Source organism: Vidua chalybeata, chromosome 1 (genome assembly GCF_026979565.1).
Source record: "Vidua chalybeata isolate OUT-0048 chromosome 1, bVidCha1 merged haplotype, whole genome shotgun sequence".
NCBI classification, from domain to species: Eukaryota; Metazoa; Chordata; class Aves; order Passeriformes; family Viduidae; genus Vidua; species Vidua chalybeata.
In genome coordinates, this window is record NC_071530.1 from 126,651,143 (window position 1) to 126,795,321 (window position 144,179).

Below are 144,179 nucleotides of genomic sequence, written 5' to 3' on the forward strand. Positions count from 1 at the left end.
TTTAGTTAGAGAGGCATAGAGAGATGGTTACTTGTCATTTTCAAATACATTATCCTACTCTACTCTTCAGCTTCTTTACATTCAAGTGTAGTCAAGTCTGAGGGACTCAATTAGGACACTAAGATACAGGAGACAGTGTTGCAGTGGAATGTGATGCCACACAGAGACAACTGTCATACTGAAAACTGCATCTTCTAAGTGCACCAGAGCAGTTAATTCTGCTTCTTCACTAATCAAGCGTCTACAAGGTAGAATTAGTTCCTGAAATAATTTATTGCATCTTACATCTTGTAAGATGTAATAAAGAAACACCTGTAGTAAATAAGCACCTTTCTCATAACGTTCTGTCTGCTGAAGACCATACAAATAGTTGCAGCTTCGATTTGTGCAGCCTTCTTGTGCCTGCCAACCCTAAGAATGGAGGAACTGTGGGAAGAGGAAAATACCCCAACAATGGAAAAGTAGGACATCACAGAAAACCAGATGGTTATTTATGTGTGGCCACTGTCTTCTGCACTGCTACTTCCCCTAGTTTGTTTTGGATCTAAGGAACTCAAAAGCTGTGCATAACAGTAGTCTTGCAGGCAGAACTGTCAAACTTTTCTGCAAACCTGGGCTGTTACGAGCTTTAGCAAAGCAGCAATTTGTGGGAAGCTCTGTCACTGCAGTGAAGCACTTGGTGCTGCAGTCTTAGCCTTTACTTTGTAATTTGTGTCAGTATGTGATTGATGAACTTAAATATGCCCACAGAGAAAATGTTCAAAATTACCTGGTAGCATTTGCGTAGGCAGAAGGGAATTAGTTCTTTTCAATGACAGCGAGCTTTACTCGTTCATATAAAAATGTTAAAATATGGGGAATGTTTTTCCCCCTTCCATAATACTTTGACAACTCTCTCAAAAAAAAAAAAAAAAAGGATGTGAAACTATATATTGTAATTCATAGAGTATTATTATTCATAGAAGGTCTCATTCATGGAACAGCTCAGCAGTATTTCTAATCTTGAGATTTCATTGAGACAGTCTCGGATGTGCAATAGATGAATAATTCTATATGAAACAATTTAAAATTTTTTTCCCTCTGTTGTGATGTCATTTTTTCTTACATATCAAATAACAAGTAGTATACAAATAAAGATGGTTCTCTCCACAAAGCAGTTGAACCTTCACCTCACTGCTAATGCAGCAGAACTTTCTTTTGATAGAGATTACGGTTTTGGTCTCATCAGAGGATTGTGGAATATGCAACATATGGAATTCAGTCATCCAGCTTTTATTTGGGCAAACTTCCCACTGATTCCGGTTAGACTTCCAGTTTTGCCTGTGATTACAGAAGTTGAAAAGCTTTAAAGAACAGGCCTATAGAATGCATACCCTGTAGAGTCATATATAGCCTGCAAAGTGAGTGTTTTATTTTAGCATGGTGCCTTGGTTAGCTGGTCAGCCAAGGAGCTGTGAAGCCTGCCTTTGCCACTTCTTGGCTTGGCCTCTGCATAATGTTTTTAGTTTACAAAACTGTTCATCCAGAGATCGAGGAGATGCAAACCCATAGAAGAAAAGAAAGTAGTTGGGAGGTTAGCTTAAAACACAGCTTCAAGCTTTTGTGTAATACTGCATCTGAGACTGAAGAGTTGATGCAGAAGGTTGGCAGTATGGGAGCTCCTGCATGGGAGGCTGCATCCCTCAGCTGTGGCACTCACGAAGGATTTACTGTAGTTCACAAGTGTGATGTAGCTAAGACACAGAGACACAGGTTTCTCTTTGCACCATTAGTCTAAGTCTATGGCGTAGATGAACAATTGGAACATTAGTTGTAACTTAGCAATGCAGAGCCAGAAAGTGTAAATCCTGCTTTTTATAAAATAGCCTTTATTTTTGAAGTAGCTGGTTTAGATACTAAGGTTCTTCAGACAGCTGTATCAAGTGCTTACTTGATGAGATGTAACAGAGAGCATGCCCAACCCCTTGACAAGATCAAGCAAATAAATCAGCAGCCCAAAATTACACGTCACTTCTGGAGGATGAACTGTCTTTAGTTAGTTTGTCAGAATCAAAGACAGCTGGAGCAGATGTTTATGCTTTCAGAGGGCTGACAATAATTCTATAATCTGTTTCCCCTCTTGCAGATTTTGGGATTTATTTTTTGACAATGGTTTTGTTATGTTGCCCTCTGTCCCAAGGTAAAATATCCCAACACATAGCACCTGCTGACTGCTCTGAGCCACGTTGGTCACAAACCCAGGTCACCGATTAGTAGTATAAGGGGAGGAGGGAGAAGGATAGAGAGAAACATAAGGAATCTTAGCAACAGTAGGGCAGTAGCAAGGAAAAGGATAACTATGGGAAGGCAGAGGAGAAAACAGAAAAGAATACACACAAAAGCTAAGAGCAAACTGAGCAACAGGAACAACAGGAAGAAAGCAAGGATAAAGAGGAGAGGGAAGAGGAGAAGTAGGAGCAAGACAGAGTAAGAGAAAAGGGAGAGCATGAATACAGCAAGAAACAAATGGTTGTGAAATACAATCCGAGCCGTAATTTCTAATACACCAAAAGTTCTCTCTTCAGTATCAAGGTTAAGAACATAAATAATTTGTGCAGTTGTGCCAGTAGAGGAGGGCAGGAAGACGAGGAGCTGGAGTAGATTTTTCTCATGTGTAGTCTCTACTTTTATGTTCTATACCCAAAAGCAAAGTCTGGCCAGCCCTCTGAATGTAGCAAGACAAATAGATGGGGCCACACCCCAAAGCACCATCTATTTCTTTTCTTTCTCTTTAATTTCAACTTTAAGGATCTCTCCTTCTCCTGCTCTGGGGGATGGAGTCATACTAATGATCAGAGACTCCTTACTGGTTGCTCTCTGCATAACTGCAGGCTTAGCATCTGCCTGTGGCTTTTCCTTCTGAGCAGGGGGTGCAGAGGGGGCTGCAGGTGCCACAGGTTTCTTCTCTTCTTCTTTAGGCTTGGTCTGTGTTTCAGCTTGAGTTTCCTAGAAACAAGAAGTTTAATGTTTTCCAATTCTGCAAAAGAAATTCAGGAACTAGTTCTATTCTGTATATTGACATGGAAAGGCACAGCATGACAACTGTATTAAGGGTATGCAACACATGTAAATTTCTATTCAGATGCTGAAAATTGGTTTCTAAATAAAAAATGCAATTTCAGAATCAGAATATCAATATAAAACTTAGGAAACACTTGTGGATATTAATAATATCTGCTTCTTACTAATATAGGGGGATGAAACAGACCCGTTTTGGGGCATAGAACCTTTCCTTAGGTCTTGCCTTCCTTTATGTCCTTAAACTAGTGGAGAAAGAAAAGTGTTACATAAACCTTGACATACTTCACACTGCCCCCATTCCTTGGCCAAGCCTATTTGCTGTCCATATAGTTCACAAATACACACTAGAATGAGCAGTATTTCTGCTCCAATCATATCCTTATAGTCATTTGTGTGAGCAAAGTGCAAAGTTCTTTATTTAACTTAAATATAACCACAGCTGTTTTAGCTATAAAAAAAAGAATTCTGCCACCTTTGGGTAAATATGTAGAAGTGAGCAGGTTCTTATTACCATTAATGTTTCTCAGAACAGAGTATTATGTGGGAATTATTTTCATCAGTTAAAACAACAGATTTCTCGTAAGTGCAAGATATTAGAGATTTAATCAGTTTTTGCTGTGTGGGCTACACTTTATATTTTGTCTTCAGGATTTTTAACAACCAGAGATGACACTGAATTGGAAAGTTCGCCATGTGCCCGAGTCAGCTGGCTCAGATTACTGTGTTTAGGTATTTCTCTATTTACTGTTGTTTACATAAAATTAGAAGATCAGATGCCCTTAAGGCCTTTGTAAAATCCATTTATCCTTACTTTCTTAGAGGATTTTTTGTTTGCTTACTTTTTTTCCCTTGCTTTTGTTTTCTCTGGTCTGCATAAAGTCCAGGTTCAGAAAGATCAAGCCAAATTTTAGAATTAGTGTTTACAGAGGTTAGGAAAAGTGGTTCTATCTCAGCTACTGGGAGTTTTTGCTGTTGATTGCAGCAAGGCTAAATTTTAATCTACTCTGTTTTCTGTGGCTTTACCTGAGTTTCTTGTTGTTTCTTCAGCTGCAGCAGCTTAGCAAGGCCTTCTTTTCCTTTTCCTCCAAGCACTGCTTTAAACAACTTTGGAGTTTCCTGTTTCTGCCCAAAGAGACTGGCCAAGCCCCGTGGTTGTTGCACTGGTGGTCCCGGAGGAGGTTTCCCCTTCTGCTTCAGCAGCACCCTAAAGAAAAAAGGGGATAAGAACATACAGCAGTGCTGTGAAACTGAGTGAAGTTCCTGCAAAGCTGAAATACCACAATTATGCATGAAGATCTGATGGCTCTTGCTTGGTTCCCAGGTCAAGTGACAAGAGCAAAATTGGAAACAGTTAGTAGAGATGGATGCAACTGTTCAAATCTGGAGTTGCTTACCTATACCCTGGAGTATAGACAAGGGCTGGCTCAAATTAAGGTGTCACAAAACAAATCAAAGAGAAAGATAAGGAAAGAAGAGGTGTGGAGGGGGGTGGGTGCCCCATCCTGAGGTATCAGTCTCTTATCTGGCCTTCTGGATGCACATTCAGAGAGCATTTGGTGCTCCACCAGGACTCCAGTTGGCACTTTTGGAGGAAATACTTTACCAAACCAACTTCCAGCATGGGTCATCTCTCACAGGTCAGGTTAGACAGTGGTACTTATTTTTGGTCCTCTTCAGTAGAAAAAGACACCCTGACAATACAAACACTACTGCCAGCCTTGTGGCAGAGTAGATTTTCACACCATTCTGTAGCTGTACTGATTTGCACCCATAATGACAAGAACTGAAAATGAATAATGAGAGTAAAAATTAGATGAAAGATCCGAGATAGATGGGACCAGTAAAAAGCAGAGGGTTCTCATGCATTCAGTTTCTGTTAGATTACTGTACAGATTTCAAGCCCAGTTTTCTATCTTTGCAAAAGCCCTGACTTAAGGCTATTTATGAGTGAGGACTATATTCACAGTCTGAAGTACAGTAAATCCCATAATACTGTCATTTTCTCCAGCATCTTGTACACTGGGAATTTCAGAAGTGAAGGGTTTACTCCTTTTTGTTTGTTTGTTTTGTTTTGTTTAATTTCATTTCCACAAATTAAAAAATGTATACTTTAGGAGCTTGCATGGCTTTATTATACAAAAAACACACAGAGGTTATTGGTAGGTGATAATAGAACAAATTTCTTTATTGAATAAATCCTTTCAGTTTATTTCAAGGAGCCCTTTAAGGGTGTCACATGACCAAAAAGGAATCTAATGTAAACCTTCTAGGGCAGAGCAACTGGTAACTTCATTCCAAAACTGAACATAACCACAATCTTTATGAAAACAGTGCACAAATTTCCTCTTTGTGCCTAGTTTTGGCAGAATTTGTGGATGCCTAGACTGGTAAGCAACATGGCCTCCTGCACAGTGCAGGTACTGCATATCTTTAAAATTAAACAGCATATCTTGGTTTTAGTCTGATATTTAGAGAGGTCTTTGAGCTCCAATGGGAATGCAGATACAAAAGGTGTATGATTAAGCTCCACAGTTGAGAAAGGCTGTCTGGAGGAAGCAGAATTAAATGGATGGGCAGAATATGTCTAGGGTGGGCAAGAAAGCAGAAGAGACAGCGTAGGACAGAGAGACAGGAATAACAAGGTCATACTACTGTTTAGCTAGAAGCTGGAAAAAAGTCAGGAGTGATTGTTGCTGGAGATCATTGGTCCATGCATTTTTTCCCCTTTTCTAGCTGTTAATGCTAGTTTTGAAAACTGAGCAGTTAGCCCATTCTGTGTCTGGTTTCCTTGTTTCTCAGGGGCATCATGATTCTCAAGATACTGTTGTTTGACTACCAGTGCTGTTACAACATGATGAATGCAGCCATTTGCTAGCACTTCTGAAAAACAAAATGTCTCTCCTGTGCTATGTTTAGTCTTCTCTGGGGGAATTTCAAGTCTGCAACCAACATTCCACCTTTGATAGAAATTCGAGGTAACAATAGAGATCAGTAGGGGTGCTGAAGTATACTAAAAATGACAAACTGTTTCAAATATTTGGACCTTTAACAAGATAGCAAGGTACTCATTTTGTCATAATTTTATGACAAAATCTGACAATACTTTGCCCTTTCACTGTGAAAACAGTGATCCTAGCAAGCTAGTCAAAGGAAGGTGAAAAGCAGTCTTGGTTTCAAATCCCATTTCAGAATGCTTTTGAATAAAATGCACAGGTATCTAATCTGTGTAGTTCTATCTTGTCAGGCCTTACTTTAAATCCATTCCTAACTGCTGCTTAAGGTTTTGGAAACGCATACAAGTCTGTGGATGCATTGAAGCATATCTCTGTAGAATTAATTGCAAGTGTTTTGTTGCTTCGTTGAAAACCTATTCCTTAACCGATATCTGTCCTGCAGTTTCTTTCTTGATGATGTAAAAAGTGCTGATATGTATCCTAATCTCCTATTTTTTTTAATGTTACCTTAAATATAATGCATAAGGCAACTACATTCAGGATTTCATTCTACTTACCACATTTCCATAACCCCTGGGATTCCTTCCAAGACCATGCTTTCAATTAGAAAATACCAGGCAAATCTGACCCCTAACACCAAATGTGTTTACAACTGTTACTTTTCCAAGAAAGGAATGCAAATCATCTATAAGCCACAACTGTCCATCCTGCAGCTAAATTATATGATTTAAAAACTGTTATTAGGACATACTTTGCTTTCTTCATGAGAAGTTTTTCTGAGTCAGGATAGTTCACCAAGATTTCATTGAGTGTTTTCTTGTCCAGAATGAAAAGGTTGGCAAAACCATGAGCCACGACATTGGCAGTCCTTCGATTTCCTCCACCTGCAGCTAGTAGGCTGGAATGAAAATAAACATCATCAGTCACAGCGTTACTTGCCCTAGTGAGGGATCTCTCTGCTGGTGCTTCTCCATTAAAGTCATTGCAAAGCTCTCTTACAGAGCTGGCTTTTCTATCCAGTGTTCTGTAAAGGCCCTGTGCAGATGGGATTAGAAATTCTATCTCAGGAAGGCAAACTGTCACTGGTGGTCAGGCATATGTAGATGCTAAGGACTGTGGAAAGTTTTGCTAATAGAGATACCCACAGCTCAGACTGCACTTGTTTTAGTTCTCATATGAAGTTGTCATTTCCTCAGTTTTATTGCTGAAAATTATTTGCATCAGTAGTAGAGCAGCATTATTTACAGTGAATGAATGATTCTCCTCCCCGAAGGATTTTTTTTCTGAGTGAATAACTTCTGTGGGGCTCTAGTTTTTTTATTTTCTCACATAGCACATCTCATGCTTAAATGTTGGCAAGTTGAATGATACACTTTGGGAAGGTCTTTCAGGCTGGCAGTTACAAATGTGTCTGCCAGAAAAAGAAGGCTATTTTATTTTGAATGTAAGGCATTAGACCAGTTTAGCTAGCAGTAGCTGGCCGGAGGGAGGACAGTAAGAAAAAATTAGATGTACGAATAAAAATAAATTGTTTGTCCTGCACCAAGCAATTAAGAGACTTCATTTGTCAGCTCTGCTGGTAAGTAAGAGAATTTGCATTTTGTTGTTAGTACTAAAATTGCTCAATTACTTTATTCAATATCTAACCCCAAAATTTGTCCTTTAAAGATTTCCCAGTGAATTAATATTTTTAGAAAGCATTTAATATTATCTAAATTTAAAAGTTATTTTAAAAAGATACTCTGAACCACAGTAAACAGAAATTAATTCCCATCTGAAGTAATAATCAAGGATATATATTTGTTTTAATATTAAAGATATTTATAAAACATATTTCTAACTATTGAATCATATAGATAATATAGTTAGTTTATAAAGGATACTAGGAGACCTCTGCAACTGTGTGTGCAAGGCTAGTTTTACATGCCCACAGAGTGTTTTTCTGCAACTCAAGACAGCAATCAATACATGAGCTGAAGCTAAAAATGCAGTTTATCATCTTATTTTTAAACAATTCTCTACAATTCCTCAGATAGAATAAAACTCTGCGCAATAGGAAAAGCTGCTGAAGAAAATTGCAAATACCTTTTGAGCTCTGATGAGTCACTTCTCAGCAAGTCATTGAACAATCAATTTTAGGCTTTCCTAACAGAAAGCTCATTTTATCAAGGTAGACAGGGACTAAAGAGATCAGCTTTTTCATTATGGCGATGATGTAAGGTGAATTTTACAAGTAAGGCAGTCTTTGCTCAAACAGAATCATCTTTGACTTAGGACAAAGTTATAGTACTCCAGCATTCAATCTGGTTTGGCTAATGTGTGAAGTGTTACATGATCAAATTTTTTAAAACAGATACATTTTCCTTGCAGGATTTTGTGGTAATGCAATATCTATATTAATGACAAAATCTGCTTTTTTTACCTAACATTTTTTACTCCAGTTGTGAGCGTGAAATGCTGTAATAATAGTAGAAATTGATAACCTTAGAATTCCTATGCTAGCAAATTAAATTTCAAGCTATAAAGCTGTCAAAGTGATGACTCAGTTTATCTATTGTTTTTATAGCTGATCTCTGTGGGAAGCTGCTGTTAATAGAAATTGGGGAATGGCTTGTGTTATCAGCTGAACATGCAGGGTTGTGGTGGCTCAGCTGGGCACCTATGTGCATATGAGAACTGGTAGGTCAGGAAAGGGAAATAGGTCTGGATCTTGCTTCTGATAAGGATGTCAAACTCCAAAGGGCAGAGCCCATCAAAAACAGCAGCTACTATTTTGAGGGAAATCCTGGACCAAAGTACTGGAAAATGTCATTGTTCACAAAATTAAATAGTCCCTGTAGTTTGGATTTTTTATATAATGATTAAAATTACAAAACAGATGAAAGTTGATGTTGAGATGAAACATTTAGAGATCTTCCTGTCAAAAATTTACATAAAATGGAGAAATGTTTTAGTTTTTCCAGAATTAACATTTTCTGATAGGATATGGCTCTAGTGAAATACCAGTAAATGGATGACTGAGGACATCTGGCTTGAAGTGTAACTTTCTCTGGGCTAGTGAAATGTTGTTATAACTGAATTTCTCTTGTTCTGAATTGTCTTTGCTGATGGGCTTTCATTAAGATAACAATCTGTTTGCTTCTGATTCTGAAATTATTTTACTTTCCCAAACTGATATTTGTACAGGAAAGTTGCAATGAGGGTAAAATGTTAATTAGAACTCCTGTTGCTTAATCCCTTTCTGTAATAATTTTCAAGGATGAAATTGGCAAGGGACATGTTTGATTTTTACTCTTGCTTTGGCTTTCTAGTATAATTCAGGGAATTTTTTGGCAATAAACAGTTTTTATTTTCTTCAATTCCTTCACTCCTGGAGACTTTTAAGCATCATTGTCATGCATTTTGAACAAAGTGAGATCAAATAGCAAGCATCTTATAAATCATGAACCTAAAACACTCAGAAGGAAGCTGACATATTTCTCCAAACAAATCTTAAATTGGAAATCAGAAAGAAATCAGCCTGATACCAGGTTATAACCATTATGAAGTGAGAGGAAAACTTGGATGTCCTAGAAAAAGTAGTACGTAATCCATTAAAGAATATTATTTTACATTTGCCTGTGGTATGCTCTATTCAGAAGACCTTGAAAAATTTATATAGAAAGGCAGAATACAAACTCATTATTTTCTAGCACCTTGCCACTAGGAAGAGCATATCTCTACTGATAAACTTAGTGCATCGTGTCTGCCAGTTGCTGTGTTTTTTTCTCCTTGAGTTTATCCACTGCCTGATATTTTATATGCAAATTACACGTGTCTGAATGGATTTGCTGCTGCAGTAGGTCAGTGATGAATAAAACAAGACTAGAACACTACACTTAGTGTTATAGTATTGCTGAAGATTTTGCTGGCCATATTGGCAATTATGTAAAGAGTAACACATACTGGGAAATTAATCTTTAAAGGTCGTTGTGTGGTTCTCACATGGAAACAAGCGCTCACCTGTGTTAGATCAAAAGTGTAAAAATCCCTTCTGTATTTTGAAACCAATAGTTATCATTTCTCAGTTTAAAATACAAAGTTCTCACTTCAAATACCAGACTAATAAATAATTGAAAACCACGTGTGTGTTACATATGGGGACTGCTTTAGCTTTTCTTCTGTCTTTTCATTATTCAGCCCTATTGATGAGTTCATTCTCAGTCTTTCTGCATAACTTACAATACACTTACTTTCATTTGGAGGCTTTGCTCAGGTAATTATATTGTCACACAGAGAAATACCTTCCAAATAACCTTCTCAAAGAACTGATATAATTTCACTTTCCCACTTAATGAACAAGTTCTGTAACTTGATATATAAGATGTTTTCCACTTGAGGTCTAAGCAAGTTCTGTAAGCACATCACTGGAAAAACAGGAATGTTTCCCCTACTACAAAGGGAGACATAACTAGAGGACAAATGTAAATCTTGTACAGAGTTGATTATTGCTTTTCAAAAGGCAGATTAAAGCTACCAGCAAGAGCATTAACAATAACAGCAAGGCAGCTGGAAGAAACCAAGGGTCCAGTTTATCACATGCAGCAGCACATTTATTTTATTACTTTTCCTTGGGCCAACCTCAGCAGAGGGATGCAGTGCCTAAAAACTAACACTTGATTGACTAACTGGGGAACTTAGCACACAAGAGTTAATGGATTTTGCATAGAAAGTACATGCAGAATATAAAAACCATTTGTAGCTACCAGCAAAAAAATTCAAACCCAGATAAATTCAGACAAAAAAATCTGGTCTATCCACCTTTTTCTTGTTTTGTATGCTTTTAAATAAATACTTTTTCAAATTGGGTTGTCTGATTTTCAACAATTTAATCAGCTCTTAAATGAACTATTTTTAATTGCTATTTTAGATTTTTGTAGCTATTTTGTTGGAGATTAATTTTCTTCTTTGCCATCTGCCATTTATGGGCATCTAGTCTTATTCTACAGACAATAAAATGCATTTGGTCCTCCTGTATTGCAGACAGCATAACAGGGAGATGTGTTAAATCTTTAAAATGCTAAAGAAGAAATTTCTCTCTATATCCCTGTGTGCATTGATCAAAATACTGGTCTCAGATCTTGCCCTATTAATCACTGCTACTTCACTTAGATTTTCCTTCACTTACATGCTTCTCCTTGCTCAGTGTCCTCTTTGTTGATCCTACCCACTTTCTTGCCTCCCCACTGTCACACTTACCACAGAGAAGTTAAAAAAACTGGTGATTATTTGACAAGTTCTAAGAAAAAGTATTAAAAATTGTGATGGACCTACCTGATCTCCCCAAATACAGCTCCTGCTCTTAGTGTAACCAGGACTTTGGTACCATCAGGGCCTCCAAGGACTTGAACTTCACCCTGTTTGATGATGTACATCTCTCTGCCAATCTCTCCCTGGGCATACAAACACATAAAGAACTCTGTTTTAGCAATGGTTTTTGTTATTCAGATCATATTACAGGTCCTTCTTTAAATATCTTTCTACTCTCTCATGAGCAGAGGGTCTACCACTATTATGAGGTAAAGTGGCAATTTAGTTTTAAAAGTGAAAAAGCAGCAGCAACAGAGCCAGGACTGAAAATGAAGGGACTTGTACTTCCTATCTCTTCTGTTGGTGCTCCAAGCTTGCATGCAGCATCTCTTCAGTGAAGTAGGATGAGACCAACATACATCCAGGGGGAAGGTGGTTCCAACTTTCCATACATGCTGCAGCATTAATAAGATTTCTATGGTTGTTGGTCACATAGTAGACTTATACAAAGGAGAGGCCTTTTAGCTCTGAATCAAGCTGTAATAAGTTGATAGCTCAATAACCTGTCTTTGTTAAGAACTGTTTGCATCGGATTGCATTATCAAAACATTGAATCTGTTGCTGTCCTTTATTCTCTCTGTTGTGTCAGAGTCCCAGCTGTAGTCTAAGATCCTTTCATGCTGTGCATTGTATAAGCAAACACAACAAACTGCTCTTCCACTCTTCTTAGCCAACAGCAATTCTGGGATTGGTCTTTGAAAGGACATACTTGATCCTTCAGTGTATTCACAAATGTTTAACTTCTGCACAGTGGAGTCAGTGGAACTAGCCCAGCATTCTGGAGGAGGATTGCATGCTTAACTCTTGGAGGGAGAAGGACCTTAATGAGCATGTTGGAGCAGAACGGCTAAAGACAAGTTAAGGGGTTCTGATGGTCACTTGTGTAGGTGGTGGGACCTGTGGGTCACTTGCCAGAGCAGTAGCAGTACGGATTACTATTAATCCCCCCAAGCTTTGATTGCATCTGACTTTGCCCTATGCTTACATGCCTTCTGGAAAGAGACTTGGGCTCACTGGTCAGAAACTGAGATTTACCTGTGAACTACCCATCTGGCCAGGTTTAAGCCAAAAAGCTGAGACAAGTTCAACATCTTTGCTAAGAGACAGTGTGACAGCTGGAAACCTGGAGAAGGCTCAGAGCTGTGAGTGAAGGCAGAGCAGATCCTTCTGGAAGGAGCTTTACGGAGCAGTGTATTTTCTACATTTTTAGATAATTCTACTTAAGTCTGTCTGAGTACACAAACAAAGCACAGACAGAGTGTCATAGACTGAGATCTGTAGGCTGGGTTTGTATATATAGAAGTATAGCAACATTATGTTTGATCCATTTTTAAATATGAAAATTTCAGGAGGTATCATTCGATAAGCCATATTTACATTAAATACTTTCCCACATTACTATAATTTCATGGTTGGTAATGTAAGTAATAAAATCCATATTGTCTTGCTCTAGATTGAAATTTGAGAGCACATTTGTTGTTATTACACAGAGTAGCTTAATTAATTTTATGCTTTCTGATTCAGTCAGGATTAAGTTTATTTAAAGGACATTGTTGACCGATATCTGAACTCTGTTTATAAAACACATAACATAATTCTTATATGAATAAAACAAGAATTCTCACCTTTTTGCAGACAAAGTCACCAGGTAAATATACAATGGATTTCAACCTTAGCAGCATGTCATATATCATCTGGGTATCACAGCCCTGTTAAAATAGAGTTGATCACTCTGCTAATTCAGTATTAAAAGTGATTATTAGTGCCTCAAAAGCCAACAATACAGGAATAATCCAGGGATTCTATAAGTGGAATGCAAACTCAAAACATCATAAAGATCAGCTACTAGAGCTGAGAAAGGACTGAAAGAGTTGTTATTTCAAACACGTATGAAGTTCTCTATGGGTTGAATATATTTTCATTTTTTATAAAGTGAGTTTCTGTATGTCTAGATTTTCTGAGGAAGCTCAGTTAGGGTTATGTTCATAGCTTTATGTGTTTTTTTATGGGGATTTTATGGGATTTTTTTTTTTAAACCAGTCCAGGGGAAAACAACAGATCCTGTCAAATGCTCATATGAATCTATGAATTCTATGTCTTCAGCAGATGTAGAGAAAAATGTACAACCATGTAATTTTTATACAGGTGTATCATGTGATTTCTTGCAAATACCCTGACAAGAAATTTTTTTGTGTAGACTTCTAAAAACTTGGGGTCTTCTTGCTTTTGTCCCAGAAATTCAATTTTAAGTACACATTTAAAGTGTAGCTCTGGAAAACTACCATGGTAAGTAAAGAGAAAGCTCCTTCACACAAAAACTGACTATGATGCAGCTTTCTCTACACCAATGTTACATTGCCAGAACACGGAGCATGGGTGATCTCTCAGGCAGATCTGGGTAGCCACAGCAAGGTGGATTGTGTCAAAAATTAGATTATTCTCTGACTGTTGAGATTAGTTATACTCCGAACTCACTCACAGTCTGACCATACCATCAGCTATAGGATGTCGTCATAATAGGATTTTGTTCTAATCTCATTTGTTTCTTTCAAGATCACTGCCTCGACACAAAAGAAATCCAAATGCAGGCAGTTGGGTTTGTTCTGATGTCTCCATTCACTGAGATAGTTCTTTGACTTATTTTGCCTTGCATACTAACAAACATGTACTTAAGTGTTGCAAGATGCACAAAACAAAGTTTCTGTATGGAGTACCACATATTTCTGCATTCTCCTGTAAAACTACTTGCTTTGAACAAGTCCACTTTGTTGACAATGGCAAAGTTCACGTCAATTGCAACAGCTAAATGCATTTTGGTTGGCATCTGCTCCAGTAATTCTGATTCATCTGAAAAACAAAAAAAAGACAAATTAAGGAATGTTCACAAAAATGAGCAAAAATAACTTAATGGAGTTATTCTAACACTTATGAGTTCAGGTGAGGAAGCAGCTAATATGCTTTTACTAAGATGCTTAATAAATCTTGTCCAAAATTATGACCAAACCACTGTATTAATGAATAAAATTTGTGAAGTAGTAAGAATCATATTGCTTTTTAGTTTCTTTATTTTCCAAAGTAAGTTGAGCAGCCTCCTCTGACTTCGCACATGCAATTCAGAAAAGGAGAAATGTGAATTTCACCCTATATCTGTATCTCTATAACTGCTCTCACTCAGACATGCTAAGTAACTGGAATTGGAAATCCTCACCCAGCATTCCTTGAGAGTCCCATGTGTATTCATACCACGTTCGAACACGGTTTTGCACCAATTTTGGAATAGAATAGGTGTTCATATAGGAGACAGTGTTGTCCACACAGGAACGAAAGTAGTTCTGCCCTGCTGTTGCTGCTCCAATTACATCTCTCATCTGCAAATGTCAATTGTTGTTACCACACATTTCAGAAAAAAATAGTCTTGATTTTAATATCTTGTCAGCAACTTATAAAATAATAAAATAATATCATATTTTTTGCATTTAATTTTTTTATAAGAAATTAAACATGCACTCGGCTGCATGCTTTGAATAGGTGCTTCATCCACTTTTTCAGAAACATTACAGATTTAATATGATTGTCTGATTATAACATGATTTTAGAAGAATTGTTTCTGGGTTTTAGTTTATTCTTCTGTCTTGTATTTCTGGACATGGATGAAAATTATAGATAATACTTTTCTTAAAAATCCATAGTAAAGCTACTCTGTATTTGGCATGCAATGCAAGTCAGAAGCAAAGCAAACTGGGCTGAATTTCTGTTACAGCATCATCTAACACTACTAAAACTAAGATTGTACCACTGTTTAAGTAGTTGAGATCAGTCCTAAGCTCTGAGAGCTGAAAGGTAACCTTACATTTTTTAGTGCAGGTACATCATTTAACATTTCAACTCAAATGTGATTCAGTTTTTAGAAAGTAGATAGATAATTCCTTCTTCAAAAGAATAAATACTCAGATGTGATTTTAGTGGAATGGCTTCAGCTGGCAGCTGCCAAGGATTAATGTGCCATGGGCTGAGTTTTGCTCTTTATTACAGAGATGCAATTGATTGCAATGGGAGTAACAACTTTTAGGCAAGTGTGCTAAAGCAGGAATAACTCAATAATTTTAAGGGTTCTTTGTAAACAGGAACTATAACAAACGAAATGCAATGAAGCAGCTTGTATGTTAAGGTTTAAAGTCTGAGACTGCAAATGACTACACTGGTTACAAAAAGTGATCTGTAGAATCTTCTTGGGGAAATGACGCTTTCATTGATAGTTGCAACAATTTAGGGAAAAATTATAAATATGCAAACTCTGAAGTTTAATTATATATACTTGAATTTAATAATTTTCCAGAAGAAATATTTTATATGTATGCATTGTTTTATTTTTGGTAATTCTGGTTTATGGAGGAATTTTAAATCATGTAAGGAAGAGTCTCTTCCATGACAGTTCGGCCTTCTTGCAGATCCAAAGAGCGAGAGACATATGCACTCTCTAGCTGCTGGATTGAACTTTTCAAATGTTGTATTCAAAATAAGAATTAAATTTCAGTTTTAATTTAGTTTTTTTTTTTAATAATTAATTTTATAACAGGCATAGACAAATCAAAAATCTGGAATGGTTTCTACAGAAATTGATAAGGCACAGCCTCACTCAGAAATCTCAGCATGTGTTTTTCTGTAGGCAATGTGTTTTAAAATCTATGATCTAAACCCAAGTTTAATAGTTACAAACCAGAAATATTTCAATTATGTTCATTGATTTGCTGCAATATGGGATTTTTTATTTCCCTCATGCCAAATGGTAACCAAGAGAAATAGAAACCAGTTAATTTTCAGATTGACAAATATATTGTAATTTGTGGAAGAGATCAGAGTTCCAGTTTGACAAAAATAATGGGATTTCCATTAACAGAATCTTATCAGTAGTAGTACTGAGCATGACTTATTCAACAATCACAATTTTTATTTCAGATTTAACAGTATAATGTGAATATCAAGGATTTGTCTCCTTGGCTGTGAGTAAGGAAAAAAAAAAGGAATTATACATAATTTCAAGGGTCATCTGTGTCCTGCAGTCTTAGCTTTTAATCAGCTTGTGTGCAAAAGAGCTACAAAACAGGGAACTGATTAAAAACATGTATTTATAAGAAAAATAAGTATGTTTGACATTAAAATAGAGGATGGAAACGAAACTTTTTCCCAGAACTAAAGTCCATTAAATTGAATATGTTATCATTACATTACAGTAATTTGAATCTAACTTGTTATTGATTTTTTTATGTACCTGACCAATTAAGCTGGAGAAGACAAAGACACCCATGAAATAATTCAGAAGTTGAAAAATTATCTCAAACAGCGTTTGTGGTTCTGCAAGGCCACCGATGGTGATTAAACTACGAACTGCCCAGTAGTAGCACCTCAGGTACCTGTGGATACAAACAGCATTTTTGTTAGACTGTAGCTACTTATGTGTTTGAAGTTAAGCATATGCCTATTTGAGCTGGGCCTTTCAGTGATGCTTTTCAGTCCAAAAGACTTTCAGCATTTTATAAAAGGTTATGAATTTATAAATGATATAATTACATAGGTCAGGTTGATTTGAATATTCTCACAGCAAACTAAGAATATATGGGAAATGCAGCTATAATTTACTGTTCTCTAGTAATCCTAGGTAGCATTAAAGAAGACTTGCGTACAAAATTGCCAAGATGGAAATGACAGTGCTAGAATGCTACCAGTGAAGATGGTCAAAAGCAGTGTAAAAGTGTTGGAGACTTCCCAGAGCCTCTGTAGCAGCATAATAGATGCTCAAACACTTGAAGGTCCCCTTCATGGCTTTAGTGTGATGACCCCAGTGTAAAGCCTTATGGTGGGAATGACAAACACAATATTGTTCTTCTTGTGTCCATTTTTACTCCTTTTATCATACTGGTCTTCCTCCCACTCTGCTTTTGAGCACCCTTCATTAGCTCTACCTCCTGGGTTATGTCAAAAAAGTTACATATTTCCACAAGCTGTGTGTTAATTCAGCTTCTCCAAACCACTTCACTAATTCAGCACTGAAAGGTTGACTCCTCTATTAATATCTCCTAACTGCTGGTCTCCACAAATCCTTCTGTCACGTTAACAAAATATTTCTTGCCTTTTTCACTATGGAGCCTTTTGCCTTCAAGTCATGTATTTCTACTAGTATGATAACACAAGTTTATGAAAGCAGTAAAGGACCTGGACAGAATGCTTTAAAAAGTTCCTTGGCATCTCTAAAATTCTGGTTTAAATCTCTTTCTAGAACATGATACCACAAGCAATGCAGCATTGCAGTTGGGGAATAACTAGTTCAAATCATTGTTGTGAGAATGCTATAATTTCCTTCTTTTCTGAGCAAACAAATAATTGGTTTAGGTATATTTTTAAAAGCCTGCTATTAATTAAAATGTGACTTCCCAACTTTCTGTACAATCAGACTTCAGTTTTGCTGATGATTAGGAGTAGAATTTCATCTATCTTAATTATAAAGTGGGATTTTGTATTACTTCAGCTGTGACTACTGCTTCTGAAGCACTAATGATTCCTTATGTGTGTTGAATTTTATTGCGTTTTAAATAATAATTAAAAACCAAACACCCCCCCCCCCCAAGCACTAAGACACAGAAGAAATACATTTGGAGATAAGTTTGTTTTGATATAGAAAGTCTCACATGCATCTTCTCAGGCCTGCTCTGAACCTGAGGACACCTGGTCTGCTTGCAGACATTAGGTGTATTTCAGACTCCTCTCTTTTTAAGATATGAGCTACACTATAATAAGAGGTTCATGTAATAATACAGCTGCAGGGTCAGTTTTGTGCAAATATAAGAAAATAAACTAATGATAAAAACTAGTTCCAATGAGGTTTGTTTTTTCTTTAATCACTTGAAAGTATTTTCAAGCTTTTCACCCAAAATGTAAGGCTTTACCAAGCAATTGATATCTGCTTTTCATTACAAAGTCCCTTTTTTCTTGGTTGCAGATTAAGAAAATGCAGTAACAATGATCACTTTTACCATAGTTTTCTAGTTTTAGATGTTAACAGTCAGAACTGGCCATTTTCATTCAGAGTCCTTAAATAAAAAATTCATTGCATATTTTCCATTTTAACATTTTTCCTTGTTAGGGATGCAAAATGAACTGCTGGATTATGCCACAATAATATTTTCACCTGGGAAAAAAAAATCACATACGCATGTTTTCAGCAAAGTATGCATCAGTGGCAGCTCTTCCTTAGACTTCTGTAGCATAAACAAATAATAAGAAAAAGACTGAGGTCCGTTTTGGAAGAATTACAGATTTAAGCATAAAATGATGCTTTTAGCTTGGCTGAGGGGAATTATGTAAAGGATATTAATATCATATTGATTTGCCATAACTGAGAATGCTGTGGTGCTTGAAACATGTATAACTGGGTAATATAAAAGTAAAGAAATTAACAATACTTCTGTGGTACTTACTTTAGAAAAAAAAAAGTAGTTAAGCAAATCACTCACCCTCAATGGCTCTGCATGCCAAGTTTGCAAACTCCACCATGATAGACAATATAATCTTTATTCTGGGAATGTCTACAAAGAATGAAAGCACCTCCTCAGAGAAATTTAGGGGTCACATTCTTCTTTGCAGTGTTGTATGTCCAAAATATCTTTCTACCCTTTCTTAAGATTTAGTTAATATACTGTATTCTTCTGTGATTTTACTTCAAAAGAAATTTTCTATTGGCAAGGCACATGATATTCTCTATCTCTTTGGAACAGGTTTTCTCCATTTATGCGTTTTTGTTTTTATTTTAATCTGAAATGGAAGTTGTACAGTTGAAATAGAGAGCAGCTTTTTTCTTCCCTTAGAAAGGGGGAAATGAGATTGTAAATTTTGTTTGAGGAAAGCCAGAAAAAACAACTCCTATTTCAACAGTATTAGCAGCTCTGCTTCCTACCAGCATGTGTCTGGAAACCATCACTGTTCACTATACAGCTTACCAGCCTGCTATAAAATTACTGTTGAAGTAAACAACAGTCATGAGACAAGAAAGGGATTTTTGCCTCCGCTCATCATAGGGAGTATGTTTATCCTTCAGGCAATCGAAGTACTAGATTTTTCCTTTAAAAAATCCTAGGTATGAAAACATTCAGAAACACTGCAAATAAGATACCTTGTAATATTATGTTAATAGAAATATCTTTTTCAGAAAAGCCCATTTCAGAATACATTAAACTTCTTTCATGGTTTTGGTTAGTGCAGGTAAATCAGGCCTTTGTGCATGTGTCTCAAATTTTAAGGTGGTATTCACATATTCATTTCAGCCCAGGGAAGCATTGTTTCAGGACTATCACATTTGACTCTTCTCAGATTACAGCTAGGATGGGTTTAAACAGAATAAAACAGCAGCCTTTATAAACTAATGACTTCCTTCTTGGTACCTCTTCTAGAGTGATGTGTTCATCAGGTGCCTGTGATGATGATGATCTCGTACACAGTGGAGCAAACTATAAAGCTTTTACTTAAAAAAGTATGGCTGTGGGTAGCAGGACTGAAAGTCTGACATATGAGCTTGCCTGGAGGCACAAAACTGTCTTTGCATAGCAAGCACTGCGATCGTGACACATCAGACCTATTGCAAGAGCAACGCACAGCTGAAACCCACGAGGTACATTTCAAGATTTGCCAGTCTCACTGTGCAGTGGGCAATGTGTACCAAAGGAGTGGATTTGTTCGAGACACTTACAGTGACCATTTTCTGGGACTTACAGATATCCACTAAGTCTGTGCCCGGAACAGGAAGGCAGCACATTACAGAGAAACGTAATTGGGATGCAAATAGATGTCTTAACTTTGCCAAATAATTTTGCAGACTCTTTGCAAACAGCAGAAGAGTGAGCAAAGTGAAATGATTTGTTTTGCCTAAATTTACTGCTGACCTGGAGGGTTTGCATGAGAATTTCAGCTCCCTGGTTTTAGTTTCTCTGTGAACAGTCATGAAAGAGAGATACTTCCTTGGAACAATTCAGAACAATGACATTATGCTGAATCCCTGATAAAAGATTTGTCCATTTTCCTCAGGAATTAGGGAGATTGATCTTTTACTTGGATAGTTAAATTAGTTTGTAAATAAACACATATAGTTGAAATTGTACACTTAAGAGACCTTTTCAATATCTGCTACTGTCCTTGCGTAGACTCTACACTCTGGTGTTGCATTAGTGATGCTCTGGTGTTGCATTAGTGATTAGTTGCATTAGTTTAGGAGAAACTGAGGTCTTGCCTAACTCAAGCTGTGCACTTTCAGTGCTGGAAATGTCATGTGTGGCTAATTTGGGTGTGTTGCAGGGAGGTAAAGTTGACTGCCTTTTACATCTCAAGTCAAAAGCTTTGACTGAAGGCTGCTGTGCAAAAGAGATCAAATTTTGGACTGATACTAGCACTTTACAGCCTGGACAAGAACCAGAAAATAATAGAACTTGCGGAAATTTGCAGAAGAGCTACTTTGATAATTTTGCTTGTGGTTTCAGTGTTGTGTATAGATGTTAGTTATAGATTTAGCTTTATAGATAGTTCACCAGCTAGTGTGCCTATTCAGGAACATGTATGTAATCAAACTACTAATGGAAACTGCTGTCTGTTACTTCTTTTTTAGCCTGGAAAAGGAAAAGAAAAAAATTCTATGAGTGTTGACATTTTTAAGAACTGGTTTTGGCCATAACTAGCAATATTTTATGGACAAAGCAGGGATTCCACAGAAAGCATTAGGGCCACTAAATCAGTGCCAGATCATTTTCTGTGGATCAATGTAGTCTGAGACAGCGAGAATTTTGGTTTACTTGTCAAACTGCTTACTGTCATTTTTGAAAATTAGCTAAGTAGCTATGTATCCCTAATATTCTTTCTGAGTATGTTCCCATTCTTTGTGAGACTACTGGCATATTTTGCTTCAAATATTGTTTGAGCGCTCTGTGAAAAAAAAATTATAAGTTCACTGCTGTGCCATAATATATGCTACAGTACTAGTCACTTTTCCTGGCAAATTGTTCTTATATCTGCTTTCCTAATAAATGAATATACCTAGAAGTATCTTGTCTGATAAGTGTAAATACACTTACATCTCCAGTTATAACTAAAGTTCACACGATGACTCTGTGTGTGAAAAAATCTTCAAACATTTGATGATTAGATTTTATGTCATGCCTAATTCTCTAAGGTAATGACTATTCCACACAGTCAGCATTTGCTGTTAGTGGATGACAAAAGATATACTTTATGAAATGCAGTTCATTGTAGAATACTCTTTGGGATTCGGTGTTCATGGTGCTATATATTCCAGTATGAGTTAGATACAGGCAAAAGAATAAAGTCATACACTCACCAAACAATTGTCAAGATGAAGTGGATTAATATCTTAATGAGGTTTAGATGGATATATCATAGAACCATTGAATGGTTTGGGTTGGAAGAGACCTTAAAGATTATTCAGTTCCAATCCTCCTGCCATGGGGAGGGACACCTTCCACTAGGTCAGGTTGCTCAGAGCCTCATCCAGCCTGGCCTTGAACACCTTCATGGATTGGGAGTCCACAGCCTCTCTGGGCAACGTGTTCCAGTGCCTTACCCCCCTTACAGTAAGGAATTTCTTCCTAATATCTAATTTAAATGTGCCCTTTTTCAGTTTAAAGCCATTCCCCCTTGATCCGTCTCTGCATGCCCTTGTAAAAATTCCCTGTGCTGCCTTCTTGTAGGCTTCCCTTTAGGTAGTAGAAGGTGCTATAAATTCTTCTCATGCCTTCTCTTCTCCAGGCTGAACAATCCCAATTTTCTCAACCTGTTTTCACAGGAGAGGTGCTCCAACCCTGTGATTAACTTGTGGCTTCATCTGGACTCATTCCAACAGATCAATGTTTTTCTTGTATTTGGCTATTTGGATACCCAAACATGCATTTTATTTAAGAATCTCAATTTAATGCAGAATTATCATTTTATTATCACTGTTTATAAAACAAATCTGCTCTAAATTACATGCGATTGCAGTCCATTTGAGAACTGTTTTTTGTCTCCTCATAGAAAAAGTAGCACAAAATATTAAAAAACTTGGCCACTGTGAACACACAAGGCATTGTCTGTGGTAAAGCCAGTAAATAATTTTTACCAATTGCTTTTCTGAGAAAGATGTGAAATATTTTTGTCTGTGAAAAACAGGTAATTCTTTCTTGCCTATTCTCTAGACTGTTCTGAAGAAGCATTAAAAACTTGAAGACTGAGTAAACTCTCTACTTTCAGAGTTTTCAGGTTTCTTATTCTTATGTACCTTACTTTTTGGGTATGAGGCAAGTATTCCCAAGAATCACATTAACAAAAAATAGCTATAATGGAAATTGCTTCTGTGTTTTTCTTGTCAGATTTCTGGAAACCTCAATCCTGCAAATAAACACCCATCTATGACTTCACTTACATAAGTGGTTCCACTAAGCTCCATGATCCTGTTTGCACATGTCTGACTGCAGTACTCAAGCTGTGTATTTTAATGGTGTGTGGAAACTTCAGATATGTCTTTTTTTTTTTTTTTTCTAAGAGATAACCCTATGTATAAAAAATCAGTGCGGGTTTACACAAAGTGTGTTTTGCTCTTCAAGGTAGTGACTTGACACCAAACTTGTGAAGACTGACAAAACTACAAACAAGAGGAGCACATGTCCAAGAGAAGGGTGAAAAGTTGTTTAGAAGGCAATTTATGACAGCAGTAGGATACTATATGTGGTTTTGTAAGGAATGTAATCAGAGAACAAATTGAACTTCTGTGGCTTTAACTATATTATAGTCTTTGAAAGAAATGAATGTTCATACAACTGAACCTACTACATATATCTTTACAAAACTACACACAGAGTATATTAGGAGTTTGCTTTTTTCACTTTACTTCTTCTCCATCATCTTGATAAATGGTCCTTACTTTGTACCCAACCAGTGCTGTCACAAGGAGTTTATGGAAAATTGTGCCAAAATCCAGTAGTTTCCTCTGAAGATACTCTGCCACTTCTCAAAAAATCATAGGGAGCTGGTGGAATTTTTTCAGACCAATCACCATGGTATAGAGGGATTAAAATGTTGCATTTAATGACACAATGCTGTGTGGCAGCAAAAAAAACTCCCAAACTGTCCCTGTGTTTCTTTTGAGGGACTGCTATACAATCCTTCTAACAGTTCCCATGTGCATATGCAATCATTAAGTTTAATTTATGACCCTTGTTGCTTTCTAAATGTTTAATTAAGTGAACACTTAGCACTGACTCATAAATCTATAAAAGCTGAAAGTGGTGAACTGATTATTCACTGCACCTGCCCTCCAAATATGTGCCAGTATTGAAAGCTGCTAATCAGCAGTCATGATACTAAAAGTTTGCTATCCAAGCACTTAAAAAAGTAAGCAGTGGCATGGGAGAAGGATGGGGAGGCAGGAATGAGCAAAAAAAAAAAAAAAATATCTCCTGTAAAAGAAAAGGACTTACATGTTTCCTTCGCCATCATACACCCATCTAGTGCTGCCAATTCCTTCATAGTCTGAAGCCCAATAATACAGGCATGCATTAATGTGCAAGATAAACAGCAAGTATCCAGTTGTTCGAATGACCCTATAAAAGTCAACAGAGTCCTGTAAATCAGCTTAAAATTTTCCTTTTTTTTTTTTTTCTTAATATAGAACCCATTACTTTTTTGGATTAACAATGTTAATGTTAAGCATAAAGCTAAGTAGTTCCCCACCTGTATTGAGTCTATGAAAAAAATAGCTGGCAGTTACCCATCTCTCTGTCCAAGGTCAAATAAACATCTTCCCTAGAATATTTGACATGGGGTAATTTTTAAACTGTGGTTCCCTGAGGAGTTTATAGTCTACTTCTTTATACAGCTGTGAATATTTCCAGAAATTTGAAGCTATATTAATGAGGGTACAGGGTAAAAAATAATGTCTTTCCCAAACTCTATCCAAGATAGACTCTAAACTTGTGAACCAAAGCCAAGAAATGTCTGCGGTCAGAAATGAACTGCTTTACAAGACCTGTAGTATAAAACCTGCAGCAGATCCTCTAAATAGTATGATTTAGTCTCTACAGCAGGAGTTATACCATTCCTGATCCCAGTTCTTATGCCTGTGGCCAGTTCTTTGAAGAATACCAATGATGAACTACTAAAGCACCAAGCAGCTTTCTGTTAATACAATAATGATCTCGTTGTATAGCCTCTGTTCAGTGCATGGGGATCAAAAGAAACGTCTCCTGGATTTAGATCTCTATTGAAATATTCATACAAGAAGGGGATAAATAAGCAGGAAAAGTGCAGTAATTGCCTAAACACAGGCTGGTAGTTAATGAGTTTATCTGCTACAGCTAGAATTCAATGCAGTATGCAGTACAGAATAACTGAGTAAGTGGTTTTATGAGAATTTAATAAGATCTAAGTAAGCTGGGTCTATAAACAAAGATAATGGAAGCTAATATCTCTGCGGTTACTTCATTAAGCACTCCTTTCCTGCCTCTTCAGGTGACTTTTTATGCCCTCCTTTGCCTTTCCATACTGTTAGATAATCTACCTAAGTGTACTCTTCTTCTTTATGATGCTCACAAATGAATGCTATTTCTCTGTTTAAAAGTTGGTGTGCTTCCAGGACAACTCTGTTTATGATTGCAAGCTACAGAGAACAGCAGAGAGCTGTTGTGATCTTGTAGTGATGCAATATTGTCCATGCTAGGTCTTCTGTTCAAGTTCGAATCCATGAAAGTGAACTCCTGAGGTCGGGTGATGATTCCAGAAACCTTTGCTGTATTATATTTCACCAGACATATGTTAAATATATCAGAATGAGAAGATGTAAGTAACTCATGCTAGCTCTATTCCTACAAAGTCAAACTAATTAGTTTGAGAAGAGAATCCCCCTTGCTGTAGAAGCTCAGTTTGATATTATCTAGTTAATTGGTGCCTTATTGCTCAAAGTGTGGTTATACCAATCTCAGACAAAGCAAGATTGCAACATTAAAATTAAATGCAGTAGTTTGCACAAAAAAGACTGGGGTTTTAAAGATTTTTTAGCTTCTGCCTGTACTCTTCTGTATAGCTACCTCTGTTCTCCATTTGTCAATGAGCAAAATCAGGAGTCAGTGTTTTCTGAAGTATGAATTAGAGAATAGATTCACTTTGAAAGCAGTTTACATTTAATACTGACAATCTGAGTGGGCCTTTGTCCAGGAAACAAAGACACAAGAAGCAACACAGTTGTGGTTCTTAATCAATATCACGCTAAAATACTCTCTGACAGGGCAGAGTAGCTGGCTCTGCTACTGCATACATTTTACAGGACCAGTGAGATCTTGCTTTGTGTGTCGTAGCCTTTCTAAATGAGCACCTGTTTTTGACATGTAAATAAACATCACATCCTTCAAAGCTGGTCTAGCTTAAAGATATACACATCCCCTTCACAATTTGTCCTTTGTACATTCACCTCCCGTTCCGTATTTTCATAAAAGTGTGAAACTCTGTCCCTTGAAAACATTTATTTGGGTGAAAATGAGTTTTAAATGTCTTGCCATTTCTTTGAAATCCATATACATACAACAGTATTGTTACATACAAATTTATGACTTGATTCAGAATTGTCTGTATTATTATGTACTGTCTATATTATATATAATGCATCTCCCAATACTCATTGCAAGTATTATAGAAGACACAGAAAAAGCATTGAATTATGACTCCAAAAAGCAAAGGATATAATATGGAAAATAATTAATTTTAAAATAATTAATTTTAAGGCTTATCAATATTAGAAAAAGTTAAACACCATAAGCAGATGAAGGCCCATTTTTTTTAAATGAAATTAGAAACTGAAAAGGCAGAGATTCAGAAACTGACAAGAAATTTCTTCATCTTGTAGAAATTCAGTCCTCTTTTGAATCAAAAAAAATAAAAGAAAAAAAATCAGAAAACCAAACCAAACCAAAAAACCCAAATCAAACTACAAAGGAGTCTTCCATGAGTGAAAAGTAAATATAAGAATAAGTTTTGTGAAAGTCAGCATCTCAAATATATTTTAGTAGAACTTTCAAACTTTTAAGCTTTGTTTTATTTCACAGGTACATGAAAAAATGAAAGAGATGATATTTGAACCTCCTTTTAAATTTATCTTGTTTTTAAATCTCATAAAATATCTCATTTGAGTGTATTAATATCAAGTGTAGTGTTTAAGTGCAATAATCTCTGAAATTAAATAAGTTGGTAACCAACATATTTCTACAGCACCAACAGACAGGAACAATACATGCCCCAAAACTGGGACAGGGAAAAGGATCTGTTGGTGTAGGTATTACATAAGATAAACTAGGCCTGATGACATTGACAATAATGATGACAAAGCAGATGGGTTCATTGGATCTTAGCAACATCACTGGCAGCTGAGGGGCCTGTGAAACTTGCCATAGCTATGTCCATAGAGTACTTGAGTTGGATCCAAAATTCTTTCTGTCAGTGCAGAAGGTGAGAACACAGTTCAGCAGACTAGGCTTATAATCACTATTTGTGAACTGTGCTGAATTGATCCTCATTCCAGCTGTAGTCAGTGCAGTGAAGGATCAAGTTCCTGTATATGCCAGGTTCATGGGGAGAGCACATTTGAAGAAAAATGTTGACACAGGCTCAGGCTCATAACTCTTATTAAGTACAAATAAACAGCTTCTGAGGATTTGGAACCATTATTAGCAACTTAAAGAAAGTGTTTTTAGCTCTTTCATTAAAGAAACTTTCTGAAACTTCTGATCAATTAGATTTTGGCAGAAGCCTCAGTTTGGTGAACATTTTTCCTGAACCAGGCCAGCTGAACTGAGCTAGATTTCATATGTAAGGGAGGCCTTATATATATTATTTTAATGATTACTATAAAGGCAGATATTTTAAAAAAACTCTTTAAATTGAACAGCTAAAGATGTATCATATTCCACCCAATGCTTAACTGACAACTCATGAAATCGCTTGAAATGCATTCTGTGCCAAGCTTTGCATGCTACTTGAGTTTTATCAGCACATACCTGTAGATGTATGCTTTTTCCATAATCGCTTCCAAACGATCATTAAACTCAAAGAACGTGTTATGCTGAATGGAAAACAAATGAAAGTAATCCAATCACTATTTTTCAGTACACATTTTTTTTATAATAGTACTGACATCAATTCACATACACATTTTGAAAATGGATTTTTCAGTAATCAAACTTTCAATTGGTTCTGGCCAGGACAGGGTTAATTTTTGCAGTAGCTGGGAGGGACTGGCAAGGACTGGCAAGGACTCATGTTATTTTATACCACCTCAGCTCATTGCTGGGAGTGCAATAAATGGGCTGTCTCTTCCAGTCAAGAAAGGTGTTCCTTCCTGTTAAGAAAACCTAGCAGAGGGTGCTGTCTGGTATTGTTTATTACTGGGGAGATTTTCCATGTGAATTACATCTTTTCTTATAGTCTCTGTCATTGACAATGTTGTTGTTAGTGTTTCTTTTCTTGTCTCGTTGTTGTTTCCAGTAAATTGTTCTTACCTCAACCTGTGATTCTTGCCTTTTGTGCCTCCAGCTGAGGGGGGAGAGGGACCAGGCATACAGTTTTAGTGGGAGTACTAAAACGGAGAACACTATTCCTAAATCATGACAAACATTTAACAAAAATATGAGCTGAAAAGCACAGATAAATTTGAGTCGTGTTTTTCTGGGTGTTGAGTGGTTACAGAAATAACCTTGCTGTTTTGGTGAGAGTACTGCAGGTGAACAACTTCTAGTTCCTCATACATATATAATTGCTTGGGCAAAATGATCACTAAGAATTACATGTATTTTTTTTCTCTTCCTGAAATTCCAGTAATTCTCCAGTAAGTGTTCATATGTATCAACAGCCATACACTAAAAGATACCCTGTGGCATCAATGGCAGCTGTATTGAATTCTTCCTGTTTAGTATTTGCAGTTGATCATTTGTGATTGCATGTAGCTTTTTTCTTTGTTTTTGTTCAATACACAGCTGGTTGCCTAATACAAGGTACTATTTAACTTTTCATTCTTTCATTTTATTTTGGTTCTGATTTAAGGAATTTTTAAGTTTTATTGAATACCAAAGATAAGAATACCTTCATTTTATTGTCAGAGTGTCAGAGTTCTGTACTCCCCCCAGCTTTAAATGAAAACCAATTCTTTGTCAACATGTTGATTGTGTGCAGAGAAATGCATTTAGCCACACAGCGGCCTGCTAGGTACTGTGTTCTAATCCCTTCTCAGACCTTTCATTACACAACTCCAAGGTCTTTGGAGTCGATAACAAAAGTAGGTTTGTGCTTGATAGGTATTCTGTGTATAGTTTTTGTTCTCAAAATTACCTCCTATGTTTTTAAACACCTGACATAAGTAACAAAAGGGGAAGGTACATTGGCAATTATTAGTAATTTTTTTAATCTTTGAAAACTAAGCAGATAATTTGAGATTAATCTAACTTAAATAATGTGATAAACCAAGCTTTAATCAAAAATACTTTTTTGAAATTAGGAAATAATAAAGTCAGAAGAAAAAATAAGAAAATAAGGGCTTAATTTGGCTAGACTATGACTTGTATTTATTGTTTCTTTATTAAGTTATGTTGTACCTTACCCTAAAGATATTTTACAGTTTCTAAATTTCATATTCCTAAATATTATAAAAAAATTTCTGTTGCCTTGCAAAAACATCTAGGCATGGTTAGCCATCCATCACTAACACAGATCTTACCTTTAGCATCCTGTTTGCTCGAAGTGCTGGATTAAATCCAAAGAAGAAGTATAAAATGTCAAATGGAAACACTGATAGCACATCAAGCTGTTGAAGAACAGAGGGGTCAATTTAAACTTCATAGTAATCATAATGTATTTATTTGCTATCAAAAACCTGCTTATACTGAATCATGACTGTGATAATATTTGAATAGTCAGCATGCTAAGCATGTAGCTTCCTAAGTACTGGCAGGTAAGATTATCTCCTTGAAAACACCAACAGCTTGGCTTTGCCCTGCTTTTATGCCTGAGATTTTAATCTGTTTCATGTGGATTATTAACAGTATCTCATATATTTGATTATTAATACATTCTGATTTTTCAGTTGTAGTTCTGATCAGACTAAAATGTTTGGCATGGGGCTGGTGAGTGCAGGTGGAGAGGCCTCTACACAAGCACTTCTTAAAAGTCCTTCTTAAAAGCCTTTTTAAAACAAGGCTGCCTAAAGCAATTTGAGTTAGATTTCTTGCTTGTAACCTGCACAAGGCATGTGTTCCAAACAACAGATTCATCGTAGGATAATAAATTTGGCTGTTTTTTGGGGTTTTTTTTTTGGTTGGTTGGTTGGTTGTTGTTTTTTTTTTTTTTTTTTTTTTAATAGATTTTTTCTTCTATTAAATTTGTATGCTGCTTCTTCTCATACCACTAAGGCTTTCAACATCTCCCTGCAGTCCATCAACTATGTGATTACTCTTCTTATGTGTATCTTTATTCTTTTCTAAGAGAAGGAAAGCTGTGGCAAATTTATCTTTTCCTTTTTAAAGATCTTTGGATACCTTGCTTTGTTGCTGTTATTGCTTGGAAGTAAGAGAGGGATGTGGAACTCTGGGCTTCATCTCACTGAAATCAGAAATGCCTTTGCTCTGAGGGGTGTAAATCGTGTTGGCAGCAACCAGCCTGCAGCACTGACCTTATATTCCATGCAGGTAAGAGGCAATTAATACCTGAACAGTGTGCAAAGCAAACCAAAAAATTGATTGAGATAAACAGCCTCTTATGGTCTCTCTTTCTCTCCCACTCTCAGACATATGTCTAAGAGGAGGGAAAATATAGTCAAAAGTGCATTAATATCAATAACTGGTAATTAGTACTTAATCATATGACAAATAGCAGCTGTGCGTTACTTTTCCCAGCCCCGGTCGGCTCCCGAGCGCCCAGCTTGGGCACCTCGGTTTCTTGTCGGGGTCCGCGCTGGCCGCTACTTCCGGCGCTTCTGCTGCTGCGCTCCGGGGGGTGGGCTGGCCGCGCGTTGCCGTTGGTGTGAGGGAAGAAACGAAGAGGCAGGGAAAACATCCAAATCCGTCCGCGTGGCGGCTGGATGCTTTACTGGCCGCAAGAGCCACGATGGAGAAGTGGCAGCCCGCTCCCAACCTCGCTTGGACAAATCTGGCGGCGAGGCTGGGTGGGGAGCGGGATGATATAGGGGTGGGACAGGGAGAGCAGGATTCCTCCTGCCCAATGAATACAGATGCCGTGGCAGTGACGTGTGCCACAGCGACCAATGAGAACATGGCAGGGGCGGACACGGGGGACGCACGAGGGTACACAGAACTGTCAAACTAACAAAGATCAGAACCCCTAATCTGAACCCAAACTCAGGATGCAACAACAAATCCCCACATTATATCTATACTTTGCATGTAGTGAGAACACTCAACTCTTATTAGTTTTTTTCAGAAATCAAGAGTCCTAAACATACAGCAAGTGTGAACTTAAAACCATACAAATCAACTTTGGTCTCTTGCTTTAAGTTTCACTCTATTGAACCCATTTGACGTTATGGTGTATATCCTGCACTTTTGGATAGCTTAATATCAAGTATTTAAGTAATGATACTAGTCACTGAGAAAAAAAAATAGAACAAGGCAGGTGCAAAAGTAGAGAAGAGGAGAGGGCAATAGTTGAGATGTGTGCTTAATGTCACAGAGCTGTATGTTCATCAGGAACTCAATAAATTACCTATGTTCCATTGAGAAAATAACCCCAAAATTTAGGAGCAACATTAACAAATGTCTTTGTTTTTATAAAGTGCCATGAGCATAAGAAACATCTTAGTTTGAATTTTTGACTACTGTGAGTGATGAAATATTCCATTCAATAAGGTACTTCAAAAGAGTTTACAGAAAAGAGTTATCATCTCTCTTCAGGAGTTTTAGTTTTTTTTAATGAATCTCTGGCAAGTGGAGCTATTGTCTTTGGTGTATGCTGGGATGATCTCACAAAAACTAATCAAATTCTATTTTATTAATTTATTATAATCCAAAATAATATTTAGAATTGCATTTATAAATATTCTCTCTTCCAGTTAAAGACTGTTTACGAAGATGTCAGTCTCCAGCTGGTGAGCACTGATATGCCATTGAGCCAATGCTTTCTGGTGATATTCTTAAACCAACAGTGATTTTCAGTGAATGAAAAAAAAATCCTGTGAACAGCCAGAACTTCATATTGCTATCAGTAACACAGGTTCTACTTACCCGAAACTTCACAGTGCTGCGGTAGAATTTCTCAGTTTCTGCTCTGTCTGACTACAGTGATAATGAAAGGAGAAAAAGGCATAGTCAGGATCAAAATGTCAAGGATGAGCCTCTGCTACTCCACAGTACAGTAGGGGTGATGACAGTTAAATTAATGGTGGCCTAAAAGTATGAATGGAGAAATATCTGTAGATATTTCTGAGAAGTACTGTTATTAGCTTACATTACTAGCTTACATTGGATCAGATTTTATTAGAATGACTTGAAAAATTGAGATTTGGGCTTTGTCTGATTTCTTCCAATCTGGGTGTTAGTCTAGAAAAGTACATTACATTTTTTCCACAAAACTTCCCTCTCAAGACATCTGTATGACTTCATGTTCAACCCAACCCCCTTCAATTTCATGGCAAAAAAATGCATTTATCTGCAGTGATTCCAAGAAAAAAACTCAGAGTATTTCTAATGGTGCTGTACAAAATTAGCTCTTTGAATGCTAACATTAACATGCTAGCATTACTAGCATTACCATAATCAACACTGCATTCATTAGTAATGATTAGCTTTTTATTTTTAAATCATTTTTTATGAGAACTGATGCTAATAAAATAAGAAAGGATAATCACAAGTATATAAAGAAATTTATCTATTATTATACTTTCTGTATTTATATCAGGGAAACTTTAAAAATAGCTTTAAGATCTTAATCATATTTCCCTTCCAATTTTCACTATTATCAGTTTAAACATTAAACTAAGTGCAGGAGATCAGGCAGGAGATGGCTTCTGTGCACTAAAATATGTGAATTGAACAAACAGCTTCAAGGGAAATAGAAGCTGAGCTTCGTATGTTAGAATTTTAACTTTGCTCATAAAAATTGAGTTTTGTGGGATTTAGGCAAGATCCAGTCACTGAATGTCTTGGTGTGGAAAAATATGTTCCACTGCACTGCATTTAATACCTATTGAAATTATATTTGCACACCTTGGTCTGTAAAAGTATCAGTAATATTGTATATGTACGACGCATAATTTTTTTGTAAAAGCACTGAAGTAAAGCTAGTTACAAATTAGATTTGAAGATATATAACTTTGAATTTTCTGTCTGTTGGTCACAGTAATGTCATGCTGAAGTTATCAAAACTTTTTTTTCTTCTGAATTAGGTGTCTTTTTTTCTATAAGACGTCAAATAATCAAAAGCAGGGAAGATGAAAGAAAAAATAACATTCTAGATACCTTTTGGTAGGTTAAGGGCAAGCTTTCAGATACCTGTTTAAAATTGTATTTTACTTTTTTTCTATAAAAAAGATAACACAAAAATTGTAGCAAGAATCAAAATTTCCCCAAAAGGGATTACCTCAAATGAATTATTTTCAAAGTATCCTAAAATTACAGGGAATTGTTCTGATTTTGGAAAAAAATAACGCCACCATCTCACAATCTGTTACAAAGCATGCATATCCTGTCCAACCCCAGCAGAATATGCCCTGTCTTCAGCTGTGACTCTGGTACAAGGCAAATAGGTGAAAGTTTCACCCAAGCATACAAACAGATGTATATATGCATGAATACATATGACCACTGATTCCAGTGAGGAATATGTTTAGAGTTGTATGCCTGTTTCAGCTGTTCTCATCTGTTACTTTCAAATCTGGTTTTTTTTATAATTTTTAAGAAATCAGGTAATGGATATGTTTCTTCCTATATAGGATAATGGAACATCAGTGTAGAATGGAAGGACAGTGATGAAAAATATATGTATCCTTTGATAAATAAAAAAGCTACATAGATTTGACATAGTGATAAAAAAGAAGGGTCAGCTTGGATGAATTTCTATACTCTAACACACCACTACTGCCCATGAGAGTCCCACTTCCAATACTTACTATTATATCTCCCCCTTTGATAAACCGCACTCGGGGCTGGAAAATGATCAAGTCACACAGGTAGCAGATGTCACTCATGACATCAATGGCAAACCAGTACATTGTGTTACTGGGGGTTTGATATGGGAACACGTAGCGCAGGGGAATGAACCAGCAGTTCCAGTTATAGGCAATTGTCACAAGCATGAGCCATGCCACGTAACGGCGATCTGAAAGGAAAAGTTTTGAATGGAGAGGTGTGAACTTGGAGCCTATTGCCATTTTAGACACATTCATTCTGCTGCAGTCTCTGGGAATGCTTCAGCCCAGACCAACCTACCATTCTCCCTTTTGCAACTGGAATGCTGCTAAAGTGATGTGGCTTGGAAATAGGAGTCACACAAGGAATTTGCAAAAAAGAGAACATATTCAGTGCACCTGAAGAAACTTATATGATCAAATATAATGATTGTATATAAGATATTGCATCTTGCTCATTTATATTATAACTGAAAAAATAATTATTTGGCCCTAATGAATGGTACAAATTCCAGATCAAGAAACAGAATACTTGAGTTCTAAATTTCATCAGTTTGCATTAAATGTTTTTGCATACCATCTTTACAACTGTTGTCACTTTTCCCCGTTTGGAATAAATGTTGTTTAGGACAGGACCTCTGTGTCCCTGGGAGTTGCAAACTGGAATGTGTATCTTGTGGTGGCTCACAGGTGCCATGTAATATCAGGTCACTTCAACATGACTTTACCCCGTTCTATTAAATGGCTTTAAATTTACCTGTGTATGAGTCAATGGTATCTGGTAGCTTCATATACTCCATGTATTTTTTCAGTGGAGGTTTTTTGAATTTACAGCACAGCATATCACAGTAATGATCCTCCTCTGGCTTTGCTTCTGCCTCCTCTTTCTTTTCTTCTTTTTTTTCTTCTTTTTTTTCTTCTTTTTTTTCTTCTTTTTTTTCTTCTTTTGGTGGGGGTGGAGGCTTCTTTGGTGCTAGACACATAGATTACCAAAAACATTGGCAATTTAATAAGGGCTCAATTAATTCACCCTGTTTTAACATGAACAAAAGCTTCATACTAAAATATCTTCTAAAACCACTAGGCAGTGACTAAATTAATTATATTAAATACATAGAAAAGCACTTGAAGAATAAAATCCCCACTAGTGTAAACATGTGCATCTGCTATCCTGAACAGGGCACTTATGTTACAGAGTGCAATATCTATATTGCTGAATTTCCCTGGACAATGCTACAAGTTATGCCTTTTATAAGACTGACAAGAAAATTGTTAATTCATAATTCATTAGCTGAGCATTTCCCTTTACCTGACTGCTGTAAAGAATGAATGCAGTGAGGATGGAGGTGAGAAAAGATACCTATGCCATGGACTGTTCTCTCTCCTCTCCTGGGACCTGATATGTAAGATGCAGTAGGTGAAACTAGTGGGAAGCTTATGGGTTTTTTCTTACATTTCTAGGCTTATAAAAGTCTTGTAGCACTCCTTTGAGCCCAGTTTTTCCATCTTTGAGCTGGATAATGTTGTTTGCTCATGTGTCCTATTAATTCTGCTGGCTTTACCTCTGATTAGGATACACAGTCTTAGCAGTAAACTGACAAACTAGATCCATAATAAGTTAGGAAATAAAGGTCATAAGTTCTACAAAGAGAACAAAAGAGGTAGATCAGCAAAAACCCAATTTTTTTTTAAATTCCTTTATCAGTTGGTATCGTTTTTTTTTCAGGCACCGTTTTTACAGCTTTTTAAAAACCACATATGCAATGAACAGCTTCTAAAAAGTGCCAGAACGTAAAACCACCACAATCAATTCTTTGTGGAAAGGAAAAGGAAAGTCAAACTTCCTCTGAAGAGGAGAAAAACTGATTTATGTTTCATATTTATGTTTCATATTTTGTCAAAAGTCAATGATTAATTAAGGTCAGATGAGTTTGTTCTATTTAAAGCATGGACTTAAAGTTCAGTGTGTCCAGATTTCTGTCAAGGTTAAAATTTTATTTACTTTTTTTACACAGAAGATCTCATATCAGTGACTAACATCCACTCATAAGATATATGTTTCTGATTTATCTGCATGAATAAACATCTCTGGGAGCTATTTCAAAATACAGAAGACTTCTTGACAGGAATTATTCTAGATACTGCCTCTGTAAGGTTTTTCCCCAAATTCTTCAGTGATGTAATTCAAAGGGAGATGGTACCTAAGGATTCTGGCGTGCTGTAGAGAAATAGGGATAAATTGACTTCATAGGGCACAAAGTGATCCTTTCCAGTGGATAAACACACTATACTTACAAAAAAATTATCACTATTTTCTGTTACCACAAAATTATTTTCAGTTTTAAACTGAACAAACGAACAGCTATTTCTAGAGGCACTTACAAGCTGGAGGACTTGCTTCAGGTGAAGATATCACTGGGTCATTCAGCTTTTCCTTATAGACATTTGCCCTTTCACGCAATTTTTTGACAAGCTCTTGAAGCTGGGCATCAGCGTACTCATTTGTCTGGGGACCTGGACGTGTTGGCTTCTGTGTGCTGGTTAAAACAAAAGGAGGAAAAAGGCTTCACGTACTGGAAATCAATGGAAGGAAACAGTGGTAATTCTAGTTCTGAACTAAAGTCAGACATTGAGATTGGATCTTTACTGAGCACATTGCTTATTCATATCACTTAATTCATGCTAAGTGGAAACCTAAGTTATCTGCTCTTTCCTCCTGCTCATGTCAGCAGCAGTCTGTGTGTTATTTCAAGCAGAGGTCAGGGTACCTGTTTAGCCTACTGCTGCTTTTCACCAAGTTCTACTGTGGCTGTGTAAGGCCTAGTGCTTTTCTGATGTATTCACTAAGTTACAAGGCATCCTCTTCACATCTGCGTATAAAAATGTACTCGTGATATGGCAATATCCTAATGCTGACAGGAAATGCAGGTGGAGGAGGAGGGACTTATGCTTACTTTACAATTTCTAATGTTGGGAAAATTTATTTCATCTATATTTTTTATGTTTGTTATAGCTAACATGAGGTAAAAAAATTGGATCTGTCTTCAGTGGAAACAAAGCACTGGTCTTCTTGCTGAGGTTTGTTCTTTTTCTGCTAAGAGTTTGCTCAGGGTGATAGTAACACTAAGCTGATATTCCAGTACTCCCAGCATTTGTTCAAACCTGAGAACTATTGATTTTCAAACACCTGCAGACTCATACTCTACACTGAAACTAATGCTTTCATTAGGTTTTGTTCATGCTGGGCAGTCAAATAGAAAATCCAGGTGAAAGTGATTCTTGATCAACTCTTCTGTGCTTATTCTTACTTGAATTTTCACACTTGATTATTTGCTACTGTCAGATTTTGCAGACTGGGGTTGTTTTTGAGTGCAACTCAGCTGGCAGCTGTGCCACACACTTGGACTTCCTCTGTGTAGAGACAAGGACATGGGATTTTTTTTTCTGTATCCTTGACTCAAGCCTTCGCAGCTAATGTGACTCACGGATATCAGAGATGGCTGGAAATGGCTGTGACTGGCACAGGGCAGACTGAGGTCTCCTCCCAGTTGCCACAGGTCACAGTTGCCACTCTGTACTGAAATTCTGAAAGCTATGCCCAATATAGGAGCTACAGCAGGAAATTGTGCTTTCTTTCTTAACAGTTGTTCAACTCTGTCCCAAGTACCACAGGGATGTGGCTACAGCAAGAGTAGCAGCAGATCAAAAGTGACATATGCTTGAAATGCCCAGATTCTTGAGAAAATCTTCCCAAATGAGAGCAGGGGAAAAGTGGTATGACAGTATCTTGGGAAGGGAAGAAATGAACACCACTGCAGAGTGCTCTTTGAATAAACACCATGTCTCCTCAAGACCTAAATCTACTTTGAAATTTCTAACAGAAGGAGCTGTAGCTAAAAAAGGAGAGTAGGAGAGTGTCAGAGTGGGATGTGTCTAGCTTTTTGAGAAGCAGTCTTCTGGAGACACAACACAGTGCCCAAGGAAGTATAATTTAAGCATATAAAAATCCTTCAGCAATAAGACCATTGGATAAAGTGGAGATATGCTCCACTTAGAAGCAGCAACAGAAGCAAAAGTTTGGAAGTATATGCTTGTCATTCCTCTATTTTAAGCCCTGTATACTGTCTATTTCTTACAACTGCTCAGACAGGAGATTAATCAAAACAGTTCCGATACATTTTGTAATTGCATCACAGCTCCTTTTGTGTCACATTGTCCCTTTCCTCAGGCCATCTGTAATGTAGCATTTCTTTTTTTGAGCTAACATCTCACTATTAGCTTTTTGCTTCTATGTAAAGAATTTAAAATAGTTCTTAGTTGCGGCGTGGGTTTTTGCTCTCCCCGGCTGCACGCAGCTCTTGGGAGCCCGGCTGTGGCATAGCTTCCACGTGCTGCCGGGGTTTGCTGCCACGGGTTCCCGGACACGGCTCCGTGTCTCGGGCGTGTGGGCTGGCCAGCCTCTGTTACCGTGCGCTAGGGGTCCGGCAAAGAGGTAAGGAATTTGTCCATTTACTCCGTGCTTGGCAGGAACGGTTTATTGGTCATGTGGCGCGGTTTGATGGAAAGACGCGACCACTCCCGGCACTCGCATGGGAGAAAATGGCGCCTGGCTGCCGGCGGGATAGGGCTTTATGGAGGGGCGGGGCGAGAGGATCCACGGCCTGCCGGCCAATAGGGGCGGCTGCCGTGGCGGTGATGTCAGCAACAGCGACCAACCGGAGAACCCCGCAGGAGCGGGCACCGAGTCGCGGGCTGAGCGGGATTGTGCGGCTCGGGGTGGCCAGCACGGGGTTTCCCGGGGCCGGACAGCAGGGTGCTTACAGGAGCGGCAGAGGGGTAAGAATCTGGCAGCAGGCGGCATGGGGGCAGAAACCACGGGGTGGGGGGGACAACACGGGGGAAACGCGGGATTACAGAACTTGATTTATTTTAACATAAATTAAAAACCCTAATCTAAACCCAAACTCCGGGATGCAACATCTCCCCGCTTAATAAAATATAAAAATAAAGCAGTGGTGTTGATTCAGTCTCTCAAGCGGTGGCCTCTTCTCCCAGCTTCTTCTGGTGCTGCAACTGCGTTGACTGCTATGCAGGTGGAGAGGGCCTGGAGACGGTGCTGGGGCTGGTTCTTCTCAGGGTGTTTAGGGATAGGGAAACTGGGACAACTTTATTACAAACACAGGAATTGGGGGTATAACTGGGCTGAGGTAGCTGTAAGGGAAGCATTGGTTAGAGAGAGGTAGAATCTTTCCCTTCCTTGCGGCATCTGCGATTGGATGCAACCCCTAGGTTGGTGGGATCACAGCTTGCATCCACTGGCACCGTATCACTCTGACTCACTGACTGTTCTGCTGTGTAGGGTTTAACATGCCTCCTGGGGATCCACCTGACTCCTGAAGGCGTAGACACGCAGGCGTATCCCCGTCCCCAAGTCAAAAGTGGAAATGGACCCTGGATTTCTTTAGAGTCTGGATCCCTCACTAACACTGGAGGCTGCTCCTCTGGCTGGAGCTCCTGATGTTGTTTGAAATGTCTCAGGGCTGGAGGTTCTGGTCTGTCAAAGGAACAGTTTAGGAAATTGATGGTAAACAATGCTTTACAGAGCCTCTCGTGCGGTGACAGCACTCGCACATCCTTTCGCTGCTTTTTGAGGACTTGCTTTAGAGTCTGGTGGTTTCTCTCTATTATGGCCTGGCCGGTGGGGGAGTGGGGAATCCCGGTCTTATGCTGAACCCCCCAATCTTGCAGGAAGCTGCGGAACACCTTGGAAGTATAGGCTGGACCATTGTCTGTTTTAATCGTGGTTGGGACCCCTAAGGTGGCAAAGGCCTGGACAAGATGTTTCCTGACGTCTGTGGCCCTTTCCCCTATGTGTGCTGAAGCAAAAACTGCCCCCGAGAAGGTGTCCACAGTTACATGGACATTCTTGAGCTTACCGAACTCAGGGACTTTGGTGACATCCATTTACCACACCTCACAACTGCGGAGACCTCTGGGATTCACACCTGCTCCCAGTGTTGGTAAAGCTGCCTCCTGACAGTTGGGGCATGAGGCCACAATTTCCCTGGCTTGGTCACGCCGCAGATTAAACTGGCGTACCAGCCCCGGGGCATTCTGATGGAACTGCTGGTGGCTCAGCTTGGCCTGCTCGACTATGCTCGGCTGGACTCCTAGGTGTTCAGGGGCTGCCAAGGCGTCTGCTCTGCAGTTTCCCTCGGCAATAAAGCCTGGGAGATCCATGTGTGATCTCACACGTACTACATAAAAGGGATGCTCACGGTTAGAAACCAGGTGTACTAATTTTGAGAGCAACCCAAAGATGACCTGATTTGGCACCTCTTTTACAACTGCATGTTCAGCTCTAGACACTGCTCCAGCTACGTATGCCGAATCTGTTACTAAATTAAACGGTTGTTCAAACCTCTCAAAAGCTCTCACTACAGCATCCAACTCAGCCACCTGTGGGGAACCTTCTACTACCTTAATATCTGATTCCCACACCTGAGTCTCTGGGTCCCTCGAAGTCAACACTGACTTGTGGGACTTCCCTGACCCGTCCGTGAATACTGTTAGTGCTCGGAGGGGTTTTTTGCTCTGTAATTCTTTGGGTAACAATTTGAATTCAGTATTGAACAAATAATGGCCAGGATGTCCAATCTTAATTTGGCCTGAGAAGCTGTCTAGAGCGAACTGTAAGTTCTCATTCTGCCTTAGCAAGTGTTCAAAAGCCTCTTTGGTCATCTTCCCCGTGGATGTTTTGATGGGGAAATGGATACATGTAAAGTCACAGCCAGCTAGTACTTGCAGACGAGCTCTGGCCCGTATTATGAGCTGCGCCATCAGCTCCTGTGGCCTGGTGATACTCTTGGACTGCCTGTGGCCAAGGAACACCCACTCTATTATTAAGAGGGGGTCCCGTTGACCCTTGTCCCACTGAAATATCACACCATACAAATGGGGCAACTCACCCAAGAAAATGAATCGGAAAGGCAGCCCTGGTTGGCAACGGTGGGCCTGCCTGCTCGTGATGGTTTTCTGGACCTTCTCGAGCGCTGCTCTGGCCTCTCAGGTCAGGACTCTCGGGGAACCTAAACCCTCATCCCCCTCCCTTTCTGCTAACAAATCAAAGAGGGGGGATAATTCCCCCGTAGTGGGTCCTAGCCATGGCCTGATCCAATTTAATGACCCACATAGGCGCTGGAGATCATTCAGCGTCTTGGGGTTATCATTTATCTGTATCTGTTGGGGTCTGATCGTCCGGTTGTTAATTTCCAAGCCCAGATACTTCCAGGGTGGCAGCAACTGTACCTTTTCTTTCTGTAACTCAAATCCGGCCATCGACAAGGCCCTAACAGTGTCCTCCAGTGCTACTTGCAGGATCTCGCTGTCAGGGGGCACAAATCAGCACATCATCCATGTAATGATAGAAAATACAGGATGTCCACTTGGCACGCATTGGGGATAGAACCCTAGCGACATACCACTGGCATATAGTAGGGTAACATTTAAAACCCTGTGGTAGTACCGTCCAGTGGTAGCGCTTCATTGGGGCTTCTCTGCTGATGGAAGGCACAGAGAATGCGAAACGGGGAGCATCATCCGGATGGAGTGGGATTTGGAAGAAACAATCTTTAATGTCAATTACAGCCAAATTGTAATTCTGGGGTAGCATAGATGGAGATGGCATACCCGGTTGGAGGGAGCCCATATCTTGCACTGCCTCATTAATTTTTCTCAAATCGTGGAGGAGTCGCCACTTGTCTCTCCCCGTTTTTTTTATTACAAACACAGGAGAGTTCCAGGGGCTGTTTGTTTCTACAAGGTGTCCTTTTTCTAGCTCTTCGTCAACTAATTTGGTGAGCGCCTGCAGCTTTTGCTTACTCAGCGGCCACTGCTCCACGCAGATGGGCTTATCTGTGAGCCATGTTACTTTCTGTGTGGGGCACTCTTCAGTGGCTGCACCAAAAAATGCTGGGGGACCGGAAATTCCAATTTGGCTCCCCACTGCGACATGGCATCCCTCCCCCATAATGTAAATTTGCAGTCGATCACGAACGGACACACTGAGGCCAGCAGCCCATTCAGACCCTGAATTTGGACAATGTTTTTGGATTGTCTTGCTGGCTGTGGCCCACCTAGTCCTAAGACTGGTGTGGCCACGCTTTGCAGCTCCCAGTGTGACGGCCACTTGTGTGGTGGGATGACTGTCACGTCTGCCCCTGTGTCTAACATCCCCTGTAGGTGTACAGATCGCCCCTCACATTTGAGTTTGCACCATACGAGGGTGCAACTACCAACTTCCCAGCATAAAACACAGAGAGCTCCAGGTCATTGCACAGAGCACGAGGAATGGGAATTGCTTGTGCAATTACCTGGCCCTTAGACAGGAAGAGAGGGGGTTGGACACAGCGTGCTGCGAGATAGAAGAGCCTCGGATTGAGGGTGGAGATTACTGGAGGGACTTCTATCTCCAGTGGAGTGCTCTTTGTGTCCCCAACAACGAGGTACCTGCAATTTAAGAGATCTTCCTTTTTCCTGGTCTCACAGTGGCAGATGTGCGATAGAAGCTCTGCATCTGCTATGAAAAACTGCCAGTCCTGGGAACGGAAATGAACAGAGTTAGTGAGTCGGAGTCGATAAGGCTCCCGGTTGTCACTAGTTGAGAGGCAGCCGCTTACTGATGGTACTAGATGGTGCATTGCGGCTCCTCTTGCAGCACCGCGACTTGCCTCATTTTTGTCTGAATGCGCGGCAAGTGCGCATTCATGGGTCAGTTTTTTTGGACCGCGGGGTTCCCATCCCCCCTCCCCCCTCCCGCAACTCTGGGTAGCGCAGTCCCTAGAAGTGGGCATTGAGCCTGGAAGTGTCCCTCCTGATGGCAATGGTAACACCGGCGTGTGGATGGAAGTCGCTTCAGTGCTGGGTTCCTCGAAGGAGCAGCAGCTGAGGCAACTTGCTTGTCCTTTTTCTTTGGGGCCTCCTCCTCTTCCATCAGGTGCGCCTTCAGTGTGCATTCCTCGATGATCTGGCTGAGGGTTGGCGGTGGTGAGGCCGGTATTGACATGATGACTCTTTTGCACATGGCGTTGGCATTCATGTGCACCACTTCTAGGATCATTCCTTCCCGGCGTTCAGGTACTTCTATGTGTCTCTCCACGGCTGCCCGGACCCGATCTACAAAATCTAACATAGGCTCCCCCACGGCTTGCTTGACTGCCGTGTAGGGTATCCCCGGATCCCTGGCGGGCATGCCCAGGAACGCATGCTCTGCTGCATTCCTGGACATGTCCAACACTGCTGTGGGAATTCCCCGAGCTTGCAGTTGCCCCTCACTCTATTCTCCCTCGCCCACAAGATGGTCTAGGGTGATTTGCTCTTCCGCGAAATCCAGGCCATAAGGCCCCTCGTGGATTTCGGGAAGCAGGTCTGCCGCTAGCCTTTTCCACCTCCTCTCCCACAGGTCGTATTCAGAAGGGAGAAGCAGGCAGTTGAACAGACGCTTAAGGTCAGCCGGCACTACAGTTTTAGATGTTAAAGTGGCTTCTAGAATCCCTTTAAAAAAAGGACTCTTTCTGCCAAATTTTTGCAATGTCTTGCAGACCTCTTTGAGTGAATCGTAGGAGAGGGGTGTCCACGCAGGGTTTTCCCCTCCCCTTGTGTAGGGGACTGGAGTGTGGATCGACTGCTCGACTTCATGGACCGGGCTTCGTTGCACCCCCCCTCCTCCCCCCACCCCAGGTCTCCGAGGAGCGGGAGGACGCGGGGGCGGAGCGCGAGGGAGAGGACGGACAGGGCGGGGAGAATCCTCCTCTTCGGAAGGTGGGAAGGAGGCTACTGAGCCCTCCCGGGTGGGAGAGGGCGGGGCTGCTGACACGGCAGGTAGAACATGCAAGGAGGGAACGCCTACGCCTACCCGAGGAGGGACAGGGGGAGGGGTGGTAACCCGATGCCTTGAGTGAGCGGTTCCCGCGCCCACCAGGAAGCAGGAGGGGGTGAGGTCATAGGGAACAAAGGGAAGAAAGGGATCGTGGGAAGGGGAAGCCTTGCCATGTGGCCGCCCTCCATCTTGGGAAGACAAAGAGATCGACCATGTGGCCTCGGCCTCCTCAGGGGGACAAAGAAAGGGGTTTAAAGAAACAGAACTGCGCGGGGTAGCGCCGAAACTGGGATTTTCAACTGGGAAAAAGGGATTGGAGAAGGGGTTTAGGGTCGTGGCCTAAGCGAATCGACCGATCTCGCTAAGGCGGGGATGCCGGGATGGCTTGGGGGAGCCAGGAGCACGGTCCACGTTTGTGGAGCTGCCCTGTGTCTCAGATTGATGGGGTGCCCCCCCTCGCTCACCTGGGTTAGGGGAAGAAGGGGTAGGAGAAGGGGATGGGGAAACAGATTCAGAGGGAGTAACAGATTTTCTGGATGGTTCTTTCCTTTCCCCAACCGAGTTTCGTGCGGGGTCTGATTTTACTACATCTGTGATCAACAAACGGAATTTAGGGAAGCAGTCTTTTATGGAGGGATCCCTACTGATCCCCTCTGCTAGCCTTTTTCCCACTTGCTCCCAAAATTCTGTTTTGCGCGCGTCCTCGGTAGACAGACGGGGGAAAGCAAAGAACAACCACCGGACAAATTTCTTAACTAAATTTTTTGGGTATCGGCCCTTCACCAAAAGGATTTCCTTAACTTGGGAATAAAATTCCTTTTGTTGGGCAGATAGCATGGTCCCCATGCTTCTTCCACCCAAACCACCTCACCCCTGGGGCAGTAAAAAAGAAAAAAAAGCAAAAAAACGCAGGCGACTCCAGCGGCTGCCGTTCGTGCTGCGCGCCGCACGTCCCAACCTCGGGAACACGGCCAGCCCTCCCCGTATTAGCTGGACACGTTTCCACGACTAATACTTACCAGACTGAAATCTCTGCAAAGAAAAGCTGCCACCAGGGTCCGGGAGTCCCGAAAAGTGTCCTTTCTTCTGCCCTCTTGGCTGCGAAAGTTTGCACTTCCTGTCCCACACAGGACACACTGTCTGGTCCCCCGTGGGCGACGGAGACTTCACTGACGTACTTTGGAGAGCCCCTGCTCTCGGTTTCTGTCCGGCACGGAGCTGTGGTCCGGCGCAGACCACTGCCCGCTCTGGCTTGGCGGCGGCGCTCCCCCTCTTGGCAGCGGCGCGGCCCCTGGCCGGGGGCGGTGGCTCCCGGCGCTGTTCCTGGAGCTCCGCGGTGAGCCTCCGTTCACGCGATCAGCTCAGCGCTGGCCTTGGCACCATGTTGGGGCACCAATTGTGGCGTGGGTTTTTGCTCTCCCCGGCTACACACAGCTCTTGGGAGCCCGGCTGTGGCGTAGCTTCCACGTGCTGCCGGGGTTTGCTGCCACGGGTTCCCGGACACAGCTCCGTGTCTCGGGCGCGTGGGCTGGCCAACCGCTGTTACCATGCGCTAGGGACCCAGCAAAGAGGAAGGAATTTGTCCATTTACTCCGTGCTTGGCAGGAACGGTTTATTGGTCATGTGGCACGGTTTGATGGAAAGACGCGACCGCTCCCGGCACTCGCATGGGAGAAAATGGCGCCTGACTGCCGGCGGGATAGGGCTTTATGGAGGGGCGGGGCGAGAGGATCCACGGCCTGCCGGCCAATAGGGGCGGCTGCCGTGGCGGTGATGCCAGCAACAGCGACCAACCAGAGAACCCCGCAGGGGCGGGCACCGAGTCGCGGGCTGAGCGGGATCGTGTGGCTCGGGGTGGCCAGCACGGGGTTTCCCGGGGCTGGACGGCAGGGTGCTTACAGGAGCGGCAGAGGGGTAAGAATCTGGCAGCAGGCTGCATGGGGGCAGAAACCACGGAGGGGGGGGACAACACGGGGGAAACGCGGGATTACAGAACTTGACTTATTTTAACATAAATTAAAAACCCTAATCTAAACCCGAACTCCAGGATGCAACACTTAGTCTTTCCTGTTGCTTTATTTGCTCAGGTCATTAGCAATCTCATAGTTAGGCACCACTTACAACAAGTGTCATGCAAAGGCCCCTTCTAACTTCTTGCTAGGAATAAGCTACAAATTTTTTGAGATTTTCCTCTTATTTCACAGATTTTCCAAAAACAGTTAGTGTCTCCTCTATCATGAATCTGGTGTAACGTAGTGCAGAGGAACCATGTTTCCATTTGGTACTGATTAGAATCTATGTGACTTAATTTAAAGTTATTTGCCCTGCAGTTGATGAGAAATTGATTTTCCTTGCCTTACTTCTCATTTGGCTTGCATTACCTCCTACTCCATTATTTTCTTGCAATGAAATGCTTACTTTAAATTTTCTTTGGTTAATGCAGATGGAAGAGACTACATGTTGAACACTGCTAATTTGAGGATGTTTATTGTATATGTACTTTGTATGGGGATGCACATTAAATTGCCTGGGCTAATGAAGCCCATTTAAACTTCACTAAATTACTTTTAATTAAACTTGACTCCTTCTGTCGCATTTTATCTTTGATCTTTGTGCAGTATGTTACAATAGGCCTAGGTCTATATTATTTACTCTCCATGTAGTCCTTTACAGAGTGGAAATGCTGATTCCCTGTACAAGTAATTTCATGTGGCCTAGGAAATGAAAATCAGGATGGCAACCAACTCATGTACTATGCACACAGTAATGATAGCAATATATGTAACATAAGAAATATAATAATAATGTAGTTTTCTGATATTTTTCATTCTAGATTTTATTTTTGTAACTTGTAGATTGAAACTTGTTTGTTTAGTGATAAAATTGCAGTGCCTTTATTCTCCCCAAGCAACAAGAGAAGATTTAGACACCTATAGCATAGTTAAAGAATATCACCTTGAAATAGGCTATGGAAATTGAGTATACTATTGTAAATTGAATATACTATTGAGTATACTAATGTTTGCAACAGCTGTTAAGTACTGCGGCTTGAAAGTTTTCCGTGTTAAGAGTTCAAACAAACAGTGATAAGAAATGCAATAGTTCAGAAGGTTTGCCCTTTTCTAAGTTGCAATCTAAGTTTTTAATTCCTCCCTGTTTCTGGCCATGAACACCAAATACCTGAGTTCAATTTCATGTTTAATCTACCAGGCGACCCCTGAGAAAATGTATTTCATAAATGTATGCTGCCTGGAAAATATCCATAATACTTTTTGCTGATTTCAGTTATAACCCTATATTTTTTTTTTTTTTGCAGCACCTAAGAAACTTTCTGCTAATTACATGGAAATAGAGTTCTTGGTCCTGCCATAGAGCTTCCAATGCTTTTATTGAGCTCTGATGTGATTTATGATTGCATTTACAATCTGTGTCTTGAAAAAAAATTTTGTTTCTTAATAAATTAGGGAGAATCTCTGATTCAGATAATCAGTTTTCAGAAGGATATGATAATACACAAAACATGATGGCACAGACGAGAAAGATTTTGGAGAGACAGAAAAATGTAATTCCAGGCGTCATGAAATGTATTGATTCAAAAACACATCCTCAATTTTTGCTGACAATCCCAGTGTGAGTAATATCATAGAAGCCCTGAGTTCCAAGCCTAAGAGCAATCATCCTAAATTACTAAGAAATATAGTAATAGAAGAAAATCCAATATATTAGTCACTTGCTTGGTACAGAAAGAGAGGTATTCCATAAAGTTAAATTCCCCTATTTTTATTATACTGTCTCGATAGTCCAAAGAAGGCTTCCCTGAGGAGAGGTTCAGAATGACTGAGATAGGTTTCTGCTCTGAATTGCCTATGAAGAGAGACTATTTTTCTCCTTTATCTGCACAAGATGCTGATGGGGTTTTAGGAGTGAGCTTTAATAGTCTCTGTCATGATTTTGGTACAAAATGTAGTAGTATACTAATGATGTTTAATAGGACATTGGATTTGGAAGATTAAAAAGTAGGAATGATTCCTATGCAGGAAAATTTGAGTTATTTAGTCCAAGTAATAGAAATGAGGAAAAATCTAATGCCCCTTACTACAGACACATACTTAGAATCAAATTTTAAGAATTTCATTTGTAAATGCTGAGATCATTAGTTGCAGGTGACAAAAGGCTAAATGTCCAAGTGTTAATTCAAAGGGAAGTTGCCTATGAGCCATTCATAATCTGGCTATGAAAAACACTGGTGCAAACATAACTGTAGAATGCATATTACATACTGCCAAGGAAGTAAATATTAATATTGGGATATAGGCCAATGTGAGAATTATTCTGACCAACTATACTCAAAAGGTGCATTCCCATAGTCTAAGACACTAGAAAGCCTCTTAGAATGGCCAAGGGGCCAAGGTTACTAGGAACATGACTTTGAAAAGGACAAAAAAACTAGACTGAGACATAATAAGATCTATGAGACCAAATTTTGGTGCTGAACCATGGGAAAATAGGTATTTGAGCTGAAAAAAAGTATTGTGAGAAGAAATGTGAATAGAGGAACAGTGAATTATCATGAGTTAAACATCTGAAGAAAGTTTCTAAGCCTTTAATGACCAGAATTCTAGGCAGCTTTCATTATGAGAGAGGAGCAGTTGAGACAACTGTGATAGACTTCAAGATTATATTAGCTAAGATCATGAAGACTATTGTAGGCTGTGATTCCCAAGAAATCAAAAGAATGTATGCAGCATGACAACCTTTTCAGCAAACAAACTGGAAATATAGAAAGGTTTGGCAAATGGATAAGTGATTCAACCTGTATATTTACCACCTACTTCTTCCAAAAATCTTAACAGCTCAAGTGCTATGAAAGCAAGTTTCTAAGATAAATAGATTATCTTGAAGTCTTGGAACAAGGTGTTCACACATTAGATTCCATAGACTTTCAAAAAGCTCTTAATTAAATTTTAATTCTCCTTAAACGTCTTGAAACAAGTGTCTTCCTCTGACCCATCATCTTTTCCTTTAATCACAGAATCAAAGTCGGAAGAGAACGACAAGATCATCTAGTCCAACAGTCAACCCAGCACCATCATAATTATCCCTAAATCAAGTGCCACATCCAGATGCTTGCCTGGACAGTTTATTCCAATGCCTTTCCACCCTTTCACTGATGACTTTTTTCTTAATATCTAATCTGAACCACTCCTAGCAAGGGAAAGTGTCTGATAAAGACCTATCTTTACTGATACAGAAGATGATGTCCTTTTCTATTTGCTGCAATTTGGTGTACTGGCATTATATTGACTTCTCTTTACAATAAAACAGAATAAATCACATTTTATTTAATTTCATTTTAGGATTGAGTTGTTCTTCACAACACAATTTTATTTTAAACGGATGTTCCTTTGTCTTACTATATATTTTATTACCTGTTTCATTAATTTAAACATAGTGATACCGTAATATTTGGGTTGATTTTGGTTTTATGTACGTATAAGCAAAAATGGGCCATAGGCATTTACGAGCTTCATGCAGACAACATATAAGAATATCTTTCCATTGGAATTAATGAATTTCCCTTAGTTTAGAATCTTTGTACAGAGATCATGCTTGTTTGGGCCTTAAGCAAATGGTCTTAAGAAAAAATGCATAGATCATCCATTTCCCAGACCTCATGTTGTGTTCATAAAGCAAAACAGATATGGAAGCAACAGTGTTCAAGGAAGGCACTATCTTTTAGACTAGTACTGAACTCAGTATTGAACTCGGAATAAACTTTATGCAATGCAGACTAAAATCTCATAATCTACGCTGCAGATATTCCTGCTTTTTTGCTCATTTTTTTTTCCACAACAGCTTCTTTGACAATCCTCCTAGTTATTTAGTCACAACAATCTGTGAATCCTCTAATCTTCTTTACCGTAGTCTCTAAGGAGAAGTCTCTCTCAATGCGGAACACATGGAACTCTCACTGCGGTACCAGATTAAAATGTGAATAAGGTTTTATTTTAATTAAAAATTCTGCAGTAGGAACTATAAAGGTATTAGAAAGAAAGTAGTAAGAATGTTTAAATTATCAATTAGCTATGAAAAAAATCACCTTTCCTTAAGATAATTGGTGATATACATTTTTTTAATTGCACTATTTACTATGAGATGAGAAATAAGGAAAGAATAATTTCTAATACTAATTGCTTTAGAACAAAGGTATAATCGTCTAAGGAAGTAATTATCATTTATTTCCTTATCTGGTGCTGTTTTGTCATTGGGGCTATCTTATCTTTAAGTAGTTAAACCTGTCTGGGGCATCTGCCACTTATCAGGAATTTTTAACATTTTAACATTTAAACATTTAAATACAAGCACATATCTTTTTTACATAAGCCTTGAATTTATGGTTATGTAAAATAATTTAATCAGAGTGTGATACAGTGCTGTACAGAGTTCATGAGCACAGCACAAATACATCCAATTTTCTATCTTTCATTTTTTCTTAATATGCAGGGAATTAAAAACTAAAATAAAAATGCCATAAATTTTCCCACTGTGAATGTTTTCAAAGGTAGGAAAAAAATCGCAAATTTGAAAAACTTAATTTCCAATAGATGCTTTAATTTGTCATGTGTTTTCATAGGGTCCCTAAAATAATCATACAACCATAAGGCTGTAGAGAAGTTTGAGATATTCCTGTCCTCACAGCTCAAAGCAGGATGAGGTCCACCTGAAAGATTCTTATCTAACCTTTTCTGAAATATGTCTAGTCATGGCTATTCCATAACTTTAATGAAGAATTTATTTCTGTGCTTCACTAGCTTAATTTTACAATTTCTTTTTTCTCAATGTAAATATCTTTTGGTACAATTTGTCCTATGCATTTTGAACAAGGGGTAAAATTTATGGTCCCTTCTTTTTTATCTCACTTTTTGTCCATCTGCACATTTTAATTTTTTCACTTCTTTTTTTTTTTTTTTCCAAATGAAAAGGATTTGGTACAAGGGTAATAATTGTATGATGACTAAGAATGTCAATTAATTCTATAATTCTGTGTGTGTTCCCAAACTTCATGCCATGGGCCATTGTTGCCTATGCTAATTATATAAAATTACCTTAGTGTGATCATCTTGTTGCAAATCTACCTTCATTAGGGTAAACTGTTGTACAGAAACCTGTGTAGGAGCTTACTACGTGTATCTTTCCCAAGATCACAAAGAAACTTGGAGGGAAAGAACCTATTCCTCTGAGATGACTTCCAATTACTGCTATTTAAGACCATCCTTTCCCTTTCTGCAAGACCGTGACACATTCCTTTCCAAACACAGCAGCAGAGTAGGCGTGTTCCCTTCTCATCACAATTCTCCTCCTGAGTATCATTTACTCAGGGTACTGAATAAAACTGGGCTGCCAGATGTGTTTGACTTCTCATCTGATCCTCATATCTCCACCTGGCACTCTTTCCTCTGTTCCTCTCTTGGGCTGTACAATATGGGATGTTTTCATCCTAAATTGCTAAGATTTGGAAAAAGAGTAAATAACTGGAGACAGGGTGTTTTAATAAAATATGTTGGACAAGATTAAACACAGGCATGAAGACTTACACTTGTCATTAAGTAATAATCAGTTTTCTTTTACTAAATGATAAGCATTACGTCTTAGATTTATATGCCTCTTAGATTTATCAAGAAAGGCCCTGATACATTTGCAAACGTTTTGTACAAATGTGATTTAAATAGAAATGCAATTTAAATATAAATGTTTTATATTACACATAGTAGTGTACCTGTCATAATGCTCATTGCTTTGCTTTTTTTCCCCTGAAAATGACTCAACATATAATAGCAGAGATAATATTTTGAATAAATTATACTTTTTCCCTTTACAAAAAGGTTTCTTCTTGCTTTAAAAAATATTAAGTGAATGGAGGATTTACACAAAATGCACAGAAATTGCCTTTAATCAAAGAAATCAATCAGCAGGAAATTATGACAAACTATACCCTTACTTTGTTACATATTCAAAAAAACCCAATTTCTTCCATTGATACAGTTAGCAAAAATATGTATGAATGCATGATTTGAAACAGTGCAAGGGTAAAACCCCCTGCATTTCAATCTATATAATGACATTCCTATCCTTTCCTCACTTAATTTATTCTTCAATGAAGAACTTATGAATCCACTACTTTTTAATTTCAGGCTACCTACTTGATTGCCATGCAGAATGAGTGAAATTAAATAGCAAGGGTAACTGCATCCTGCAGATCAGATAGAATTTAAAGGCTCTGGGAAAATACATCTCAGCAAAGATTACAGAAAGTTTAATCCATTTTGGTACAGACAGCACACCATCACCTTTCTATTTAATTTGCAGGTTCTCAATATAGTCATTTCAGAAACTCAAATCCAAGAAGTAGAAGTGAAAGAATCTGAAAAAAAAGGCCTAAGCAGAAGGAATATAAGTGCTAAGAAAAGTATTTTTATTTTTTTAACACATTAATGTCTTTTCAGTCAGGCTTAATAAATATACTAGATGCATTCCATCTGTTTACGATTTCAAGTACTGCTGTGACTAGCTGTAAACAACTAAGGAAATGTATTGGCCTCTCCATAAAATTGGAACTGTGTTTAAACTGGGATTTTCATAAGGCCCAGCATTGGCCGTATTTTACTTCCTCTAAATTCGAATGGAGTTTATTGCCATGACTGTCATTTTCGTACATCCCTGGTGTTCTACAGTAATCAAGGATTTCTAGAGACTCTTCAGAGGGTTAATACTGGGTCTGTTTCACTAATGTGCTGAGATTTTGTACTTGTGATAGGCCATAGTTTCTCTAAGGTGCATCTACTCCGTGAATTGATGTGTTGTAACTAGTGGATGGCAAGCACTAATAAGCACAGTAATTTTCTTGTTCAAGGTAAATGAAGTGCATTACTCACTAAGAACATGCTACCAGCAGGAGTTCTCTTTATTACCTGGCCATGCACCACATAGCAAATTGCCTCTTAATCTTTGTTTTGTTTTCTTTTCTTGCTATTAGGCAAATTAAAGAGGGAAAAAAAATCTTCTTTATAGAAAGACTGGTAGAGTCTATTAAGTAATAGGATGTGGCTATGAAAAAGTCAAACCACAAGCATGAAGTTCAGTTTGCCTGAACTACCCATGGTCATATGGAAGTTTGCAGTACTGGAGTTCCTTTTTTATTGAAAACGTTGAAAGCAGTGTTTCTGCATTTGAAAAAGCAAAAACACACGAGTATCCTTACTGGGTGGGAATGATATTTTAAAAATAAATTTAACATTTTATTAAAATTTATTTAATGCATTTTATATTTTTTATATTTTGTTTTTAATAGCTGGATTCTGAAGGTGGCATATCAGATACAATTTTTTTTCCTCTCTAAACATAACTGAGAATGTGTAAGATTTTGAGATGAAATCTAAAAGCATAGGAAGTTCCAGTTACCTACTGCAATTTTTTTCCTTTCTGTGGTCTTGACTATTTAGACTCCAAATATGATTATTATGCAGTATTTTGCACGGCAGGGTTCATGATCTTTGACTGGGGTTTCAGTGAACTGCCTTAGTATAAATAGTACATAGTAATCTCTTTGGTAATCTGGGAAGATGAAACACTCTTACAAATTCAACAGGGCTTAAAGGCTTTTAAAAGACGCAGAGGAGAGAAGAGGTCATTGAAGGACTTTGTGTCCCTCCATTTTCTCTGGTCTCTGCTCTCAGATGCTTTGTTTACCTTCTTCCATACTCTGTCTTTTCCAGGATTTGATGCAACTTTGTCTCATACCTTGAAGCTTTGTGCTAGTTTCTTGTTAATAAGACTCCCCTGTCTTCTATTAGAGTGCAAATGAAGTGTTGAGTGTTCTTCTGCTGCCTTATTTCTTGCTGTGAAGAGACAGGGTAGTCTTATCCCACCCTTTCAGAGATTATTATTGCTCAGCAATTAGCTATTAATGAAAATTACCTGTTGCTCTGTTACATTATCAATAAAGATAGAAGGGAGAAAAAATATATTGGCAGACCGAGCTAATTTGTGTGCAATTCTATCCAAGCCATTAGGAAACAGATATTGAATGTTTCAGTCAATAGGCTGTAATTCATTGTTTGGTACATATTCCATTCTTGTGGGTTTCTTCTTTCAGACATAGTGTGCAGGTGGCTGAGACCAGTGCTGTGTCTGTCTACTCTTTATCAATGTCCAACACCATGTACTGGAATATTTTAAAAAATGAGGATGTGCAGAGTGGGAAAGGCAGATTGTTTTTCTTTTTTTACTTTTTTAAATTTTTTTTTCATGGACAAAAAAAATCGATGGGAATTTTCAGGAGGAAATGCAGTGTTTGTCAAAATTGTCATTCACTTAGCAAGCAAAAAAAAAAAAAAAAAAAAATTGCTCTTTTAGAGGAAATTAAAAAATGTACTGCTCCAAACACTAAAATTGCCTTCCTCCCCTCTTCCTTATTCTATATATCTGACAATGCACAGATGCATTTTAAAAAATTAAATGTCACAGTAACAGCAGATAAGGTGAAAACTTTTCTATTACCATTTCCATTAAAGTTGATGAGCTCTGGATGCATATGATTTGTGAAAAAAACTTATATCCATGAACCTTATTTCATTATGTATATTACTCAGGCATATGGGCATACCAATGATTTCTTGCAAATCAGGTGACTTTTGATTAAACTTTGACTCTTGAAATGATTAGCATAAGAAAATTGTCTACCTAAATTAATTGCCCTGGGACTCTCAGCGGGACTTCCAACCACACTCTATGCCCATGGATCTTTGTTGCCTACTTCAGGTCAGGCCTTGGTCGCTGCCTGAGCTACGTTTAGGTGTGTCTACCTCCAATTCTGTCTCTGTGCCTGTCTCTTAGACAGACTTTGGACCTGTCTTGTAGCCTTGTCTCCAGCCCTGTCTCTGACCCTATCTTTTTTGCTCCTGACTGGACTCCCTGGATGGACTCTAAACCTGGTCCACCTTGTTGATGGAGCCTGTTGATAGAGACAGCAACCTGAAATATATCTGGGCAAAGTCTGAAATTCCAGTTAAGAAAATTCTACCAGTGATTTATCCAATTTTGATTTCCATAACAATATAACGGAATAATAGAATTGTTTGATTTAAAGATTGTTTAGTCCATCCCATCTGCTTTGAGTAGGGACATTGTCCACTGCATTAAGTTGCTCAGAGCTATGTCCATCCTGACCTTGAGCAACTTCCAACATTGAGCCATCCAAAACTTCTCTGAAAAAACAGTGTCTTACCACTCTCATCACAAAAGATTTCATCCTTATATCTAATCTAAATCTACCTTCTTTAAAATCATTACCCCCTGTAAACTTGCAAGAACAATCACAATTCTCTCAGCCTTTCCTCCTAGGAGACGTGCTCCACCTTCTGATTATTTTTGTGGCTCTCTCTAGACCAGGTCAGTGTCTTTCCTGTACTGAGGACTCCAGAGCTGTATGCAGCACTTCTGGAGGAATCTCAGCAAGCCGGAGTGGACAAGGATGAATCACCTCCCTCGACATGCTGGCCACATGTTTTTTGATGCAGCCTGGGATACACATGGGTCTCTGAGTTCTAAGCACATATTGCCATCCCAGGGCTAATTTTTGATTCACCAATATATCTCCAAGTCCTTCTCTGCAGGTCTGCTCTCAATCTGTTCATACTGCAGGCTGTTTGGATAGTGGGGATTAGCGTGACCCATGTGCAGAACATTGCACTTGGTCTTTTTGAGCTCCATGAGGTTTGTGTAGGCCCACCTCTCAAGCCTGTCAAGGTCCCTCTGGATGGCATCCATTCCCTCCATTTTGTAGGCTGCACCACACAGTTTGGTGTTGCCCAAGGGATAGCACTTGTTACTAATCTCTATTTGAGCAGTATCTAAATATGGATTAAACAGTAACAGAGAAAACTCCTGGACAATTGGACTCTTAGCTGACTATCCCGACTGTCCTAACAGTCCTTGAAATGGCTTTGACTAATAAAACTAGCACTTTTTCAAATAACTCCCAGGTATGGTAATACCTAGAAATTAGCAATGATCAAACTCTTTGGGAAGCATATTTTATTGTTCTAGTTGGCCTCAGTGCTAAACAGTGGTTTGAGCATGTTTCATTTACTATTACTTTTGTAGATTACATGTATCTATTTGACTAAAATGCTCAGCTTTTCTCAATGTGATAAAGGCAGTTGGTTTCCCTAAAAATATTTTAGTGAGCAAATTTGAACACATAGACTCAATAAGGCAGTAATTTATCAGGAATGGTGTCTTAATAGACTTCCATGAACCTTAAGAAGCAATGAATGAAATTCTCTCAAATGCACATTTTAAAAATCATTCTCCCTTCAGCTCTGACAGTCATAGAACAGATCTGGTTAGTTTAGTTTCATGCCAGTGCAATGACACCAGTGCTATGACTTCAGACTCTACTGCAGAATTTAGTAACTGTTTTGGCAGTAGACTTTACCAACTATTTACTGCATTTTTAGAAGCTGTTGCTCAAATTAGACTGACTAGGTATATCTGGATAGACATGTGACACTGAATCAGAACACCTCTGAGAAAGCAATGTTTAATGTAAATATTTTTAATTTCTTTTAACAGACAGATTTTGTTTCTACTAATAAGAAACATACCCTTTTGTTTCATAAGCACATAATTATGTTAACCATGGTTACAAGATTTACCAGTGGAACTGTAAGCATTGAATAACATATTGTATGATGACAAAAAAAAGGAGATTCTTATCTAGGTTTTCATTTTTGACCTACTGATTCACATTGAAGTGACTAAGTTATAAATAACTTTTCCATTCTTTCTAGTCAGAGTTATTTTTAATTGCATCTATTATTTTATAGAGGCATGTGCAGTAGCATTTTGCTTGATTATTTCCAGACACGAAGTCTTAGTAAATGTGGGAACCTGGGACATCCCTCTGGTTGCTCTGGCTGTCTCAAGACCCTGGCAGGGGGCTTGGAGACCTTGGCATGAAGTCAAAAACACCTGTGGTTTTGATTTTAGCCCGTGGAAAAAGCTGCCAACTTTGTATGAGGAATTACAAGCCACAAGGATTTGAGTAGTGTAGTAGTTGAAGTAACACAGGGTGAAAAAGTAGAATTTTGGGGCTTTTTAGGATGGGGTTCGAGGGGACAAGATGGAGGTATTTGGGCATGTCCTGACCTTCTTCTCCTTCTTCTTGCCCTCCATATCTTGCTGTGATGGTGACACTTTTCTATTGGTTTAAGGTAGAGACACACTGTCCAACATAAATGATAGATATTGGCATGTTATTGTAAACATAGTAAACGTAGTTTTTAGTATAAAATGTGAACACCACCCTAGAAGGCAGACAGAACACCATGGACAACTTGCTAGACAGCAGGTCAGATAAAGAATGTTATAGATAAGAGAAAATAAACAACCTTGAGAAGCCGACCCTACGCATTCAGACTTCTTCTTTGGCTGCACAAGCTGGGAAACAAAGACTTTTACATTCTCGGGGTCACCTCGATCTGCAGACCCCGAGAAGTAAAGGGGAGGAAGTAGGTAGTTAATCTATCTTCTCTATAAATTAACTCCATGTCAGGGAAAGATTTTTTTTTTGTGTTATTAGGACAATCAAAATAATAGAAGGCAAAAACAAGCAGGAGTTTCTATCCAGTTCTGTATTGAGTGTCTCTGTTTTTCTCCATTCAAAATGATCTCAAAAGGCAGAAACTTCATTATGCATAGCAATAGGCCATGTGAGAGTAAAGACTTGGAGCTGACTGACTAGATAACAGCTTTGCATAAAAGGATCTGGGTGTCCTGGTGGACAACAAATTGAACATGAATCCACACTGTGTTCTAGCCAGTAATGAGGGCTAACTACCCATTCTGATTTAGAAAGAGCAACAGAGGTGCACAGCAAGAGTATGAGAGAGAAAAGAAGCAAGTTAAAGCAAAGGAAAATTTAATTCCATTTAGTTTTCATAATAAGGGTGGTCAAAGGGTGGACCAGATGGCCCAGAGAAACTATGGAAATTCCATTCTTAATGATATAGATTCACAATTATGCTGAAAAAATTTTGGCTGCCTTGATCTAACCTGGGAGTTAGGTCTAACCTCTAAATATTTTTAGCAGGAGTTTGGACCTCATTCCTTCTGGAGAACCCTTCCAACCTCAGCTGTTCTTTCAAGACCTTTATTTTCCATAGCGACACAGCAAGTGTCATCAAGTGCACACTCAGCAAGTTTGCAGATGACCCCAAGCTGAGTGGTGTCATCTGCAAGCTGAAAGGAGAGCCAAAAATATGATCAGAAGTTTGGGGCAGCTCTCCTATGAGGAAAGGCTGAGAGAGTTGAGGTTTTTCAGCCTGGGGAAGAGAAGGCTTCAGGGAGATGCATTTTAGTATTTGAAGGGGGCCTGTAGAAAGATGTGGGCAAACATTTTAGCAGGGGTTGTAACATTACAAGATTTAACATTTTTAAACATAGAGAGGGCAGACTTAGATTAGACATAAGGAAGAAATTTTTACAGTGCGACTGGTGGAACACTGGCACCTGTTAGGCAGAGAGGTGGCAGATACCCCAATCCCTGGAAACATTCAAGGTCAGCTGGGATGGGGCTTTGAGCAACCTGATCCACTTATAGCTGTCCCTGCTCATTACATAGGGGTGGGGCTTGATGACCTTTAAAAGTCCCTATCAACCCAAAGAATTCTATGATTCCATGAATCTATGAATCTCTGCTTCTGAAATTACTATAAACTATTCAAAGCATATTGTTTTCTAGACTTCATATTTATTTTTATTTTTGCAAAACAGTCACCTCAGCTTTTTACAAAGGTTGAATGACCCCAGATTCTCCCCTGAAGGAATACTACTGTTTTATTTATTTATCTCTTCTCAGCAAGAGATAGTACTAATCTTCTGATTGTGGAAACTAATGCTGATTTAATGTTATGTGCAGGATAAAAAGTTTCAAGTCGAAATGATATGACAAACATTCCATGTATTCAGGGCAGCATTCTGGGAATTTTTTCTTTGCTAAGATATAGTAATAATTAAGCAGCAGAACTGCTAAAATTTGCATATAACTGTAGTTGAGCAAGTCCTTTTCCTCATTCCTGCAATTTAGGATGATGTACACAACAAACTATCAAAAGCACATAATAAATGAATGCCTCATATATATGCAACCTTGAAACTGATATAAAACTCTTCAGATCCTTACAGGAGGGACTTTTAAAGAACGGATATATGGCACACAGAAATGTTTAGTCAGGACGTCAGGTAGAATCTTCAAAATTTTTAATTGAATTTACTCACTTAGCATCTTCTTTCCCATCTTTGAGTTCATGCTCTTCCTGTTGAGTTGTCTTAGCTGGTTCAGTTGAGTTTTCAGGTTTTGAAGGCTCAGGTGCTTTTGCTGATTCTGTATCTAGAAAAAAGTTTTTAAGTTTTGAAAATTAATTTAAAAATAATTCTAATAATACTTTTGAAAGAATCACAGTCTGTGTGACATTATTTCTTTAGTAGATAACCACTAAAAGACACAACTTCTGGGACCTGACCTCTGAACAATTTCCTGCATAACTCTGTTTCAGTGCCAACCGTACCCAGCATGTTTATGATAAGTTCACCTGTTAGAATATGTAATTTACTTGTGGTTTTGAAATAGATTCATCAGTAGCCAGCTCAACAATGGTCAATTCAGATCTCTTCTGTATTTATGAGGGACAAGAAGTGATGCAGCAAGGTAGAGGACAGATAGGTCTGTCCAGAAATGCCTTGTGAAATACTGGAAGAAAAGTGAAGAGTACCTAATTTTCTAACAAATAGAAATGTTAATAAAACTATCTATGCTTCATTGTTTGTACTGCATCAAAGATGTTGCTTCAGCTGCCATGACAGTACTGTTCATTGATGAGTAAATTATGATTGAAATATATCATTAAGGATGTGAGTATGCCCCACACTGAAAGGCAAGACCATTTGCCATCTGAATGGCAGTTGTCTTCTGTTAAGTGGGCATTTTTCCTTATCTCTTCCACAACCAATCCTCTCTCAGGGGAGACATCTGCTGATAATGGGCCATTGAATGTCACTGCATGACTGACAAGAACCATAACATCCCATTGTGAGATGCTCCACCCAGAGGGAGGAGCCAAGCATTTCTACCTGGATATAATCTTGAGTTCCTGGAACACCAGCACAGCTTTTCTTGCGCTGGATTTCCCAGAGGAACAGCTGCCTCTTCCACTGCAGGAAGGCTACACCCTTTTCTACAGGATCACTGCTCCAACAGAACCACACCTGACACTCCAGGAGGACTGCAGCCATAATTCCCAATTGGACTGCTGCCAACACCCCGACTAACAGGGTGTCAGGTTGTGTTCTGACTCTGTCAGTGTTGTTTTGGTTCACTGCATTGTTTATTTTATCTTTTTAATTTTCTTCCCTGATAAAGAACTGTTATTCCTGCTCCCATATTTTTGCCTGAGAGCCCCCCTTAATTTCAAATTTATAACAATTTGGAGGGAAGGGGTCTACATTTTTTCCATTTCAGGGGAGGCTCCTGCCTTCCTTAGCAGATACCTGTCTTTCCAAACCAAGACAGTATGTTGTACTTTGTCTAGTCTATTTCTTAATTTCTGTTACTAGTAACTTTTTCAAAGTCATCTAAGTAGGAAGTTCATAGAGTTTGAAGCAAATGGTGTGGTCTCTTGCCATTTAAGTGGCCTTAAGTGATGCTTTCTTATAATTACTCCCATATCTTTTTTTAAACTTTCATGTTGAAAAGTAATTTGATAGCTGTCATCAATCTGACACTTTGCATAATGGAGGAACAAGCTCAGCCTTCACAAATACTTTAAGTAATATGACAATAGAGGAAAAACTTGGCAGCAAAACATGGCAAAAAATAAATCAGGAGCCTGTTATATGTGCTGTATTTTAAGTTTGAGACAGCTCAAAGACAATCCCACTTTGAATATTTTACATGGATAGTGTAAAGTTACTTTTCTGATAGTTAAACTTCATATTTAGACAGTTATTCCTTTAAAAGAAACAAAAACTTCCAGCACTTGTAGCTTCTGCTCCCTTTTGAATTCAAGGTTTGTAGTATCCCAGTTCTCCCTGCCTTGACCCCACAACCCAAAAAGCTAATTACTCAATCTAGAGTGATAGCAAAGCTAATATCAACATTTCTGTAATCATCTCACTTTGGGAATTTTCTTTCCTATAGCAGTCACTCCTAGATGTATCTATATTAGCATAGGATACAATCTGATATGAACAATTAGAGCAGTGAAATGGTGCTGAAAGCATGGCATTGAATTTATATCTGTCAGACATAAATACTGGCATATCTGGCAGATAAATTTCCAATGAGGTGTATTGTGATCCACTGAAATTAGTGACAATCAGCAGCTTGAATAAAGTAGTTTGACTCATGGGGTTATTATTCTGGTTTGGTTTCATTCTAAAGGAATCCAGTTATGAGTTCCTAAAGGATTTTGGGGCTTTTTTGGGGAAAAAAAAAAAAAAAAAAAAGAGGCATTCGGGGGACAATCAAGAGGGTTTTGCTAGAAGGGCATTCTTCATTGAAACAAATGCCAGTGTAGTTACACTGTTTAGTGTAACAGGCTCCTGAATAAGACAATCCATCTTTGGGATGACAACATGTATGAGAAGCAAAAAGCACAAAGTATAAAAATATATGGTGCTTGCACATAAACAGTCCTGTGCAGAGGATAATAACTTCTAAGCTTGATAGATATTCTCAAGGTATTCAGTCTGATGTCTGAACCCCCGCTGACCATTAAATGCTGATTGCATTCAGACTGAAGGAAAACCTTGCAATCCCATGAATATTCCAAATTTTCACATACAAGGATTCATAAATTTCTAGCAGGGATTATTTGCATTAATATTAGGATATCAGGGCCTAGCACCACTACTGGCATGTGTGTCAAATTTGAGTTTTTTCTTTCTGTGTGAAATTGAGAGGGCTGTCTGCATAGTCATATTTAAAAAAAAACCAAACCCTTTGCTCTTCACTGCTTGAATCTAGCTTGTAGTCTTCTAACTCGTGAAACCAGGCCCAAAGGAATGCCCTTAAGAACAGTGTGATAGTCATTTTAGGGAAAATTTAGACTACAACTGTTGGTTTCCAGAATAAACAGTGATCCAGCAGGATCAGAATAAACAGTGATCCAGCAGGAAGGTGGCAGGCTTGCAGGACAGCTTTGCTTAAGTTTGGTCATGGGGGTGAAATCATGAGTGAGAAAAAAGGCAAAACCATGCCAAGGCATCAACAATGAGCACAATTTTCAAAACATACAGATCCACGCTAACTCAACAAAATAATGGGTTTGAATTTTTCTGAATTATTATCATTCCCATTGTACTGGCATATAGGTGGATGAAGTTCCCGATGCATTGTAGTGGGAGTTGAGATATGAAGCCCACTGGTGTCTACACATTCTAGATATTTGGCCTTCCAGCAAGGATAGTACATTTTAAAACTGTATTGGGATAAATGTTGCTGGTTCTGTTTTAAGATGGAAGGGGAAAGTGACAGTTGTGGAAGTATCATTTAGTGGGAAAAACACTGCTTAATGGAATCCCTCCAAATAAATCTGATTAAATTTATAAGCCTAGGATCCCAAGCAGCAAGGAACAAGATGCAATTTATAAAACCTATTTATTTACTTCTCTTAGATAAGTTTTTAGATATTAAGATATGAATAAATGTAAACAGCTGGATAGTAGAAGTCTGAGTACAGAACAGAAAAAGTGCTTTTGCTTTGCTATAGTTCAGGAAGGGAAGAATTTCTTTCCTAGAACTCCCAGCCAACTCCACTGCCTTGCACTAGCAGTCTGACTTGTATCACATCTATGCTTCCCCTCCCATCTCTATTGGTTGGATATACATAAAAGTAGAACTTGTCATGGCTAACTGTTACTAATATAAAGAGCAAAGAGTTTCCTGGGTTTCTTCTTTTGGCTGTTCAAAAGCACATTTTAGTTCAATTTAATCATCAACTGACATAATCTTATTTAATTTGAATCCACAATATAATGTTTTATAGGGCGATTCACAAAACATTGATTCGCTTTTATCTTCTTTTTCTTCTGTGGAAGTAGTATTTCCATCAGAACACCCACACATAATGTGTATTTTATATTAATTAAATATATATGGACAACTACTTCCTTTTACTGTTAACTTCTTAGTGACTTTTACAAAAATATAGTCATTTTAAAATACACTGATGCTTAAAAGCTACTATATGATTGCACAATCATAATATAGTACTAATTATAATTAATTGAGTTGCTATGGTATGTAATACAGTTGTAAATGTTACCACTCAATTCTGATGTTTATTACCAGGATTAGTGTAAGCAATGTTGATTTAAAGAACATTTAATGTTCTTTTTTGTTCCTTCAGTAATGAAAAATAATCCTGCAAATCTGATTTCCCTGAACTATCTTGACCTGTTTTCCAATACTTGGCAGAAACACGGAAGAGAATTAGTCATGGTAGACAAAAATACAAACATAAAGGAATATTTTATATTTCTTCTGTTGAATATATATTTGATGGTTACTTGGAAACTTTGTGTAGCTTGATGTTCATGCTCTGTGCTGTTTTCAGCTGAGCTAGAGTTAATTTTCTTCACAGTGGCTGCTACTAGGGCTGTGTCTGGATTTGTGCCAAACAAAGGGCTGATAATACAGAGATATTTTTTGTTATTGCTAGGCAGGGCTTGCACAGAGCCAAAACCTTCTCTGCTGCTTACACTGCCACACTGGTGAGGAGACTGGGGATGCATGGAAGCCTGGGAAAGACATAGATGGAACAGCTGACCCTAACTGAACAAGGAGATATTCCAGGCCATATGACACTTTATATACTGACCATGCTCAGTATATAAAGTGGGGGAAAGAAGTAGGAAGGAAGTTGGGAGTGATGGTATCTATCTTCCCAAGTAACTGTTGCACATGACTGGAACGCTGCTTTCCTGGAGATGGCTGAACACCTACCTGTCAATGGGAAGTGAATTAATTCCTTGTTTTGCTTTGCTTGTGTGCATGGCTTTTGCCTTCCCTAATAAACTGATAAAATATCTCAAACCACAAGTTTTCTAGCTTTTATCCTTCTGATTCTCTCCTCGAATTTGCTGGTCAGGTAGTTAGTAAGAGGCTGTGTGGGGCTTGGTTGCTGGCTGGGGTTAAACTTCAACATGCTTACATGATAAAATTAATTTAGTTAATATATAAACAATGGTGTCCATTTTAATGGTGCATGGAAAGATTCGAGGGTAGACAGCATTGTTTGAAACAGGAAAAGGTGTATAAAGACATGGGTAGAGTCCGCTAGTAGGAGGCAGAGTGACTAATGCTTGAGTAATCTGTTCTTTTTAGCAGTGACATATATGCCTTAGAAACATAATTTTAAGCAGTGATTTTTAATCACTTAAAATCAGTGATTTTTTGGGGACATTTCCACTTTTTACAAAGTGTTAAACATTTCAAAATATTTTAGAAGGCTCAAAGTGGCTTTTAAGTGGTATTGCCTGCAAAATAGCATAGAGAGTAGGTTCTCTTGAATAGCTGGAGTAAAAACTAACTTTGCATTTGGAGCAATGGAATGGGAATAAGAGAACCAGTCTTCAAACTCTCCGTGATATTTCTGACTTAGTTAGTCATTTGCCTGATTGTTCTTGCTTCACAGAGGTGTTCTTGAGCTATCCAAAATATCTAAAAATGGCTATAGGGTCATGAAGATCTCAAGAAAAAAAAAAAACAACGCAAGAAACCTATGGATGAAGGAGAGAAAAGACTTCAGCTCTGACATGACAAAGTGCACACATTTGTAATCTTCTGATATGAACAATTAGAGCATTGAAATGCTGCTGCAAGTATGGCATTTCTTGAAGCAACAGTTCTTGAACAAATACTATGTGCAGGGAAAAAAAGTTCAGAAATCAGCAGCAGTGAAATAAAAAATCAGTTAGTTAGGTTTAGTTAGTTAGGTTTAGTTAGTTAGGTCCATCTTAACCCTCAAGCTCACTGGCTAACAAAAATATTATTTACGTTTATTTTCTATGAAAGAAAAATTCTATGAAGAAGTTGAGTTTGTTTTCCTAACATTTAGACATGTCGCTCATGTGAAAAATGAAGATCTGAGAGGAGTTAAAAGACTTCACATCAGCAGGAGTGATTAAAGCTGATTCAACATATTCAAATCCTTGGTAATCTTTGAAAAAATATTTTATTTTTTAATATTATTTTATGGGAATAATAGCTGCCTGTTTTCTGAGTGCCCGTGACGAGCATGAAGGATAAGGCGATAAGGAATAAGATTATTTCAAAGTCTCTTTGGATTGGCAGGTTTAGTCTATTGGGCTGCAGCTTATAAAATCATATATTTCATTTGTATTTTTTGAAATGAAAATGACTTACTTAACTCTGGATTTCCTGGTGCTAAGGGACAGGTCTTGTCTTGCTGCTTAAGGGCAACTTAAGAGTCAAATTCATAACAGGCCAAACAGAGGTTTTCGCAAAATTTCACATTTAATTCAAATCACCCTTCTCAGGGCTTTAACTCAGTTGTAGTCCATGCAGAGTTAGTTGGTACCTAATTAACCAGAATTAGCCAAGTTTTTACAGCATAGGATTTTGGTACCCTCAGTAAATACATCTGCTTTATTTCTACCTCCAGGAAGGGAGAGCAACCAAATTCTGTATAATAGCTAGTGATAAAGACTCTTCTCTTGGCACTGGCCCTCATTTATTTGCAATAGGGTCAAGCACATGTTGGGAGGATTTTTCCCCCCTTTTTAAAAGATTCAATAATTGTAATATAAATACATACTGAAATAAAAGTCCTTCATTCTTCATGCATGGTTACTGTTTTGTTTAATTTCTAGGTTCATTCCATGATCCATGTGTTGGTCAGTTACATGCTTCATTCTAACTTCTCAGATTCCATAATGTTTTGCATTATTTTCTGCACGATGGGCCAGAGGCTAGGAAGGTTATGGAACTTCCTGTCACTCCTCTCTAGTCTAGGTTTTACACAGGTAGTTAGGCAAACCTACAGTAGTGGGAGAGATATGGGTTTGAACCCTCATATTATGAAAGAGGCAAGGTATAACAGGTAGGCTAATATATCAGAGGGGGCAGCTATCAACAGCTTCTACTTTTACTTGTTTTCTTAGTGGAAAAGTGACTGTTCCTGAAGTACCTGAACAGAAGAGGGAGTCTGGAGTGAATTAAAGTTCCTTTTGAGTACCTCTTCCTCTGTGGTGCTGCTTACTTGATATACTTTCCAAAGCATCTAGACTCTTAATATAGTAAACATCACTGAACATTAACATGGTAATCTCCCAGAAGGGAGGTTCTGTCTACTTTGTGATCTAGAAGTGCAATTCCAGCATGTGTAGAAATACCTATGGTAGTTTTACTTTAGCTTTCTCATTCAAGTCCTACCAAGAACAAAGCAATGTTAATATGCACTTTAATAAAAGCTGAATAAATTTGACTGTGTCTTTGGAAAACATCTTTGAGACACTTGTTGATTTAGTAGAAGATCAAAATCCAGAATATTGGAAACAGACTAGTTTCTAGTAAGGGAAAAATGTAAAGATGAGAACAGACTTCAGAGAAATACTAAAATGTAGTTGGAAATAATCAAACTGGAATTATATGTCAGGAGGATGAAAGAAATTATAAAACAGAGAATGATAATACAGTCACCAGCTAGCAGGTGGAGGCTGGATATGCCCTTCTAAAGAGCATAACCACCAACAGAGCTATTGAACAGCAGTGGGTAAAACAAGGGAAGCATTTGTATAGCCAGTCAATTACAGGAGGTGATAAATATGCAAAGAAATTATAGCAATTGGATTCAATATCATGGAGAACCTGTAATTAGGTGAATCACACTTTGTTAAGTACACAAAAAGATGCAGGGAATAAATTTAAAAAATGAATCCATTATGGAACAAACTGACTAAGCACAGAGAATTAATTACAGAGTGAAGTAATTATGCAGAGAATTAATCACAAAGCAAGTTAGTGATAGAGAGGGCAACTGAGGAGGTGGAGATAGGGCAATGAGTAGCCAGCAAAGAAGCCAAAAGTACCAGGTGTTCCTGACTGACCTAAGTGGCCAAGTTTTAATCAAACAGGCTCCAATGGTACCTCCTGCTGGTTTCTCATGCATGCTGGAAATATTGTGCTGCTTTGTGAAGTACATAGAAAAAGGAAGAAGGTAATGGCTGGTTTTGGTGATGCGAAAAGAAGGGGGTGAAGATAAGCTCGACTCAGTCTGTTGATTTGTATTTAGCACTATGAAATTGCAAACTGATACTATGATTAAGGGTTTTCTGGTCTATTTTATTTTGATTATACCAGAGAAAGTAACAAGAGACCTTGGAAAGGCTTTTCCCTAACACATTTGAAGTTCTTCATTTAGCTGATCTGCCTTAACTAATGTTGTTTGAGGTCTGGCTGTACTCCATATTTGTACATACAGCATAAAGTGCTTTCTCTAGTCTCTCATCCTCTGGTTACCCACACAAATTCTCATTTTCTTCTTCCAGAAGATAACCACACAATTTTAGGTCTGACACAAAGTTCACAAAAATTTTCAGAAGTTTATCTAGACCCTCCTGTGAACTGCTTTAGGCTAGCTTCGATTTTCTGTCCAGAGATAAAGAAGTTCCTTATTTGGCTCAGATGATAGGGACTTACATTCAGGGTGGTGAAAATCATAAGCTTCTCCTGAGGAGTGGTCCCTGTGAATTTTCTGGCTTGTATAGCCATTCTCTATCTAGCTCATTAATACTCTTAGTGTCTTGTTGCAGCTGTTTGAAAATGAGACTTGAAGTACCTTCCAAAAAAATGGTAGATTTAAAAATACCCCCAAAACACATGGACCCTAACTCTATTAGTATAATTTCCTGAAGTAACTAATGGTGTAGTATACCACCAGTGTAACTATACCACCAGTTATATTTTAGAAGGAAAAAAATAGTTTATTATGCCAAAATATATCTTAATGAGTTATATTTATCTGTAAAATTAGATTAAGTTTTTTATGGAAACAAAAAGAATTTCTGATACTCCATTCTGTCATGGGATAGTATCTGTGACTTAGTGTTGCTACAAAGCTAATTTATTAGCCAATGAAATTTATTTTTTTCCATTGCTGCTACAGTTAATTCAGGTCAGACTTTGGTCTGTAACATGGTCATGCTACAGCCATTACATAACAAGACAATTACATTAAATGGACTTTGTTTAAAGTTTCATTATACGAGGAAACAAATTGTGACACTTGCTATGTTTACACAAACACAAGTCAGAATTGTGAAAGTTTCCTTAGAATCTTTTTCCAGTTGCTTCACTCTTAGTTATTTTTTATTACAGAAAGCTGGAGATTCCTCAGTCTTTGCTTTGCTGCTTCAGTGAAATGAACATGAACTGCTCTCCTAAAGGAAAAGCATGAGGTGACAGGAAAAATGGACTCTCTTTTTCTCTGCTCTTGGAAGTAGAGGATGGAAAAGGAAAGGGCTGCACCACTCATTCTGTGAGGGAGGGAGGAGGAGATATGGCCCAGCAGTAGCTGTTGCTTCTCCCATCCTGAGCCTCTACTTTGGTAGCAGGTTTAAGCAGTCATTTAGGCTCTGGTATACACAAAACAGGCTTGGCTACTGGAGGTGGGGGAAGAGGGGGGCAGGATAGCCATGAGCACTGGCCTCTGTCTCCGGAAACCAGCTGCTTAGGCAAAAAATTACTTTGTTTTACTGCCCTGAGTCCTATGTTCCCGGGTAGGGGCCTGAATAGCTTCTGAATGGGGATGGCAAATATTTTTACCAGCATTGTTTTTTTTTTGTTTTTTTTTTTTTTTGTAATTATTATTATTATTATTATTATTATTATTATTTTAAATTTGGAATGGATGTCCAGTGAAATATTTCAATGTCAGATAGTTTAAAGTCTGTCTTGTCTTTTCTGGCACATGTTGACTAAAAGAAACATTAAAAATATGCTCTTTTTTTTTTTTTTTCCTTAAGCCACTAAATACCTTTATTTTAAAATTTCTATGGAGTCAAATTGCAGTAAGAGGAAATAGAGCTTCCTAGACTAGCTGATCAGAGGGGGCAAACTCGTGAAGGCACTGTGTGCTTGAAAACTTGTTGCCTTTTGTTATTGCTGGATACTGTTCCTATATTTGTAACAAATCATTGGCCTAGGGTCAATGACAATTCGGAGATCTTCATTTCTTCCACAAATGAAAAATAAGAGCTCCTGATAGAGCATTAGGAAGAACAACAGTTTAATTTACAATCCTATAGAGTATATACATATTATGTCCAGATAATCTTTGAAAACTCATAAATAGCTTATTACTGACCTTGTTGCTTTGGTATAGGCTCTGCTTTATTATTGGCCTCTGCTTTCTGTGGTTCATTTGTTGTTTTATTTTCATCCTTAAAAAAATACACAAGATTAGAAACTGTAGATTGTCATTGGGTGGTTTGATGTTTGCAACATTTTTGTAGGAAATTGATTAAGCTGCCACACACTGACCACTGTTCCTGGGCATTCTGTGTGTTTCCAGATGGATTTACCAAAGGACTTGTGATGGATATTGAAATCGAACACTGATATCTTCACATCCTCAGTGCAAACCCAGCTGCTTAGCTTAGAGTTCACAGAGCTGTCTTGTTTAGTGCTGCCTCTCACAAGCCAATGTGCATCTCTGAGTTAGTCATGATTCTGCCTAAACCTTCTGTTGGGCTAACACACCTGGTATATTTTGAGCAACCTTACCACAATGATAGATCTCGATCTCTACAAAATACTGAGATGGTATCAACTTTCACTGCAAAAAATTAACTTCCTCCCACACTTGCTGACCGAGATCCATTAACCAAATCCTTGTGTACCTGTACCTTGACTCAACTCAGTTTTATCAGAGTGGCCTTTGAAGGAAGGACGGAGATGTGTATGGGGAGTCCTAGGCGTTCACAATACTATGTAACAGCATTGTGTTAATCAAGCCCATCAGCAGTTGTTATCCCATATAGAATAAGTTTTCCTAGTGTGCAGCATGCTTATTAATACAGAAGGATATATATGGAAAAATTATTTGACATTAGGAGCTTTCAGGTCTTCATGCACTTTTTTTTCCTTTCCTAGGTCAGTGATCTTCTTTGTGTTTCTGAGAATAAATTGTTGGGTTTTTTTCCTATGAAAATATTTGTGTTCTCCTGTCTGTTTTTATTCAGAGAACCAGGCACTGAAGTTCTAATATACATATGTATAGAGAACTAAATAATAAATTTGACATATATATTTATATACATAATTGTATATTAAAATTTCAATCAATGTCTGTGCATACTTAAGGTTCTTGCATGATGTTTTGTTGTAAATGCTGTTTTCTTTGTTTCAGGCTCACCCCTACTAGCATAAGTACATAAATTAGTGCATTAATTAGTATAGTAACCATTTATCAGATATTATGTACTGTCTTCTTTTTCTTCTTTACCCATTAGATGATATCTCCTTGCAGGCAGGAAATATCTTAATCCCTAATCCATTCATGTGCCTCCATTTTAGCAGTGTTTTGAAGAGTGTAGGCTGATGGTGATACAACCTGAATGTTGCACTGATGTATGAAATTATTCTCACCAAAAGAGTAATCCTTGTCTCCAGTGAAATCTAAATATATCTGTTTTACTAGAGCACTTTGCCTCATGAGGTATCAACTGCACAGAACTAACCTGTCAGTATTCAGGAGTTTTCTTCTTTTTAAACATTATTTTATTGACACAAGAATACTGAACTGTAAAAGAAGCATGAACAATTCCTGTAGATCTGCAGTATATAAAGGTTATTGAACATAGACATTATTGCCATTTTTTGTGGATGACAGTATGGATAAGCCCACTTACTTAAAATTTACTTTATAATGGAGGGGTTTCAATAGGCATGAATAGCTTAGGCTAATACTAATGAACCTTTGTCACTTCCCTAATTATTTAGTGAAGCCATAAATTGTTGCCATTTATTTTGTAAAGTTTTGATTATGTTAAGCTGGAAAAAACAAAAATATTTTTTGGGAAATTATTGAAAAAAGATAACAATTCAAAGGCAACAAGAGAAAAAGAACTTATCCTTTTGCTTTAGTTTAAAATATTTCATTTATTAAATAGAAAAGAATGAATTAACTTTTACAGTGAAGAAATACTTTATAAAAATAGACTGTAGACTAACATGGCTAACTGTATTTTTCCAAGAGGATTTACATTATCAAAACCAAGCTGAAAAGAAGACTTCTTTAAAAAGCTACTAAATTACTTTGCCTTTTCAGTGGTTATCAGGAAGCACGCTGATATATGCCTGCATGACATTCTAATATTCAGAAAGGACACACTGACATTTCCTGCCAGAAGGAAACAAGATGCATAAAATATATCATCATATGTAAAACAGCAGTACCTGTATCTCTAATTCTCCATTTGCAATGTTGATCACGACCTCTCATAAGCCTGTACTATTTCAGGTTAGCCCTATTCAGAAAGCAGCTTTCAAAAGGAGAAAATTATATTTTTTTTCATAAAGAAAAGATGGTAGGGTGGAGGAGAATAAAGACATTTATTTCATTTTTCTAAATAAAGATTGATACCATATTCAGTAAGGATATTTGAAATTCTAACCTTTGGTATTTACTTACATAAATACCTTCTAAACAAAAAAGATAGTATTAACGAGTCTATAATAGACAAGAAAAATCATACCTGGCCTGTTGATGCCTTTGGTGGTGGAGGGGCACTTTCATTCTTGCAATCTGCTATCTCAGGTGCTAATTTTGGTCTAGAAAATACTGATTTTAGTTTTCTAAACATATTGCCTCTTCAACTCCCCTGAAGCCTCTATGACTCTTTTACCATGAACAGGTTTATAGCACATGTTTTCTTGCCATCACTAATCAAGCCAATTAGACAGCTAATCAGGTTTAGGTCTGATTAGTGCCTTAGAGAAATTTCTTACACAGTCTATTTCAGTGACATTTTTTTGGTCAGCATTAGCAGTTTTTCTTTTTATCTTGTAGAATAAGTTATTTGTAAGTTATTTTTAGTCTTGACAGTTGCACCATGTACAGTTCCACTTTTCATGCAAAAAGTCAGGGGAGAGTGATTTTTTTTTCTTTTTAGAATAAAATAGCGTTTAATCTTTTAGGTATTGGATATTAAGCATTTAATTTATATTTAGAGATAAGGTTTAAGTTACTAGAGTATCTGTAGTTTAACCAGGAAATGAAAATATTTAATTAATAGATAACCAACAATACAATACCTGATGCCTTGAAAGGTTTAATCTCTTTGCAGTTCTGAACTTATTTTTGAGTGAATGACAATAAAGGGTCTTCTCTTGGGGTTTGTTTTGGCAACTTTATACCTTGTCTCGTTCTTCATATTTGAAAACATGGAAAAAAAATTATCTTTCATTTTCTAATGTGTTTACAGGCAATACAACTTTTTGCTGTCTTAGCTAGAATTTTGATGAAAATAAGTGTTAGGTGAGTGAATATCCTGTAAATTAGTAAAATATAGTTTACATCTGGGACATGATATTGAGATTCTACAGGCTTTGGGTCATCCTATATAAATCGGGTATGGTTTAGTCTATAGGTATATTCAGTTTCAAGTATCTCTAATGCCATGTAGATTAAGCTCCTGTTGGCAAGGATCTTTTCAAATTAATTGTCTCTTTTTATCCTTAATTTCACTTCATGTATTACCAGTTTATGCCTTCACTTTGAGCTTTAAATTTGAGCTAACAGCTTGCAATTGATTTATGTTGATCATCAAGGCGTCAAGAAGTACAGAAACCTACTCCTCTGAGCTATCCCTTAAATTACATATTTAGCAATTACATCGAAGTATTGAAAATGTCCCTCCTTGGGGTTTATCATCTGGCAAGAATGGTCTTTAATCCTTATTCTACCATAGTAGTAACTGTAAGAATGAACCAACAATATTCATTAGTTTGCAAGCTTTTTCCCTCCAATGGAACTTATGAAGCAAATATTGTAATCGTTGGCCAGATTTCAGTTTTTTAACTCAGAACCTCCCCCTGGGCATGATTACTTCATAGTTGTTAGATACAGCAAGAGCTTAGAACCTTCCGTTTTAGCCTCTGTGAACTGATTTACTTTAAAAGCAATGCAATTCTTGCTAATCTTTCACATTATTTTTAAAATTAGTGTTTGAGTGAGTAAATTATAAATTAATATTGAAAGTATTTTCAGTTATTTATGTAGGTCTGGACAATAGGTAGCTTCTTTTCTTCTGGATGTGAAATTTTACATTGCCTCATAACAGAAGAATCTTAGAAAAAAAGTTTGTTTTTAATTTCTTTTGTGAAATCTCAGTGGATTAAATTGACCAGTTCAGGAAACTTTAAACAATAGCCACATCCAAACCGTATTTGAATACTGAGCCTTTTTGAGAGTAACCATTTTCTCATTTAAAAAAATTCTTAATTTCTAAATTCTTTTAGAACAGGTAATTTTGTTCCTTGTTTATTAAAAATGGTAATGTTCTGCATAAAAAAACATAATGCAATGAAAATATGTAGCATTCATATGTAAACTCTCATAAGAAAATATGTATCTCTCTTAAGAATTTCTGCAAAATTATGCCCAGTTTGCTTTTCAAAAATGTGAAGCAATATGTTTAAATGTTTATGCTGGCATATAATTTATAATTTAGAGGCATGCAAAAGGAATGTAGCAGACATTAAAAGGAAAGTGCCATTGGGAAGATGTGCATACTATGGACATCCACAGTTAATGAATATTTGCTCAGTCTGTGACTAATTAAACGAATGTTCAAAACCCCTTCATATGATCTGATTTTGTAAGGAATAAGCACATTACAACAAAATTTGTATTTTGATACCAATAGAGATATAAATTCATGTCTGACCCTGGTAAAATGACTAATCTGCTTCAATGTATCCATTTTCTTCTATGTGCAATGCCTATTTAGGTATTTTTACCACACTTTGAACATGCTAAAACATCAGGGAATTGAATACTGTGATGCACTTTTAAGTAAGAAGATTATGAGTGCTGCAGAAAAGAAGATAGACTACGTGCAGTTAGCTTCTTAGCTACATTGGCTTTGACCAGGGCTTACTAGATGTTGTATTTATGGCAAACCCCAGAGGATACAGAGATTTCAAGCCTCTCTCATATATTCTCTAGCTACAGGATGACTATATTCTATATCTATTATTGATTTACCTCCTATCCCTTTTTTTGATTTCCTCAAGGAAATATTTGTCTTCCAGTAAAAAATGTGACATATGCATTGGCTTTTCAAACTTTCCATAAGAATTTTTATTCAAAGGATTTTATTTTTAATCTTAAAGAGTGCAGTACTTAAATAATAAGAATATACAAAAGGAAGTGTGACTTCTTTTTCTGAATAATTAGGAGAGTTGTTAACAGGAAGAGATTCCTATTTTTCAAGACTATTTTTTGAGGTGGTTTGGTTTTTATTGGTTTCTTTTTTTTTTTTTTTTTTGCCTGGGACTTGTAATAAAATGTTTGAAAGCACTGTGAGCACAGATTTAACTCCCAGTGTAGTTAATAGGCACAGAGTGAATTCCAAGGACTGATTTTCATTCCTCCAAAGGTAATGTCAGTTGCTCAATTTGTTTGAATGTACAGATCAATAGATATTACTTGAAATTTTTATTTCGTATTAACTCATGTGTAACATTTTAAAAAGATCAATGCCTGGGTTTCACTTCTGTTCAGATATTCTCTAGATGCAAAATGTAGTGTGCAGATGTTTTTCATAGGTATCTTTCTTCACTTTATCTTTGTGATTTAAGGATCTTGACAGCTAAGAGTAGCACATCTTTCTTTACAGCTCTGTAATAGTAGTCAGACAAAAGCTGAATCTATCACTTTTCATAATTTTTGCTTCTTCACAGTGCAGTATTTGAAAATTTTCACTATTTGTGTGGATTAATAAAAATTATAACAGTAATTGACCTGTCTTCCTTAATGCTGGGGTTTTTGTTAAAAGACTGTTTATGTTTTCCTCAGATTAAAATTGTTTTTGGAGCTCAGATTATTCATATCTACTTATTGTCTCCTTTTTTAAACAAAGGTGATAATATCTTCTAACTAACTCTACCTTAATAAAGAAAATGAATTCATGCTTTCAGTGGAAATATATTCTTTTAAGAATATTATCATAGTCGTAGCCAGATGTATGCGTTACAACTTTAGTATTCAGTGAGGCATCTAAAGAAATTACAAAGATTTCTTACAGGATGATTCCTTCACCATTTTACTATATCTAATTTTGCACTGATTTATAAGGCTTTTCACATGTTGCAGTTTATATGCTGTCACAAATCTTTTGCATCCTAAATTTGATGCAGTAATAGATCTTATGGTTTGGAGGAATCTGAAAATTTGTAATAATCTTGATTATTTGGACTTCAAGGAATGCAGACTTTCCTTTTAAATTCAGTTTTATTTGTAAAATCTGATCATAGGATTTATTTAGCTTACAACAAAAAAGAGATTGGAACACTTCTTCGGCAATATACTGAAAAAAGACAATGTTGTTATTTCCTATTCCTTTTCACAGTCCTCTATATAAAATTGCTTAGTTAAGTTGAGAGCCATATCCTAAAGGCTCATTTTCTAGAGCCTGCACCAGATCCCGGCTAGCTTTGAATATGATCATCGAATCATGCTGTAATGTGATGTGTGGGTTGTAGGAGGTGATAAAATTGACTGTCAGCCTGCCAAAATTATAATGGCTGATGCCACTTTTTGCTAGTGACCTCTTTTAATGAGAATGACATGTGAGTTAAAGGAGTGGGATGTAAGACACAAGAAAAATGCAAACCTCTTTATGTTTAGTTATGACATTCATCTGCAGGCATAATAAAAGCTGAGGAAAGGTTCTTGTCTACTAGTAGAAGGTACACTTCCCCTAGCATGTCTGGCTTTTTCTTTTATTTTTTTCCTGTCTTTTTGGAATCTCTTTTTTCCCTCAGAAAAAAAAAAAAAAAAAAAAAAAAAAAAAAAAAAAAAAAAAAAAAAAACACCAAAAAAAAAAAAACAAAACACAAACCCAGACACCATAAATAGCTGTTTATGTCTGTATTTCTTACATGTCCTTATGGGCAGAATTTCTTTAGTAACATCACTGTCACTGCCTAAAATGTGACTCATCACATGAGAAAGCTTTATCTGCTAAGCTAGAGCTCAGAAGTGTCTTACTTAAATGAGTATCCAAAATTAGTCTATGAACTTGGAACCAAAAAGGAGCAGACCCTCCAGAAAGGTAGCTGCAAAAACTGCTTGGAGGATTCTGAGCCAGGGCTACATCACTGAAAGAATGAGGTGTCCTGCAGCCCCTCAAGTAGACCACATAATCTCAAACCAGCAAGTTAGGGTCTCCTCAAGTACCTTCATGGGTACACAGTACTTGTTTGGAATGTGAAAGAGGTCACTCTCATTTCAGAAGCAAACAAAACCCAAAAAAGAGTGGTCTCATGCCACATTCAGTCATTTAGTAACCTTATACTGCTGAGGTCATAGTCCCCTTTCTTTTCCTATTTTTCTTCTCCATGAAGAACAATAGATTGCTATAAAAGGAAATATATTCTCTATCACAACATTTGGATGGGAAATTGCCTGTATGTGGTTTGCTGGACATTTCCCAGGGGAAACCCTCTGTGTATAAGTCACTTCAAGGGAAACTGAAGTAGTTCAAAATATGAAGTTCAAGTGCTAGAGTTTTTAAAAATATGCTTGTGCTGGTTTAAAACCCAGTTTTAAACCCACTAGACCCACTCAAGCTGCTCCCCTTTCCTCCTATCCAGTAGTGGATGAAACACTTAAAAACAGTAGAAGGTGGAATCAAAATTTGCTAAAAAATCGCAATAACTGCAACCATATGAATAAAAGAGTGTACAAAGGAGAGTGTTCTATCCACAAAAGGGTATTTACCACCAAACAAACAAAAGCATCTGCTGAAGACAGTGCCTGGTTTGGTTTTCCCAAAGGCAAAAATGAACACTGGCCTCTGCTGAAACCATGCCATTATGTTACAGGTACAAAATTAAACAGTGCTAGAAACTGTACAAGAAACCCTTGTCTCTCTAACAACAATGTGAGATGAGCTAAAACAAATTCTGTTAAATTTTATACATACTGCACCTCTTTACAGTAGGAAAGTTGACAAGAGCTCCTTTGCTGAATGTCTTCAGTAGGAAGCCCTGGGAGGAAAACAGGGAGGGGATACAACCTTTTCCTTTGAAAGGTCTGACTCCTGAACTGGAGCCTGCATTTCAGCGTGGGGCTGCATGAACTGCCTTTGCACCAAATTTAAAAACTTCTACTGAAAACTACTGGACAAGTTGTCTTTTTTCTACCTGAAGGGTATTTACATCAGGAATTAGAAAACTAAGTCACATTGGTAAAATTATTTTCCCTCAAATGCTGGTAAGAGCAGTAAGATCTCTGAACCCTGAAAGCATATACCAAAATAATAGGCTGTCAAAAATTTTAGTAAAATGGCAAGACTCCCAAAAAATGTGTTTCTGCTGCTTTGTTTTCAAGCCTTATAAAATAGCATTAATCTGGAATGCTTCCTGTTGTTAAAAATTTTGATATTGTAATATTGGTTTCAGAACTACTGTTTTACATGTATTTTTATACTCAAAAGAAAAATGCAAGGGTTATTCTCTAGTAACTATATTTATGTATTTAACTATAATTTCACACCAGACTAGCTGGTTATCATTTACTTATTTAACCACTGTTCATTGCTTCTCTTATGTAGAATACCATGAATAACAAGCACGGAAGAGTGGTAGAAAATAAATTCTTTCCCTTAAATAAAACTCTAAGAAAACATTGGGTAAGTTTGTCTTTCATGTGTGTGAGTGCATCAGGAAAAGTAAAATTCATCGTACATGGGAAGAAGAGATATTCTTGAACACCTGGATCTCAAATTTTCATAGGGTTTAAGTCTAAATCCTTCATTTTGGAATTCAGAACCATCTAATATGAGGTGAAAAGGAGTCCCCATTTAAAAAAAGGATTCTTTTCTTTAAAAAATCACAACAAAAAAACAAAATATCCAAAGCCAACCAACCAACCGAACACAAAAAACAAATCAAACCAATGAAATAAGTGTCCTTTGCTCAGAATATTTGCAATATATAATCTCATTCTTGGTGCCAGGTTTCTGTCCAATATCATCTCAACATTTTGCAATTATATTCTCTTATAAAAATAAAGTGGGATTGGGGAGGAAGAGAGAAGGAAATAGTTTCTTACACTGAAAATTATCTGAAGGTGATCAGGACAGAATTGCAATTTCATGTTCAATATCTGTAGTGTTTTGAAGGTTCCCTTTCTAATAAAAATGAGAATTTTAAGAAACAGAAGCGAATGTGATAACTTAAGTGATGCAGTGCCCCTATTTTTTTTTTTTTTCTTAAGACTACTTTACTTCTCAGTTTCTTTAGTTATAAGAGCTTGACATACTTTCTTGAAGAGGGACTGTGGAGATGATGACATGGCTTAATTTAGATGAAAAAGGACCCAGAGGTGCAAGACAGGTACCTGTGGGGAAGAGCAGAAATAAGTGTGAAGGAAAAACATCTGTGGCCACTGTTCTGTCTTGCAAGCAAATGATCACTGTGGGGAGGGGAGGAATAGAGGGTTATACACTTAGGGTCTTTCATGCCAGCAATATTAACACTTGTTTATATTAACACTTCTATCTGAGGGAAATGGAAATAGAAATTTGGTTATAAATTGCATCTCTTCTGGAAAGCTGAAATTCATTGTGCTATCAAAAGAAGAAAAACTCTCAGAAGTGTGTAATGTATTCCTCTAAACACATCATATTTTCTATGTACCCTCAGAGCATCCTATTCCCACTGCAGTGGTGCTAAGCCTTCTGTTTCTGCTAACATAAATATTTAAAGCATGCCACCAACACAAACTACCTCATCTAGTCAACAACATGGTAACAAACTGCAAACTGAATACTGCAAAAAGCAGTGCCTTAGCAGAGAAAAAAACCCAGCACCTTAAACATGGAAGTAGTTCAATATAACTGATAAAGCACTGAACTGGGACTTACTCCAGTTTCAGTTAGTCCATCAAACATTTGCATTTTACTTTGTGTGCTTTCCTCTCCTTAAAAGTAATTACTGTCTGAGGAGGCTTTTCCTGTCATGCAGAGATCAAGACTAATGCATTTTTTTTTTTAATTCTAGCCCTTTTTTTGCAACTTTTAGAGTTGTCATGATTGACAAATAAGTTGTTTGGATGGCGAAACCTCTGATGGAAGGAATAGGAATTCTTATTATTTTTAATTCATTATTAATGGTACTTAACACTACAGTTTCCTCTGATGAGATAGTGCAGTATGAAAACATTCACATTAGGAAATATTAACTCTTTGGGTAAGTAGCTTGGCTCAGAAAAGTAGTGTCTAATATAATTATACTGTTCCAAATGCTGTACTGGCTTCTGCTTTCTCTTTTCATCTTCTTTTAAAAGGGAGCATTGAGAATATTTTAATGCGATTTTCTAGTGAATTCTATCATAAGTTTAAATCCAGGGCCTGCCTTTAGTTCTGACCTCTGACAAGAAGGGATTCATATTCATGGTTCCCACTCTTCTGTAATACTAGGCTGACCTTTGGTAAAGATGAAAATAACTATCCTCAACATCTGCTGTTGAATCAGTATAGCTGTATCTGTTATAAGTCGAAGATTAGAAGGAGAGCCAGAGCTAGTGTTAGCCCTGCACTTCCATCATTTGGGAAGTGTAGAGCAGACTGGTAACTTCCCTTGTAAAGATGGGAAATTTTATGTAAATAATTTCATTTTCACTTACTGGATAAAATACATAAAACTTGCAGGAGTGAAAATCAAATGGAAAATTATTTTAATAAGCCTTGACTCTAAAATAGTCATGACCTGACTGGCCTGCAGTTCAAGAGGATCTGCTGTTAATGATGGACTTGATTTAGAGACTCATTTGATGCAGTAATAAAAGGCAGAAGAATAATGACTCCATAAGCAAGCCAGACTCCATTTCTAGTATCTCCTGGACCTCTCTTTTATAAGTATAACATTGATTATATAACTATAACAGATATGATTATATAACATCTAAATATATAAGTATGTAACATATAATATATAACATATAAGATTTTATAACATTGATTATATATAAGTATAACATTGGTAAAATTTTATTAGTTCCAAGGGAAGCAGTAGAGGCTAATGTTGCTAGAGAAACTCCCATTATACAGTGAGATAGATTTGAAAAGAAGGGTATTGCATGGAGAAAAAAAAAAAGTCATTTATTGGCTTGGTTGACCTATTCTATTAACTTTATGTTTGATGGAAGGGGTTACTTATGTTTAGGTAATGCTATGAAGAATTCATATTCCCATTTTACTAATACTTTTTGTGGACAGTGTGAATGAAAAGGTGTTCTTTATTTGCAAATTTTAAATTGATAGGTTGTTACTTGCACATCCTCTCCTAATGAAAAATAAGTCATCAAATTCTGACATTTTTATCCTACAGATAAGAAAATTCTACATCTATTGGGGCCTGCTAACCACAACAGTATTTTAAAAATTACCTGATTTCTTTTCATTTTAGTTCATTATCTCTTTAATCTCAATATTCTAACTTCCCCCCAAAAGCACCTTTCATTAGTTTTAAGGTTACCTCTACACAGCTGTCAGATAATTTAAGGAGAAGTGTAGTTTAACTTTCTTTAACTCAGTGTGCTGAAGTAAGTTTGCACCCATTTGAAACATCAGTCTGTCTCCTGTGTCCCTACATTCCACTGGAATGGTTCTTGTGGGTATACAACAGTTGTGAAAGACAGTTACTTGCGCTAGTGATTTTTCTACTTGCCATCATCTGTCATGCTTTTTGATTCTGTTCTCCTGGCATATGTGCACATGAATAATTTTAAAAAAGGTGAATTCCTTCACTGAAGTTGTAAATGAAAAAAAAAAAAAGATTTAATTAGTTTTCTGTTTAAAGTTCACCATGTCCATAAGTATTTGAAAAAGCTGCGTCTTAAGTGTTAGGAGCTATATGTGAACGTTTTTAGACTGCACTAGTGTGTGCTGCACAGAAACCTAGGTAAAGAGATTCTAAAGGTGATATAGCATGTTTGGTGGTAAAATGCAGTAAAATATTTGCTTTTCTAAGTCACTAGTACTTCTATTTAAGGAGGAAAAAAAAACTTTTAAAGAACACCTGAAGAACTGAAAGGAATAAAATAGTGCATGTCTTTTCTCTCTTCTTGCATTAGACTGCTAATATATTTGATATCAGGTTTAAGCTTGTTATTGGAAAAATGAAAGTTCTTCCAGTTTAGGCAAATAGATTTATTTAGTATTTAAAAGCTCAATCAGTGCTGTACAAGCTGGAAAGAAGCCATTTCCTTTCTGTTATAGATTTAGCTTGGTTATGGCTCTCACAAAACTGCCATTTCTTATTCAGATAAAATACGACTTTTTTTTCTCTCCCCAGCCATTAATCAAAAACACTAGTAAGTTCATGATTAAGCAGTTTATGAAGACCAGTAAATCTTATCAAGGAGAGAGAAGATTTATATTTCTCTTTAAAATGATAGGTTTTCCAGTTATAAAGCAGCAGACCAGTAGTTGCTTTTCCTTCAGATGAAATCCTGGAAAAGTTCTTAGTTATAATTTTCCTGTTTGTTTATAAATCCCTGTTTGGTCTTTAGCAAAGACCTCATATTTTTAAGGGCACCTGACTGATAGAGAGGAGCTAGAAACTGTGAGCTCCAGGGCAATCCTATTCTTCTACTTCTTTCATGTGCATGTATAAGAAGAACATGGAGGATGGCATCCACTCATACCTCCAGTTACCCATGTCTTTTGCATCCTCAGCACCTTTGTATTGTGAGAAACATGTTTCTTCACTAGATTACCAAAACTTCCCCCTTCTCACCCCCAACTTAGTGTCAACCCAGAAAACTCATGAGTCTTGCTATCAAGTTAGTTATATCAATTAGTTATTAATTTTTACTTGCATAACAATCTGAATTTTCTTTTTTTTTCTCATTTTCATTTTGCAAAATGTCCCCTAAATTTTCTCATTTCCCTCTTCAGCTTGTTTAAAATCCATAAACATTATATTCTTCCTTCGGTATTTCATGTTGGTTCCTGCCATGCCAGTGCCAAAGAATCCTGAGATCCAGGATCACTTTGTTCTGAGACCACTGAACCTGCTCCTCCTGTCAGAGCTCCAATGCTGCGTCCTGCTGAAAAATCACACCAGGTGTTACAGCAGATCTCCTTCACCAGCTTCCTCACTCTAATTTATTTTCTGTTGATCTTCTATAACCTTTTTACTTTTGGTCTGTTAAATCTGTCAGACACAAAGCAGCCTGTACAGCTGATGGTTGTGCTTTTTTGGGCTATCCACTAGTGCTCTATTAGCAAGAACAGCAGCAAATTCTAATAATAAGTGGAGCTTCTTGCACCACTAATACACAAAGCAAATCACAGTCGGAGCTCTTCAACTACGTTTTTGGATAAGAAGTTTATTTAGACATGCAAGGGGTGACAATGGTCTTGTGGACAGATATGTTTTTTCTCATAATTGCGCAAAACTTGTTTGTAGACCATGAGTTGAAAAGTCCTGCTATTTAATAATACACACATTGAGCAGTTTTAAAGGTAGTGCTGCAGCCCAGCAAAAGACTGAGTACAACCTTTCCATGTCAGTAATTTAGAGTGCTCTATTTGATAAGAGCTAAGTGTTAGATCTGCAAAGAGGTTTCATTGCTTACCTCCCTTTTAGATCAATAAATACTGAATGACTATTACAGTATAAGGTACACAGAAATACCTTTCATGATTGTAATCCTGAATGCTTAGGGACCAGGTCTGCTGAATTTACAACCAAATGCTACAGATTTAGAACTTCCTGCTGCAGCCTCTACTCTTCTGCTTCAAACTCTTCATGTAGTAATTTATTTTAGTAGGTAATGTTGTATGAGAAAGCACGTCTTGTGTCATCAAGGTTTTGCTTCCTTATTAAAGTTTATGGGTATGTATTGCAGTCTTCTGGAAATTAATCAAACTTCATCTTAGGCATTAGTAAAACTTTAGGTTTACACTCTCCCATCTCAAGGTTTTTCTAAAAAGCTATGTAGCCTGTAGTTAAATTACGGATTTGTCCTGCTATTTTTTACAAATAACCAATCTCTGCTTTCAGCACTGCTCCTGCTTTAGGGGTGTCCTCAAGCACAAGTGATGGGAAAATTGTCAGATAATTGCACCACTGTCAGCTGGACAAGACTGTACTTTTTTCATATACTCTCAGCTGTCTCTATTTTGATAGACAAAAAGAGGTAAAAAAATCCCAAACATTTTCCATGGGCAAATATGATCCTGGATTCATAGGAGAAGCAGCCTGTTTGTTAAGATAATGAAATGTCTTTACAGTTTCTTTTAACATGGACTGAAAATTACATTTTGTGGTTTCTGTATGAAAAAAGTATTTCATACAGAATATGTAAGCATTTCAATATAGATGTTTCCTAAGGTTTTTTTTAATAGGATCAAGCAGGTTTTACTGTGCTGCTATGTAACACAAAAACATGAGATAAATACATCCTACAAGATGAGCCACACAGGGGAGTTTATGCATCCCCATTAAATTCAGCAGCCTAATTGCATGCAAAGCTAAAAATGGCTTTGAGATGCTTACTGCCTACAGAATCTGACAGAAAACTGTTATTTCTTTATACAAAAATACAATAACCTCAGCCACCTACTATGCTTTAGCCTTTGGTAAATATCAGGCTCCAAATCACTTTCTTGCCAACTCTTTTTGTTTTATTAATTGTTTCTTAATCTGGTTTTATATTTTATTTGCTCTATTTATATTGATTTACTCTTTGTCACACACCTGCCCAACGAATTTAAAAATGAAAAAGTGGAAAATAATTTTATTTGACAATAAACACCGTATTAAAAAAAAACAACTCTGTATGGTCATCTAAATGTAACAAGTTTATTCTCATTTCTTTGCCTTGTCTTGAAGTGCAGGGACTGAGATTCGTCCCAACTATCTGAAGGGGGAGCAGTAGGCCTCCTGAAGGGAGATTAGGCTTGTTTATGCCTTTCTTCTCACAACATTATGAAAGGCATCAGGACAAATGAATTCTGGAGTTGGACAATGCAGGTGAGTGTCTGACATGGTCTCTTAGCAGTCTTGTAGCAAAGCCACAAGAATTTAAATATAGAGATTTCTTCTCTAACAGATGGGCAAATTTTGTTCAGTGATGCATGTTAACTCTATAATGTCATAGCACAGAAGGCATGAAACTGCAGTAGCACTTAGGGATGAGAGTGTCCTTCTCTATTTCTGTCTCATCTTGGAGGATGCACAGGTTTTTGGGTTCTGGACTGAGTCACCAAGTCCTGCTCTTAGCATAATTTCCATTATAGAGATCTCCTGCACATTCTTTTTATGTCTTATCCTTTCTGTAAAATGGAAGACCACAGTTGCTCTTCAATATTTTGCTGTCTTTGCAAAGGTAATTAAAAGAATAACTCAGAGGGGTGGTTGGGGTGAGGTGTCTATGTTTTTCCCCTACTTTGATTTGTGAAAAGATGGACTATTAATCATAGAATCACAGAATGGCCTGGGTTGGAAGGAAAGGTAACAGTCATATAATTCCAATCCCCTGCCATGGACAGGGACATCTTCCACTAGGCCAGCTCGCTCAAAGCCCCTCCAACTTGGTCTTAAACACTTCCAGGAATGGGACATCCACAGCATCTCTGGTCAACTTGTTCCAGTGTTCCATCTGTCTGACCATCTTCATGGCTCTCATCTGGACTTGCTGCAGCCAGTCCACATCCTGCTGGTCACATTTCTTTTGGTGCAGGGTACAGCTGGCTTTCTGGGCTCAAGCATGTGATGCCAAGGCATGTCAAGCTTCTATTCAACCAACATCTCCCAGTCCTTTTGCCCAGGTCTGATCTCAATCCATTCCTCACCCAGCTCGTATTTCTGATTGGAATTGCGCCAGTCCAGACCCTACCTTGGTCTTGTTGAACTTCATTGGATTCTCACAGGCCCACGTCTCAAGCCTGTCAAAGTCCTCTGGATGCATCCCTTCCTTTCGGGGTGTTGATCTCACCTTTCAACTTGGTGTTTTTGGCAAACTTGCTGAGGGTGCATTCAATCCCATTGACTGTGTTCCTGACAAAGATGTTGTAGGTCCGAACACCAACCCTTGAGGAATACCACTTTTGGGAGAAAAGGGTTAAAAGTGGAAGAATGGTGATGCTAGTTTTGCTAGAGCATGCTAGACGGATGCTACATTTGGATGAGTGGCCATGCAGCTGGGAATAAGCCTTGTGTGGGAAAGCACGTATTTTATGCCTATTGCTGTTTCTCCTCTGTTTTGAGAAGTAGAATTTCTGTGTAGAGATAATGTAGGTGTTTGGAAAGACTTGGAGGCAGTCTTATGGACATGCTTGAGTGTGGATATTCTCAGTTCAGTCAGAGAGAAAAGGAGACATTTCTACCAGGCTGGGCCAGGGAGAGAACTGGAAAAGAATGTAAATATTCACTATCTCTCTTGTTCACATTGTTTATAGGTGTGTTCTGCACTAATGGTGTGAGATGTTTTTACTTTAAGACCAATGAAAATAGTCTGCACCATGTTCTCTGTAAATAGAGTGGTGCATTTGAAATAAAGAGTTTTTCTTCTTGCCTTCTAAACTGGAGTTCTTCGTTCCCATCCTGCCTCAACAGCGACACTTGAGCTCCCTATTCTGGGAGGAAGAAGATCAAAGCTCAGAGATCATAAAAAGCACAGGGGAGGTCACAGCATGTTGGCAAATTATGAGTGCATGGGCCCTTGATAAACTGGTGCGAAGAGCAGCCCCTCCTTTTGCTAGGATGGACTAAGCCTGGTGGGACCTGCATTCCCTCTTGTGTGTCTCTGCCTGGGTGCTGCTTAAGGATCCTCTGGTTAACGAGGTAAGGAAATAAATGTACTGTTTACATTTCAGCTGTGATTTTATGGTTGTGGCTTCCTGTTGTCAACTCACACAGCCATTCATCACCAATCTCTGCTTGGACATTGAGCTGTTGACCACAACTCTTTGAAAGTGACCATCCAGTCAGTTCCTTATCCAGCAGCTGGTCAATTAATCAAATTTAAATTCACGTTTTTCCAGTTTAGAGACAAGAAAATTTGACACTGTAGGACACTGTCAAATTCTTTACACAAGTCCAGGTAGGTGACATCCATTGCTTTTCCCTTATCCACCAAATCCACAATTCCATCATAGAATGTCACTAAATTTGTCAGGAACAAATTTTGTCAGCACCTTAGAGGTGCTGTCACCAGTCACTTCCTGACTTCCCATCTGCCTTGGCATAGTTTCAAGGACAGTCTGCTCCATAAACTTGATGGACATGGAGGTCAGACTGACCAGCCTGTAGTTCCCTGGGTTTCCCTTTCCTAATGTAGACAGAAAAAAAAAATCCAAAAATGGCTGCTAACTTTGGATATTAAATTGATCTAAAGAATTATTTGCCGCGTCTTGTCCCCAATTCACAAGAGCAGATCTCTTGCTAGCCCTGGCTAGCTCTTTTCGGGGTGACAGGGCAGCGAGAGGCACTCCCTGCTGAACCCAGCTGGGCTTTAGAGAGTGTCTTTGTGGGTCCGAGGACACCGCTGATCCCACCGGCAAGGAAGGAGGTGACACTCTTCTGGGGGTAGGTCCAAGATTTATTGTGACTCTGGGGAGAGCCCCAGAGCCCAACAGCACTCGAAGAGGTCCCAGAAGAGAGCGAGCTCTGGGCCTCGAGCAGGCCCTGATATAGGATGGGCGGAAACCCGATCAGCCAAAGGGAGAAGACATGGGAGTGGCCCTCCGAGGGAAGGACACCTGGGGTATCCACTTAGCAGGGAAGAGGGGAGGGACCCCAGGCCATTGTCCATCACCCAGCGACCCTGGCAGAAGCCTCCAGGCAGAGGGGAAGGATGGACAAGTCACCTGGGAGGGGTCAGGGGCCTGAGTCAGGGTTTTTGGGATTGATGGACACACAGGTGCTGATGGGAAAACCTGGGATGAACCAAAAAGGCACAAGGGGGGTACAGAGGGATAAACCATTTTGAATATACATGCAGTGGAACCTAAAAACACAACTCCACCATTATTATACTCTGGATACCAGGCATGGTTACTGGGTATATGCAATAAAAATGAGGGGAAAATGTTGGATTATGATCTATCAGGAAATTTATTTAAAATGAATTTTAGTGCTTCAAGGAGGTGGATTGATTCCATGTTATGATGGCAAGGCTGTGGGTTAGGATTGAGAGCACATTAGATGATTGAGTTTGATGGTCTTGCATCATGGACAGCTAGAAGGGTTGAGGCTATTTCTGGGACATTCTCTCTCCTTGCTCCTATTAGGAACTGACATACATCCTTGTTACTTCCTCAGGTGCAGAAATCAGGACAGCTTGGTGGGGGAAGGGTAACTGACAGTGTCATGCCATCTTAGATGACTGCCTCTTTTGCTTATGTGTCTCTCAATTGGCTGCCTGCCTTAGACTCCCAAAATATGATTGTTTGTGACATATCCCCGTAATATGCAGGCTGTGAATGTTATGTCATTTATCTTCTCATTTGACCAGCTACTCAAAAGCCACCATATCTTTTAACAGACCCACACTTCCTAACAAATGTGCCAAATATGTACTGGAAACTGAAAACTACCTGAAATGCTTGTGATCAGAAAGTGCAGTATATAATCCAACTTATATAAAGGACATTATGATTTTACAGGTTGTACAAATATTTATTCAGCTTCTGAATAGACAAATTAAGCATGGTGTCTGCTAAAAAGAGTTAATGGTATAAAAAGTAGTCAAAGAGGCAGGGTATTGTTATAAATTCAAGAAATATGCACATATGTAGAAAAATTAATGAAGTGTTCTCACTTGAATTTAACAGAGACTTAGTCGAAGAGAATATGTTATGTTCCATGCCTGAGTTGAACATAGTAAGAATGATTAAATGGGAATAGAAGTTGCAATAAAATAAGCAATTGGAAATGAGACTGCAAAGACTGGAAGAGCCAAGAGGCTATTTGGATGTTCAGTATGAAAAAAAGTCTAAGACAAGAGAGCAATTTGCACAGGATTTTGAAGGTAAAAATAATGAGACATTTATATATTGTGAAAAAAGTATTTTCTATAGAGAAAGTTCCATAGACAACATGATGGTTATACATGGCTGCACTTTAGGACAAACAGGTAAATGTGACTTGATGTCAGAGTCATGATGGATCCAGATGCTATAAAGTCTGCTGGTGAGTAAAAGAGGAATAACTTACTTCATCTTCTCACTTGCTTACAGGGGCATCTTAATCCTGGAATACATGTTAAATTTAAAAAACATCCCTCCATTTCTGCTGTGGTTTAGACCCATGGTGAGTGGGCTCTCACATTGTTTTGGAGTTTGTTTAATTGTTCAGTAAATGTCTTCCTGGGAATAAAAACAAATTAAAAAAATAAAACACTTTATTTCTCTGTGGATTACATTTCATTCTATGAAGCCATAAACTCAGGAGTTGTGTCCTTTCTCTGTTCTATATATTTTTTCTCTTAGTGTTTTTATTGACTGTGTATATATATTTTTAATGTTTTCCAATAATCCCTTAGGATTTGTGAATCAGGGACTCTACTGTATCTGTGATGAGAATTTGTATTTGGATAGGAACATAAGTCTTGCAGTCCCATGGGATAAGAATTTTTATAGCATTTCTTCATATACTTTTTTTGTTCAAGAGAAAAAGTTTTAAATTACTTGAAAGATATTTTGCAAAGAAAATAATTAAACAAGATACATAGTTTTCTAGAGAAATTGACAATAAGGAGAAGGAAAAAATTGCTGCATTTTTGAAAGCAAGATAGTGGAGCAGTTACTGAGCTATAAACAGAAGCAGGCTTAAATATATTAGGGTCTTAAAAAATGCATATTTCAAAAATACTTAATTTAATTTTCAACTATGCAACCAATCACTCAAATTATACCTCTTGTGAAGGAAAAAAAGTCCTTGCCTTCAAATCCATGAAAAGTGAAAAATTTCAAAGCACAAATCTCAGTGGATTTGTGTTTCTGCAATATTTATTTCACATTTTCACCATTTACTGGTTTAGAACATTTTCAATACTCTTCAGTTTAAAAAAGGTTCACAAGAAATTAATAGGAGTTCTTAGTAGAAGGACCCATTTAGGAATGGATGAATTCTTATCCATTGTCCTGAGACAGAAAAGTCGTTTGAATGAAGAGCCACATCATTAATTCTGCCCTTGTCAAGTCCATTTTATTTATCGTTAAGGCCACTGTCAGATACATAAGCTTTCACATGGCATTGTATTGACATGCCATATATATTGAATACTATATTTTCAGTGGTTTACATCTGCCAACAAAGCAAATTGTTGGAATGCCACTCATTGAGTGCTGAATTTCTTTTCTTTTTGATTGAACTTGGATAGTGGTATGTCTCAATTCAGTTTCATGGTAGACTTTTTTGGCTATTTTTTTCAATAAGAAACAATGGAAAAATATTAATTTGAACAAATGTTTTGTAGAACTCTTCCTTATAACTATGTCACAAATTTGAAGAGACAAGCTTGGTCATCTTCCATCTTTGCTGCATCTCAAGGGGCTTGTAGACCTCCTAGTTTATATGGGCAGCACAAACCTGTTGGAACTTGCAATGGCACAAAATCAGAATTAGGCTGTAATGAAGCAGTGTAGGAGGAAAAAAAGGCTTGCAAGAAAAAAACATGTGCCTTTTAAAATAATTTTTACCTGTGCCTTGCAGCAACTACTGATATAAGAACACCTGCCTTGCATGTATTGGTGAGGAGGAATTCATTGCTGTGACTTCTCCCAAATCCATAGGATGGCTCAGCGAGATTGGAAGAGGCACCACAGCTGAGGACAGATCGCAAGAAGCTGAACCTTGTCTGATCAGCCCCACTGGTGCTGCTCTGCGGTCTCAGGGCTGAGGAGAGCAGGGGGAGCTGCTGGGAGACCCTGTGCAGCTCTGCACAGTTGTACATGTGCTGCAGGGTAGGAGGTGGCATGAAGGACATCTGAGAATTCTGAGTGCTTTAAAACTTCTTGCAGCAGCCATGTGGCTGCTGCTCACATCAGTTTCAAGAACAGGAGTTTTAACACAGGGAGGGCTAAAACTTCAGCTTTACCTGTCTTTTAGATGGGCAAAGTACCTCTGGGACAGACATTTAAGGAACTCAGGACTTCTAGGACAGCAGCATGACCAGTTTAAAATTATGGTGAAAGCATAGCAAGAAGGAATCTTGTTAGGACCTCAAGGAAGAGAATTGGATTAGTGTTAGTGTGGAATTTTCCACAGGAAAGGCTTTGTACATGAGAATGTGTTGCTTCAACAAAATGGAACTTTTCCTGAAAAAGCAATGCAAAATCTGACAGGAAATATTATTTAATCAAGGGATGACTTTTTTAAATTAAAAAAAATCAGTAGAAGTGAGACCTGAATGGCAAAGAGGTTATGTCAGGATCAGCTTCGTATTTTCTTTCAAGTGGGTTAATCTCCTTGAGTTATGAGGAATTTTAAGAAAAGTAGCCTCAACCACAGAACTTGAATTGATAAAGGGATGATGGAAGCTTTGTCTGTGGGAAATATGTGCCAGGTGCCCATTAGACATGCTCATGGATAAGGTGGATAATACTTTATGTTAGAATAGCTTTTAGTGCTCCTTTCTCCACAGATATAAACAATTCTTGATGTGTTCTATTCTATTTCCTAATACTGAACGATAATGTTTTGGTTTTTTTTCTGAAGGTATCACTCATTGTGAAATTAAGTAATAATAGTCCTACATACAATCTTTTCTAGCTAACGGCTGCAGTCCTTTCATTTTTGAGCCTCACTACTTTCTTGAAAAGTTGTTATTTATTCTGCTTATAAATGATTTTGTGTTTGCCAATGTAAGCATAAGAGTCCAAGTCTGAGCTAAGAAATAAAAATGAGTTGTGTATCTCTACCTTTCAGGATATGTCCAAAGACAGTAAATTCGCTAATTGCTAAAAGCTTCTTTCAGAGCTCTGCAGCCTCCAAACTTACAATAAAACCCCAAGGCAATCTCAGGTCAAATAAATAATGCTACAAACATAGCATTTCCATTGTTCTGCTTTAATTTAAGGCTTAGGTTACAGGGACCATTGCATTAAGCTGTTAGAACATCATGAAAAGTTTTCCCAGAATCAGAAGAGGAAAGTACTTTAAGGGGATGATAAACAGTGTTTTGTTGGGATTTACAGGATATATTCATTCAGAATTTCTGTAATTTTTCAGTTTTTCAGCTACCCAGTACAAATGAGACAAAGTATAACAGAACAGCATTGATTGCAATAACAAAGTGATAATGCTTTTAGCCTAACTTTTTGATAATATCAGGCTTATAGGGACATGTTGCCTGTCTTTAGCTCACCACAGTAATTTTTTTTGTGTTGGCCTGTGTAGACAAATCTGACAAAAACTTAAAGGTATAAACCTCTTAGGATATTAGAGAGAGGTCTGAATTTATGTTCCTGCTGATGGTGCAGGTAGATGTTAACAGTGAGCTGATCAAATGGAAATCAGCCAGCCAAGAAATCTATGAACAATATTGTTATGTCCATAGTTCTGAATCAACTGACTGCATGGTGGATTTTGCTTCATCAAAGTGCTTGGGCAGGAGGCAGGACAGGTCTGGAATCTAGAGGATGAAAGCAAAATATGATATTTTTGCTCCCTGGGAGAGGTGCTGTGTTACACACACTCTGTGATCACTGAGGTTTCCTATTCTCCTTAGGAAATAATTTTGAATGCAAGTGATGGCTACATTCTTCTTTACTATCTCCCCACCCCCCCAACCCAACCCAACAAAAAAAAAAAAAAAAAAAAAAAAAAAAAAAAAAAAAAAAAAAAAAAAAAATCTATTTAGGCTTATCTTTAGGATTTTCATCATTTTGTAGTAATTTGGGCTTTGAAGCAAGTGCTGTGTTGTCAAAGCTCAGAACCATACTGATTCTACTTACAAAGTCACATCAACATTTTGGAAACAGAAAAGGAAGCCCTGAAAGACTAATAAATACATATAATATAAGGTACATCCCAGTACTGGAGTTCATGTTTCATTAATTTATTTTGAGTGATCCTTGCCAGTTATTTTTAAGTTCTGCCTTGATGAACTTCTGTAGTTCTGTTATAACTCTAGAGAATTTCTGCCGAGTGTTCAAAATGCTTTGTGTTTGAGACCTCAAGCCTGAAAAATACAAATTTCCTTCAGTGGTAACTTCATTTCCCTTGATGTAGAGTAAAAAAGCAGAAAACTGGAGGAACTTAGTAACACTGGAGTATAGGGCGGAGAAAACAGCCTATGTAGCTCAAATGATTATGATGGGTAAAACTCTTGACTTTGCTTCTTCAGTGCTAGATTTCTTTCTTTTAAAAGAGATGAAATCAAATAGCTTAAGATTTAAACAGACTTACTTCAACTTTCTTATGATTTTGTGTGGATTAAATCATATTTGGAGCCTGACACTCCTTCTCAGATTAAATTTAAATGAAGACAACCTTCTTTGAAGATAGTGGAATAGTTCCAGTGCAAAATTGGCTCCATTGTGAGGATAATCAGGCCAGTTAGTGGCAATAGGAGGAAGATGACAGCAGTTTTACCCATGGGAAGTATATATAGTTGCTTTAGTCTCTGCAGGATATCTCTCTATGCACTTCAAAGAGTGCAGTCAATAGAATAAATACCCTGGTCACATTCTGAAAATGACACTTACAGAAGGCAGTTATTAGTGGTTTCAGTTTCTAGTGTTCAGAGCATTTAAAGGTGAGATGTGCCGCCCTGCATACTGAGATTCAAAGGATGGCAAATAGACATAAAAAGTTTTCTCACTTATTTTGGTGAGAGAAATAGAATGTAAGATCAGGAAAAAAATAGTCCTGCTAAGATTGCAGACAGCTTTCCCTTGGTCTCTCCAGCAACTCTCTTTGAAAAATGGTTATCACCATTTTTTAATGTGAGAAGTGTAGTAGTCTTGCATTTAAACTGTGTACCTCAGCATTCGGAGTTTCAGATCGGTTTCTCAGTATTCCCTGTGTTATGTGAATAGGGTAATTGCTCTGCTTCCTCATCTGAAAATATCTGTATATTTCTGATTTGTCACCATTAAAAATACAGTTATCACTAGAAAAGTATTTAATGTTCTATTTTCTGTCAGGTTCTCTTTTCTGCCTGAGCTCTGCACAGTGCAGAAATAGGTTTGGGTGAGTAGAAACAGTAGTAAAACTTTCATCCTTACAACTGAATTTTCTTGTCTCTACCCCAATAGCATGTGGTCCAGCTGCAGAAAACTTAGTAAGCTGAGATCTGTCCACAGCAATATAGTAATATTCAGAATATCTATGGTGGAATAAGGCTAGGTAAGTTATTGAATGCAGTAAAATTTAGCAGTTTTTGCTGCAGCAAACATGGATGCAGAGACAACTGCAATCTTCTGCCTTGAATATTCCTCTGGATGTGCACCCATAAAGCACACTTGTTCACCTGGTGTCAAAAAGCTCCATCTCATCTGGTTTCCATCATGTCTTTGTCCTTGGCAGCAGTACAGTAATTGCTTAGTCAGAGCTCTACTCATGGTTACACCTGTGTTTGCGTATAAATGCCAAGAAATTATGACGTTTAGCAGTACTGAAAAAATGTTTACAAATATATTCTTAAAGTATCATTTTTGGGGAACTAATGTGAAATTGTGTAATGCAAATTTCAAACAAATATGATTCAGTGATCCAGAAACAAATTAGCTGCCACTTAATGTCATTAACACATTCAGAAATGCCTTATCTATTAACATCTTCTGATTGAAAATAGTACTAGGCTGAAACAAAAGCTGACTTTGAATTACACTTTGAATTATGTACATGTTACTTTGGAAATCTATTGAAACAAAGTGGATGCTCCTTACATGGGAATGCAACACCACCAGTGTTACCATGTCACTTTTCCCTCTTCTTAAAGCAATTGGTCATATTTTCATTGACTTATAGGTGCTGCAACAACTCACTCCATCTAAACTGATACTGTTTCTGATTATCAGATTATGTCTGGGGAATGCTTCTGTGCTTTATGTGCTATGCACATATTTTTGTTCTCCTCTGCCTGGTGTATATTTGTTGGGAGAAATTCTGGTCTTTTTGTGTCATTGCAATCTAAATTTTTTGCTCTTTTTTATATCTCAGTGGAGTGAAGGACTTCAAAAAGATGTAAAAAAGTGACATAAAAACTTGAGTTTCTAAATTCTGTGGGTCTTGCCAAAGGTCATTTTAAGTCTGAGTAAGGTTTGAGGCATATCTACATAAAACAATGACAACACATAACTGAAGTATTGCAATAGCAAATGTTGTAAATCCAGACTTCAAAGTACACAGACTCCTGTGTTTGACTGTTTCTTGGAGTTTCTATAAGAGTTCTCTTGAGGTATTGATCTCAGTAGGATAGTAGCAGCCATGGAAACTATGAAATTCAGTACTAGTTCTGTTTTTTTTTAAATGCAGGTACCATGGCATTCTGCTTTATACTGCATGCTCTATTTTCCATCTTTGAAGTGTCAGAGAAAAACCATGGGAAAAAAAATGAAGTGTAGGGATGGAGGCAAATGCAGGACAGAAAAGCAAAGCAATTAAATGAGTTTTGAGATATAAAAAACAATTTCATCGTGGAGAGAGATTAACAGCAAATTCAAGTCACTTGAATTTGGATTACTTTGCTGTTGCATATACCTTAAATCAAGTAGGTAAACAACTTCAAGCTAGTAATCAAGTTAGTAAACAACTTCAAGCATTTCTTTATGAGCATCAGATGTTGTAAACTTGCGTCAGTGAATAAATGCAAATTTTTGAGACAGAAACTAGCGTCTGCTTTTGCTGAAGTCACATGCAGAACCCCAAACTGACTCTTCTGATGTTCAGCGTGAGGGACCTGCTCTGTACAATAGGCATAGTCTAAAACATCCATGTTATTAAAACACAGCTGTTTCAGATAGAGTAGCATGTTCAAAAGCTGGAATTATAGAATAACTATGGAGCTTCTTTAGGTTATCTCATCCAATTCCTACTCGAATCTGGGATAGCCTAAGGCATTGGCTCATGAGCTTGTTCAGTAAAGTTTTGAATACCTTCAAGGAGGAACATTAATCAGCTGGGTAAGCTGTTCTTGTGGCTGATCACCTACATTGTGATTTTTTTCCTAATACCTGTGTCTATCACCCATCACTTCTTGCTGTGCACCACCAAGGACTGTCTGACTCCATCATCCTGCTGCCTTGTTGGGCAGCATGTCCAGCTAGGTCACCATTTGCCTTCTCCTGAAAACTGAATAAACCTGTCTCTCAGCTTCACTCTGCATGCCATGGACTTCAGCCCACTGTCCATCTGTCTTGCCTCTGCTGAGCTCATTTCACTGTCACTTCTGTGTATCCTTCCTAAAGTCTCTGTTATTCACAAGGGCAAGGGATGTTGCTTTATTTTTTTTTCCCCTGGGTATGCTTCCAACTTCCTCTTACTGAAGGTAAAGAGCAGGAGAGAAATTAACAGAGTAGGATGCGTAAAGTATCTCTTCCTGCCTGTTTCTATAGCACAGTGCACGAATTTTGCAGTAACAGAAATTGTCCATCCGCAACACAGGTATTTTTTATAATTTCAAATTATACTGTTTTAAAACTTAGTTGCAATACTTTGTCTGAATGAATGTGGACAAATGAGGTTGCTAGGAAGCCAAATATTGTTTATCCACAGAGTTCAGTGGGAGGAACGAATTTAGATCCAGCTCTGTAAAAGTATGAAATACTTATCCAAGAAAATTACATAATTGTAATTCTGTCCTGCATCATTTGCAAAGAAAGATCAAATATCCTGGTTAAACCAAGTAATTTAACCAGAGTTCAAAAACACTAAAATGTCATTGCCAGAAGCATAAGATTTTGTATGTTGTCAGAATACAATAAATGTAAGGTACTACTCCAAGTAAGACTTCCTTGCAATTGAAAACATTATCCCAAATCTTCATACACAGATTTTGTGCATTTTTTCAGTGACTGCTAGCTAGAGGTACATGCAGCCATATTGTGAATACTGAACTATGCCTCCCATGACACTCTCAAAGCCAAGAGCTACATGGCAAAGGCCATCAGGAATCTCTTTATACTGTTTTGCAAAATAAGTTAGTTATCTTAACCCACAAAAACATGAGAAGTAAACTTCAGGTTTCTCTTCACTCCCTTACTACATGCAAAATGCTTCAAAAAGCAGAAACTCCAAATGAATAGGAAAATCTTCTCTTTCACAAAGTCATTTTATCAGGGAATACAGAAACAGTGCTTATAACCCCACATTCTGCAAATTAGGCTTATAGATAGCTATTGTATTACACCTCACATCACCAATATAGACTAGCAACCTTCATTTTAAGATATATATTTTGTGGGATGCATGAAACATTTGAAGTGATTGGAATTTATATTGAACTGATTAGATGTTTCCCCCTTTCTCCCTACATAATTTGCAAAAGGGTCAATGTGTATATTAACAAAATTCTCCTGGAAATTCAGAAAGGTAAAAAGCAAAGCCTGCATGCAGATAGATGAGCAATCAAACACAAAATACAAATTAAACACAGGACCCTTCTTGATTTATAAGCTGTCTTATTACTGTATTTGTAAATACATTATTTTCTTTTCTCCCCTCTGGCAGTCTTTTATCTCTTCAAATTATTAACATTAGAGAAGATATGAAAATTATAATTGAAGGGTAATTAAAACCAAGTTGTAAAATTCTGAACTGCTGAAGCAAGATATTTCAGAGTCTATTATGGGACAAAACAGTTAAAATTAATATTTTTAAAAGAACTTGATGATACAGCTAAGTAGATATTGGTTAATATTTCAGAAGTTCAGATAGAAAAAGACATTTAAATACTGCGACGCACATGCCGTCACAGGATCTACCCTGAGACTCACAAGCACATGCCAAGGGCCAGGTGCCTAAATAGGCCAACAGCTTGTGTCACACTGAAGGACCTTGCTGAAATTCTGCCTTACTTGAATTTCATTACTGAGGAAATGCATTTGGCCAGGACTGTCTGGATCATCCCTGGCTCCTTTAATGCAAACCAACGTGATATTATTCTTAGCATGTTAGAGTTCATTGGAACCCAGCAAAGCAGTTGTTTTAAGGTCTGTGCACTCCTTGGTACTGTGTGTTCTAGGCACATCTACTGTGTTATGGAAGAGCACCAGTACAGACAGGGTAGGCAGAAATGGTAGTTTTCCCATCTTTTGGAAAGTCTGAACAATTATGCAGTTGGGAACACAAGACTCAAGGGGCAGGATAAGAAGACATGCATTAGGGAGCATGCTTTTGCATTAATGTTAGGGTGCATAATGGCGAAAGGGCTATAGCCTCTCCAAATTCCTTGCTCATCAGGATATTTTATGCATTTTAAACCAAGCACTTACTGAACAAAGTTCCCATGTACTCGTGAGAACAGTTTGGTAACCACATCATTCTTTTGGGAGTGGTGGAAGTACCCTAGCCTCACTTGTCTGGTGGGTGACAAGTCTCTGATATCTGGAAAGATCAGGTGTCCTGCTCTATAGAGGAAGGCTCTGGTAAGGATATCATGTTGGCAGCACTTTTTTCTCTTACATCCATATATTTAATGGGGACAGCTGAAACTTAACATTTCTATAGGGCTGGGATAGCAAGCTTTTGAATACCCAAAAAGCCTGCATGTGAAAGAGAGGGCACATCTGTCAGCAGATAGAAAACCAAAGGTGTGGACCATAAACATTAGCAAAGCTTAAGGTATTCAGAATTTTCCTAAGGTATGATGTTAGTAGTTTGCATTTTTTTCATGTAGTTGCTCTCATACCAGTGAATTTTCACTCAGTACTTAATATGTTGAGGATTTTTTAGTTACAAACAGTGCAGCTGCTTTCTATCATCCTTAGGAATATGAAGAATAATGTAAGGAATAGTATTCTCCAATTGTGAAAGAGTGTTGTAGAAATACATTATGCAAACTGAGGTGGAAAACTACCATCTTTCAAGTGGTATATCAAGTTTGAATTAGATAAGTGTATTAAATTCATGTTTTCTCACTCCTTGTTTCTTTGTCTCAGTAAGGGTAACAGGGATGATAAAAATATTAGCAAATCAACAGTGTTACCAGAACTCTCTTCTTCTAAGCAATGAATATTTAACCATCATCTGGGATTGTTCCAGCTATGACACACGACCAAATGCCATTTCTTTCCATTTATTGCAAGAACACTTCAGCTAAGAAGCAAGGAAAGATAACCAAGAGCATTTGGCTGTTCAGAGAGTTTCTAACACCAGACTGAAAATTCAGCAAACTCCCCAGATGTCATGGTTATGCATTTACTTCTCCTTAGCTCCCTTCTGACAATTCTGGTTGGTTTCAGCAAGACCTGGAACCTGACACCATTGACGAGGGTGAAACAGTGCTATATTTTGAACCACGTAGTAAAAGAATTGCAAATTAATTTATGACAAGTGAGAAGAGCATCGTGAACATCAGAATCATTCATATCAGTTACTACTTATCTTTCCAGTGACAGTGGTTTCCAGTAATTTTTAGCAAATGCCATGTTTGTGTTTATTTTTCAAAGCCAGCCATCCCTTCATGTCTGTATTTTTGCTAAGCCATTCACCAGTGTTTTGTATGGCAAGGGATATGTTTGTTTCTGGGCTTTATTTATCAATTTATTTTTAACAGCATTTTAATGGGCAGATCATCTTGATGTTGATGAAGAAGAAACTTATTCAATGCCTGTGGAGTATTAAAAGGATGTTTCTTCCATCTACAAAAGTCTGCCAAAATACACAGTGGTTTTGATTATTCAGGTTGCTGATGGCCAGTGTACCACTCCTGACCACTCCACTCTTCCTTCTTAGGATTCTTCTGTCCTTCACCTTATTAATATTCCATATATACTATTGATTTTTACTTGTCCCATCCTGTTTTAGACTATGAGTTTTTAACAATGAGCATCAAGACACTTCTATTTTTCCACAGTCTGGATTTAAATTGTTTGATTATTTGAACATTTTATTATCATTTATGAAGGTTGAAAGTAAATTGTCTTTCATCTCCTCTTTTATCTCATTCTGATCAATGTTTCAATTCCTGCCTCTCATTGTCTAGGAGCAGCTATAATTCCTTCTCTTTCTTCTCCTGAAAGAGAGTACAAAACTAGTCTGCTAATGCTAGAAGAGGTGGAGAAAATTCTGTATAAATTTAAATGTAAAAAAGCTGGCGTTAAAAATTTACTGTGCTGCAATGTCCCTTCAGTCATGCATCATGACATTTCAGTTTGCAGTAGCTCAGAATGTTTGGATGAGCTAAAGTGAGCTGAAATGGTGAAAATGAGTAGTTCCATCTTGCCTGCAGTGAAAATATGATGAAAATCATCTTACATTCTTCCTCAGCAACATGGCTAATTAACTTTTATATTCTCTGAAAACAATAGTTTATCCAAGATAAAAATCAAAAGAAACAAAGAGAAAAGAGAAACACTTACGTTTCTTTTCTTCTTTTTTTTTTATTATTAAAAAGGAACATTTAGAAATGTTGAAGAAAATTTATGAAAATCTTGAAGGCAGTGTCAATGCTCTAAGAATTATTCTGCATTTAATTTAAACCATTTTACTCTTCAATCTCATAAATGAAGATATTTGTATAGGGATTTAATGTACACTAAAGATGAGAACAGAATTTGCACCCTTGATGTGTTTGTCTTACTGTTTTGAATATTTAACATTCAGTCTGTAAAATAGAAGTGAGTGATTATCAATAATAGGATACCTAGTGAAAAGCTTTATTTTTAGAATTTGGAATAACACTTTCAGGGCGATTATCTGACATAGAGTTTAGGAGAAAATTCTTATGAGTTTTAGATTTCAGTGGGATTATAGAGGAATGTACATCAATTACTCCTTAACCCCAAACTTACAATATGTAGGACACTGGTCAGGGCATTTATCAGGTATTTGTTAATAGATATTTTTCAGTAGTTAAGAATGTTCATATGGGACCATACCCGTATGGCAATTTAACCCAAATCCTGCCATTGAGAATAACCACAAGAGGATGCCCAGGAAAACTTGTACGAAGAGTGAAAGCAGAAACAACATCAATATTTCCTCTGATGATATCTAAGATTCTAAACTTTAAAAAAATTTAGCCAAATGTAATTCCTGTGCAATTACTGACCCTTGGTGGTTTTCCCTCATGAATCTTTCCAGCCTTTCACTGAAAACATTTAACTTGTGTATGTGTTTAAAAGGATGTTGTCCTTCATTTAGATACTAAAACTAAATAAACATAAAACATTTGAAGAAGTGAAGGTTTTCATAAACATAAGAAGAGCGGAAATATAAAAGTCAGTATATAGACCTTTTCTTTCATTTCAGCTTATCTTCCAGCAAAATTTGGAGCATGTGGTTCTTTGGATTTATTGGAATCCGTGAAAATCAGAAACTAAGGAATAATTTTGTTGTTTATGTCATACTAGAGAATTTGGAGAGACTTGGTAATGTTTCCATTGTATCAGGGCATTTCCAGGGTATTTTGGCATTTGTAGGAAAACAAAATCCAAACTAGATATTTTTTAAAGATATTTTTAAAATTATGATTTTTACATTCAACCAGTTTGAATCAGAAAGTTTCTAACATATGGCAGAGAGAGAACATGAAACCATATGCACCCAGCACTGGGACTGTGTTCCTGAGAAAAAAACCAGTTTGCTATTTTTATGTCGGCCAGCAGGTGTCAATACCCCAAAGTGAAGATGCCCAGCAGCCAGATCCACTCAGAAAGTGGCTGGAACCGGGGTGTAAGTATTTTGGATGTCTCACTTTGAAAGTTGACTTTGTGAAGTGCTTTGTCACCACCGTAAAGGAAGCCATCTTCTGAGGGGAAAGAGGAGAGGGAAATTAAGCAAACCCTCCATTCCCATAGTAGGTACCTCTTAGTTTCTTTTCTTACTGATCCTAGCATTTTCATTCTCCATTCCCAGAACTGCAAAGCTTTGTGGTTTCTGACTTCAGTCTTCAAGCCCCTCTGTGCTCCCTATCCATTCTAGCCAAATCCAGAGCTAAACAGTGGAAAAGCAGCTAAAAGTGAGATACTTGGTGATTTTGATCAGTGCAATGTACTTTAACCAAAGCTGTTGATGTGCTATTGCATCCTATATATTTTTCTCCTTTTAATCCATACTGTTGGATGTTTTCCGTGATACCTGTTAGTTGCTAAAATAAAAAAACAATCTGAAGTAAAATTTGTTTTCAACAAAAAATTTTAGAATTTAAGTATATGCTTTTTTTTTACCCATATTCGACTTGTGAAATAGATTCTTGTAATATTTTGTGGAGTTACATTATGTCCTTCTAGACTCAGCTTTGAAATCTCTTCAGTTAGTAGTAAAAACATCTTTCTTGCCATATTATTATAGATTAGGCATAATGAGCACAGATTGGGTAGCTCTCAGGAAAGATACGTGGTTCCTTGACATATTTCAGACTTTTTATTCCTGATTTCCAAAGTGGTAGGGCCTGCAAGATTTATCCTTATGTTTTAAACACTGCATAACTCTAGTAATGAAATAGTCATATCCATTACATTGTTTCACTATTTTTTTTTTTTTTTATTTTTGTGTAGCCTATTGAGGTAGAAATTTTGCTTTGGAATTTTTCTGGTCTCTGATACCAAGCACAGACTTGTGAAAAATTGATGCAATTTAGGCAAATGTAAAATTTATCATATTACTCTCATAGCACTGGTGTCTCTCTACCACTCATGAAGAAGTCCTGTCTCAAATTAAATGTTTTGGGCTATTGAAATTCTGGCTTTAACTTTCTACCAGCTGCTGTTTTACTGTGATCTGGTAAGAGCTAGGAATTTACATACTCCATTTTTAATTTAATCAAAGGCTGTCTGTCAGCATCACATGATAGATAATATTTCCATCAGAAGAAACTTAAAAACAACAACCTGAAAGATTAAAAACCTCTTCCTCTTGAAGATAATAATCTTAGTGAATTTTAACAGATTGCTTTAGCAGATGGAGATGTGATATTCACTATAGTAGATTACATTAACATGCTCTCAGACAGAGATGTCACATTTGCCACAGTAATTTATATTAACATAATTTGAGACAGATATGATTCCTCAAAAAGAATCAGAAACAACATTTCATCAATTCATTTTCTATTGCCACTTCTTCAGATAATTGTCAGCCTGGTGCGGGACATGGTTTTTGTCAAGGATGCCATGACGAAGAGACAGACATCTATAAACTATGCAAAATACATGATCCTGCATGGTACCAAACCAACACCATGTACTAATACATAAAGCAAATTAATTCCATTTATTGGTACAGAGTTACTCTTGACTCAAATTAATTTGACTTTTGGACAAGATACCTGCTCTTTTGCATTTCTATATAGCTTTCTACCAGTTCTTTCAGGAGATCTTATCTTAAAAGGTTGAGGAAGAACATTCTGAAAAGAAATTTAACCATCTCTATTATGTGTTGGCATCTTTAGGCAGAAGGCTGTGTGGGTGCGACTTGTCTGTCATTCAGTATTGTGCAGGGGATCTGGGAAATGTTTATGATGATAGCTGTCTACTGTGTGAAAGAAAGTATTCCTGCACCTCTGTGGATCACCTGAAATAATTAATTGTCCCAAGTTCTTTCATCTAGTCCTAAAACTAGGACAGAACATGCAAAATCCATGAGCAACAAACAAGTCTGATAAAGCTGCTCTGGGAGAAAACAAAGCAGCTGTCTGGAGTTTTACTGAGTTTTTTTCAAGATCTGCTCCTCAAATTACTGGATTTCTGAGTAACACCAGCAAGAGACTCCACAATTCCTGCTATGGAGCTTCAAAGGCATTCTTATGGTCAGAGGCTTAGAGGCCAGATTTAGAGAAAATATTTGAGGGATATTTTAGGGGAGTAACTTGAGGTTGTGGTGAGACCATTTCAAATTATTCTCTCTGTTACTTGTCTCTAAATAGATCTTAGAAATGACCAGAAAAGTTTGGGAGACTTGTTTCTTAAGACTATGAATCCTTAAAGTCTTAAATCCAAGCCTGCTTAGAGCAACTAAAAATGCTCACATTTCCTCAACTAGACAATTCTATATCAATTAAAAACTTACATACAGCATCTCTACATATATTTTAGAAAATTGGATGCTGTACAGTGAGAGATTCTGAATGATATAATAGGCTGATTTGAAGCAAGCAATGCTTTAATGCAGGATTTTTTGAAAGTCCTGATGCCTCTCCAAAACACTGCCAAAAGGCTGTGTGGGGTGTCACAGAGTGAGATTTGTCTGTTCTGGCTTTTTGTTTATTTTTTTTTTTATTCACATTTGAACTTTTAAATTTGGGAATTATAATGCTACACAGCTGTAAATCAAAATAGGTTTGGATTAAGATTGCTTTTTAATTATTCAGGATGTAGTGTTGGGTTGTGACCAGTGTAATCATGATTCAGGTTTGTAGTGTCTGTGAAGGACCCTGCAGTTTGTGGTTTCCCACCTCAGTTAAAGTATAGAATAAGATGGCATTGCAAGCCAAGCCTTCGTCCAAATGATACGCATTCACCTTGAAGAAGTGACTGCTGCTTCTGCCTGGTTCACAGAGCTCCTTTTGATAGTAGGCAAGCCACTAAAACCAGTCTTATTTTGATCCTCAAATGTCTCATATTTTGTCTCCTCGGGCCTGACTAAAGGCCTTGAACAGTAGTTTGCAGATGCTTGTCATCCTCTAAGACCTGTGCATTGTGTGGGGAAGTGTTCAGCGAAACCCCTAGGAGAGGAGTCAAGTATTTAGGACATCACCAAGTGTATGGAATTGGTGAGATTTGGCTGGGACATCTCATTGCCTTCTCTATTTGTAAAATGGCGATTATCCTCAGTCATTGTCAGACAAGGAAAGTTTAAGGAAAAAAAGTATCAGTTCTCAGACACCTGTTAGAAGGAAGAGCACCAGGGGATGAGTAGAAGAATTTAATCATGCCTTTCAGAGAACAGCTTTAAGGTTAGTGTGATGATCCAGTTATTGAGAGATGCTTCTACCTGAATTTAGGTATAGACAAGACCATATGCCAAAATCATGTAGTGGGTTGACCCTGGCTGGCTGCCTGGCATCCTACAAAGCCATCCTACAAAGTTGCTCCCTCACTGCTGAAGAGGGGGGAGAAAATATAACAAGAGTTCATGAGTTTAGATAATGACTGGGAGACATCACTCACCAGCACAGGTATTACCAGCACAGGTAAGACAGGCTAGAATTAGAGATATTAATTGAGTTTTTTGCTAACAAAATCAGAGCAGGATAATGACAAGTAAAATACGACTTTAAAAACCGCACCTCTCCCTTACATCTCCTTCCTTCTCAACTCTACCTGCTCCCCAACAGCAGTACAGGGGCACAGGGAATGGGTGTTATAGTCAGTTCATCACATGTTTTTTTGCTGCTACCCAGGGAGAAGTGTCTTTGCCCTGCTCCGGTGGGGGGGCCCTTCCACAGGAAATGGTGCTCCAGGAACTTCTCCAATGTGAGTTCATCCTACAGGCAACAGCTCCCCACAAGTTGCTGCCTGGGGCTTGGTTGCTGGCTGGGCTTAAATCACAAAAGGTTTGGTCAATAGTAGCACCTTTATCTTCTCTCATGCTCCTGTCAGGTGGCTTCATTTATAGTCCAGGTTCCAGCAATCCACGGAGGCATATTTGGGAGCAGGAGTGAGTGTGTGTGTGTGTGGGGGGGGGGGGCTTTGGTGGTCACAGATGCCATTAGTCCCATAACTTGGGGTGATACCAGTGATATGAGTACGAGCAGCTGCTGTTCCACCCAGTTTGCCATAGAGGGAACCCTTGTCTGCAACCAGTGCCACCTTGCTGCTCCATTCTGCAAAGTTCTTCTGTGGTTTTAACAGTGCATGAGACAGGCATCTGTGATTTTTAAGTCCTTACAGTTATCAAATTAAAAATAACTAGAAAAAAATTGCATTTATGGCAAAACAAGGCATAGTATATATGCTCTTTCTATTAATTAGTAGTCTCCTTTTAGGAATGAATGAGAGAGATGTCCTGAGGACCAAAGGATCTTATCACCATACACAGGGAAGCCTATCAAGATTTTATGGGCAATCTTAATTCTATAATTTCTTTATTTTGGAGTGTTTCGATGTACTTTTTAATTCTCAGTTTTCCTTCTGAGGGTAGGTGGATTGCTATTTACAAGCGATTTAATAGATTATCTGAAAGAAATTGAATAGTAGTGAATGCTTGCCAGCCTAATTTCACATCAATTTAGCATGATCAGGATATATTCCTTGTTCAGTGGTGCAGTTCTGACAGTCTGCATCATCCATGGAGATTTATGTCACTTAAATTTGACATTTGATCTAATCATCCTTTAGGAATATAGGTCAGCTGCAGCACTGATCTTGTATTGTAAAGGAAAAACTTTCTGGTTTTGGATATAAGCCACTTTAATGCATTTACATTTTTTTTTAAGCATGAAAATAGATTTTACTCTTCTTACACACAAAACCAAGTCCTTCTAGGCATTTTAGCTGGGTAATCTACTTCTACTAACTGGTCTTCTGCACTCAGGAATTTGCTGGTTGCTCACAAAGCTCATGTGTTGCTCATTGCTGTGTTTTCTCAGTCCCAGTTTTCCCAATCCTTCTCAGGGCTTGCAAAAGTTTAGAGCAGTCTGGCTCTTACTTCTGTGTGAAAGGCTCCTACACACTACAGTGTGATTGCTGAAGACAGGTAAGGTACTGCCTACACTGGAAATTTATACTGATTTAAAGTTGGCGCAGTAAGTAAACTAATCCACTCCCTCATCTCAATTCCTCTTCCCCTACTATAAGCGTATAATAACATGTGAGATACATGAAAAGACATGCACCCATATTCTGTCCAGTAAAGCATTATACTTACAACAGAAAGATTACAGCAGTAAATCTCAGGTAGAGAGGGGAGAGTCATAATTTATCTTAGAAGAATTGATTTGTGTACTACCATCTCACCAGAAATGGCTGAAAAGTGTATACCATCTGATGGAAATTTCAAAAACCTCCTTTCTCTTTGTCCCCATTCCCTTTTGTCTGAAAGTGCAATATTTTTTCCTCAAAAAAACTTTTTTACTTTTAAACAAGCCAGAGATCTTCACTCCTCTGGGTCACAAAAAGTCCTGTTTTCCAGAACTAATAATATTTTCCTAAAATCTTGCACAGATTGCAGAAGTCACTACAATGGCATTCTGCCAAATAATTATACAAAAAATTTAAATGTGTCATTGCAAAACTTTAAAGAAAAAAGCACAAAGGATGATCAAGAGTGAGTTAAATAAGTGTTATGTGAAGAGAAGCATGTTGGTGTTTATCTTAAAAAATTCCGTTATATTAAACATGTAAACAAACATAAGGTAGTACAATGAATCTTAAGAGAAATGTTGTTATATTGGAGCCAATAAAAGGCAAATATAGAGAGAAATGGTACTTTCCTATCTGTTTTTGTTTCAGAAAGAATGAGGAACAAAGAGCTGTAAGTCTGTGTTATTCATCTGACTAGATCCTTGAAAAAAGCTTCACAGAAATTGGTAGGGTTCCATGGAAGAATTAGAGCCCATCTTCATGTATCACCTTGGATGACTAGGTATAAACAATGAATACATACACTAAAAAGTAAAGCTCTAGTGGTCTAAAATATCTTTAGTAAAACTGACATGACTAACTTCCTTTGTTTCTCTTGAAGCTGATTCAAGGCCAGTTTGTACATTGAGGGGAAATGCTGTCTATGATTCTGTGATATTGCTCACATTCAGAGGCAACTGAAAACTTAAAATTGAACATGGAAGGACCCAATGCAGAGCTGCTACAAAAATGCTGCTTTCTCAGAATTGTTACTTAAGGACCAGTGATGGCTCGGAACTGCTGTTGTGCACATTTCCTTTGATCGAAACCCAAATTTTTAAGGAGAACTTAAAGTCTGGTCAGTGAAAAATCTTGGATGTTTTTGAAAATGTTACTCTGCATTCCTGAATGTAGGAAGTGTGATTAATACTGTAGTTAGAATTACAAAACATGTTTTTTGGTTTGGATCTATTAAAGAGATTCATTTTTATTACACTGAGAAAGTAACCTCAATCTTCTATTTTTGATGCATTGTGAAATGAGCTGAGTTTATTTTTATCAGTATTTTGCACTTGCATGTGAAATTTGACAGAATGTCACAACTTACTTTTCATTTGATTTCTAGCAATTACCAATCTACACCTTCTCTTGAATTAACAGCCTGGAGACATGAAAATTTCATATTCTGAATCAGTTTTGGGATTCTTTTTTCCTCCCATTCCTTGAAAACTTTAGGGTTATGAGTAGCAAACTGTATTTTTTATTCATTCTATAAAAATTAAATTCTAGATACCTGCTATGAGATCATCTTTCCTGACACAAATCACAGTCCCCAATGCTGTCATCACTGATGATATTCCTTACATTATACATGAGATTATATTCAGTCTATGAAGTAAACTAATTAAATAAGAGAGACCTATACAGATTTTTCTATGTTACTTTTCATCTCAGTGCTCCCAGCTCTAGCTGGTGGATTTTCTGCAGTGTGGGAACAATGCAGTTGTTCAGCATATACTTTAGTGTCACATGTCCTAGATACCCTGGTTCGGAGACATGAGGAGAGCAGATAGAATAAGGAGTCCAAGTTAAATTACATCAGTGGGGTGGATGCAAGTAAATAATGATTGTGTTAAGCAAAGGTATTTATTTTTCTGGTATTGCCATGGTTATTAGCAAAACTCGTGCTGGTTTAAGATTGGGAGCCAGCTGGGCCTACAGTTAAGAATAATTGTTGTTGCTGTTCTGTGCAATGCTTTATGAGTTCCTGCTGGGTTTATAATTAATTCAAAGTGCACTGGGACTATTACATGGCTATGCATGTTGCTTGATCCTTCTCAACGTCTATGGCATTTCTTGGATTTGGATGCTGGGATCTGGATTGTCTTAGAAATTTTGTAAAAAAAAATGTAAAAAGGTGTTATCTGATTACAGTGGGGTTAGCCTTCTTCTTCCTTGTTTTCCTTTGCTCTGGTGGAATAAATTCAGTAATTTATGTGGGGAAAGTACAGGGACATAGCACAATCTTGTCCAGAACAGGAAAGAGGGAGATCCTACTTAAGCTCTGTGGTCTCCTTTCACTCCACTTTCCAGTGCCATGATCCTGGTTTATGGTTTATTGTCTGTCTTAAAATAAAAGAATTACAGTACCAGTGCTATTAGATTTGAGGGTGGAATCACAATATTGAAGACAGTAGGGTCTTGTTTTCTCCACTGTCCAACACTGACAGTGATGACAATGTGGGATTGCTACAAAACTTAGCACAGAATTCTGTGGTCTCCAGATACTTGAATTTTAGGCCCAGGATTAACATGGATTTTTGCCACTTGAATACTGGTGAAACTTGGGAGAAACATCTGAACTAAAGTCCTCAGACCTGTAAAAAGTCTTGGGGACAGCAGAACGAAGAAGTCTGTAGACCAGCTGGAGAATGTGGAGAATCAAATGACGAAATAAATAAATCTGTTTTAATACTGCATTTGGTGTTTATTTTCATAAGCCTTCAATTCACTGATGTGCCTTTTGATAGTTGGCTTCAAATGTGTAACATTTGAGGCACTGTTACTGTTAGCTTTAGAAGGGCACCTGAGAAGAAAGTAAATGGATAAGGACAGGCTGAATTCTACCATTCTCTTCATCTGAGTGACAGCATCTTGACCATGAGTCATGTCTTAGAGCTTAGACATTTAAAACCTGAATGTCTAAGTCTTAGATTACTGTATCAGCTCCTTCTGATGGGAATCAAAATAAAGAAAAAAGTGTATTTACAGGCCATTTCAACTCCTAAAGCAGGTCAGATGACTTTGAATGCATACCAGCTTAAGTGTACAAATTAAATTGTCATGAATCTCATCATCACTTTCATTTTATATACATTTTATATTTTCCCCGAAAATAAATCATCATGGAAAATCATTAAGACTTCTCTTTTGTCTTCACAAGTGAAGAAGATTTGAATTTTCCCATACTTACAGACTTTGTTCTGTTTTAAAATATAGTGTTATACTTTGAGATGTTGCTCTTTGTGTAAGGATAATTCTTAGGTCTCAGGCAACTGTTCTAACTGGGCAGATATACAAATAATTTTCATACAATTTCTGCGTTCAGCAGAAAATGAGATGAGAAATCTGAGGATGGATGAGAAATCTGAGGTAGGACAAGTTTTATGATTAAAGGTACACTTAGATTTTGTGAGAGAATTCTGGTGATTTTGAAAGAACAAGATGTCTCCTTCTCCAGCACCCTAGTACTTCCCACAGGTTAGAGTTTATGAGGAATTTGCACTTTGGTGGGGATTTCCAGAGCTTACAGTCAAACAGGAATGGCTGTGAATACTGGAGAGCTCACCTTACCTTTGCTGCTGATTTAGTCTGTGTCCTCTAGTCTATCATTGAAATGATTGCCTTTCTCCATGACAGAAGAAAAATACTTCTGTTCTACAACAGAATAGAAGAGAAAGCTTCTTGGCTCTGGTATCCACTTGATAAGATACCAACATGAAAGAGCAGAAGGACTTATACCAGTCATTAGTGAACCTCAAATAAAACCTGGAGTTTTATGTGATTGCTTCAAAAAAGATTTTTGTTTATAACACATATTTGTTAAGTATAATAATAATAATAATAATAATAATCATCATCATCATCATCATCATCATCATCATCATCATCATGAAAGTCTTTGCTTTTTTGCATTATCTTACTTCATGTTAGTGTAGACTGGCCACAAAAAACCTTGGACTTGCAACAACAGGGAAGTTCTGGAACTGTCTTAGATCACAGCACTGGACAAAAGAGACGAGCTGCTTTGCAGATGGCGCTACACACAAGTGAGAGAGTGGTAGGTATCTGTGTTAACAGGGAACTGGACTTTGTGATGCAAAGTGTTCAACCAGGAGACCAGATTTATCATTCAGGAAGGCTGTAAAAAAGGGAATACTGTTTCTACAAGTGATATGCTTCTTATGCATTAGACCACAAAATAAAATGCCACAATTCAGATCTTATTTAAAATTCCCCATGTAGACATTCTGTAGATGAACAGATCTACTGTGTATAGCATAGCAGAGAATCTAACTCCGTAGTCCTAATTGCTGGTGTAATTGTATTGGTTTTGATTACAGTATTCTGCTGCCTCTGCCGGGTGAACACTAAAGGTGAATTGTCCTGGTTACTGTCTTGGTTAAGTCTCTGTACAGCCCAGCAGCACTTGCTTCTTCAGCCACAGCCAGTGATAAAGCTTGCTCTTTAGTAGATATAATTCAATTCTGGCATAAATAAGGGGCTATAAAAGCAACTGGGTTGAAGCTGTTACTTGTATACAGAAGTTGTGGTTTGGATGTGATTGCATATCTAATACCTTGTCACAGAGTATTTCACCAGGGAGCTCTCTATTTCTGACAGATTTTACATTAGACTGCTTTTTAAGTAGCTATCTTATCTGACTTCTGATATTTTTCTTAGAGTAAAGGCTGTTCTTGCAGAGTGCATAATTTATATAAAACTTGTTCTAATGTCTAAAGCTTGTAATGACACATGGAATAACAGAAAAGACAGATCTTTCCTTCAAGTCAATATGCTTCCATCATTTAGTCTTTGGTTTGGAAAAGACCTTTTATCACAACATTTGAAAAGCACTGTATGAAAACAGACTAATGTTCCAACATGTTTTGTGTGTTGTGCTGTTTCATGATGAAAGCCAGTTGTGAATGGTGCTTTTGAGATACTTATTTGTGGAAATGTATTTGTTGCACACAAAAGAAGGAAAAAAACCTCCAAAACACAACCGTGCCCTCATTGTTATTTCATTCCTTCTGATGAAAACCAATAAGTGAACAGGAATTCTTTGAGACCATAAAAATGTCCAAGAATAGAAATCTGGTAAAATGAAGGTAATTGCACAAGCCCCACATTCTATTTATTTTTTTGGCTGGTGACAACTGAAATTTAATGGCAGGATCTCATATAAAGCAATGGGGTATGTTATTCAGTAAAAGCAGACAACCTATCCCAAATGCCCTTTGATGGGTGTTTGAATTCTCCTTCTGCCACACTGATTTTCAATGAAATTTGTCTATGCACAAGGTTAGAAATAACCAAACAGTGATCTTTGGCAGTCAGGGTATTTTTGTATCATTTTTATTGTGCTTCTGAAGGAAATTTCATCTGCTTCAAAACTATTTTTAAAATCCTGTCCTGGAAATATCAAAATGAACTTCCCACTGGATATAGGATCTCAATATAGAGATCCTATAAGTCCTGTATCCTTAAATTTCAAAACTAATGCTGCTTCCCTGCTTGATGGGAGCCCCTTATAGAAATATTTTTTGTTGTCAAGACTCCTTGCATTTTATAAGCGAGATATTATAAAACTGAGAAAAACAAAAAGAGGGTGTGTGTGTGTGTGTGCATTTAAAATAGTCACCTCCACAGCTCTTCACCAGGTTAGTAATACTGAATAAAGTTACCCTTTAATGGAAGCCTGGCCCTGGTTTATGTGAGTATAACTTGCATAGTCTCAGCTCCAGTGAAAATTTCTAAGATTTTCTGAGAGTATCATGGCTGGATAATAACATTTCATAGAATGCAGTGCAAGAAAGGATATATTATTTTTTTATGTACAAGCACTATATCTTCTAGATAATTTCTCTACCTTTTTTTTCCCTACATGTTTAGATTATTTTTCCCACATTATCACTCTATACTCTGACTTAAAAATCACAATAACAATAAAGCAATGGAGAGCAGTTTCATTATCAGTTTGGAGACACTGAGGCAAGGTCTGGCCATGCCTTAAAAAATAATGGAATCTATCATAAAGTTATTTAAGGTGGTGCTGAGTATGTGATAGAAAGTTTTATGATGAAAAAAATATTCTTTCCAAATTCCACCAGCTTAATGAAGCAGTAAAATATTCACGATGAATAATTTATAAGTTGAAATAACTAACATTTTAAAATGTGAAATAAAATTGTGTGCCCCAAGTAATTGTTACTATGCTTAAACTACAGGATTACCATATGCACAAAAATATGATATTCATTAAAGAACTTCTTCATGAAAAAATGCATTTTTCAACACATCTTTCATCTACATGACAGCTTTTGACTGTTCATTCTATTGCAAAGTAGTAAGACAGAAAGGTAAATCAGATTTTTTCCAGTTTTTTAAATAGCTTCTCTGTTTAGACTAAACTATTCGACTTTAAATGAAGCACCTTCAGAAATCTTTTGAAGGAGACTTTATGCCTTAGTACATTTTCGTATAGAAAAATGTCTATGCATTGTTTTTATAATGTTGGAAAAGCTTCTAAGGGAGCATAAAACATTTAGAGTCTTTTGCCATGAAACACTTCAATTTTGCTCTTAAAATGATGCTTAGACAGCTTCACTGCTCCGCTGAAAACTATTCCTGTATGTTATACATGTTATACTCCACAGTTACCTTTGAAGAATAAATCTAGGGAAAGGATCCTTGTTATAAATTATGAATTATAAATTCATCTTTCTTTCTAGTCAGTCAAGCATGTCTATAAAAATTCACGATCTACTGGCATTCTGCTTTCCAAAATTTGTAAATGCCATCTTGATCTGTACTGCCACACACAGCACAGTGGGAACCAATTTTAAAAGATGAATTCTAGTTTTGTAAAAAAAACATGTTTATCGATTTTTCTATCTTCTCAAGATCAAATTTTGATTTTCATTTTTTATTCACTGGATCAGAGTATCATTATGAGAAGGGAACCCTTTCAAATTTGATCTAATTATTCCAATAAAAAGTTGGAACTTGAAATCCTAAGGAATTACCCTTTAAAAAATAATTATGAGCAAAAATGCAATGTATTAAGCAGTAAGAATTTTGTGTCCATATACAATTCAAGCAAAGGTTGATATGGATTAAACATCATAGAATCATAGAATATCTGGAGTTGGAAGGGACCAACAAGGATCATCAAAGTCCACCTCCTGGCCCTGCACAACACCATCCCCAAGAATCTCACCATATGCCTGAGAGTGTTGTCCAAACACTTCTTCAACTCTGTCAGGCTTGGTGCTGTGATCACTTCCCCGAGGAGCCTGTTCTATTGCCCAACAACCCCCTGAGTGAAGAACCTTTTCTTAATTTCTAGCCTAAAGCTCCTGACACATCTTCATTCCAGTTATGTTTGCTTGCTTTTAATGAAAAAAATTCAGTGTTTATAGATAGAAGAGTGGATAAGTAATTGGTCTGTTTCCTCATAACTACATAGGAGTTTGACATTTTGCATGATCAGGATGTTCAAAATGTGCATAATTATGTTTTGCAGTGAACTTCTCTGTTAATTCCTGCAGACAATCTAAAAGACCTACATTAAAAAAAATCTTTTGTTTCATACTTTTTCTTTTGATAAAGAGACAAGGTTATACTTTGAAGTATCTGATTGAAATACACAGATTACAAGATATTACGTGATAAGTTTATATTTTTCAATTAAAGAGCAAAACGCAAGTATGCACTGGAGTCTAAGATAGTTTTTTAGAGCTACAGAGTCTGTCAGGCTCTTACTAGTTGTACATAACCATGTAAATTTCAAATTTCTCTTCTAGGTTAGTCCCCCATCTTCAGCAAGGTATAAAAGAGTTTCTATACCAATATTGCCTCTAAGATCTCATTTTTGTATCATGAAAGACACAGGTGAGAAGTAGCTTTAAGCTATAAGGCATGAAGCAAGTTCAGCAATGAGAAACCACTGTGTAAAGGCTGACCCCAGGGATTACTGCCTTGCTGGTGTCACACCTAGGAAGGAGTTGTTGGGTAGGAAACTTCCACTTACAGACCTGATGAACCTTACATTTTCTATCACACCCACATCAGAATCTAGAACTTTAGCTGTGCAACTAAGAGTTTTAGCTCTTCTAGACAACTATCAGCCTCTGTCAAATTTTATGGGGTATGTGTCACTAGGCCAGGGGGGAAAGAAATCGTACAGCCATAGAATTATATGGGTTAGAAGGGACCTTGAAGATCACGTTGCTTGCACACTTTAAGAGTTCATTATTGTAAAAACAACAGCTTCTCTTGGAAGCTCCTTAAAAAAAATCATTCTGATACCTGTTTGTCACAGAAAGTCTGTCCAGTAGAAGGGGGATAAATTAATGTTATTTAGACCTTCTAATTAATGTGCTGATAATATTAAACTCCAATGTATATCTGGACAGCTTCCTTGGCTGTCAGTGTCAAAGTGCCACACAAAGGTCTCATATATATATATATATATATATATATATATATATATATATATATATGTGTGTGTGTGTGTGTGTGTGTGTGTGTGTGTGTGTGTAAATTATAATCTTACACAACTTTTATTCAGCACAGCGAGAGTAATTTTGTTCATTCTTGCTCTCTGGCCTGAAAGCATAGTAAGCAGGCAAATCTGTAATAACTTTTGTATTATGGGACAAGTCTTCATCTGACATACAAAGAATTGCACACAAGGTTTAATTTTTGTCTCGCCAAATAAACAAATACTTTTTAGGCTCCCTCAATTTTCTTATTTTAAAGATATTCTTTTCAGGAGGTTGGTTATTTACAAAGGCTTGTAAAATAACCTGAAACACTTGAAAGAAATGAAATAATTAATGATAAATAAATATAGTCATAATTTATGTGGGGTTTTTTTTTGCAGTATTGAGGATTTTTCTTTTGTTGTAATTTTGCTTCTGATGAATTTTCTATTTATCTGTCGGTAAGATACCATTTTTTGGATTCATGAAATACATGTTCTTTAAACCATGTCCTGGTTTCTCTGTCTCTCAAAGTTAGTTCTCTGGGGTCGACAGCTGTTCAGCTTGTTTCTGCTTATAATGAGAATGTCATCTCTCTTTTCTGTTATCCAAGGGACACTTTTCCACAGTTTTCCTCCCTCTGAAATTCTCCAGTTGCTGATAGTATTCCGTATGTCACTCTTGTGCTAATGTAACCCTTGTGAGACTTGAATCCAATATGATCTAAATCTGGGAGAACTTTAATTGTTTTTGCATAGACTTTGCTTTAATAAAATATAAAAGGCAGCTTATATTTTCAGAACACATGCCACCCTGAGAAGTATTGAATTCGTTGCTGTTATTGCCCTTAATTTATCAGTCAGAAGTCCAGATCATATTGGGAAATTCTGAAAACACATTAAAAGTCATGCCCAAAACTTGCAGAGAAAATGCATTCATTAAAGTATTTTTTTAATCAAACTAGTGCTACTGACTTGATTGCTAAAGTCAACTAGAAAGTGTAGGTGTGTTTTGTAAGAATATATTCTAGCTATGTTTCAAATTTTATAGTCTCTAAATCTTTCGTAATCTATATTGGTTTAATTGATTTTTTTTTTTGAAGTGATGAAACTTCTTATAATTAATCTGTGGAACAAATTTTATACCATAAGAGGATTTGGATTTGCAGAAGATCCTTTTGCTTGTTTTGTGCTGGTTTTTTTAGTTGTTTTTTTTTTTTCAAACGTTTACATTTGCTTGATTAATCCAAGGTAAAAAGGTGGTCCCTGAAGCAGAGTAGATGGAAAACTGAACACTGCAAAGGAGCATGCAGGATGCCTTGTCTTGTAGCATGAAACTCAACATTTAGCTTGATTATCTGCTAAATTTATTTATGGACTTATGAATATACTTGTGACCTTACCTTGTAACTGTAAGCTATCTTTGACTGAGGTAGCTACTTTACTAAGATAATTAGCATAGTAACATGCTTGCTTAAGTGCACTTGCTTTCAAAATTTTAATAGCTATTATTAAGAGTGTCTATAGAATATTTATTCTGTCAAAATGCAACACGAGTCACAGAGCTATTGTTAAATTTTTGAGATATATTAGTATATTTTAGAAGGTGCTTTTAGATTATACCAAAGTGTTTTGGTATTCAATGATAAGGTATTTGTGATCATTCTTCAGTTTAATCTTCTGAAATGTTAGTAAAAGTCCAGGGTAATACTTTTTTATGGCTGACACAGTGAAAAAGGTGTTGGAAGCCTGAAGCTGCATGAGCTGAAAAGACAGTACCTAATTCTATTTTATCCAGATTTCTCCTCTATTCCTCTTGCATTAATTTATGAGATTTATAGCTTCTTCTTAGGCAGTGTGTACCTCCTATATATTTCTCCTTCACAGGATAATATCTCCAGCATTATCTTCTTTACCCATGCAGAAGCTCTGCCTTCCTGATCATGAGATACTACAGAAAACAAAAAAGTGAACATTTCTGGCTTGAGGCTATTCTGATGACTGTGAATGTCAGACTTACAAACAAACACAGAATGAAAACATTCTTAATGAATCAAAATTTGTCCAAAAAACTTCACCATTTATTGGATCAATTTAATTATCCTGATATCATGCAACACTCCTTTCCAAAGCCTCAAACAAAAGACACACACAGACCATAATGCCCTCCCCGACAAAGCCAGCCTATAATTTTTTTCCACTCTTCTAGTAATTACATTTATAATAGGCTGCTTTGGAAAAGATTAAGTTGCCCTCTGATAGCAATAGCTTTGGGCTTCTATTAAACATAACTGGTACAATTTTATAGTGCATACATTCTAGAGCAATAGATGAAGAGATTTCGATTTCTGCAGCTCCATAATTGCACTGTTATTCACCCTCTGCTGAAACTGTTTTCTACAAATTAATGTTTATCTTTCATATGTAGGATATCTTATAATTCAAAATATCTAAAGAAAATATCTAAACTTTCCAAACTAATCTATATTTTATTGTGCCTGACATCAAGGAGTCTCTTTTGTTCATCCATAGCAGCCTCCTTTGTGGAGCTAATTAGATTTTAATTAGGCCATTCCTCAGTCCTTCCCATAAACTGAGATTCCTGTGGCTTAAATCTGAATTCAAAATGTTAAAACTGAAAAATTTGTGTTGATATTTTTACTAAGATTCTGACACTTAAACTTCCAATGTACACTGAGATTTAATAAAGACTCAAAAAATGCACACAAATAATGCAAACAAATACTTTATTTTTAAATGAACCTCAGTTTCATTTAATCTCTGGTTAAGGTCCAGAGCTTACATACCTAAGTGCGTTCTTCAATGTTTGTTTAGTCATTTACATCCTTTACCTGGAAAATACTACGAAAAAAGGTACACTTTTCTAAGTGTATGCATAAAAACACTGTTATTAAGCTTGCGTCCAAAAAGGGGAATTATTTTCTTTAGGATTTAAAAGTAAAACCTTTTCTGCTCCTGATATCCTAGGAGATGTCCAGTGAAGGATTCTGGGCTGTGAAGTGGGAGAAGGTGTTCCGTGGTAACACTGAGACTCTGTAAGGCCTTTCAAGTGAAATGTTCAGACCCTGAATCCATCCTGCAATAATGTGCGTAAAGTATTTGTCTTCATCACAAACATTTTAGCACAGTATTCCTAGATATCACAGAAGAATATAATTTTTTAGGATGAAGTCCAATTAAGAAATACATTATGGTTGAAAAATATGGGGGAAGCTTTGTGGATTGCACATAATAAAGACTAAGGTAGGAGAGAGGGAAGAAAAAGACACAAATAGGAGAATGAGGTTCCAATTGTTAGCAACACGCAATTGGCACTTCGATGGAAATTAAAACTTCACGTTAATTGGCCCAACTATGATCTCAGCTTCTCTGCTCTCTTTCTTTACTTTTCCAGAACTACTCTTTGTTCAGAAATAAGAGAGGTAAGAGCTAAGACTCTTGTGTGAGTAGGGATTAATGATGTGTAAAGATTACAAGGCCAGACAAGCATTTTATTGGCTGACTTGCACCTGGAAGTTTAGAAAGTTGAGGAAGTTTTGCTGGCAAAACTGGAAATCTTGGTGCTGCTCAGTGTCAGTTATAATGAGGCTCCTGCCCCACTCCCACAGCTCTCTGTAGCAAAGGACAACAGATCTGCAGCATTTTATTTATTAAACACTTATTCTTTCAGTGTTTATATATTAGGTGTTTTTATGGGGTAGTGAAGAGACACTTCTTCCCTCAGTTTTTCCCAGAAGTACTACTTTCTACCTTGAACTTTTCAAAATGAAATCTAGTAAGTCTCCATCTTCCCTGTCATGCTTTGTTACAAGCAATAGCTTTCCTTGCTGATCCTTCAGCCCTGGAAGTGGTTGGACCTGTACAGAGCCTGACTGTGCAGCTGGGAGTTAGGAAATCTTATTAAAGCTTGGTACGTGGGGGAAACAGAAGAAGGTGATGCAGGATGTTTTCCAAAATTATCTACTCAATATGAAGGAATGCCTTGTTTATTCAGTCATGTTGCATGTAGCAGGATTTAAAATTAAATATTTTAGATGTAGAAGAATTAATCAAATGCATTAAAAAGATTATAAAGAAATTACTTAAATGTCTTTAACAATAAGATTCTCCCTAGTAGTTCCTGTGTCTATGCCAGCCCTTCAAACCTGACTAACAGGCCAAAAAAAATAATTTAGGCACTGGTATATCTCTTGAAACTAAAATTGCCTGACTTCTGTTTTGGAAAGCATTTATTGAAGTCATTCGTGTTAAGGTTTGGGGCAAGTCTTTTCTTCTTCCGTCCCAGATGATACTATCTGCTTTTCTCTTTCTTGTTTATTTCCTGTAATTTCCTGTGAATTAGCACCAGGATATCATCTTCCACTGCAGGAAACCAAATCCTTTCCTTTCTCTCTTCTTCTTAAGTTTCTTGATTAATATCTGTGCACCTCAATTAGCATATTCCTGGCTTCAAGCTTCTTTCTTCTGTTACTGACTTCTGAGAAGAAACTGGTAAAATAATGCTATGAAAAATGTTTATGCATGTTTTCTTACTGGATGCATAATTACTTTTTTCTCTAAGCTTTATGTAAATATTAAACATGAGATAGCAGATGGTAAAACTGGGAATAGGTTGCTCTGAATAACAATCCCTCCCCTCCACTCCTGTAATTTTAGGGGGAACCTCAGGGGGCCCGCCTATTGTAGTTCCAAAGGAGAAACTGCATGTCAAGACACTGATTCCCATTAGCTACCAGTTTGTAACTATGATATGTTCAATCTGTGAAAAGAAAATGCTTTAGAATAACATCAGTTAATACAGCTTCTAGGATTTCACTTACTTGTTTCAGCATTTGTAATTGGAAGCATGTGCTTTCATTCATCTCCGTCCTCAGAATACTCTGCTGAGACCTTGGCCTTCTCTTTGACTGTCTAGAATATGTAAGTGGTTTAGTTTTGCTTCTTGAGAAATCTTTGTCAAGAATAGAAATGTTTTGATCACTAGTATGGATTGAAAACAATAAATTCATCATCTTCATTTGTGTTGACAATGTCTGAAACCAATTCCAGAAGCATAAAGCAAAAGACAAAGAGGTCTTTGATCCTTGTGAAGATTTAAACAGGCAATGGCTGTCACAACTTGTCTTTTTTTTACTCATGAACAGTTTATCATGTGAAGATTTTAAATCTTGTATGGCAGCAAAATGCCTGCTTGGATTTTTTTTAACAGCTTAATAATGGATCCTTCTAAAATTATTTTGTCCTAATACCACTGTTAGTCTGTAGTCTTGATATCTTTATTTTGAGGCCTTTGATTAGTTTGGAGGCAGTGTTCTACCCTACCTCACAACCTTCTGATGACAATGTCTAGGGTTCAGTTCTGGTGATTTAGCTGAGAGTCATCATGAATCTCCAGGATGTTAAAATCTGATTTATATGTGACAGACCCAGTTTGAAGCTTGTTTCTGCTTGTGATATTTCCACCCATATTTGCCCTTACTTGAAGAATGCCCTGGAGCACATGCTATTCTTTGGAAGTGTGTCACTATGCAACAAATCAGCCCATGCCTTCTAGGCTAAGAAAATACATATATTTACATTTCAACACCTCATCACGCTGCACTCCCCCCAGACTGAAATCCTACTACCTGTTGTATGCTTTTTGCTGCAGGTTCTGACATCTCAGACTGCAGTCAGAGCCTGGATCTTCTTCCCACTCATTCCCCTCACTGCACATCCATTGATGTCACATTGAGCAATGGGTATGAGATAAAGGCCCCAACACCGGCATTGTGGCCTCTTACGCCCCAGTCCAGTGTTGAGGACTGCAGCATGAAACACTAGATTGATTCTTTTCTAACACAAGCTGAAAATCTATGTGCTCAAAGTAAGCATTTAGTGTCCTAGCCAAACTGACTTCCAGATGCTAAATAGGATTGAAGATACACACTTGCTTCAAAAGAAATACTTCTAGGAATCTGAGTCAACAGTTCCTTTTAAGAAAATTATCTTTCTCTTATCAAGTTATTTCTAACACACAAATATGATGCTATCAGACCATTTAGGGGATTTGTTAACTTTAAAATCACATTCCTTCTTATGTTGTTCCTTGTCTTTTAAAAAATTGATTTTTTAACAGCATGGATTTTTCTAATAATAGTCAAGAGAGCAAGAAAATAATTATCTTTTACCTATTCCAAGTTCATTATATATTTGTGGCACATTGACTGATCACTATAGCTAGTTTATCTCAATATTTGTTCAAATCATTGAAACAGAAGTGGGAAAGAGAGACAAACTTTTACATTTGGAAGAAAACCAAACCAAACCAAACCACAAAACCCCCACCTTAATGATGTCTTGGCTTGAGACTCAAACAATATATAGTACTTAATATGATGGTGGACTCTAATTTAATTAGTTTCCTTTAAAACCAAAGATATTTCAAGGTCTGATTTCCCTGATGTAATATTCCTTCAAATAGCCTGAAATACTTTTATGGCTATTGAAGAAATAGTAGCAATTCAGGTTTGTGCAAGGCATACGTATGTTTTACTCTGTGTGATGATCTTTATTTTCATGAAGTCTAAAAATTTATATAAAATTTAAAAAAAAATCCTTGTGTGCTAGAATATCAGCTTTTATCAGAATGTTTAGCAAAAAGGGATGTAGTCACTGTTTCAGATGGAGAAGCAGTAGCTATTGCTGTATTGATTCATTCAAATGCACAAAGCAAGTCCTACTAACAACCATATTGCTATTTCTTTGGCATATTCAGAACCATGATTCAGGTTGGAAGGGACCTCAAGAATACTCTAGTCTATCCAACCTTCTGCTCCAAGCAATGTCAGAGGGAAAAAGATACTGCTTATCTCCTGTCTGAACCTCCTTGTTTCAAGTTATGCCTGTTGTCTCTCATGCTCCACCCATGCACCCTGATGAAGTAAAATGCACAGGAATCTCACTGTCTGGGAGGATCTGAAAAGTTTACACCTAGAATAATCAACAGCTACTGCTTGTGCTAAGGTGTTGCACCTGCTAAGTTGTTGCACCCACATTTTTCAAGGCTGAAGTAGTCTCCTTGCTGTTCTTAGATGGAGCATCAGGCAGAGTTGACCTGGCTGCAGTGAAGAGTGCTGAGGAAGAAGAATTTTTATGAGCTGAAGTTCCACAGTTACTTTGAAATAATCAGATTAAGACTTCTTTGTGTATATGACAAAACTTGCATCCAGTTCACCAGCAAGAGGAGAGATGAGATTTTACCCTCAACATTTTATTTTTAATACTGTCAAGTGCCTACTGCTCCTTTCTAGGTCAAGCATCATCTTGTAAAAGAAGGACATTGTTCCATCCATTTTTGTTTGGAAAACACATGAAAATCCCTGAAGAGTGAAGAATATTTCTAATATTGACAGTTTTCCATCTGTTTAACTGACTTGCTAAGAAGGCTTAGAAAATGAAACTAATTTACCAGAATTAAAGTAATTTAAGTAATGAATGACAGTAAATTATGGATAAAACCAGGGAGCACTGCAAGTCTAAAAAGAAAATAAACAGTTTTATTTTTAAATTCATTTATATTCAAAATGAGAAAACACTTTATTTTGCCAGCCTTTATAAATGCTTTATTTTGGGCATTTCTTCTCCTAGTTGAAATAATTATGACATTTATATGTTGAATGACATATATCTCTGGCACTCATCTGATATCCTTTAGCATGGTCCAATTATTTTCAGTGATGCATCAGGGGCAACTGAATGTGTTGCTTACATCCAAAGGCTAAACTAATGCTGCTTCATTAGGCACAAGCTCTATGCCCAGGGACACTCAAGGCAGTTAAGCATCTGGGCCAATTTAGATTTTTATGTTTTCAGAAATTTTGCCTTAAATATTTTGCATCTCTCCCCACCCTTCTCCCTATCTCATCAGAACATTATTCTGTCTTTCAGTTCCAGAACAGGTGTTAGCATATGCAGAATATAGTTCAATGTGAATGGATCTCAAAAAAGTGACTTGAACACTGGAGGATATTCAGGGTAGTTTTCAAAGGAGACACATATTCAACTATGTGCAAAGCCTGTCTTGCTGAAGTGCATGTTTTATCAAGAAATAAAGATTTGTAGGCCAGCCTATGAAAGCTAGAGGCACCACCACTATAATGCTATTTTTGTATAGGCTTCAATTAGCATGTACACACAAATTTCTTGAATGTGAGGGTGTGCATATGCACAGTGAGGGTACAACTACTCTTAGAGGAGGGCTGCAGAAGTGATTGATATTCTTACATGATATATCCAAAAGCATGGAGGGAAAATGTTATATTTGACAAAAATTAGCTCTATATGTGTGTATGTGTGTGTGTGCACGCACTTGCACTTACATAGGTATTGTTTGCATGCCTTGCCCTTTGTGTATTAAGAGTTCTGCTTCTATTTAAATTTGGTTTTGTTAAAATTTATTTAGTATCTCATAAGGAACTCGGTGTCCTCTTGGGATTCTATCCAACCATTTTCTCCACAATTATCATGAAACTAACTCTTAAGGCAGTATACTAAGATGCTAAGATGCACAAGAGAGTTTTTATATACCACTCTTTTCACCAGAGATTGGTTTGTTTGCTTGAGTGTCCTACTTAAAGGTGTAATGGGAGTTCTGAACTCAAATTAGAACTTCAGTAGCCATGTGAGTATGGCTCTTTCAACTCTATCTTTGCAGGCGATAATATTCCTCTTTTGGAGGGAAATTCTATACATCTGGAGGGTTTTTTTTGTTTGTTTGTTTGTTTGGTACATATTTTGCTCTTTTCAGAGCTTTTCCAGGCCTTCTTAGCCCCACTTCCTTTATCTATCATCATCCTTAAGTGTTTTAACTGAAGATAGCATAGAAGATGCTTCTTACCACTTTCATGAAGAGTTCCTGAGTTCTGCAACTCCCTCTCTCACGTATTTGCTCTCACATAGCCTGAAATCAGCCCTTCATGGCAGACATATATCAGGACTTGCCAGATATTCTTAGGCTTCTAGAAAGAGGGAATTTTTTTGCAGGGTGTTTACCTTAGATAGTTTATTGACTGTTTCTACCTGTAAAGTGAGAAGATAGAATCATAGAATGTGGTTGGACAAGGCCTTTAAGATAACCAAGCCCAACTGTTAACACCACTATGTTCACAACTGCACCATGCCCCTGAGTGCCACATCTTCAAATTTATGAACATTTCCAGAGACCGTTGGAAATAGTCTCTGGAACTACTTGACCACTTTTCTGACCAAGCTTTGTCAGACCATCCTTTAGTGAAGGAATTGGTCCTACTACCTTATTTAAATCTTCAACTTGAAGCCATTTCGTCTTGTCCATTCAATGTTATGTCAAAGATACATTTCTTCTTCTGTATTATTTGTGGCTTAAATACTAACTAAATATTCTGTTACTTCTTTAAGCATCTTCTTACAGAAATAACATGCAAATTAAATTTTCTGATTCAGAAAAAAAACATTTGAAATAGGTCATAAAGGAATAAGTAAACTAATGGAATAAAAATATATAGTATAGCAACTCCATTGCTGTAGAAATTTTATAATAAGAAATGGAGTAGGCAAATGTGACTTACTTATGTAATTAGTAATTTAAAGTATTTATTATAATTAAAATTGTAGGAATTATGTGGCTAGTAATCAGTTTTCATTGCAGTTCTTTGCACATTTTAGTGCTATAATTAGACTGTGGCATCTGTCATTGCTGATTAATTTGTAGACAACTCTATCTTCCCATTAAGATTTAATGTGTACCAAGGCAAAATTATCATTATCTAAAAATACAAAATAAAAAGTGGTATCTGTTTGGGGATATTAGCTTTTTCACTTTATCATCTTGGAATCAAGAACATCCCAGTGGGGTCTGTACCATTCTCTGTGAGCAGCACTGAGCAGAAGGAGACAAAGCAGCTCTTTTTGGGCTTAGAAAATGACAGCCTTTTTTTTTATTTTAAGGCCTTTCACTACACTCTTGCACATTTTGGGCTCAGCAGTCCATGAAAAGCTGTTCTAATGGCAGAAAGAGAAGAGCTTTATGCTATCAGGCTGTGAAGAGTGATAGTATCATCTAAATTGCAAGAGATTTAAATACCTCTGGTCTGCCTGCTGTGTTCTATAAACATTTGAGTTTGGATTCAGTTGTTCGAGGATTTACTTTTATTTTACCTGTATTTGCTTGTTTGGCTGTAGTCTTGAAAAGCTTTCAGCCATAAGTGAATGAAAGCTATTATGTTCCTGGTCTGTTCACTCAGCTCCTGGAATGCCAGAATGTCGTGCTTCCTTATTTTTTGCAGCCACATGCAATGCACCTTAGCAGAACTATGAATGCTGTAGATCGATGACCTCGATAGGTCTGCCTTAGCTTCTGTGTTGCTTCTCTTGTGTTCTCTGCTTGGACTGTGCTTAAGGATGTGTTGGTTTTAACAGCAAAGGTAGCTTATGAAGTAATTTATGAAACAGTTTCTCCTACTTCTTCTTCTCATCCCTCTGTAAGATTTCACAATTTCCTTGGCTGTGCTGTCAGGCTTTTTCTGTCTTCAGTAAAAACTGAATCACTAGGCTGATCTAAACTAAAAGACAACTTTCTGAAAAAAAGCACAGAAAGCAACATATGGGCAGAAACAGGGATGAGATCAAGAAAGATGGGGATTTTTGATCTGTTTCTTTGCCAAGATTAGTATGTTGAAACTGTATGGTTCCAGTCTAGACTGTTATGAGCTAAGTTACAGGGAAATCAGATATGCAAAGCCACCAAACCAGGACATACTTTGCAGGTGCCATTTCAGGGCTGGACATCAACCCACACCTGAGCTTCCAGTAGATTTGCTTTGTTGTGGAGTACTCATTTGGATGAATTCTGCTTTCAGTTTCTTAATCCACCTGTGTTACTGTGTTACAATTTTAATTTTGAGGCTGGGGGTATTTATACTGAGAAACACTAATAAATAGGACAGCTTTTCAAAACTGACATGTATTCAAGCGGACAAATATATTTCTTCACTTCTCTAATACTCATAAAAGTCTTCAATGTTATTTAGGATAAGATAATCTCTTCCATTACACATTGCAAGTTAGTTTAACACTGCTTAGAATGGCAACCATGATAAAAATAGTGTGCAAGTCAGGGTGTGTCATATCAATAAATATTTTTACAGATTCAATTACTTGACAATATTTTCTTGAGAAAAAACTCTCATGATGATCAAATCTGTGCTACTAATGAATCTAGTGTTAACAAATATTAACTCACTGTATTAATAAAGATATCACGTCTTTAGTCCTGCGCACATATAGATGTGTTTTGTATGAAATGCTTTAATGTGATATGGTCTTGTAAAACAACACAAGTACACAGAATTCTGTCCTTACAAGAAAAATAGAAGTCTTAGATTGTCAAGGTTTGTAAACATGAAGAATCTCAGGCATAGCCCTTGATTAATGCAGCAATTTCATTTATTATGCCAAAGCTCGCTTGTTTGCATGTGCAATGAGTTACTTTTCTGATTTCTGGATGAGATCAATATCATGTAAATCACTTTCTTTTTCTATTGACATGAAGCAATCCAAAAATTTTAAATTGAAGATTTTGATTTTCTAATTAAAAATAGGATTTAAGGCATATTAAGCAGAGAGATTGCATTATGCAAAAGTGTGAAATAACTTTCACATTGCTGTGACTGACTAGCATACTAAAGGTATCATAACCATATTTCTCCAAGATAAGCAGGTCGTGATCAGCAGCAAGAATAAAGATTGAATTAATAGAAGAAGAGACATCTAAACATTTATACCTAAGCCCAGCAAGGAGACTAGTGAGAAATCCAAGAGATGAAGGTAGGCAGGAAAGGTGGGTATGAAGTTGTAGCAACTGCTGTTAGGCATATGTGCTGTCATTTTCCAGCAATCTCCAGTCATATTCAGAATTATTCTAAATTTGGTGTTAAGATACTTCTAAGATAATTCTAAAAGATAAGTCTGATATATAGTAAAAATAAATGTGTTTTCCAGTCTTATATGTTCATACTCTTGCAAACTTCTTTTTTTTGTTTTCATAAGCACTTTCAACTGATCCTTGTAGTAGGTTTAGTTCTGTCCAAATGCCTATGCACCCACTAGATTTACTCCTTTTCTGCTGCAAGATAGGATTAGGAGAAGAGCAAAGCAGGCTCAAAACTTTAAAGGGTATAAAGAAAACTTTATTAACAGAACTAAAAGAATAATATAAGAAGAATAAAACCTTTAGAACGCTTCTCGCTCCCATACCCTCTTTCCCACTGACAACGTAGAGACAAAACCTGGGATTTTCTGTCAGTTTACCACCTCTAAAATAGTCTTTCATCAGTTCTTGTAGGGAAAGGAGTCTCTCTTGCCGTGCCATGGAGACTTCTCCACAAGAAACAGTTTTCTCGTGACTTTTAATTTCCACGAATAGCATCCGCCCAGAAATCTGCAATCGTGAAGTTCCTCCTATCTTTTCCAGCCTTCTCACAGCTGCATTCATGGGCCATGTTAAACCTATGAAGTACTATTTTAAGGATGAGTATTCAAAAGCAAAGGTTCTATTTCTGAGATCATCTTTATCTCTGGGAACAGAGGTCTTCTTCTTTGCCGGGATGCAAAGGGTCTTCATCACTCTTATCTCTCTCTGTTCAAGCTTCTCATTTGGATCACAACTACTTCAACATCTGCTTGCCTCAGTATGGATGCTTTTGCTCATGTCTACACTTTGAATGCTCCATCTCCCCACACTTTTTCATGAATTAAAGGGATATTCTAGTGTATCACAGTCCATCACCATAGCCCTACCAAAAGAATTTCAGCCTAAGGCTAAAATGTCTCCTCATTTTCCCATATGGGACTTGACTCCTTCTTTACTGACCTTGGTGTCTTTATGTTGTTTCTCTACGTGTCTTCACTCTGTCCTTTTCTCTCACTCAAGAGAGGATTGACGTCTCCAAGTCTCATCTGTTTTGGGGAGGTTTACAGCGCTGAAAGGGTTAATCTTGCCTGAGCCTGCATATGTTCATGTGATTTTTGCCGGCTGGTGGCCAGAGCACTCACGGTGATGGAGTTTCGGGCTGCGCTGAGGGTGCTGTGTCAGAATCTCAGGAGGCCCGGTGCCACTCCCGGGGCCTGGCAGGCTCCCAGAGAAAGGGCCTGGCCCCTTCTGTGTTCATCTTGTTTCAGCTGCATGATCTCCCGCCACTCTGGGACAGCCCCTCAGGAAGATGACTCAGCAGCCTGCGCCGCTGCCCAGCCAGCCCCAAAGCTGTTTATGGTGGAGGTTAGGATCTTATCAGTCAGGCTGGGGCTCAGCTGCAGCACACTGGGGCCGATGGCCTCCCCTCCCCCTGCCCAACAGGCTCCAGGGCCTGGCCTGGTCCTGCCAGGCTACGTGGGCCACAGGAGAGTGGGGCCTGGTGGGGCCAACGTCCTCTTACCTGTTCCCTGGCTGGAAGAAAACGAGCTTTTCCCAGGCTTGCCCGTCTTTAAAATGTGAATCTCACAGAAGCAGATCTAGCTTTCTTAATAGTTTAATCGGTTGTCAATTCTCAGAGCTAGCCAGCTATTTGTTTTACTAGGCACAGAGGATGTTCTAAACAGCTTCTCCTAGAAAAAATCATTTCCATGATTGGCTCCAATGCAAAACCAACACACTTGTTTTCTCCCTATCTTCAACATTATTATGCCTTTAATAGAACTCCAGTGGTACAAGAGTGGTAGGAACTGGAATATCATCCAAATTTTTGCTGCAGCTGGGATGAGAAAATCCCCAATATCAGTAAAGGCTGAGGAATTCAGGCATTGAGAGAGGCCCTGCAGAGTAGGACTTGGAGATACTGGTACATGAAAAACAGGACCTGAGCCATCAATATGTGCTTTCAGTCCAATTGTATCTGGGGCTCCATCCAAAGCAGTGTGGCCAGCAGGTCAAGGGATGGAATTCTGCCCCTCCCCTTTGCTGTGGTGAGACCCCACCTGCAATGCTGCATCCAGCTCAGGGTCCCCAGCATAAGAAAGGCATGGACCTGTTAAACACTTTGCTTGAGAAGAACAGCTGAGAGAGCTGGAATCTTTCAGCCTGGAGAAGAGAACACTCTAGGAACATACTATTATGGTCTTTCAATATTTAAAGGAGGTTTAAAAGAAAGATGGAGAGACTTTTTTTTTTTTTTTTTGTACTATCCATGGCCTGTAGACATCAGGAAGTATTTTTTTTATAATGAAGGTAGTGAGACAGTGGTACAGGTTGCCCAGAGAAGTTGTAGATGCCCCATTTGTGGGAGTCTTCAACATGAGGCTAGATGGGGCTTTGAGCAACCTAATCGCTGCATGGTGTCCCTACCTATGGCATGAGGGTTGGAACTAGATGATCTTTAAACATCCCTTCTTACCTGAACCTTTCTATGAGTATGGTTTATTACATGAATATTCAGGGTGGCTTTTTCACTCTGAAAATCAGCAATCCATTAGCAGAATAATCTACTCAGAGAAAAGGTATCTCATTTTTAACTTGATGGATTTTTATTTTATATAAGATCAACTAAAATAGACAGCACTTAATAGGACAGATGTAAATTTTTTTCTTCAAGTAGTAATGCTTTCTGGTTTGTGTTATTACAGTATTTTTCCCTTCAGGAAGCCAAATAGGGATTCTCAGTTTCTGAGTCTCAAGAAATATATGCACTTCTTCCTGAACTCTCATAAATAGCAAAATGCAGATTAAAACAGCAGCAACAATGGAGTTAGATAAACATGTACATTCATCCTGTTCACACTCTGGAAATTCTTTGTAAATGAGACTAATTTTGATTATTTTCCTATGTGTAAATATATAAAAAATGTGTTAGAACAGCTGTCCAGGCACATGCAGGTTAAACTGATTGCTAATATCAATCCTCTCTCTGGCCATTTGTTAGGATACTTAGGAAAAAGTGTGAGCAGTTTGCTTGGAAGGATGTCTTGTACTAAGAAATGCAACTTTATGTCCAACTTTATTTTCTTTTTTAGGTGTCCATATGTTGTGGTTTAGGAATGTTATTCCCCAAATTATTGTTGCCACTGAAACCATGTGCTGTTCCCTTGGTCTCCCTCTCCCTTCCCTGTGGTGGGCTGGAGAGGAGAATTGGAGACACAAAAGGTAAAAATCATAGACTGGGATAAGAAGAGTTTACTGGAAACAGCAATGAGATAAGAAAATGAACCGTAACAGCTACAATATTAATAACAAGAGAGGCACAGGCTTCAAATGTGGATGCTCAGAACTGGTGTTACCCAATCTCTCCCTCCCCCACCCTTACTCAACTGGAAGGAACCCCTTCTCCGCAGACATTATTTATTATTCACCTGGCCACTGCAAAAATTAACCCTCTCCTTACTGGAACCAGGACACCATAAAACCACGAATCCTTTCCACGTGCTACGTTGGATTCCAAGGAAACCCTGCATGTCAACTCCAGCATGACATGCATACCTCTCCTATGGATCACGCTTCAGTTATTGCTACCATGCCATGTAGATTTTACCCTGAACCCTCATACTGAAGATATGTGTGAATTTCTCTTTCTGCTAAAATCTGTTAGTCCTCCTGGCATCAGAAAATCTAGATAACAAAATACTGGGAATGGGGAAAGTGAATTTTATGAAATGACCTCGCCAGTGCAATGTTTAGATATAACTGCAATATACAAGTATGTTGTCCAACAGAAAAGCAAATATTCTCTCTGCTGAAGTGGAATTCCTGCTTGATTTTTTTTTTTTTACTTTAATATGAACTCTTACATGAGAGATCTGCCCACAAAAAATTGTGGGAATTACACTGTTGGAAAATTTGTAATATAGCCATCTATGAAACTTTCTTTTTATTCATTGTTTTTCAGCTTAGAAGATACAGAATGTAGTCTGCCTAATGTGACCCAAGGTTACCATTACCACAGAATACATGGCACAAAAGATGGTATGAAAGTAGCTCTGCAATTTAGCATGATGCTAGCAAAAATCTGGAATTCTAAATACCTTTTTTTTTGGTTCATCTGAGAATATAAAAAACACCTCATGCATTAATTAATGCCATGTTTAGAGGCATGCCAACAGCTCTCCAAACATCTTACTTTTCATAAAGTAGTCCCATGATCCTTCAGATAATTAGTGGGGGGAATTGGGGATAAGAAGCGACTAACAGCTACACAACAAACACATCCTCACCAGTTTTATTCTTTTACCATTTGCATGGAGATAAGTTGTTTTCTTTTCCTTAAGCAAAAAGAAAAAAAAGGAAAAAAATCAAAAATGCACAAAAAGCCCACATCAAACCAACAAGCCAGCCAATCAAAAAAGCCTCCCAACAGAAACTGTAAGCACAAAATTATTTTTAATCAGTAATGCATGCCTCTTATGGCACAGACGTCTTTCTTTTGGTTCAACACACTTGTTATTTTCACTGTCTCTGAGGAGTCCCTCATATAGAGAGCCAGAGCAGCCACAGATATTCACTGATCATTGTACAGGATGTGATAGGTCTGTCGGTATAACAATCAGGCAGATTGAAGAGAATTGTATAATATATTTATGAAATTTGCAGTGTAGACTGAGTTAGTTCATAAACTAATTCACATTCACATATTTCATGCAGAGCTTGCATATTTGATTCTACTTTTTCTGAAAGAAAAATGGCTACTTCATGTTTTGCCAGGGGAAACATCAAATTGGCAATGTTTATGAGAACAATTGCCCAGTCTTGAGTACAAAATTTTGAATTTTCTTTATTAACAAGCTTCTCAGATGGGGAAAAAGGTATAATTAATTATTGTGTTTATGATAGTTATTGCAGAATGTAGTTTTCAAATATTCGTAGAGCAAAGAAAACTAAAATCCACAGCTGTGCCTGGTACCTTAAAACTACTTTCCTGTGAATTCCTAACAACATAACTGTATTGGAGAGTAGATTGATACTTGAGCTAAATTCCTGCAACTACTCTTACTAGCAGAGTTTCTGTTTTATAAAGTGTGAATTTTAAACTGTGTCTGAGTAATTTATTGATGGCAATAACCTTTTAATTTGGAACATCTTAGGACCTTTTTTTTTCAATAATTCCAATAAAAATTTATTCAAGATAGGACCTAGATGAAATAATTCAGCTATGGACACATTAAGATGTTTTTGAAATCAGTTGAAAGGATATGAAACGTTTTGTTTGCTTGTTAGTTACTTAGTTTTTTTTGTTTTGTTGTTTTTTTTTTCTTTTTTTTTTTTTTTCTTTAAGTAGAAGGTATAGATTTTCATTTCCCTTTTCTCTTTCAATCAAATATGCTCTTTTCTGGACTGTTTTTATATCTAACATGTTTGATACTAAGTTATGATTTTTTTATTATGAGCATAACTTTTTTATTTTAGTAGTTGAATAAATTTACTTATTATCTTAATAATGCATAGAGATTGTGCTTGTCTGTTTATTATATTATAAAGTGCTACCTCTTTTGAGAGATAATTACAAAAAAGATATCTGTAAAACATAACAGAGGAAATAGCTCAGTGTTTCTTGTTAGGCTGACTGGAGAAATGAGGAAAAAGACAATGTTTCTGGGAAGCTCAAAAATTTATTTCAGAATCAACTATAATGGCAGAATCTTCCCTCCCTTTTAGGCCTAGAACTGCCATCTAGTAGTTCCTTTGTAACATCCATCACTGGTTTTCAGTTTTTTTTCATTACTTTCTCAAGGTTATTTCACTGCCCACCTGCTGGGAGTGTATGGCATAGAACAACTGTGGAATTGTACTGCTGACAGCTGACGGTCTTCTGTGTGTTTGTACCCTAGCAGGACACCACAATTTTTTCATGGTTTATAGATGTCCACAGACGAGACTAACACTTTCTATACACACTTGAATGAGAGATGAATACTGTTCGTCCTGAACTCGTTGGTGCTCTGTAAAGGCTATTTTTGAAAGATTTTTGTCAACTACTTAATATTCTTATGAGAACTCCAGTCTTAAGATAGTAGTTTTATTTCCTCTGGAGAAACAAACTTCTAAAAAAAGTACATGCACGGAGCTAAGTAAAAGTTTACTCAACTTTATCCTAAAGTGTTCTAGCAAGAAAATAATGTCTTGCCAAGAATTACTGAAGCACATCTCAAAAGGCTATAAAAATCCTTTTGATCTTTTTCTTTCTTTTTTTTTAGTGGGATATTCTTTTTCTTTCTTTTCTTGATGTTCTTGAGGGATATTACAAAGGAAGAACCTAAGATATTATCAGGTCAAGCTTTACTACTGAGCAGCTGGAGGAGACAAAGATGAGTAGCTAGTAGTAAATTCATTTTCTGCATGAGCAGAAACATCTGTTCATTGCTGAGATGTTCATTTGTCCAACCTTTCAAAAACTTTGGTTATACATGCCCACTTCTCAGCATGATGCTGAATTTCTGTGTTGGATTAAAGTGTGGCTTCTTTTATTTATTGAATTTTGTTTGCAAAAATTTGAGCTGTATAGAAAGAACATAGCAGACGAGAAAGTACATCAGTCTAGTCACATCATATTTTGCACCTGTGTTGTAACCCTTGACAAGCATTACTTTGCATGTGGTCTACTAAGTGGTGTTGACTTCTACCTCTAGTTTGATTTTTCCCCTTCTTTCCTACACAGTACACTACTGTCTTGTACATAAGAATGATTAACAATTTTCCTTTAAAATCAGATTTTTCAAAGAGGAAAAATTTATGAATTTTTTAACCAAGTGATAAAAGTGAATTTTCTTGTATTCTTCACATACAGAAAATAATATGGATACTTGGGAGTGTATTTCTGAAATTCAGTAGTGAGTCTGGACTAAAGGGGACATTTAAATTTGTATTAACATATCAGTGAAGAAAAGATGCCTCAGGAATATATTATACTTAACACTTAGTCTACAAGTGTGCCTGCTGTAAAGATGTGTCGAAGATGAATTCTGAAAATATTCTGTAACCATTTACAATTAAGACTTATTTTTAATAAATACTTCTGTTAGTTGCTAATAAAAAATGTAGTATGCTTTTGAGTAATTGAACCACAGGCAAACATCTAATTACCTTCTGTAAGATACATCTAGAATTTTTTTTTGCCAAAATTTTCAGTTTTGTTTAGAAAATATGGTAAAAAACTTCATGTGAAAGTATCCTTTTAATTTTTATTTCAATTATTCTTCAGACTGCTGTATAAAAATCTGATTTGATTAATCACTGTTCATAGATGCTGATTATTCTGTCTTAAAAGTTAACTGTGATTCCTTATTTTTTAATTAAAAAAATAAAAATTGTCTTTGATATCTTAATTTAATGATGAATTATTTCTAGCTCTGCTCCCTTTTTTTTTAATGCCCATTCATGTTTTCCCACAGAAAGAGCAGTCTATAAAACACAAGTGAAAAGAAGATTATACAGCTACAGTTTGTGTGAAAAGAAAACCCCTATATTTTTAGGCCATTGATCAAATTATACCCTGATTTGCACATTCACAGCCTTCCAAGGAGAGCTACAAATCTTGCTGAATGTGATTCTCTTATAAAACCTCAAGGTGTGAAATAGCTGTGTTAACACATTTTAAATTAAGCACTGTAACTTTCATCCTCACAGTATTAGCTTTCTCAAATGTATTTCATTTTATTATTTTATTTCATATTTTATTATTTTAATTACAGAAGGTTAGTGACAGGCTTTCTCTGTTTCTTTCTCTACCTTATTCTTGTTAATGCTGACAGAGATGGGGATTCAAACCTGTGAAAAAATTCTCATTTGAAGGGAAAATCTGACATAGAGACTTAAGCTTGTTTGCATCAGGCTGAGCTGCAGAGTGCTGTATAGGGAATTGTTCATAGTAGTAGTCAAATGTTGTAATTGCTAGATTATAGACAAAAGCCCTGGAGCAACAGCACTGAACAAAGCAGTCTTGAACTTTGCAGATTTAGATTTTTCCTGATACTGAATTCAGATTTTGAGGCAATGTATGATTGTTTTTTTCTGGGGTTGTTGAAGTTAGAATGCGAGGTCTTAATTACATGCAAACTGCACCCAACTTAGAATAATTTGCTACTGCTTATTTTGGGAAGGTCTCTTCCCTGTATTATGGAAGCAAAATGTCCAGAAGATTTCCTGTCCAAACATTTCCTCTTCCTACAAATTTCTGTATGATCATATGAACATTTTTTTTAAAGTACTGTTGTGTTCTGCCTTTGATTTCTAAAATGTGTATATGCAGCATATAGAATTACTGCAACAAAAGTATGACCAGCACAGTATCTCACTTAATAAATCACTATATGACACATGAGAAAGGATGGAGATCAACCCTGGGATCCTAAGAAGGGCATTCTTTGAAAGCTGCACTTCAAATATACCAAAAAAGCAGTTTGAAAGTCAGTGGGCAACGTAATACTGTTATTTTTTCATGCATAATTCAGTTCGTTCTCTACAACAGACTTGTTAAAGGTCCGTTTTGGTCCCCATGTTGTGAAAAAACTCTGTCACAAGACAGGTCAAGATTAAGGGAAAACCAGTGAACTAAATCTCACAGTTAACCTGGTGGGGGATGCTGCAACAGCGTGAGGAAAGGAAAAAAAAACTGCTAAGGTACTTAGATGGAGTTAGAAAATGCTAATTCACTAATTTGAAAACCCAGATTAAATGTGAAAATGAGAAATCACACTCAATATGTCAAACAAATAGTCCACTAGAAGGCCTGAAGAGCTGCAAATGTCATCATTTTACACTTTCAAAGGGTTTGGAGGTTTTTGCTGTAGTCAGTATTTAGGCATTTAATTCCAGGAAAGGCACCAAAACTGTGAATCTGAAGACTTCTCTTTAATAGACATACATCCATCAATCCTTTCTTTCTGGAGATGATTTAAAGATAGAAAAAAAGAAGTGATTTCTCTTATGTAGTCTTCTTGTGATTATGGCATGCATCTGCGAAGAGAGATTTCTGAAATTATTTTCTATCTTTCTTCCATTCTGTAGTTTACATGGTATTTTGGGATGTAGTACTCTTGATTGTGTTTTTGGAGCTGCTGTTTCACTTCATTTGACTGCAGCAAATGAAGTTTTTTAACCCAATTCTCTTCAACTGACCCTGGCCAAACACCAGGAGTCCAGTGTCTTGGGAGTTCCCATGTGAGTTTTCTCTCCCTCATCCCCTCCTTTCACCCGGGCTTTCTAGCTAATTTCAGATTAGTGTCTTTGGTGTCTCACTGATCATCCACATCAGCCCAGTCAACAAGTGTGTTTTAAGTCTACTGAATAAAGACTTGGAAGGCAGACTCTGCCATTATCATGTAGGGTGGAGAATGGCTTGGCAGTCTTCATCATTCATCATGGAACTGTGCACACTTATCATGGCTAAATTCTTATTGGTCCCTATGCTTGCAGTTTGGAATGTGCACTGGATGGCACAGCATATTTTCCTGACCTCTAGTGTTCTTTCTGCTACTAATAATTATTTGGGTTGAGTCATACAGATTCTCATACAAATATGGCATGTGAGAACAGTAAAAAGATTTGATACTCTGGGGCTTCTTAAGTAGTATTGCAGCATGCAATGAAGATGGGAATTTTTATCATTACAACTTCCACTAAGTGCAAGCCACAGCCAGCAGTACAGCCTGGCCAGGGTTCAACCTGGATCAATTGTTCAATGTCTTGGTCTCCAGCTTGAAGAAAGAAAGAATCTTTGAATGCTGAGGAATGGGCATATGGCCTATAATAGTTATGGTTTATAAGTTTTAAAGAAAGAAAGAAAGAAAGAAAGAAAGAAAGAAAGAAAGAAAGAAAGAAAGAAAGAAAGAAAGAAAGAAAGAAAGAAAGAAAGAAAGAAGGTGTGACTATTCTTCCAAGTCTTTTGGAATTCTGTCATCTTCAATAATATTCCCAATTACATCAGCGTATCTTCAGATCCGATGACTTAAGTGTATATCTGAGGATGTTTAAGTAGTCCAAATGCAGGAGACGTCAAAGAGTTATAGAATTAAAGCATCATTTAGGCTGAGATAGACCTATAAGATCATTGGATCTAACGATTAATGCATAAACCATGTTCTTTAGTGTCACATCTACATGTCTTTTAAATACCTCAAAAGTTAGTGACCCAACCCCTTTCCAGACCAGTCTGTTCCAATGCTTGACAATTGAAGAAAATTTTCCCAATATCCAATTTAACCTCCCCTGTGACAACTCGAGTTGATTTCGTCTTGTCCTGTCACTTGTTGCGGGTGAGGAGGCTGACCACCATTTGGTTACAGCCTCCTTTCAGGGAGTTGTAGAGGGCAATAAGGTCACCCCTGAGTATCCTTTTCTCCAGGCTAAACACACCCAGCTCCCTCAGCTGCTCCTCATAAGACTTGTGCTCCAGATCCTTCACCAGCTTTGTTGCCCTTCTCTGGACACACTCCCAACACCTCAATGTCTTTCTTGTAGTGAGGGGCCCAAAACTGAACACAGGATTTGAGGTGCATCCTGTACCTGTGCTGAATACAGGGGGATGATCTCTGCCCTAGTACTGCTGGCCATACTGTTTTTCATCAAGAGAAAAAAACCTTCATTTATACACTATCTAAGGTCCCAGTTAAGCTCATGTCTTGTATCTTGACCAAGAAAAACGCAAGCTTACCCCTATGAATTTACTCATTTTTTACAATTGTGTGGAGTTGATTATTGCAATGGGAAGACCCTAAGGCAGGAATGTAAAGGTAGAAAATTTGCTTAAAACCTGCAACTTCAGTCTCCTACAAGGAAAGTTTTAAAATCTGGTGTTACTTTGGCACTTTTAACATTCTAAGATATATTGGCAGATACAGAGAACACGGCATCAAAACTGTTCTCAATTTTTATTCTTAACGAGCATTCAGTATGTATTATATATTTAGCAGTAATCAGCCCAGTCAATAGCCTTGAGCTAACATATCTCGGAGGGAGATGACTGTCAGACAGAATTAATTACTTTATGGAAATTTATTATTTGGAATATAATCTATTCTAGTATTTACAGTTATGGAATTTTGTAGCTGTCATAGTCAGTCAATCCCTTTCCTTTCAGGAAGATATTCAATAAATGACAGCACTCCAGGCACTGTTACTTATTTCCTTACAAGAGAAAAAGAGTATAAGCAGTGATGATTTTGTCCAAGATTCAGACAGAAGAAAAATATATGCATATATTTTGAAGCAGAAGACTTTACTCTTCCTGATGCATTGAAAGATCTCTTTGAAATATATTCTGAATAATCTATTAAATCATTTTTGTACATCCTGTGTGGTTCAGTTTACAAGTGAACAGAAGATGAATAAGCTAAAAAGTTTATAGGCATATTAAATACAGGGTATAATGAATAAATAAAGGTATACATGATTTGTTTATTGTTTGGTGGAGTATCCTGTCAGATGGAAGGGGAATTGGGAAGTAGCAATGCTATTTATTTCTTCTAATTTTCTCTGAGGAATGTAAATTATCCTAATGACAATGATCAAATACTAAAAATAAAAAACCACACCAGTCTTCTTAATCAAACAAAATTCAAAGTTTTACACTCTAAAGAATAAACATAACATAAAGACTATGCTTTAATAAAGTTTCTCAAACTGCGAAAGGGAGAGCAGCTCATTGTAGATGAAGGCAGAAACCAGTCACATATTATGCAAGAGTGGAAGAGAGGTTTCCCCATTACAGGGAAAATGTTTATACAGCCCTTTTTTCATTAAAAAAAAACCCAAGTTTGGTTGTTGTTTTTCAAATGCCCTACATAAAAAAAAAAAAAAATTAAAAAAAAAAATCATGAAAAGGACAGATTGCAATTCAGTTAAAACCACTTGAATTTTTGGAATAAAAGATATAGAAAATTTAATGAATCTGAAAGACTAGAAATAATGGGTTTGGGAAACTGACTCTATGCCTTTTTTTTCAAGTTGCCTCTTGTGTTTTGGCAGTTTTTAAACTCTTGACACATTTTCTCAAAAGCAGCATCAAAGGTACCAGTAAAACAGTTTCATAAGGACGACAGCTTTATTAAACAGCATTCCTCAGAGTAGGACACTAACAGCTGGTTAATGTTCATCACTGCAATTTGCAGACACTAGTTGAGTGCTATGTCAACAAAATCAACTTTTGTTCTGATAAAGGTTTTGGACTGGTTTAAGTCTTTTTGGTTAGCTGGAAAATCACAGTTTTGCACTGTGCAAGTCTGTGCACAGCTGTAGAAGTTGCTTCTTTTAAACAAATATCTATATTGCTATCTGTTTAATCAAAATGAAATAGATGTAGTCAAATGATCTCCTAGTCTACAATGATGCTTCCCAAATGTTAGAAAGTTAAATTAGACTTTCAGAAAAAAAATATGCTTGTCAGCATAAAATCTGTGCTGTTAGAAGTTTTGTCTTGAGACTCTTTAAAAAATAATGCTTACTACCAAGTGGAATACAGAAGGTTATCCTGGGCTGGTTTAAGTGGACTTGAATGTAAGTCCAAGTTTAAGAGACATAAGCAATTCTAAATTTAAATGTGAATCTATACATCAATTTATGTTAAACTGTTGCCACTTTTGCAAACTACTTAGAAACATCTTTGTCTTCTCACTTTTGTTCCTATACTCCCTGCATGTGCAGCCCTTTGAGCTGTTTTCCTACTGGGATCTCTGTCTTTAATAATTTTTTTTAAGTGCAGCTGACCTTTGTATTTGCATGTAAACTATGATGATGTAATATGATAGGCAGCAAAATCTTCAGATCTATATATTGATTTGTAGATCTTTACTCACGTTATTACTGCTCCATTTCTCATGTACACAGCATCACACTTGATGCAACTGTGCAGGAAAACTCCTGGTACTAGAATGACATAGAGTTAAATAGAGTTAAATTTATATTTAATAAATTAAATTCTCATTCTTTCTGATAGCATTTGGAGAATTATCCTCATCTCATATGCAAGTGCCACAGTTTGCTTTTCTCCCAAGTGAATCTTGCCTTAGCAGTGGTGTTAATGTGATTTTGTTATGCAAACTTAACACATTTGCTGTGGATGTATCACGGAATGTGTGTATATTTCCCAGTACACACCATTTATGCTGTGGTATTTGTAAAAGGAGGGTCTTTATTTACTAGCCATTAGAGGCCCGAGTCAGATAGAAGCATTTCATTTGGCTTAGCTTGAGACAATATCTACAGCAGAGTTTGTTGAGTATAAAGCTGCAAAACAGAGCTGCTCTGCTCAGCAGATTGTGGATCTTACATGTGCAGAAAACACTTATGACTTTAATTGTGTAATTAAATTTCACAGAAAGAGCCCTTTACAAGAGTGAAAAACAAACATTTCTGACATCTAGACTCTAACTGCTGCTAGCAGCTTTTCTTGTTTGAATGTTAGTGACAACATCCAAATGTTGATGTTTGTATTCACTCACTTATCCCTGTTTACCCACTTTCCCACCTTTCTTATCTTTCACGTACCAAATATTTCATTTTCTAGTGAAAAGGACACAAAACTATTGCAATACAGAGATAAGATCCTTGCCAAGCACTTTATGTATTTATTTTGTGAAATGAATATATAGTTATTTTGTAAGGCTCACTATTAATTCTCCTTGCTGATCTTCTGCTCTGATTTTAGTCCCTGTTACTAGTAGCAATGTCCTCCAGTTTTCTCATATTCATAGTTATTTCTCCAAGCCACTTGGAGCAAACAGCCATGAGAACAAAAGAGGTGTAACATGACTCTGGACACTCAGGAGTTGACAGTGCACTGTTTTGACAGACAAGATTTCCATAACAGACTGTCTCTTGGCTATCCATGCAAAACTGGTTTCAACCATTTGCAGTTGGTGGTAGATCACAACTTTTAAAGCACACTGTGACTGTCATGTTTAACCTGAGGTGTTTTGGAAGGGGAATCGAAAACCATGCTGCACAAATCTGACTCCTGAGGAAGAAATACAAGGCCATTTTTGAAATCTGGGATCCTTGTATGTGGGTAAGGGGAGGGAATTAAAAAGTTTATTTTAGTCTAATTTTTGTAAATTACAATCTCTGTCTAAGGCTACAATGTGCACCCACATCTGAAAAGCCAGCTGCATCCTAGGCTGCATCAAAAGGACTGTGACCAGTAGTTCAAGGGAAGTGATTCTGCCCTTCCACTGTGTTCTTTTTAGATCCCATCTGGAATATCCACATCCACCTCTGGGGTCCTCAGTATGCGAAAGATAAGGATCTGTTTTAGCATGACCAGAGGAGGACAAAAAGATGATCCAAAGGATGGAGCACCTCTCCTATGAGGAAAGGCTGAGATTTGGAATTGTTCAGCCTGGAGAAGTGTCTGGGTGTCTTTGACTATTTAAAGGGGGCTATAGGAAAGATGGAGGAAAACTTTTTAATAGGACCTATTGCTGTAAGGCAAATGGTAACTGTTTTAAATTAATAGAAGGTAAATTCAAACTAAATACAAGGAAGAAATATTTTAGAACCAAAATAAACATTGAGTTGGGAGCTATACCACTATACTTATATCAGAACTGTTGGCATATATTTTATTATTAAGAATTGCAAAACTGATGAAGGCACTATATTGAAGGCTAAATTAAATCCTGACATGGCTATAGTGTCAATAGATGATAATTTCCCTACCATCAATGACTTTGTGTCACTGTTTAATTTAACTGATATCTTAAAAATACTGCTGCCTCTTCCTGAGGCATCTATAACTTCTGTTCAGCATGCTGCAACCTTTTATTTTCCTGTGTGGTTATTTCATTTTTCATGTATGTGCAAATAGCTTCCTCTGGTGTATCTATATCAAGTGAAACACAAATTGTATTGGCACCACTGGGCTTAATTAATCTTCTTTTTTCTCTCTTTTAAAGAAGATGAAGAGCAGTAATATAAGAAATAAATAATGTGGGAACAGATTTATTTCCCAAGTGAGCGCAAACAGACTCTCTAAGGGAGGAGCTAGTTTGGTCTGTGGTTTGTAAAACCTGGCAAGGTAATGGTCATGGCCAAAATAAAAATGAAGGAGAGGGGGTATAATAGAAGAGCCAGGCTGGGTATATAATTACCTAATTAAATTTCTTTATTTCTGTCTAGTCAGTGCCTTTTTTTAGATTCATATTCAGGTTATATAGGATAAAGAAGTGACAGTTATACAATGCCAGTAGAAAAAAGCAGAAGGGAGCGAAACTTTAAGAAAATCTGTGGAGGTTAAATTTACCAAAGAGAAACTTTAAGTCTCCTTTTTAGTGGTCTATTGTCTTATAAGGCTGTGGGAAACAGTAAGGAGAAAAACAATAGACAAACTTGCATCATGTTCTCTTTGGGGCTTGAATTAAAATACATCATTTTGGTGTTATAGTGTCTTGCTTGTTTGGCATTCTGCAAGCCAGAAATGTATCATTTAAAACTACTATAAACTCTTACAGAAAGCAGCTTCCCTGTAAAATTCCATTTGATAATTTTAGACTGTCTTCTTTATTTTTTTAAATTAATCAGGAGTCTATATTTTTTTAACAACTTCCTTCTTTCTGTTGCTCTAATTTGCTTCTTCCTGTGGGCAAGTGACAAAACACATGGTTTTAACTTCCTTTTGTTAAATTTAGGACTTAATGAAGCACATTATTAATACTGCAAAACTGTAAGCAATGATGTTTAGCTCATAAAATAATGCTCAATTTTTTAACCTTGTTATAGCAAAGTACATATTTTTATGTATTGCAAAGGTTATACAGTGTCTTAGATGAAATGAATGTTTGTTTTAAATAAAAAGGAAATATTTCAGAATTTCAAAAATGGGGGAATGGTAAAATGTGGTAGTGATACGTGAAAAGAATTAGATTCACAAGTCATTATGTCACCTAATAGAGTTCAATGACAACAGAAAATACCCTTGCAGGTTACCCCCTTGTGGGTGAGGAGTCAGGCCTCCTCCAGCTGCTCACTCACACCTCCTCAGGGGTGAATTTGTACACTAAAGGTGTGAAAATCTGCAGGCTGAAAAAAACCCAGTTTAATAGGGAAAGAAAACTGTGTGCACAAGCCAAGTAAAATCAGGAATTTATTCGCTACTTCCCATTGGCAGGTAGGTTCATAGTCATTTCCAGGAAAGCAGGTCTTCATCATGTGTAGCTTTTACTTGTGAAGACAAACACTAGAATTCCTTATGTTCCCCCTTCTTTCCTGTAGTTTTTATTATGAAGTATGATCTTATATGGTGTGAAACATCCGTCTGGTCTGTGGGGCTAGTTGTCAGGGCTGTGTCCTCTGCCCAACCTTGTGCAGCCTCATCCTCCTCGCCCCAGTGCTGTATAAGCACTGCTCAGCAGTAACCAAAACTTCCCTGCCCTCTCAACACTATTTTGGCTGCAAACCCAAAACAAAGCACCATGCTATCTATTATGAAGAAAACTCACTCCATTCCAAGTAGAAAGTTTCTGTGTATGATGCATTCTCTTCACAGTTCTGGGAAATGTCATGCAATCAGATCTTTAAGTAACAGTAACTTTTGCAATGTGCTTTGATAGCACATTGGTGATGGATCCTGGATGAGACCCTTAGGCCTTGACTAATGATGGGTTTTAATTTGCAGTGCTAAAATATAAAATTGAGGGAGTTCACTTTGATTTGCAGGGAGTTATTCTCAATATTTCTATGCAAATGGAAAAAGAACAAATATCTGTGGCTTTGCGTTCTCTCTCCTCGGTCCAGGGCAGCTTGGGAGCCCGGCTAAAGGCACTGCTTCTCAGCCGGACCGGGGTTGCCACGTGGCCTGGGCGCTCTGGCTTAGTGCACTGGTGTGGGCTGGCCACGCTCTGTAACCGAGGCTGGGATGAGGTAAAGAGGCAAAGGAGGCACACCCTGTCCTTGTGGTTGGCTGGAGAAGGTTTTATTGACGCTTGGTGCTGCGGTGGAGAGCAGCGACCGCTCCGAGCGCCCGTGTGGACAAGATGGCCGCGAACAAAGGAACTCATGGGGGTTTTATAGGGGGTGGGCAGACAGGAGGGAAGCCCTCCTGCCCAATGGGGACAGGCAATGTGGCGGTGACATGGGCCATGGTAACCAATGGGAACGTGACAGGGGTGGATACAGGGTCCCAGGACGAACAGGGATGCGGGGATGGGGTAACTGACACGGAAGTTTCAGGAATGAACAGGGGGTGGTTACAAGACTGATATGGGGAAGCTCCAATGGCAGACAACCTGGAGCGAACCATCGTGGGGGGAAATGGGGGTACACAGAACCAGCTAACTAACATTATAAAATCCCTAATCTGAACGCAACCTGGGATGCAACAAATACCTGAGGAATCAAACTTTGTTGTCTGAAGAATGTGATGCGCTTGAGAAGTCCCTGTGGGAGGGGTTTATTGAGTAGCCACTGACATACAGAAAGATGAAAATTCTAACTACAAGGAAAGGACTCAGTTCAATAGTCAATTTATGCAAAATGTGAGAGTGGGTGCTTGTATAAAATTAGGTCCTCCGGGGGTTCCCTGGGTTCCCAGCCAGTCCGGGGAGTGATCCTCGGCTGACCGGTCCGCAGGGAGGGGTAGATGTAACCCGGAAAGCTCCACCAAATAAAGACGAGACGTCTCCCGAGCAGCAGGATCCGAGAAGTTTATTGCCAGGAGCAGCAACCTCCCGAAGGAAGAGCTGACTTCGGGAGCACAGCACTCGGGCGGGACCGAGAATATAAGGGCAGAGGGATAGGAGTGGCTAGGGCACAAACCAACCAATGGGTAAAGGGTAGAGGGGAGGAGACGGGATGGGGTGACATGTAATGAACCAATCGGGATACAGGAGAGGAGTGGCATTCTAACATGGTCCAATGGGATTAACAGAAGAGAAGAACTTTCTAGAACTGGGGAGTGTGTTAAGCTTTGACAGACAGCCTCAACTGGGGAGGGAAACAGCATGTGATTGACAACTTTTGGC

At 37.5% G+C, this 144,179-nt stretch overlaps 1 protein-coding gene across 1 annotated transcript; it reads right to left on the reverse strand.

The window, feature by feature from the left end:
• Positions 1-2,751: 2,751 nt before the first annotated feature.
• On the reverse strand, positions 2,752-71,389 carry CNGB3 (cyclic nucleotide gated channel subunit beta 3). Its single transcript, XM_053966623.1, has 18 exons — positions 71,282-71,389; positions 68,890-68,965; positions 58,781-58,892; positions 35,947-36,101; positions 34,322-34,537; positions 33,547-33,755; positions 31,664-31,714; positions 29,146-29,232; positions 27,434-27,498; positions 23,870-23,992; positions 16,633-16,774; positions 14,572-14,731; positions 14,113-14,210; positions 12,989-13,072; positions 11,328-11,446; positions 6,766-6,912; positions 4,084-4,264; positions 2,752-2,985 (listed from the first exon to the last, which is right to left on the reverse strand). Exons 1-18 carry the CDS (start codon positions 71,387-71,389, stop codon positions 2,752-2,754), a joined length of 2,367 nt encoding a protein of 788 aa, XP_053822598.1.
• Positions 71,390-144,179: the final 72,790 nt, after the last annotated feature.

Coding starts and splice junctions, on each gene's coding strand:
- CNGB3 (XM_053966623.1), bottom strand. CDS start 71,389: ATGTTTAGAAAACTAAAATCAGTATTTTCTAGACCAAAATTAGCACCT. Junction 23,993..27,433: donor GAAAAAGCATACATCTACAG/GTATGTGCTGAT, acceptor TGACTTTTATAG/GGTCATTCGAACAACTGGAT. Junction 11,447..12,988: donor GTGACTTTGTCTGCAAAAAG/GTGAGAATTCTT, acceptor TTGTATGCCCAG/GGAGAGATTGGCAGAGAGAT.